This window comes from Odocoileus virginianus, chromosome 15 (assembly GCF_023699985.2).
Source record: "Odocoileus virginianus isolate 20LAN1187 ecotype Illinois chromosome 15, Ovbor_1.2, whole genome shotgun sequence".
NCBI classification, from domain to species: Eukaryota; Metazoa; Chordata; class Mammalia; order Artiodactyla; family Cervidae; genus Odocoileus; species Odocoileus virginianus.
Window position 1 is genome coordinate 31,483,457 of NC_069688.1, and position 144,179 is coordinate 31,627,635.

The 144,179-nt window shown below is 40.2% G+C and overlaps 2 protein-coding genes and 1 long non-coding RNA gene across 4 annotated transcripts; 1 reads left to right on the top strand and 2 right to left on the bottom strand.

Moving 5' to 3' along the window:
- Positions 1-15,975: 15,975 nt before the first annotated feature.
- Positions 15,976-30,315, bottom strand: FABP12 (fatty acid binding protein 12). 2 transcript variants are annotated; one of them, XM_020889069.2, is made up of 5 exons: positions 30,241-30,315; positions 28,391-28,477; positions 21,512-21,684; positions 17,960-18,061; positions 15,976-16,105 (listed from the first exon to the last, which is right to left on the bottom strand). In XM_020889069.2, exons 2-5 carry the CDS (start codon positions 28,461-28,463, stop codon positions 16,031-16,033), a joined length of 423 nt encoding a protein of 140 aa, XP_020744728.2. In that variant the 5' UTR covers positions 28,464-28,477; positions 30,241-30,315; the 3' UTR covers positions 15,976-16,030. The 2 variants fall into 2 exon arrangements, with proteins under 2 accessions (XP_020744728.2, XP_020744727.2); XM_020889068.2 differs by having other exon boundaries at positions 15,977-16,105; positions 30,078-30,310.
- An 84-nt stretch (positions 30,316-30,399) lies between these two features.
- Positions 30,400-63,327, top strand: LOC139038396 (uncharacterized). The gene is made up of 3 exons (XR_011491360.1): positions 30,400-30,733; positions 30,874-30,987; positions 63,186-63,327. It is a non-coding gene; the product is annotated as an uncharacterized lncRNA (long non-coding RNA).
- A 55,818-nt stretch (positions 63,328-119,145) lies between these two features.
- On the bottom strand, positions 119,146-127,696 carry CCN3 (cellular communication network factor 3). Its single transcript, XM_020889065.2, has 5 exons — positions 127,361-127,696; positions 127,009-127,234; positions 125,586-125,840; positions 123,824-124,038; positions 119,146-120,663 (listed from the first exon to the last, which is right to left on the bottom strand). Exons 1-5 carry the CDS (start codon positions 127,442-127,444, stop codon positions 120,403-120,405), a joined length of 1,041 nt encoding a protein of 346 aa, XP_020744724.2. The 5' UTR covers positions 127,445-127,696; the 3' UTR covers positions 119,146-120,402.
- Between the last annotated feature and the right edge of the window lie 16,483 nt (positions 127,697-144,179).

Consider the following 144,179-nt stretch of genomic DNA (forward strand, 5'->3'; position numbering starts at 1 on the left):
TCAGCGGATAAAGAATCCGCCTGCAATGCAGGAGACACAGGAGATGTGGGTTCAATCCCTAGTCAGGAAGATCCCCTGGAGAAGGAAACAGCAGCTCACTCCAGTATTCTTGCCTGAAAAATCCCATGGACAGAGGAGCCTAGTGGGCTATAGTCTAAAGGTTTGCAAAGAGTCAGGTATCTTTTGATGCCTTCTCTAGGTTAAAAGCATTAAAAAAATGCTAGAGAATTCTCGAGCCCTCTTCCAATGCTAAAATTCTGTGAAAGCAAGAAAAATTCATAATCCTAATTAGTAAAAGTTATTTCACTTAACACCGTGCTTATACATGTCTATCTATGTTGCCAACTCTTTTGAAAATGCAGGTTCTAGGCCCCGATCCATGCCCTCACCCACTACAAAGGTTCTGATTTCTAACAGATACCCCAGAGCAGTAAACATCAATTTAGATAATAGAGTTATAAATGTTTATATTTTGCAAGAGTTCTAGCATATCTGTGTCCTAATTAACAAAGATCTATGTTGAAGGAATTACTTGCATTAGAGGTTGAGAAGAAAGTGAGGTATCTAACCATAGTAACATTGCAAAAGGCTAATGGCATAAATCTAGTTCAATAATAAAGTCAGTACATAGGCAGAAGAGTGCTCTTAAGAAATAGGTTATAAATGCTAATAGAACTGTAGATCTGTAGAGTCAAAAATGGGAACATTATTGATGTTATTAAAATCTTTCCTGTCTCAAAATTAACCACTAATACTGATTAAAATTAATTTTGAGACAGAAAGGATTTTTATTTTATCAATAGTTTGCATCTGGAATATTCATTTATCTATTCCTTTATCTTGTATTTTCTTCAGTTTTTTTAAAAACTAATTTAATTTGAGGCTAATTACTTCACAATATTGTGATGGTTTTTGTCATACATTGACATGATTCAGCCACGGCTGCACATGTGTCCTGCCATTCTGAACCCCTCAACCACCTCCCTCCCCATCCCATACCTCAGGGACTGTCCCAGAGCACCAGCTTTAAGTGCCCTGATTCATGCACTGAACTTGCACTGGTCATCTGTTTCACATATGGTAATATACATGTTTCAATGTTATTCTCTCATATCATCCCACCCCTGCCTTCTCCCACATAGTCCAAAAGTCTGTTCTTTACATCTATGTCTCCTTTGCTGTCTTGCATATAGGGTTGTCTTTACCATCATTCTAAATACCATATATATGCGTTATTATACTGTATTGGTGTTTCTCTTTCTGACTTACTTCACTTTGTATGATAGACTCACTCTGTATAATAGTTTTGAGAAGCAATATTTTTGGAATTCTACCTCCTTTATTACAGCTAATACTTACCTAGTGTTTACTATGTACCCAGAGATGTTTAAGACCTTTATGTAGAATAAATCATTTACTCCTCTCATGAGTTCTAGGATTTGGGCATAATCATGAACCCATTTTCCCAGATGAAGACACAGAAATTTCTGATAACTTGATCAAGGTGAACCAGATGGCATGGCAGCCATTGCTATATTCTATCAAATTATTCTATCAAATATTCTATCAAATTATTGGCCCTCATGACTTCAAAACATTATGCAGTGCATTTTAAATGATTTTAGTTTTGATGTTACCCATCTGCTCCCCCTCCCAGACACATACACACCACATGCCAAGCATTGAGAAAGGAGAGTGAGAGGGGGAGAGAAGAAAGATAAATTAGTATATTCTCCATGTTTATGTAGCTTACTAATATTAGCTTACATTAGTTATGCTTAATTGAAACATTTTATATTTGCATTAATGTGTGATTGGAGTATACATTTTGCATGAATACTGTGAAAGAAGTCACAATATATTTGCTAAGCTAATGTATATTAATACAAAGAGGTGGACTGGGCCTAGTGCCTTTTTGTGCTTCCGTGAGCTCATTTGTGGTATTTTCACACATGAGTAAGGCAAAACCTTTACAGCTTTGTAGAGAGCAAAGAGGAGAGAGATTCCTCTGCAAGTGGAAGTTAGATCAGTAGCCTGCAGCCCCTGGACAAATCAGTCCCTTTCTGGTGCTTCTATATTTCATCTCCACAAGATTGCCTAAGAGGTGAACTCATCCAGTGATAGGCGAGAGTGGCCTTGAAGGAGCCATTTTCTCAGCAACACTTGGTTTTAAAAGGGGGCTCTTGAGGACAGAAAATCTTTAAAAAGCCAAAGAAAATACACGTCATTTATTTATTTGTCATTTGAGGACTCCTTATAAAAGGAGATATCAAAGAGGTAGAAGGAGAATGAGGAAATGCCTTCATGACATCTCTCAAGTTATTCCTCCTAGGCTATACTAGTCTCTCCTATAGTCAAGGCTAATAATACATAGATCTAGTCAAATCTTGTTGATCTTCTTAATAACTAACCACACTCCTTCCGTATCTAAACAGACATATTTTTCTTCATTCATACATTTTCTCTTTTATGTCTAACAATTAACGTCAGTCTATATAAAATTTTATGGAGTTCATAAAAACTAAACACGTATCTAAAAATAGGATATTGATGTTGAAAAGTGATCAGTCATCATTATACATAAATGGGAATAGCTAAATTAAAAAGATGGACAATACCAAGTGTTGACAAGGATGTGAAGACACTGAAACTCTCATACACTGCTGATAAGAATGTTAGATAGTACATACACTTTGGAAAAGAGTTTGACAGCTTCTTTAAAAGGTAAGCATTTCATTTTCCATGGTTCTTTTCATTTGGATTCTATGCAAAAGTCCATGTCACGAATGTTTATAGCAGCTTTTTTTTTTATAATAGTCAAAAGTTCAAAAGAACCCCAGAGGACATTAAAAATGAATGACTAAACCAATTGTTGTATGTCCGTGACTCCACAGACTGTAGCCCACCAGACTCTTCTGTCCATGGAATTCTCCAGGCAAGAATACTGGAGTGGGTTGCCATTCCCTACTCCAGGGGATCTTTCTGACCCAGGGATCGAAGCTGGGTCTCCTGCATTACAGACAGATTCTTTACCATCTGAGCCAGCAGGGAAGCCCAATGAAATACTATGCAATAATAAAAAGAAATAAATGATCAATACACATATTTGTGATGAAAGAAGCCAGAACAACAAAGAGTAAATAGTGTATGATTCCATTTACTTAAAACTCTAGAAAATAAAAACTAAATTATAGTGACAGAAAGGAGGTTAGTAGTTGCCTTCTGATGGTGAGATGAGAAGAGAGGGAGAGGGTGGGGAAGGATTATTAAAGAAAACAAAGAAACTTGAGAGAACTGGATACGTTCATTCTCTTGACTATGGTGATGGTTTCACAGGTGTATGTACTTTTCAAAACATATCAAATTGCATAATTTAATATGTGCAGCTACTCTAAGTCAATCACATATCGATGAAACTATTACTTTTAAAAAGAATAGTTAGCTTAAAATTGAACGAGAAAAACATATGAACAACAAATACCTAGAAAAAACAAGGGACTAAAAAATAGAAAACTTAGCATTGAATGTAAGTATACTAGTCTCTCCTATATTCAAGGCTAATAATACATAGATCTAGTCAAATCTAGTCAATCTTTTGAATAACTAACCACACTCCTTCCATATCTAAACAGGCATATTTTTCAGATATTTCTATCTTTCAGATAAATCCTTCGAAGATAAATAATAGACATAGTAAGAATAAACGAAGCAGCATATGTAATATCTTTCAAGAATTGTTCAAAGGAAGATGTGCTTGTGCAGATAGGTAGAGATAAATGGTGGGATGAAAAGACAAGAAAGCCAACACCTCTGATAATCTTGTAAAGCCTCTTTCAGTAAAGAAAATAAATCTAAAAGACTGAGAGTTTGAAAAGATAAAAAGGTTATTAAAATACATAAAGGATATTGATCAGCTATCAAGGCAATATTAGAAAAAAAAAAATATTGCTTAAGTATTGCTTACGTCAGCTGTCCCCAACATTTGTGGCACCAGGGACTAGTTTTGTGGAAGACAATTTAACCATAGACTGGGGTGGGGGGGTGGCGATAATGGTTTTGGAATGATTCAAGAACATTTCATGTACTGTGCACTTTATTCTATTATTATTATATCAGCTCCACCTTAGATCAGCAGGCCTTAGATCTCAGAGGTTGGGGACCCCTGGCTTAAGTTACCTTTTATGCTGTACATAGCGCCACCTTGAGGAAAACCACAGGAAATGCTATTTCACCTTGACGTGCAGTTCGTCGCTCAGTCTCTTCTGACTCTTTGTGGGCCCATGGACTGTAGCCTTCCAGGTTGCTTTGTCCATGGAATTCTCCAGGCAAGAATACTGGAGTGGATTTCCATTCCCTTCTCCAGAGGATTTTCCCAACCCAGGGATCGAACCTAGGTCTTCCACCCCACCTTGCAGGCAAATTCTTTAACATCTGAGCCACCAGGGAAGCCCCATTTCATGTGTAATAGAGCCCAATTCATTTACTGATTCATTCAACCTTCATTTACCATGTACCAGCACTTCTAAGTATATTCAGCATCATTCTAGGTGCTTGGAATACAACAACAAATCAAAAATAACAATAACCAAAAAAAAAAAAAAAATCCATCCTCTTAGAGCTTATTTATCAAGGAAAACAACTTTGCTTTAAATAATTCATGGTCATGTGTAAATTCATTTTACAAACTTAAAAAATATGCACTTTAAGATTTCAAAGGAAGCCTTTGTATGAAAAATAAACATAAAAGACTACTGTGTATTTTCAAGTAGTTTTTTCACATAGGGATTTGGATAAATCAGGGGATTTTTTGGTACCACTCCATAGTCAATTCTAGAATTGTTTAAAATAAAAGGTATTCATTTGTCAGTCAGTCAGTTCAGTCGCTCAGTCTTGTCCGACTCTTTGCGACCCCATGAATTGCAGCACACCAGGCCTCCCTGTCCATCACCAGCTCCTGGAGTTTACCCAAACTCATGTCCATTGAGTCAGTGATGCCATCCAGCCATCTCATCCTCTGTCGTCCCCTTCTCCTCCTGCCCCCAATCCCTCCCAGCATCGGGGTCTTTTTCAATGAGTCAACTCTTCGCATGAGGTGGCCAAAGTATTGGAGTTTCAGCTTCAGCATCAGTCCTTCCAATGAACACTCAGGACTTATCTCCTTCAGGATGGACTGGTTGGATCTCCTTGCAGTCCAAGGGACTCTCAAGTCTTCTCCAACACCACAGTTCAAAAGCATCAGTTCTTTGGTGTTCAGCTTTCTTTATAGTCCAACTCTCACATTCATACATGACCACTGGAAAAACCATAGCCTTGACTAGACGGACCTTTGTTGGCAAAGTAATGTCTCTGCCTTTTAAAATGCTTTCTAGGTTGGTCATAACTTTCCTTCCAAGGAGTAAGTGTCTTTTAATTTTGTGGCTGCAATCACCATCTGCAGTGATTTTGGAGCCCCAAGAAATAAAGTCAGACACTGTTTCCACTGTTTCCCCATTCATTTGCAGCTGAAGCTAATTCTGATGTTTAAACCCTAGTGCTGATTGCCCTTGTTCACTTTTGAAAGAAGGCATAATGATTTACTGATCATCAATGGACTGTCCAAAGCAAACCAACTACAAACATCATTGACAAGGGCAAAAACCTGCTGGTGTTGTGAAAAGACTTAGTGATTCAAAGAGAGGGACTGAAGGACCAATCTGAACATTCAGCACAAAAAGCATGCAGCAAAAGAAATACATTCAGGAAGTAGGAATGAACTTTAAAAAAAGCTTTTACTTACATTTTTAGTGAGAATTGAGATGCTGTTATGTTGATTTAAAAATATCAATTGGAAAATAATAAGGAATTATTAAAAAGAGAAAGAAAACAAAAATAAAAGATATGTCCTATACCTCTTTCAGGACTGAGGCGCACATCCATCCAGTCTTCAGAGATGTAGGCTTCTTTAGACTCACAGCTGTGAGTCCATCCTGGAATGATTCTTCAAGCTGGCTTGAAGCTCAACATCAAAAAAAATCTAAGATCATGGCACCTGGTCCCATAACTTCATGGCAAATAGAAGGGGAAAAAGTGGAAGCAGTGGCAGATTTTATTTTCTTGGGCTCCAAAATAACTGCAGATGGTGACTGCAGCCATGAAATTAAAAGATGCTTGCTCCTTAGAAGGAAAGTTATGAAAAACCTAGACAGTGCATTAAAAAGTAGAGACATCACTTTGTCAACAAAGGTCTGTATAGTCAAAGCTATGGTTTTTCTAGTAGTCATGTATGGATGTGAGAGCCAGACCATAAAGAAGGCTGAATGCCAAAGAATTGATGCTTTTGAACTGTGGTGTTGGAGAAGACTTTTAAGACTGTCTTGGACTTCAGGGAGATCAAACCAGTCAGGCCTAAAGGAAATATTGTACTTTTCATTGCCTGAAGCTTTATTTTCCATTTATCTTATTATGCTCAGGTTTTTGTTAAATCCTTGGGCATTTCAGCTTAAAGGTATATCCCATTTTATTGTGCTTGAGTTTGTTGCTTTTTGCAGATACTATATTTTTTTCTTTTCTTTTATAAATTAAAGCTTTATGGAAACCCTTGATTAAGAAAATTTATCAGATCAGAGCCTTCTTTTCAATAGCATTAATTTTTAAATTAAGGTTTATATGTTGTTTTCTCAGATATAATGCTGTTGTGCACTTTATAAACTACCATATAGTGTAAATTTAACTTTTATATGCTTTCAGAAACAAAAAAAAATATGAGTCACTTTATTGAGATATTTTCTTTATTGTGGTGGTCTGAAAGAACCTCCAAGTTATGCCTGTACTGACATATTTTGAAGAAATTTTAGTCTATGTCTGCTAGTTGCATCATCTCTGGGTCTGTTAACTATTGATAAATTTTCCCGTTCATTATATATCTTATTTTCTATCCCTTTTTTCTTTTTGGTTGTGTTTTAATTATTTTGTTTGGATGCCTGGACATAGTGAATGTAACATTGGTGAGTATATGAATGCTGTCTTCCTTGAAAGAGTATTGGTCTTTATTCTCACAGGAACTTAAGTTACTGGCAGATTAGTTTTTTCCTTAATGTTTGTTAAGGTGGTGCTGGAGAAGACTTAAGAGTCCTTTGGACAGCAAGGAGATCAAACTAGTCAATCCTAAATGAAATCAACCCTGAGTATTCAATGGAAGAAGGACTGATGCTGAAGCTGAAGCTCCAGTACTTTGGCCACCTGATGCGAAGAGCTGACTCACTGGAAAAGACCCTGATGCTGGGAAAGATTGAGGGCAAGAGGATAAGGGGAAAGACGGAGGATGAGATGGTTGGATGGCATCACCGACTCAATGACATGAGTCTGAGCAAACTCCAGGAGACAGTGAAGGATGAGGAAGCCAGGCATGCTGCCATTCATGGGGTCATAACAAGTCCATGACTGAGTGATTGACGACAATAACAAAGGTGGTCTAACCTCACCCTTACTCTAGGAATAGTTTAGTGCTAGTACCAAAAAAAGACTGTTCTGCGGTCTTTCTGAATGCTGTAATTGAATGAATGTCAAAGGGCTCCACTTTGACTGGCCAGAGCTTAAACAGCTCCCTGCCCTGTATGAGCACTGTGAGTTGTTCAGTTTACGGCTCTTTGGCCATTCTTTCTATGGTCTCTGAAGGTTGATTCTAGTATAAGCAGCTGAGGATTTTGCCAAGCTGGAGGAAGACCCTTAATAGATTTCTAGAGTTCTTTTTTCTATAAATCTTTCCTCACCAGAACCCTGCCCTGCATCTTCCAGCTGACTCAAACTCTCTGCTTTTTGATCTCTGTCTTCTCAGCTCAGTGAGCCTACTATCTTCTTGTGATTCACCTCTGTGCACTCCCACTGGGGAAGTGTCCCCAGGCAGAAAGCTGGGACAATGGTGAGGTTTCCCTCAAGTGTTTCCCTTCTCTGAAACATCATGGCCCTATATTTCCTGTAAATTCAATATCTAAAAATGCTTCATATACTTTATCTAGCATCCTAGCCATTTATGGTGCAAAGGTAAGTCCAAATCCTCGTCAGTATATTATGGCTAGGTCAAATTTTCTTTTTATCTCATCTGCACTTGCAATACAGGGTGAGTGAGGGCATGGCAACCCACTCCAGTATTCTTGCCTGGAGAATCCCATGGACAGAGGAGGTTGGTGGACTACAGTCCATGGGGTCGCAGAGAGTCAGACATGACTGAGTGACTAAGCACACACATAGTAAAGTATTGGGACTTTCTGTTTATTTTTTTGGTAATAGTGACCCGTGAATACCAAGCACAAATTTATCACATGTGAAACATAGGAATGCAAGATGTAACATCTTGTGTTTGGCAATCTTTATTTTGTCTATTCCCTTGAGGAGAGTCTAAAATGTGTTTCAAAATTATAAAGTCCTGGAAAGCCCACAGTTTGCAATAGAACAATTCAGGTCAGCATAGCCTTCAATCTAGATTCCAGCTCCTTTCTTCTCTTGTAGTACTACACTTAATTTTTTGTTTGTTTGCTTTTTTCCCTAGAGAGTTACCATTTCCTGCACAGATGTAGGCATTCAAAGAGGCAGTGTGTTGTACTGATGGGTATTAACATCTCAAGTCTCTAATTGTCAGCACCTACCTCCATTCCCACTACTACATTAAGGATGGACAAAGAGGAAAAGCTATGTCTTCTCCTGCATTAGGACCTCAGATACATGTTCCTGAAGAACTCTAATCTCATAAAGCAGGTGATATGCTTTACTGAAGTGAGCATCTATACTCATTAGTATATGCATGCATGTGTGCTAAGCCCACCAGCCTCCTCAGTCCATGGGGATTCTCTAGGCAAGAATACTGGAGTGGGTTGCCATGCCCTCCTCCAGGGAATCTTCTCAAACCAGGGATTGAACCTAGGTCTCCCACATTGCAGGCAAATTCTTTATCATCTGAGTCACCAAGGAAGGCCATACTTTACTATAGGCACTGAAATAATAGTAATAGCATTCTGGAGATTAAATTATTCTTCCATTCCTTCTCTATCCTTTGCTAGCCTTCAATATCTTTTAAAGTAAAACGTAACACACAATTAGAAATAATCCTGGCTTTAAGCATAATCTCAGAAGTAAAGCTGAAAGCCTTACCTTTCTTTCAAAGCATTTTATCTGACTGCAGTGTTACTTAGTGATTGAGGGCAAAGCCTTTATAATATGATAGCTTGGGATCCTGGATGTGTCATCAGTATCTCCATAATCTTGGGTATTATTTAACTTCAGTGACCTAGTACATGTCTTAACACATAGTAGGCAGTCTATACCAGTTAGAACAAGTAGAAACCACACAGCAAAGAGATTTTAGTATAAGAAATTGTGAAGCTGGTATTAGAGAACTAAAAATGTCACAGAGATAACAGAGAGAGAGTAAGCAGCAGAATTCAGCTACTAACACTATGGGTTGCAGGAGCAGAGGAAGAGGAATGGGGTTTTAGACTTTAAGAGCTTGGAGGAAGCCTCCCATAAACTGGGACTCAGACTTCAGAGTAGAAGGCACACCCCTAAGCTGATCCCCTGAGTATGTGAAGAGACTGGCTTAGTGAATGAGCTTATCTCAGTTCCCTTCTCTCAGGGATTCCTGTTCTAATTTTTCTGAAGTCCTGTGTCTTACAAACCAGTGTTTCATAGAATGGGTGTGTTTTTCTGTTGTTTCAGGTGGGAAGTAAATTTGACCCCCACTACTGGATCGTGGCCAGGAAGCAAGTCTCTATAGTGTTTTCTAAGTAAATAAATTAGCCACTTGGGGCCATCAGTTTAGCTGGTTTTCATGTCCTGTTTAGTTTTCCAGTGAATTTATGAAACCAGACATTATATGCCATAGCTTAGAGGCAATGTGACTTATTAACATACATCTCTCTAAAATCTAAGACCAAAATGTTTTAAATCATGCTTAGCACTCTCCTTTCAAATTCAATCCATCTGTAAATTCTGTTTACTCTAATTTAGAACTGTATTCCAAATTCCAAGACCTCTTGCTATCCCCACTGCCATCTCTATTGCAAGTCACATCGTCAACATACCTGGATTATTGTTTCAGCTTCTTAATTGATCTGCTTAAATGACAGGCTCATTCCCTAACTCCCTTATGTGCCATGTCACTTCAGTCATGTCTGACTCTTTGCAACTCCATGGACTGTAGCCCACCAGGCTCCTCTGTCTATGAGATTATCCTGGCAAGAATACTGGAGTTGATTTCTATGTGCTTTTCCAGGGGCTCTTCCCAACCCAGGGACTGAACCTACATCTCTTACATCTCCTAAATTGGCAGGTGAATTCTTTACCCTTGTGCCACCTGGGAACTCCCTCCTAGCTTTACTCAAATGTCATATTTTTTCTTCCTACCAGCATAACCCAGCACTACTTCAGACTGCCAGCAGCAGTAGGTTGCAGTAGCTGCGTTTGATTTCAGTTCTGTCTTCCAACTCTCTCAGAACCATGGCGTCCCAGCAGAGAAACCAGCCCCACTCATATGGAGTCTCCTCCTCAGAAGTCTGGGTCTCAACCCCACCGGTCTCTCATGAAGGTGGCTCTCAGCAGACGGGAAATGAGTAAAAGGTGTCTTATAGAACACTGGTCCCCAACATCTTTGGCATCAGGGACCGGTTTCATGGAAGACAATTTTTCCACAGATGGACAGCGGAGGTGGGGCACAGGGATGGGAAAGGGTGGTTCAGATGCTAATCCCCAGTGCGAGCAATGGGGAACCATGAGGAGAGGTAGGGGAAACTTTGCTCTCTTGCCCCTTGCTCACCTCCTGTTGTACATCCTGGTCCCTAACAGGCTGAGACCGGTACCAGTCTTCTGCTGGGTATGGGAGACTCCTGCTCTAGAACTTGGCCAGAACATGGGAAAAGCCGATGGAATCATGCAGGGGATTTTGGGACCTCCTGAACAAACAGGAGAGTTCTGAATTGATCTGTTTTATACATTAAGGCTCTGCATACAATTTATTTGACAAAACTGTCAATTAACTGAAAAAAAAAAAAGGTGTTGAAAACTGCCTGTGACCAAAATCAGGTCAATGAGTTTTGCAGTGTATGTGAGGAAGTGCTCAGATCACAAAATAAGGCAGGTAAAATTCTTTGCCATAAGGCTTAAATGAGTCTCTTTCTGTCAGCTAGAGTGATGTATGTATCTGGAGCTAGACTGGATTCAGTATATTCATTTTATTAAATGACAAAGCTCACCAACAATCCAGCTCAAGGTAAGTTTAGACCAGTAGCTTTAGTTTTCCTTTCATTTTGTCTATAGGATTCCAAATGGTCTCTAGCAATTGCCAAGAACAAATCCACTCTAGACACCAGAGAACAGTCAGAACTGGGACCACCAGAGACAAGACCTTGCACCTTTGTCCTCAAGGGCACCTCAGTTCTCCAACCTCTTGAATGAGCAATTCTATTGTATGAGCCTCAGAACCCTGCTTCATGCTAACAGCATCTTTCTGTGACTTCTCCATGCTGAAAGAAAGTGAAAGTGAAGCTGCTCAGCCATGTCCGACTCTTAGTGACCCTAAAGGATGTAGCCTGCCAGGCTCCTCCGTCCATGGGGTTCTCCAGGCAAGAATACTGGAGTGGGTTGCCATTTCCTTCTCCAGGGGGTCTTCCCGACCCAAGGATCGAACCTGGATCTCCTACATTGCAGGTAGACTCTTTACCATCTGAGCCACCAGGGAATCTGTGTCAAGGTAAAAATTTCCTAGATTCATAGTATGAAACTGTATTTTTCCACAGATTCTTAAACATACTTCTCATCTACAAATGCTAAACTAAAACTTGCTTGACCTTCTGTTCTCTTAGTTAGCTCCTCCAGCCCCTGAATCTTGGATTTTATCCCTTTTGTTTGGTACACTGAGCAAGGATTTCCTGACAAATCTGTCTCACTCAAGGATAGATTAGTCATGGTTTGGCTGCTTTTGCTTCTTAAATCTTCAGCTCCAAAAGGTGATCTTTCTAAACAGTTGAGGGCATGAGAGTTTAGGTAGGGCAGGTTTCTCAGGCTTTACAAGCTCAGATTAATTATTTTAACTATGCATTTATTTATCTTATTATTACATAGAAAGGCTCTCAAAGAAACTCTAATCTTGATTTCTAGGTGAGGCATTCTGGCATCATGGTTAGAGAACTTGTGTTACTTGGAGTCACAGAGACCTTGCTGTGAACTTTGTCCATGGTATTGATGAGCTGAGGAACTTCAGGCAAAAAAAATTAACCCCCCTAGGTTGTAGTTTATACTTTTGTTAGTACTTCACAGAAGAGAAAGAAGATGAGGTTTGCACAAAAAAAGTGGTAAACACAATGTCTGGCCTTAATAACTACTCAAAAAACCAGTCTGCTATTAATATTATTATTTTCCATCTCAAATTATCAACTGAATTACTCAAATGGAAGTTCATTTTTACAAATGTGTTTACCAGATAGAAAATGCTCAGCATTGTCAATTCCGCTGTTTAATAAAACCCAAATATCCTTCCTTTCTGTAGTCAGTGGTTTTCTGATTTCTATTCTAGTAATATTTTGGCCAAATCTGAATCACAGAATAAAATTTTTAAAAAACAATGAAAATACTTTAAGCATTTTTAATATTTATTTTTCGGCTGTGCCAGATCTTAGTTGAAGCACATGGCATCTTCAACCTTCGTTGCAGTAGTTGCAGAGTTGGGCATGTGGAATCTATTAATAGTTCCCTGACCAGGGATCGAACTCCCTGCATTGGGGACCGGGGAGCCTTAGCCACTGAACTATCAGGGAAGTCAAAAACTTTCCTTAGGAAATACTTAGGAAATACAGGCCAGGTCATGCCTTTCTAGAAATACCTCCATGTATCCTGAATAACGATCATTGACTTGAACTGTGTTGGGGCAGTCCACACCAAGGCCGCAGCCCAGAAGGCTGTGTCCCTAGGACAGATGGGAAGGAGGACCCAGGGTCCACCTGTTCTCCTGCAACCACGACTGCTGTCCTCATCCTTGCTGCTCCTGCCACCCTGATTGTTAATATTCTTTCCTCCTGAGCTAGTAGGAAATGGCAATCTACTCCAGTATTCTTGCCTGGAAGACTCCACGGACAGAGGAGCCTGGCAGGCTATAGTCTATGGGATCGCAAGAGTCAGACATGGCTTAGCGACTAGACCACCACCACCAGACTGGGGAAATGGATCAAAATTCAAAATTCGAAGTACAGTTTCTGCTGAACATGTATCTCATTTGCACCAGTGCAAAGGTGAAAAATCATGCTTGGAACTGTCATATGTTGGGTCTTGTCTGTATTTATAGATTCCTTGAGGTTAGCCTGCCGATGTGGTACTTTCCAACAGATCCCTTCTCTTCCGAGTCAATCCAGGACCGTGAACACAACTTAGCTCTCCTTCCATCACCAGTTCTCACACGGCACCTGGTACGTGTTGAATGTACAGTGAATCCTGAATTACAGCATCACTTTAGAGCAGTGGTAGTCTTGATGGATTTGGTTTTAGATGGATTACCAATTTTAAATGGATACCTGAAGGATACTCCACATCCATCAGCGAGAGTGGGTGACCTTTGATTTTAATGATTTTTAATCAGGTGAAGGGGTGAGAAGAAGGTAAACTGTTCACTCCCCCTCTTGGAAACCTTTTGCTTGCTGCAGTTGTATTTTAACTGTATGTTTTGGAATACTCTAAAGTCTCTAGACTTGATCAGATTGTTGACAAAATCATATTAACATCAATATTCAAATGCCCAGGAGTCATCGGGGTGTCCTGTGTTCTGCTGGAACCTGATACTTATCTGTTTACCACAAGGCTTCCTGCACTGGCTCCTACTGCCCACAAGACTACCCCCTACCAATACAGACAAGAACGCCTCATACCAAAGACAAAAGCACTGTTAGGGAAGGTCCCACAGCCACTGATCCCAGTCAGAGTGGTGCTGGGTTCATGTCCAAGGGAGGAGAAGGGTCTTTCCTGTCTCGATGCAGCAAGCTGTTACCTGGGCTCTGCCACAGAGCAGCCCCATCCACAGCCTACACCAGGTCCCAGAGAAACCGCTCCTCCAGCCTCTGCCTAGACTCTTTCCTCTGTCGACTCCAAGAAGTCCAGAGAATGTTTTTCTATGCCTTCCACTGTCTTCTGCATTGTTCCAATATGCCCAAAGCTAGCGCTCCTCTCACTTCTCTGGAGCACCAAGACCCCTTATAGAACAATGCAGGCAACTAAGCAATGACATGCCATGAGTTCAAATGGTCAAACTCCGTGTTCTCACCTGGACAAAGTTGTAGCGCCCCACCACATGTTTTAAGATGAAGAAAAGTTTGTGTGTTCCTTAGTTTGATGTAGTGTTATATTTGATTCATGCTATATACTGTGAACCTGTTTCTACCTATATTCCCTTTGTTATGAATGTGGAGTAAATGATTAGGAAACATGGATTCCGGTTTCCAATTCTTCCTGAAACCATCAGGGTGATATTGACACATACAGTTTGCCAGTCTGGATCTGTTTGCTGATCTGATCTACAAGATAAAGTGATGAGTCCACATTTGATACAAATAAAACAGAATATATTTTCCTTTGTGTTGGTTTTCAGTGATAACTTAGATGATCAGTTATTGCTCTTCTTCCAAACCTATTTATTTCCCTCTCACATACAGCTGAGATATAACCTGTGAGTTATTCTCTGTCCCAATTAGCTTATTTAAAATTTGTATTATTTTCCCAATAGTGTGCAGTTCATGTTCATATTGAAATTAAAAGATGGACACAATATGCCCACAAGAGAAAAGTTAACATGAATCCGTCTCCCCGAATATATTATAGCAACTCTGACTTAAACAGGATGTGTCATTCCAGTTTCTCATAGCAGCCAATGCCAAAGTACTCTATCAGTTTAGTTCAGTCGCTCAGGCATGTCTGACTCTTTATGACTCCATAGACTGCAGCACGCCAGACTTCCCTGTCCATCACTAACTCCCAGAGCTTCCTCAAACTCATGTCCATCAAGTCAGTGATGCCATCCAACCATCTCATCCTCTGTTGTCCCCTTCTCCTCCTGCCTTCAATCTTCCCCAGCATCAGGGTCTTTACCAAGGAGTCAGTTCTTTGAATCAGGTGGCCAAAGTATTGGATTTTCAGCATCAGTCCTTCCGATGAATATTCAGGACTGATTTCCTTTATGATGGACTGGTTTGATTTCCTTGCAGTCCAAGGGATTCTTGAGAGTCTTCTCCAACACCACAGTTCAAAAGCATCAATTCTTTGGTGCTCAGCTTTCTTTAAACAAAACCTTTTTTTTCTTTCAAACAAAACCTTGTGCTCACCAGGGTCCAGGAGAAAGGAGCAGTAACCCAACAAGAGACTGACCCAGACTTGCCTGTGAGTATCCAAGAGTCCCCACCAGAGATGTGGGTTGGCGGTGGCTTGCTGCAAGGTTGGAGGCACTGAATGCAGCAGTGTGTGCATGGGACCCTTTGAAGGAGGTCACCATTATCTTCATTACCTCCACCATAGTTTGGTCTCAGGACAAACAACAGGGAGGGAACACAGCCCTGCCCATTGACAGAAAATTGGATTAAAGATTTCCTGAGCATGGCCCAGCCCAACAGAACAAGACCCAGTTTCCCTCACAGTCAGTCTCTTCCATCAGGAAGCTTCTATAAGCCTCTTATTCTTATCCATCAGAGAGCAGGACAGAATGAAAACCACAATTACAGAAAACTAATTAAACTGATCTTATGGACCACAGCCCTGTCTAACTCAATGAAACAATGAGCCATGCGGTGTAGGGACACCCCAGACGGATGGGTCATGACAAAACATGGTCTACTGGAGAAGGGAATGGCAAACCACTTGAGTATTCTTGCTTTGAGAACCCCATGAACAGTATGAAAAGTACTCTATGGTACAGGCATATTCAACAGGGCATCCAAAGCTGTTGGTATTTTTGCAAAGGTTATGTCATATTAGCTGTCATGATATATTTATTTAAACAGCCTTGGTAGTTTGGGTCACAGTTTGAGAGTGCCTAAAAGTTTGAGACTGGGCTTGTTTGTACTCGCTCATATATTCGTGTGCAGGTAACATTGTTCACCACATTTTCCTTGAAGACAAACAAAGGACAAGATATTTCAGTACTGCTGGTGAAACTGACATTTAGCAAAAGGCAAACTAATTGCTATGCATACATACATTCCTTAAAAATCAGAAGAAGAAATCTATAGACAAGTATAAATCAAAACTATTTACTGAGTGATTTTGCCATGTATACATATATAAGATTTGGCACTAATAAAACAGAATATTTCACTAGTGGTAAAGTAATATTCTACTTAAAATAAGAGTATATATATACATACATATAAAAATAACATATTATATATGATATATATGACACAATGTGTAAATATATGTGTATATACATATACAGGTATATATACAGAAAAGGATTATTTATATGAACTTGAAATCTTTTTTAAAACATTTTTAAATGCCTACATTGAAGCATTTTTATAGATACTCTATATTTTTCAAATAATAATATACATCAATACAGTATTTCATGATTTTCAGAGTACTGATATACACATGATGGTATTTAATTCTACCCAAAAAATTTTTTTCTACATTTTGAAGGCGATAAAACTGAATCTTGAAGAAGATGAATGACTTTTCCAAAGTCATGTAAGAACTAAACACAGAGATGGAAATCCATGTCTTCAGATTCTGAATCTAATATTTTTTCTAATGAACTATAAAACCTATTTGTTTAGTGATTAAGGTCTTTATAGAAAGCAATAAAATCAATTAGCCTTTGTCTTCCACTTCCTACTTTATAAGGGAATGTACTCCTTTGTTGAAAAAAATATCCTTACATTAAGACATGAGGATAGATTTTTTTTAATATTTCCTTAGAAAGGACTATTTTATACTGTGTCCAGAACTACCATTTTATTCATTTTAGTGGAGGTAGGGTTTGAGAAGAAGAGAATCATGGACATGTTCCCTCCATTCTTTACAAATGAGAAAGATGACTGGGGAAGCCATCCTGAGAGGAGCAGGATAGACTAAAAAAATATAGACGTTGGAATTAAGTCAACCTGGATTAACCCCAGCACCGCCAAATTTTTGCAACCAAATATCCTCAAGTAAGTCAGTGTCTGATTCTCAATTTCCCCACCTGTTAAGTGGATTAAATAATCTTATTTCACAGGAGTATTGTGAATATTGGTTAAATAATACATGAAAACATGGGGACATGGTAGCCATTAAATGTTAGTTTTTACTTGTGTCAGTTGATCTAGACATCAAACAGACAGCACTTAATCTTTGCCTCTCTAAGTTTAAATTTCCTTTTCATGCTTTCGCTTGGTTTTGATCTGGAAAACTCTTGAGAAATTCACCCTGGTGTGAAGCAAAGGATCAGCAACAATTCTCAATCCCTGCTGAAATCTTTCTTGCACAAATATGTGCTTGTTTTGGCTTCCACACCAATCCAAAAATTAGGCAAGACAATTTTTAAAATTCTCTCTAGGTTTTTAGCTTCTCAATCCTTGCACATTTTCTAATCTTTATGATCATATATCTATCTGCCAATATCCCCCACCCCCATTCTTATAAAGCAAGAGGAAAAAGAAAAATTACATTCACTCCTATTGTTTTAGAACAAGCTGAGTGATTTTATATACAGTTATTGTGTGCATGCTCAATCACTTCAGTCATGTCCAACTCTTTGAGACCCTATGGACTGTAGTCCATCATGCTCCTCTGTCCTTGGGATTCTCCAGGCAAGAATACTGGAGTGGGTTCCCATACCCTTGTCCAGGCAATCTTCTCAACCCAGGGGTCGAGCCTGCATATCCTGCATCTCTTGCATTGCAGGTGGATTCGTTACCCACTGAGCCACCTGGGAAGCCCATATATAGGTGTTAGAAAAAATGAGAAACAGCTCACTCACCACCACCATTTTCTCATCCACCAACTTCCTCCTTATGGTGATCTCTTTGCCATCCCAGTCCTGAACCTGAATCAAGGAGTCATCATCTAAGATTACCGTACTCTGAAAAACAGACAAGGCCAAATTCAGCTCAGACTGTGGCATATGAATCCTAAAATTTTATCAGGAGACAAATTCTTTTCAGCTGTTGTGATATTCTCAGGTAGTTTTAGAATGGTGTTTACAATTCCATTTATTTTGAGACTTCATCAACAGTAAATTTGTTGGCTGATTATTCTGGGGGAAAAGATTTTAAAAGAGTAAAAACTAAATATTACCTTGAGAAGTAGGTAAAGTTTTTACAAAATATATCTTATTGTACAGGCCAAGTATATCTTTTTTGTGTAAAGAATCACAAGTGAGTTTCAACTTTAAAAACATATGTGAAGCTAATTCAAACTCCCAATGTGAGATCCCATTTCCTCTTCTTACTCCAACGATATAAAAATAATTATAGTGTCGTGGGAATATAAAATGGTGTGGCATGTATTACAGTGAAAAATGATGGGATTTGGAGAGCTTCTAGTTGATGAACATATTATTTTTTAATAAGTGTATTTGTTTACTTATTTATTTTTGGCTGTGTTGGGTCTTCACTGCTTTGCTCAGGCTTTTCTCTAGTTGCAACAAGCAGGGGTTACTCTCTAGTTGCGATGTGAGGGCTTCTCACTGTGGTGGCTTCTCTTGACGTGGAACACAAGCTCTAGAGTGTGTGGGCTCAGGACTTATGGTTGCCGGGCTCTAAAGCGTGGGTGAAACAATCGTGGAGCACAGGCTTGGTTGCCCTTCAGCATGTGGGATCTTCCTAGAACAGGGATTGAACTCGTGTTTCCTACAATGGCAGGTGGATTCTTTACCACTGATCCACTGATCCACCAGGGAAGCCCTGATGAACATAATAACGTGCTGGGAAGGTTGTGTACCTGGAGGGGTATGGAAACTTCAAACCATTTCCCACATACCTTGTCTTATGCATTTCTTCCCTTTGGTTGTTCCTGAGTTGTATGTTTTATAATAAAATGGTAACAGAGAGTAAAATAGTCAAATAGTAAAATAGTCAAATAAATAATAAATAGAAATGATAATAATTGTTAACAACAACAGTAGCGAGCACTTTCGTAGCATTATTTATTGTGTCTGAGGCACTCTTCAAGAGTATTAACATATTAATTCATGTAATTCTCACAACAGCCTTACGACATAAGTGCTATAATTATTGGGCTTCCCCAGTGGCTCAGGGATAAAGAATCCACCTGCCAATGCAGGAGGCACAGGAGGTGCAGGTTCTATTCCTGAGTTGGGAAGATCCCCTAAAGAAGGAAATGACAACCCACTCCAGTATTCTTGCCGGGCTAATCCCATGGACAGAGAAACCTGGAGGGCTATAGTCCCTTAGGTCACAGAGAGTTGGGCATGACTGAGTACACACACTCTATAATTATCCCCTTTTGCAAATGAAATGACTGAGTCAGCATGAGTCTGTGACTTACTCATAGCCACATGGTTGATTGATTGATTGGTGGCAGAGGTGGGATTTACACCCACACAATCCTGACCCAGAGTTTGCAGCCTGCTCCTCAAAGTTTAGAGATAACTCTGTTTAAACTCTATTGTAGTTCAATTCAGTTGCTCAGTTGTGTCCAACTCTTTGAGACCCCATGGATAACTTGCAGCATGCCAACATTCCCTGTCCATCACCAACTCCCAGAGCTTGCTCAAACTCATGTCCCTTGAGTTGGTGATGCCATCCAACCATCTCATCCTGTCATCCCCTTCTTCTCCTGCCTTCGGTCTTTCCCAGCATCAGGGTATTTTCCAATGAGTCAGTTCTTCACATCAGGTGGCAAAGAATTGGTGCTTTGGCTTCAGTATCAGTCCTTCCAGTGAAGTTATGACTTCAGGACTTATTTCCTTTAGGATTGACTGATTTAATCTCCTTGCTGTCCAAAACACCCTTAAGAGTCTTCTCCAAGACCACAGTTCAAAAGCATCCATTCTTCGACACCCAGCTTTCTTTACGGTCCTATTATCACAGCCATATATGGCTACTGGAAAAGCTTACATCTCAGAGTTTATGCATCCACTGAGCTGGGTTTTTCTACCAAAATTATTTACAGTCTGTCCTGTGATAGAGATAATGATAGTTATCAAATTTCCTTTCTGCACTTCTATACTTTCCAGTCTTTTTGTTCTAGTAGTTTCTTTTTTTTTATTTAGTATAGACATCTTTATTAAACATTTTTGGTCAAAATTCTTCCATTTGATATTATACAGGAATGTGAAGTCTCATATTATTTAACAGAAATCTGATAATGTGGTAGTCAGTTCCTTTTATTAGGACTTCACTCTCCATATTGTTTAACAATCTTCTATTGAGTGCTTTCATTCAAATGATAAATATTTATTGGGCAAATATTAATATTATGTGACATCACTAGGTTCTGTGAAACAGAACAGACAAGACATCCTTTCTTGGAAGAGCTTACATCCTAGTGTAGGGGAACAGACAATAAACATAAAATATAAATAAATTGTGTAATATAGGTAAATTGTATATTCAAGTTGGAGCCCATTAGTGAAAGTGTGTGTCAATTCCAGGTGTAGACAATAAAATGCCTAGTGTCTCTTTCCCTATTTTGTTGACTGAGATCACAAACTTCAGACAGTCCAGCTACAGGTTAGTTTAATCTCCTTTAGCCTGGTCCCTGGAGAAATTAAGAGGGGTAGATACTCTATGCCCCCATCTCCAGCCTCCTCCTCCCCAAAGAAACTTCTCCAACTCCATCACAACACTGAATATATACTATGAGTTAGAACTCCAATTGTGTAAGCACTGAGAGCTTGTGGATAGTTTGTTCCTGTGGTATAACTTCACCTATATCTGCTAATGGGCTTCCCATGTGGCACAGTGGTAAAGAATCTGCCTGCCAATGCAAAAGACACAAGAGACTTGGATCTGATGGATTTGATCAATGGGTCGGGAAGATCCCCTGGAGAAGGAAATGGCAACCCAATCCAGTATTCTTGCCTGGAGAATCCCATGAACAAAGGAGCCTGGTGGGCTACAGTCCACGGAGTTGCATAGAGTCAGACATGACTGATCATGCACACACATACACACACATGCATGCCAACTAATACAAGTTTTTTATTCATTGTAAATCCATGTATGGAAAACTGCTACAAAATAGGAAGGCAGACCTTTTGTTTCTGAGGTCTAAAAATGATTCTGAAAGTGTTTTCTGTTCAATATTTGCATAAGAATTGTTAAAAACACCATTTTCAGGTCTGGTCCACAGCCTCTGATGATGGAATCTGGAAGTAGGCATTTTTTACCAACAAGCCATGAGATTTGTATGTATATTAAAATTTGAGTTCCTGAGACCAAGATTTAAACCAAAAGTTTATCTAACACACTTTAGATATGTTCACCATTATTGCTTACTTACCTGGGAAGATTTCAAAATTAACATTCGTAATTAAATTTATCTGAAAGTGTGTTGAAGGCCTCACCTTGGTTTTATGGCCACCTGGTGTGGTTTCCTCAAATTCTTCTCCCAGTTTGAAGGAGATTTCATTATTTTTAAAGATGCTTTTGGTTTTTATAGTGATCAGATCTTCCTGTGTCATGATGGTCACAGTGGGCTTTGCCAGACAGCCAAGTTTCCTGCTGGCTCTTCCTATTCCTGGAAACCAGATAAAAGGACACAGTGATTAAATCTGTTGTTGTCTCCAAAGACTTTCATTAGCTGTATATGTTAATTAGGAGGTTTTAGAGTTAAACAGATTTGATTCTGCTTGAACTCAGACTTCTAAGCTAGTAACACCATTATATGTTAATATAGGGTATTTTTTTGCAGAAAAAACAATCTATCTCCAGTTTTATCTAAGAGCTGTCATGTTTTCTGGTCCAGTAGCTATTAATCCTATTGTTTCATGAACCCTTTTGAAAATTTGCTTAAAGATATGAACCATCTCCTTATTTTAAAAATGTACCCATTTACATTGAGACAAAACCCTTTGGCATGAGTTCTTCCAGATCTTTATTTATTCTTACATTCTTTTATGTTCACATGTATAGGGTTTGTTTTTATCTATTATGTATTTTTACTGTTGTGAAATATATATAACATAAAACTTATCATTTTAACCATTTTAAATGGCGGTACATTTAAGTGCGATCTAAGTACAATTGTCAGTAAGTACATAAACAATGTTATGCAAACATCACCACTATATATAGAATTTTTAAAAATACAAATGTTTTGTTATAACGATTGTTATTCAACTTGATTTTCCCCTATATCTGTAAGTTTTGGAGAGTTTCCATGTCAGTACATATCAGCATAAATTTTTGTCATAGCTACATAATATTTCATAGTATGTACATTCTGATATTTAGTTATTTATGCCCTATTGATGGCCATTTGTCTGCTTCCATTTTCTGTTATTACAAATAATGCTGTTGTGAGCATGACTGCACACACAATTTTGCTCAGTACCTGCCAGAGTGTGTTCTATACAAGCAGCATTACATATACTTCAGTACGTTGTTGGGCTTCCCTGGTGGTTCAGGTGGTAAAGTGTCTGCCCGCAGTGTGGGAGACCCAGGTTCCATCCCTGGCTTGGGAAGATCCCCTGGAGAAGGAAATGGCAACCCACTCCAGTACTCTTGCCTGGACAATTCCATGAACAGAGGAGCCTTGTAGGCTACAGTCCATGGGGTTGCAAAGAGTCAGACACAACTGAGCGACTTCACTTCAATATGTAAGTTAAATTTCTAAGAGGAGGCACATTGCAGAAACACTGTAACATGTCCATGTTCATGGAATTCATACTGTGAAACATGATGACAAAATATGATAGGTTAGAAAATGGTCCGAAGAGACACTCACATCCCAGACCCTGGAACCTATGAATGTTGCTTTATACACCAAAGGGGACTCTGCAGTTATGCCTAACTTAAGGATCTTGAAATAGGGAGAGTATCCTGGATTGTCCAAATGTACCCCAAATGTAGTCACAAATGTCTGCATGAAATGTCCAAGAAATTTTCCTTATAAGAAGAGGAAGAGGAACAAGGGACACACACAGACTAAAAGTGAAGGGCTGGAAAAAAATATTTCATGCAAATGGAGACCAAAAGAAAGCAGGAGTGGCAATACTAATATCAGATAAAATAGACTTTAAAATAAAGGCTGTGAAAAGAGACAAAGAAGGACACTACATAATGATCAAAGGATCAATCCAAGAAGAAGATATAACAATTATAAATATATGTGCACCCAACATAGGAGCACAGCAATATGTAAGGCAAATGCTAACAAGTATGAAAGAGGAAATTAATAGTAACACAACAATAGTGGGAGACTTTAATACCCCACTCACAACTGTGGATAGATCAACTAAACAGAAAATTAACAAAGAAACACAAACTTTAAATGACACAATGGACCAGCTAGACCTAATTGATATTTATAGGACATTTCACCCCAAAACAATCACTTCACCTTTTTCTCAAGTGCACACGGAACCTTCTCCAGAATGGATCACATCCTGGGCCATAAATCTAGCCTGGGTAAATTCAGAAAAATTGAAATCATTCCAGTCATCTTTTCTGACCACAGTGCAGTAAGAGTAGATCTCAATTAAAGGAAAAAAATTATTAAAAATTCAAACATATGGAGGCTAAATAATAAGCTTCTGAATAACCAACAAATCATAGAAAAAATCAAAAAAGAAATCAAAATATGCATAGAAATGAATTAAAATGAAAATACAACAACCCAAAACCTATGGGACACTGTAAAAGCAGTGCTAAGGGAAAGGTCCATAGCATTACAGGCTTACCTCAAGAAACAAGAAAAAAGTAAAATAAATGACCTAACTCTACACCTAAAGCAACTAGAGAAGGAATAAATGAAGAACCCCAGGGTTAGTAGAAGGAAAGATATCTTAAAAATCAGGGCAGAAATAAATGCAAAAGAAACTAAAGAGACAATAGCCAAAATCAACAAAGCTAAAAGCTGGTTTTTTTGAACAAAATAAACAAAATTGACAAACCGTTAGCAAGACTCATTAAGAAACAAAGGGAGAAGAACCAAATTAATAAAATTAGAAATGAAAATGGAGAGATCACAATAGACAACACAGAAATACAAAGGATCATAAGAGACTACTACCAGTATCTCTATGCCAATAAAATGGACAACTTGGAAGAAATGGACAAATTCTTAGAAAAGTATAACTTTCCAAAGCTGAACCAGAAAGAAAGAGAAGATCTTAACAGACCCATCACAAGCAAGGAAACTGTAATCAGAAATCTTCCAGCAAACAAAAGCCCAGGACCAGATGGCTTCACAGCTGAATCCTACCAAAAATTTAGAGATGAGCTAACACCTATCTTACTCAAACTCTTCCAGAAAATTGCAGAAGAAGGTAAACTTCCAAACTCATCCTATGAGGCCACCATCACCCTAATTCCAAAACCAGACAAAGATGCCACAAAAAAAGAAAACTACAGGCCAATATCTCTGATGAACATAGATGCAAAAATCCTTAACAAAATTCTAGCAAACAGAATCCAACAACATATTTAAAAAAATCATACATCATGACAAAGTAGGCTTTATCCCAGGAATGCAAGGATTCTTTAATATCTGCAAATCAATCAATGTAATACACCACATTAACAAATTGAAAGATAAAAACCATATGATTATCTCAATAGATGCAGAGAAAGCCTTTGACAAAATTCAGCATCCATTTATGATTAAAACTCTCCAGAAAGCAGGAATAGAAGGAACATACCTCAACATAATAAAAGCTATATATGATAAACCCACAGCAAGCATTACCCTCAATGGTGAAAAATTGAAAGCATTTCCCCTAAAATCAGGAATAAGACAAGGGTGCCCACTCTCACCACTACTCTTCAACATAGTTTTGGAAGTTTTGGCCACAGAAATCAGAGCAGAAAAAGAAGTAAAAGGAATCCAGATAGGAAAAGAAGTAGTGAAACTCTCGCTGTTTGCAGATGACATGATCCTCTACATAGAAAACCCTAAAGACTTTACCAGAAAATTACTAGAGCGAATAAATGAATGTAGTAAAGTTGCAGGATATAAAATTAACACACAGAAATCCCTTGCATTCCTATACACTAACAATGAGAAAACAGAAAGAGAAATTAAGGAAACAATACCATTCACCACTGCAACAAAAAGAATAAAATACTTAGGAGTATATCTACCTAAAGAAATGAAAGACCTATATATAGAAAACTATAAAACACTGATGAAAGAAATCAAAGAGGGCACAAACAGATGGAGAAATATACCGTGTTCATGGATTGGAAGAATCAATATTGTCAAAATGGCTATGCTATCCAAAGCAATCTATAGATTCAATGCAATCCCTATCAAGCTACCAACGGTATTTTTTCACAGAACTAGAACAAATAATTTCACAGTTTGTATGGAAACACAAAAAACCTTGAATAGTCAAAGTAATCTTGAGAAAGAAGAATGGAACTGGAGGAATCAACCTGCCTGACTTCAGACTCTACTACAAAGCCACAGTCATCAAGACAGTATGGTACTGGCACAAAGACAGAAATATAGATCAATGGAACAGAATAGAAAGCCCAGAGATAAATCCACGAACCTATGGTCACCTTATCTTCGACAAAGGAGGCAAAGATATACAATGGAAAAAAGAAAACCTCTTTAACAAGTGGTGCTGGGAAAACTGGTCAACCACCTGTAAAAGAATGAAACTAGAACACTTTCTAACACCATACACAAAAATAAACTCAAAATAGATTAAAGATCTAAATGTAAGACCAGAAACTATAAAACTCCTAGAGGAGAACATAGGCAAAACACTCTTTGACATAAATCAAAGCAGGATCCTCTATGACCCACATCCCAGAATTTTAGAAATAAAAGCAAAAATAAACAAATGGGACCTAATGAAACTTAAAAGCTTTTGCACAACAAAGGAAACTATAAGCAAGGTGAAAAGACAGCCCTCAGATTGGGAGAAAATAATAGCAAACGAAGCAACAGACAAAGGATTAATCTCAAAAATATACAAGGAACTCCTCCAGCTCAACTCCAGAAAAATAAATGACCCAATCCAAAAATGGGCCAAAGAACTAAACAGACATTTCTCCAAGGAAGACATACAGATGGCTAACAAACACATGAAAAGATGCTCAACATCACTCATTATCAGAGAAATGCAAATCAAAACCACAATGAGGTACCATTACACGCCAGTCAGGATGGCTGCTATCCAAAAGTCTACAAGCAATAAATGCTGGAGAGGGTGTGGAAAAGAGGGAACCCTCTTCCACTGTTGGTGGGAATGCAAACTAGTACAGCCGCTATGGAGAACAGTGTGGAGATTTCTTAAAAAACTGGAAATAGAACTGCCATATGACCCAGCAATCCCACTTCTGGGCATATACACTGAGGAAACCAGATCTGAAAGAGACACATGCACCCCAATGTTCATCGCAGCACTGTTTATAATAGCCAGGACATGGAAGCAACCTAGATGCCCATCAGCAGACGAATGAATAAGGAAGCTGTGGTACAAATACACCATGGAATATTACTCAGCCATTAAAAAGAATTCATTTGACTCAGTTCTAATGAGATGGATGAAACTGGAACCCATTATACAGAGTGAAGTAAGCCAGAAAGATAAATACCAATACAGTATACTAACACATATATATGGAATTTAGAAAGATGGTAATGATAACCCTATATGCAAAACAAAAAGAGACATAGATGTGCAGAACAGACTTTTGGACTCTGTGGGAGAAGGCGAGGGTGGGATGTTTCGAGATCAGCATCGAAACATGTATATTATCTAGGGTGAAACAGATCACCAGCCCAGGTTGGATGCATGAGACAAGTGTTCATGCCTGGTGCACTGGGAAGACCCAGAGGGATTGGGTAGAGAGGGAGGTGGGAGGGGGGATCGGGATGGGGAATACATGTAAATCCATGGCTGATTCATGTCATGTCAATGTATGGCAAAAACCACTACAATATAAAAAAAAAAAAAAAAAGAGGGAGAGGGATATTAGACTCCAGGAGAAAATGTGACTCTAGGAGCAAAGAGTGACATGCCATGGCCACGTACTAAGGAATGCGAGCAGTCATCAGAAGGTGGAACACAAGATCGATCCTCAAAAAGCATAGAGCAAATGTTTGCAAAATGATCATTTTTCAAAATAATAATGAACGGACTTGTGGACACAGGTGGGGAAGGAGAGGGTGGGACAAACTGAGAGAGCAGCATTGATGTATATACAGTCTTTGGGACTGTATCTGACTCTTTGTGACTCAATGGACTATAGCCCGCTAGGCTACTCTGTTCATGGGATTTTCCAGGCAAAAATGGAGTGGGTTGTCATGCCCTTCTCCAGAGAATCTTTCTGACCCAAGGGTTGAACATGTCTCTTGCATCTCCCGCATTGGCACTCAGGTTCTTTACCACTAGTACCACCTGGGAAGCCCAATATATACACTGCTGCTGCTGCCGCTAAGTCGCTTTAGTCATGTCTGACTCTGTGCGACCCCATAGACAGCAGCCCACCAGGCTCCCCCATCCTTGGGATTCTCCAGGCAAGAACACTGGAGTGGGTTGCCATTTCCTTCTCCAATGCATGAAAGTGAAAAGCAAAAGTGAAGTCGCTCAGTCGTGTCAAACTCTTAGCGACCCCATGGACTGCAGCCTACCAGGTTCCTCTGTCCATTGGATTTTCCAGGCAAGAGTACTGGAGTGGGTTGCCATTGTCTTCTCCAAATATACACTACCATGTGTAAAATAGATAGCTAATATAACATAGGAAGCATAGTATAGCATATAAAATAGATAGCCTATATAGCAAAGGAAGTTTACCTCAGTGCTATGCAATGACCTAGAGGGGTGGGTTAGGGGAGGTGGGAGGGAAGCTCAAGATGGAGGGGATATATGTGTACATATAGCTGATTCACATTGTTGTACTGCAGAAACGAACACAAAGTTTATACTCCAATTAAAAATTATACTCCAATTTTATATTGAAGTATATATACACCAATTAAAAATTAATGTTTTAAATGTGATTTTTGTTTTAAATCATTTATTGAAATAATTTACTATTTAGTATATGGCACACGTGTATTTATCTATGCAAATCCATGGTAAATTACGTGAGAGCAGGGATTATGTCAGTTTCAATTAGTTTTGCACAGAACTGTATCTAGGTGCTAAATCAATATTTATTGTTTTTATGTGAAAAACTGAAGGAAGAGGTTCACACAGAGCAAGTTCTGTGCTGTCAAAGCTCCCACTTTTACTGGCTACGATATGCAGGTAAATATGGCTCACCCAGTTCTTTCATATATTCTTCAAAATTTTCACAAGAAATGGATTTCCATGTTCCCTGGAACAGTTCAACCATTCTGCCTAAGTTGACTTTAAAGAAAAATTGCATCATATAAATAAGTACGTTCCCTGAAATATGTTGGAACATGTTCTCAATACAATTATGGTTGATAGTGTGGAAGAGTCAGAAAAAAAAAATAAAGTACTCTAATCTTTGTCATTGTCCCATCAAACCACCCAAAGCAGGAAATTCAAGATGAAAATAGAACATGGTACAGATTTTAGCAGGACTAGATATAATTTTTCCATCTCTAATTTAAGGTCAAAACTAATGTTACAAATTCTTTGTTTCCTTCCATAAGAACCACTACACACAGCAATGAGTGAGCCAAGTGCAGACTGAGGCAGCTGTGTCTTATGTCATAGGATGCCTAAACTCCAGGTCTTTTTCTCTCTTTCTCTGGTCGAGGATGATCTAGAAAAAAAAAATAATGTCTTAACTGTTTAGAGAGCTTGTAACATTTTCATTTTTGATCAGTAGAGTTTAGTTCAATTCAGTCGCTCAGTCATGTCTGACTCTTTGCGACCCCATGGACTGCAGCATGCCAGGCCTCCCTGTCCATCACCAACTCCCAGAGTTTACCCAAACTCATGTCCATTGAGTCGGTGATGCCATCCAACCATCTCATCCTCTGTTGTCCACTTCTCCTCCTGCCCCCAATCCCTCCCAGCATCAGGGTCTTTTCAAATGGAACAACTTTTTGCATCAGGTGGCCAAAGTATTGAAGTTTCACTCTCAACATCAGTCCTTCCAATGAACACTCAGGACTGATCTCCTTTAGGATGGACTAGTTGGATCTCCTTATAGCCCAAGGGACTCTCAAGAGTCTTCTCCAACACCACAGTTCAAAAGCATCAGTTCTTCAGTGCCCAGCTTTCTTTATAGTCCAACTCTCACATCTATACATGACCACTGGAGAAACCATAGCCTTGACTAGATGGACCTTTGTTGGCAAAGTAATGTCTTTGCTTTTTAACATGCTGTCTAGGTTGGTCACAACTTTCTTTCCAAGGAGTAAGTGTCTTTTAATTTCATGGCTGCAATCACCATCTGCAGTGATTTTCCAGCCCCCCAAAATAAAGTCAGCCACTATTTCCACTGTTTCCCCATCTATTGATACTTTGAACTAAAATCCAGAGAGACTCCATAGATGGCATTTGGACCAAAAAGTTAAGTTTAGTCAGGGCTTGGAACAATCATTTTAAGTCATGTACATATTGAGCAAGAGAATGGAACAGAAAGAAAAGGAAGGAAATACAACTATTACGAAGTCTTTCCAAGGAATATTCCAGTTGATGTAGGGTTGACTGGTTTGATCTTGTTTCTATGCAAGGGACTCTAAAGAGTCTTCTCCAGCCCCACAATTTGAAAGTGTCAGTTCTTCAACATTCAGTCTTCTTTACAATCCAACTCTCACATCCATGACTACTAGAATAACCATAGCTTTGGCTACACGGATCTTTGTCAACAAAGTAATGCCTCTGCCTTTTAATACACTATCTAGGTTTGTCATAGCTTTTCATCCAAGGAGCAAGCATCTTTTAATTTCATGGCTGCAGTCACTGTCTTACCACCCTGGGTGTAATTAAACCACTGCTCATTCAACCTGCATCCACACACTTAGCTGACCTCTTCGTAACTTATGTCCAGACTTCTTCTACTCCTTCAGTTGATCACAGGAGACCCACCCACAGTCCTAGGAATGATCTGAGGGGGTGCGTGCTGATATTCAAGCAGAGGGGACATGGTCTGGGCTACCTGCTCACAGCTACCTCACATCTCCTGGTCTTACCCAGCCTTGATCCTAGATGCACAACTTTGATTTTACTTGGGACTGCTGCTGGGTCTGCCTGAGTTTATGACTCTGTGGATCTGACAGAATCCAGCTCATAATGGACAGTTCCAGACACATGGTTACTTAGTATCCTCTAATCAAGAATTCCATCTATATTCAGTCCCTGTAACACCGCAAGAACTCTTTGCAAAAAGCATATAAGTTCTCATTGCAGATGGTGTGACCTTGTTCCCCAGTGTCAGAGGTCTGTGTTGTTTAGTTCCCACCCTGCTTTACCTACATGTTATGCTGGGTCTTTTCTCAACACTAACACCTCCAACAGCATAGGGTTTGCCAGATTATTTGACCCAAGTAGCAGAGTTGCTTGTACTGCAGCCCTGACTTCCTGCTTCAGGCCTCACTCAGAGCAGAGAGATTCACTTGTTACCTAGTATCTGGGCTGGAACACGTTTCTGGATGTGGAGTCTATTTCCTTCTTTCAGGTAGAAAGGTAAGATGCAGCAGTTTGTCTTAGAGATGTCTTCACCTTCCCTTGACCCACCTGGATCACTAAACACTTTATAGCCCTAGAAGTTCCCTAGTTGTCACCCACTGTAACACTCATGCTTTGCCATGCCTGTGTCTTACCAGTGCCTCCAGCATGCGCGCCACTTCTTGCTCACCCTCCTGATCAATGCGATGTTGGGGAGGATATCCAGACAACCCAGATCTTATCTGAATATATATGACGACAGAGGACAGAAGGTAATGAAGCCTCAAACAGACCTGTATATGTATATAGTCATCCATTTCATGTAAATGCAAGCAGTCTCTGATCTTTCCAGATTGGGAGAGAAAAAAGTGCCAAATCACGTGCATACTGTGTACCTGAGGCCGTATTCATCTGCTTTTGCAAAAATAACACATAGCACAGCAGTCACAATTGGGGCTGCTTTTTGAGCTTGCTGTGGCCTACAGTCATTCTCTGATTCATTTGGTTTCTGCAGGGACCAGACTGGTGAATTAAATGGAGCTATGATATGGACCTCTGTCCCCTGCATTCCAAATATTGTTTAGAGTAGCATTAATTTCTACCATTCCTCTTTATCACCACTTTCAAATGCAGTATTGTTAGATTCACCATCTTTGCCAGGATTGACCAGGGGTTGGGACAGAGAGAAGAATGAAGTGTAGAAGTACAGTTTCAAAAGATTCCATATTGCCTTCTCACTACAATAGCTCATTTGGTTGGAATGGGAAGAATTCAAGATAGAGGCTGCTCCAAAGGCCACCTATACCAGTCCCAATTATATAGTCAAGGACAGGGGAGGTAATCACTGGTTGGGTCCACAGACTTACTGGATACATTGAGAGCCAGAATGTTGGTTATTACCTGGCCCTGGTACACCTCCTCTCTAACATGCTGCTTTGGAACTCTGTGAATCAATGTTAATTCAGATCCACTATCCTTAAAATATTTGGATATCCCTCTTTTCTCAGAATGTATTTTCTCAGCAGAATTACAGTATATCTTTTTTGAGGAAAATGGGGGTAGTAAACACACGATATTTTCCCCGTGGCATTTCAAGATTCTTCCTCCTGTGGACTTGGTAACCTCTTTAGCCACTGTTTTCTGGGTTTGAAAACTGCCTGAAGTTTGAGATCTGGGCAAAGGATCATTAATTTCTATTGGCATCATCACCCTCAGCCTGCTGCTCATCCATTCTTGTCTTTTGGTTGTATTGATTAAGCAGTATCCCCATTATTTATTCATCTATTTTGCCTCTCGGGGTGCTGGGGTGCCATGTTCTATTAAGTATCTCCACAACTCCCTCCAGGTCAAGCCCTCTTAGCTACAACCCCCTGACTTCTGGCAGTAAGTGCTGCCACCCAGTCCCTATTGCTTTCCACTTCCCTATTGCTATCAATGAGCAAACTGACTGATTGATATGAAATTAATATGGACACACATATAGCTATAAACGGAGAATGCAATGTCACCCCACTCCAGTACTCTTGCTTGGAAAACCCCATGGACAGAGGAGCCTGGTAGGCTGCAGCCCATGCGGTCGCTAAGAGTCGGACACGACTGAGCAACTTCGCTTTCGCTTTTCACTTTCATGCATTGGAGAAGGAAATGGCAATCCACTCCAGTGTTCTTGCCTGGAGAATCCCAGGGACGGGGGAGCCTGGTGGGCTGCTGTCTATGGGGTCGCACAGAGTCGGACACGACTAAAGCAACTTAGCAGCGGCAGCAGCAGCATAGCTATAAATATCTTTTTCTCTTTTTATAGAAAGGTATAGTAACTATATTGATCCATACCAGAAGTACAGGTCTTTTCATTTTCCTGCAGAGAAGGAGAGATGAGGGCCCCACAATGTAAGAGTTGCCAGTGTTTTGGCATATTGAGTTATTTTACCTAAGCAATTTGAAGCGCATTGGAGCTTGACAAGGCGTTGTGCATACTCTGCAGAGTCTGGCATGCTAGGAAAACTCAGGCTTCATTCAATTGCTGTTCATTCAATAAATCTTTGTTGCTCTTGTTTCTTTTATTTAGTCACTAAGTCGTGTCTGACTCTGCAACCTGATGGACTGCAGCAGGCCAGGCTCCTCTGTCCTTCACCATCTCCCAGAGTTTGCTCAAATTTATGTCCATTGAGTTGGTGATTCTATCTAATCATCTTACCCTCTGTCATCCCCTTCTCCTTTTGCCTTCAGTCTTTCCCAGCATCAGGATTTTTTTCCAATGAGGCACCTCAGTGGCCAAAGTATTGGAGCTTTTCAGCATCAGTCCTTGCAATGAATATTACAGGGTTGATTTCCTTTGGGGTCAACTGGTTTGATTTCCTTTCTGTCCAAAGGACTCTCAAAATAAACTTTTGAGTCCCTGTTAAATGAAAGACCCCAGTGCTGGGCATGGGGTGTATAATGGTGAATGAAAGAAATGTGCAAAATGTTTCAAACATTATGAAAGAGAATCTGAAATGATGTTAAATTTCTGAATGTTTCCATGTGGAGATCTATCTGTACAATATAAGCATGGAGAAACAATCCTTTTTTAGAGCAGGGATTGGCAAGTTATGATCTATCTCCTAAATCCAGCCACCACCTATAGGTAAAGATTTATTAGAACACAGCCACACTTATTATCTGTGGCTGCTTTCAGGCTACAGTAGAAGAACGGGGTAGTTGGGACAGATACCACATGGCTTGCAAACCTCCAATATTTACTGTCTGGCCCTTTGCAGAAAAAGGCTTGCCAATTCCCATTTTAGAGTCTTGTATGTCTCTATGTGTTAGCTGCTCAGTCGTGTCCAGCTCATTGCAACGCCATGGACAGTTGCCCATCAGGCTCCTTTTCCACTGAATTCTAGAAAACTAGAGAGGGAATTTCCTCTTCCAGGGAATCTTTGCCACCCAGGGATCCTCCCGCATTGTAGGCATATTCTTTACCATCTGAGTCACCAGGGAAGCCCTTTAGAATTTTAGATCTGACTTAAAGTGATATTTAAAACTCGAGATCATAAAAATTACTGTGTTTGTAGGCTTTCTTTGGGCTTCCCTTGTGGTTAAGCTGGTAAAGAATCTGACTGCAGTGCAGGAGACCTGGGGTTGATCCTGGGTTGGAGAGATCCCCTGGAGAAGGAAACAGTTACCCACTCCAGTATTCTGGCCTGAAGAATTCAGACTATAGAATCCATGGGGTCGCAAAGAGTTGGACATGACTGAGAGAATTTCACTTTTTAGAATCAAACCTCATACGCATCAGAGATGCTCAGAGGACTCAAACAAAATTTTGTGCACACCAGAACCAAGAGACCCAACAGAGACTGAGCCAGAACTGTGTTTGAGCGTCTCCTGTGGAGGTACTGATCTGCAGTGGCCTGCAACTGGGACAGAAGCTCTGCGTGCAGGAGACCTGGTCACACAGCCTGTGGCATAAGCCATCTTGGAGGAGGTCACCTTTAACCCCACCATAGAGCTGCCCAGCAGACGACCCACAAACTGCAGAACAATTATACCAAAGAAATTCTCTCACTGTTAAGAAAGTTCTAGGACCCACAACAGATTTCCCAACCTGGGGATCTGGCAAAGGGACTGAGAACCTCCAGGGAATTTGACTTTGGAGGCCAGTGGGATTTGATTACAGAACTTACACAGGACTGGGGAAACAGACTATTGGAGGGCACAAACAAAACCTGTGTGCATCAGGACTGAGGAGAAAGGAGCAGTGACCCCACAAGGGACTGACCCAGACTTGCCTCTGAGTGTCTAGGAATCTTCGTTGGAGGTATGGGTCAGCAGTGGCCTGAGACAGGGTCAGGACACTGAGTGCAGAAGCGCCTGCGCCAGGCCTTTTGAAGGAGGTGCATTATTTTCATTACCTCCACCATAGTTGGGGCTTCCCTGATAGCTCAGTTGGTAAAGAATCCACCTGCAGTGCAGGAGACCCCAGTTTGATTCCTGGGTCAGGAAGACCCACTGGAGAAGGGATAGGCTACCCACTCCAGTATTCCTGGGCTTCCCTGGTGGCTCAACTGGTAAAGAATTTGCCTGCAATGCGAAGACCTGGGTTTGATCCCTGGGTTGGGAAGATCCCCTGGAGAAGGGCAAAACTATTCACTCCAGTATTCTGGCCTGGAGAATTCCATGCACTGTATATAATCCATGGGGTTGCAAAGAATCGGACAGGACTGAGCGACTTTCACTTTCACTTTTCACTTTTCACCATAGTTTGGCCTCGATTCAAACAACAGGGAGGGAACACAGCCCCAACCATCAACAGAAAATTGGATTAAAGATTTACTGAGCATGGCCCTGCCCATCAGAATAAGACCCAGTTTCCCCCACAGTCAGTCTCTCTCAACAGGAACCTTCCATAAGCCTCTTATCCTTATCCATCAGAGGGCAGACAGAATGAAAAACACAATCACAGAAAACTAATTAAACTGACCACATGGACCACAGCCTTGTCTAACTCAGTGAAACTATGAGCCATGCTGTGTAGGGTCATCTAAGATGGATGGGTCATGGTGGAGAGTTCTGACAAAACATGGTCCACTGGAGCAAGGAATGGCAAACAATTTCCCCATGAACAGCATGAAAAGACAAAATATATGACACTGAAGAATGAACTCCCCAGGTAGGTATGTACCCAATATGCTACTGGAGAAGAGTGGAGAAATAGCTCCATAAAGAATGAAGAGATGGAGCCAAAGTGAAAACAACACCCCATCTGGGTGTGACTGGTGATGAAAGTAAAATTCGATGCTGTAAAGAGCAATATTGCATAGGACCCTAGAATGTTAGGTCCATGAATCAAGGAAAATTAGAAGTGGTCAAATAGGAGATGGCAAGAGTAAACATCAACATTTTAGGAATCAGTGAACTAAAATGGACTTGAATAGGTGAATTTAATTCAGGTGACCATTATATCTACTACTGTGGGCAAGAATCCCTTAGAAGAAATGAAGTAGCCCTCATAGACAACAAAAGACTCTGAAATGCATTACTTGGGTGCAATTTCAAAAACAAAAGAATGATTTCTGTTCATTTTCAAGGCAAGCCATTCAATGTCACAGTAATTCAAGTCTATGCCCCAACCAGTAGTGCTGAAGAAGCTGAAGTTGAATAGTTCTACGAAAACGTACAAGACCTTTTAGAATTAACACCCAAAGAAGATGTCCTTTTCATTATAAGGGACTGGAATGCAAAAGTAGGAAGTCAAGAGATACCTGGAGTAACAGGCAAATTTGGCCTTGGAGTACAGAATGAAGCAGGGCAAAGGCTAATAGAGTTTTGCCAAGAGAATACACTGGTCATAACAAAACACCCTCTTCGAACAACACAAGAGAAGACTCTACACATGGACATCACCAGATGGTCAATACCGAAATTAGATTGATAACGTTCTTTGCAGCCAAAGAGGGAGAAGCTCTATACAGTCAGCAAAAAAAAATACCAGGAGCTGACTGTGGGTCAGATCATGAACTCCTTATTGCCAAATTCAGACTTAAATTGAAGAAAGTAGGGAAAACCACTAGACCATTCAGGTATGACCTAAATCAAATCCTTTATGATTATACAGTGGAAGTGACAAATAGATTCAAGAGATTAGATCTGATGGACAGAGTGCCTAGAGAACTATGGACAGAGGTGCATGACATTGTACAGGAGGCAGTGATCAAGACCATCCCCAAGAAAAAGAAATGCAAAAAAGCAAAATGGTAGTCTGAGGAGGCCTTACAAATAGCTGAGAAAAGGAGAAGTTAAAGGCAAAGGAGAAAAGGAAAGATGTACCCATTTGAATGCAGAGTTCCAAAGAACAGCAAGGAGAGATAAGAAAGCCTTCCTCAGCAATCAATCCAAAGAAATAGAGGAAAAAAATAAAATGGGAAAGACTAGAGATAACTTCAAGAAAACTAGAGGTACCAAGGGAATATTTCATGCAAAGATGGGTGTAAAAAAGGACAGAAATGGTACAGACCTAACAGAAGCAGAAGATATCAAGAAGAAGTGGAAAGAATACACAGAATTGTACAAAAATAGGTCTTCATGGTGTGATAACCATGATGGTGTAATCACTCACCTAGAGCCAGACTGCCTGGAATGTTAAGTCAAGTGGGCCTTAGGAAGCATCACTATGAACAAAGCTAGAGGAGGTGATGGAATTCCAGTTGAGCTATTTCAAATCCTAAAAGATGATGCTATGAAAGGGCTCCACGCAATATGCCAGCAAATTTGGAAAATGCAGCAGTGGCCACAGGACTGGAAAAGGTCAGTTTTCATTCCAATCCCAAAGAAAGGCAATCCCAAAGAATGCTCAAACTATCACACAGTTGCACTCATCTCACACGTTAGCAAAGCAATGCTCAAAATTCTCCAAGCCAGGCTTCAACAGCATGTGAACTTCCAGATGTTCAAGCTGGATTTAGAAAAGGCAGAGGAATCAGAGATCAAATTGCCAACATCAGCTGGGTCATTGAAAAGGGAAGAGAGTTCCAGAAAAACATCTACTTCTGTTTTTTATTGATTATACCAAAGCCTTTGACTGTGTGGATCACAACAAACTGTGGAAAATTCTTCAAGAGATGGGAACACCAGACTATCATATGTACCTCCTGAGAAATCTGTATGCAGGTCAAGAAGGAACAGTTAGAATCAGACATGGAACAACAGACTGGTTCCAAATTGGGAAAGGAATATGTCAAGGCTGTATATTGTCACCCTGCTTATTTAACTTATATGTAGAGTACATCATGTGAAATGCCAGGCTGGATGAAGCACAAGCTGGAGTGAAGATTGCTGGGAGAAATATCAATAACCTCAGATGTGCAGATGACACCACTCTATGGCAGAAAGCGAAGAAGAACTAAAGAGCCTCTTGATGAAAGTGAAAGAGGAGAGTGAAAAAGTTGGCTTAAAACTCAACATTCAAAAATGAAGATCATGGCATCTGGTTACATCACTTCATGGCAAATAAATAGTGAAACAATGGAAACAGTGAAAGACTATTTTGGGGGGCTCCAAAATCATTGCGGATGGTGACTGCAGCCATGAAATTAAAAGACGCTACTCTTTGGAAGAAAAGCTATGACCAACCTAGGGAGCATGTTAAAAAGCAGAGACATTACTTTGCCAACAAACGTCCATTTAGTCAAAGCTATGGTTTTTCCGGTAGTCATGTATGGATGTGAGAGTTGAACTATAAAGAAATCTGAGTACCAAAGCATTGATTCTTTTGAATTGTGGTGTTGGAGAAGACTCTTGAGAGTCCCTTGGGATGCAAGGAGATCCAACCAGTCAATCCTAAAGGAGATCAATCCTGAGAGTTCATTGGAAGGCTGATGCTGAAGTTGAAACTCCAATACTTGGGCCACCTGATTCCTTAGAAAAGACCCTGATGCTGGGAAAGATTGAAGGCAGAAGGAGAAGGGAATGATAAAGGATGAGATGGTTGAATGGCATCATCGACTCAATGGACATGAGTTTGAGCAAGCTCAGGGTGTTGGTGATGGATGGGGAAGCCTGGCATGCTATAGTCCATGGGGTCTCAAAGAGTTGGTTGCAACTGAGCTACTGAACTGAACTGACTGAAGCTTTCATTGCTTGGGATACAAGAATAGTGGATAATATTTTGCCTTCCATAGCTTTTTCATCAAGAAAACACATTTTTATAACTATGTCACAGATAAGGCCAATGGAAAATTTAATATAAAAATTCAAGCTCTGGCATTTTACAAAAGTCATGTGAGACAGAGATGGTTATCAGTAAATACAAATAAAATATTTTAAAAATTGCTTTGAATAATATGAGACAGAAGGATGCAAGTATTTAAAATACTTTGATTAGAAAAAAAAAAAACCATATAAAAAACTCTCCTGCTGTCTGCCTCCCCAAGTCTAACCTGAAGTAACTAAGGTTTTGTTAAATTTGAAAGCTTTCTGCAGAAATAGCCCTGAATATCCCAACCTTTTAGTGACCTTAGTGATGTTCAGCTTTCAAATTTTTCATGCAGCTCTAAGATCCTTAGGTTAAAACTGTCTAATAATAAAAACATTTTTAATAATTTTCAAAGAAGACTGTATTGACAATAGGGAAAGTCTGCTACAAAAGTTTAGGTTTTGTGGCAAACAGAAAGTAGTGATCTAAAAAGTTGTATGGTTCTCTTTCCATATTGAAGCGAAGCAAAGTCATTCAGTCATGTCTGACTCTTTGCAACCCCATGGACTGTAGCCCCCCAGACTCCTCGGTCCACGGGATTTTTCCAGGCATGAATACTGGAGTGGGTTGCCATTTCCTTCTCCAGGGGATCTTCCCGACCCAGGGATCAAACCCGGGTCTCCTGCATTGTAGGCAGACGCTTAACCATCTGAGCTACCAGGGAAGCTCCTTTCCATATTAGTTGGGCTTTATTAAGGTGTTAATGGAACTCGGGAACACAGCCCTCTTTGGTCACACCCCCAGTGTGTGCTACTCAAGGACAACAGAAGAAGAAAGGTGTTTCTTCATGTCCCTACTGTACAGAAGAGTAGATGAAAGTGACTAGCAGACAGAACTGAATGGAATAAAGCACACGGACACCCAAAAAAGCAAGAAAATGGCACCCTTCCATGACAGTATTCTTCACACACTGAAGAATATTTTTCGTAGGGTTGGGAAGTGTAGTGAGTTGAATTAAGTCTCCCCCACCCCCGGCCAAAAAAAGGTGTGTCTAAGTCCTAACCCTGGTACTTGTGAATGTGAACTTGTTTAAAAATAGGGTCTCTGCAGATGCATTTAAACTAAGGACTTCAAGATGAGATCATCCTGGATTTTTGGGTGTGCCCTAAATCCAAGGACACATGTCTTTATAAAGGAAAAAGAGACAGATTTGAGACCCAGAGACAGGGGAAAGACCAACGAAGCAGAAATTGGAAGACAACCATGAATCAAGTACTACCCAGAGAAACCACAGGAAGCTGGGAGAGAGGCCTGGTGTGGATTCTTCCTTAAGGCCTCCAGATGCTGTCAACCCCTTAACTTCATATTTCTGGTCTTCAAAACTATAAGTGAATAAATTTCTGTCATTTTAAGCCACCAGCTTGTGAGGATTTGTTATGGCAGCCCAGGACACTAGTAAAGGGAGAAACTAATTTTTAAAGGTCTTCGATGCTTTATGTTTAAAATAAGGAGTTCATTTAATTATAAAAAATGACATTTAAAATTATTAGGAATTGTCTCTATCTCACTGGATTTTGTTTTTGGTCAATTTAAAGTTATATTTACCAAGGAGAGATGTCAGTTTATATAAATAACTATTAGGTAATTTTTAAATAGGGGCTTCCCTGGTGGCTCAGTGGTAAAGAAGCCACCTACAATACAGGAGACATGGGTTTGATCCCTGGGTTGGGAAGATCCCCTGGAGAAGGAAATGGCAACCCACTCCAGTATTCTTGCCTAGAGAATCCCAAGGACAGAGGAACCTAAAAGGCTACTGTCCACGGGGTCACAAAAGTATTGGATATCACTGCGAGACTGAGCATGTATGTAATTTTGAAATGGAATAAAAGGCTAAATAAAAGTAGTCAATAATGGTATAATTATATAATAAAGTTATATAAATTATTTTTTTAAGTTCAAGTAAGAAAAACATTTTTCTTATTTCTCTAGTTTTTTATCCTCTTCCCCTCTCCTGCCAGTTTTTTTTTTTTTTTAAATATTCAGAATCATAAGACTTCTTTTGGGGAACACTGAAGGATGCAAGATTTGAACAATAAATCTAAACCTTAAACTAAGGATTTCAAGATGGGATCATCCTGGATTTGGGGTGTACCCTAAATTAATGACAGATGTCTTCATAATGGAAAGAGAGAGAGATTTGAGATGCAGAGACAGAGGAAAAGGTCATGTTGTCTAAAAAGATTTAGACAATAAAATAAGTTACTTGATCTTAGAAAACAGAAATATGTTGTCTCTATTCTTTGTCAGAATTTTAGCAGATTGCTAACTTTGGGCTGTGTGCTGTCCACTTCTGAGCGATTACGTGAGTTGGACAAATCAAAACACTGGAGAGTCTTCCTGTGGGGATGAGCCAGGTCAGAGCCAGGCAGGCACAAGGCCTATGATTCAGATCCTGCTGAGTTCCCAGGCTCTCTTGCCCTTCTCTTCCCACAGTCAGAGCTGTCTGAACCCCACCTGCTGCCTTAGCATTGCCCCGAGGCCACAGCTCCATGTTCACCCGTAAAGCAGCCTGAACACCAGTGGTTCTCAAGCTTCAGTTGCATTTGTAAAAATGCCAACTCGTGTGTGTTGCCCTAGATTTTCTCAATCCAAATTACCAGGGCCCAGACCTGGCAAAATGAATTTAGAATTCCTCCAGGTGATTCTATGCCGGTGTGTGACTCAATGATGGACAAACAAGCTAGACCAGTGGTTCTGTAAGTGTGGTCCCTGAATCAGCATTATTATCATTCCCCAGGAACTTGTTAGAAATGCAAATTCCTGGACCCCACCTCACGCTTGCTGAATCAGAAATGGGAAGGGGGCCCAGTTATCTGTGGTTTAACAAGCCTTTCAGGTGATTCCTATAAGAGCTCAAATTTGAGAACAACTGCCCATACTTAGACTCATTTCCAAAGAACACAGTCTGGATAAGGGGAAAATAGTAATTCCGAAAACCTGGTGAGCATCACTTTAATCAGGTGACCAGGTTTAACACCCTTTGTGTTAAATCTTGCTGGTGTCATGTGCCTCCTGATACGATGTCCTTCACCCTCATGGTCTTCTTCTTACAGAACCATAATCCATATCTAATCATTAGGAAACATCAGACACGTGAAGAAAAACTGAAGAAAATTCTACAAAATACTCTTCAAGACTATCAAGGTCTTGAATAGCAAGGAAAAACTGAGAAACTGTCACAGACTGGAGAAAACTTTAGGAGACATGACAATTGAATACAATGTAGGATTCTGAATTGCATCCTGGAACAGGAAAAGACAATAGTGGGAAAAGTGGAGAAAAATGTGAATAAGGTCTAAAGTTTAGTTACTAGTATTGCACCAGCATTCATTTCTTAGTTTTGACAAATGTATCCCATGAAGTAAGATATGGACGTTAAGGAAATGGGAGGAAAAGTATATGGGAATGCTCTGCATGTTTTGGAACTTCTCTGTAAATCTAAAAGTATGCCAAAAAATGTTTCTAAAAGTCAACAAAAACAAAAAAATAAGGGAAAAAAGTGTGATCCACAGATCATCAGCATCTACACCACCTGAAAGCTTGCTAGTAGTGAAGATGATCAGAACCCGTTCCAGATTGGCTGAATCAGAGTCTGCATTTTTCAGAAGATCCTCTGAATCTTTGAATCATTGGTCAATCATTGAATGTACAGTAAAAGTTGAAAAACCCTGCTCTTTACCACAAGCCAGGGATTTAGCATCAGCTCAACCTTGTCTGGTCTTGAAACACATACTAGTTTCTATTTTGAGCCACTGCCTATTTATTAAAACCCAAGCTCTGTTTTCAACCTGATTGAGATCAATAAACTCTGTGCCACTCCTTGGGGATCAGTCCTTGTGTTATAACACTCCCCAAAGGCTCAGATCCTATCCTTTATTTATGAGATATTTCCTTCCTTAAAAGGTGGGAGTCTTGCCTTTGATCCCTAAGCCTGCCTGGGGCCTGCTACCTGTCACAGACTTCCCTTTGCTGATATGCCTCGTATTTTAAGTCCTGCCTCCTCGAAGCACTCTGTCACAGTGTTCCACGCACCTCTTGTGCTGATAGCACTGGGATTTCCACTTATTGTCACTAAAAAATCAGATGTTATAGTCTACTTGTAGATTCAACCAGGCCTGGAAATATCTAAAGATAGGATGGCATGTGCAGAGCTTGCTTCTCCATCAAATAGCTCAACAAAAAGAGCAGGATTTCCAGAAATTCCAATTTTTACTGAAAAACTGGGTTCAACAGGATCTGGGATTTGAGATAAAAGCTAAAGGCCTAGGAATGAAACCAGAGAGGTAAATAATTTTTTTCTGTGTCCAGATTTTTTCCTTTGATGTCATTGAATCTCAGAAATAAGAACCTACTGATTTTATAAAGATAGTTTGCTTTTATGGATATTATAAAATCCAGCCAGAATGGTGAGCATGGACACTTTTCCTGAACATGTTAGCATTAACCGTCTTCTCTTGGAGGAAAGGATTGCAGTGAATTCCTGAAGTTTAAAAGTTAAGAGAAATAACTCCTTGAAAAGACGCCTGGCCCAGTCTACCCAAAGGAAGACCAGGCTTCTTGTTTTTATAGGGAAACACTGGGCCCCTGTCTTGGGGCATCTTGACAAGCATCATCCTCAGGAAATATTGTGTGAATCGGACCATGGCACATGGACTTTACAGGGAAAAGTTGCACCAGTAGCCAAATGACTTCGGAGCAGCTGAGGCAACCATGCAATAACCTCAAAGTTAGAACCAACCTGGTGAGTGGGACGTGGGAGAGGCTGATGGGATTCCATGCCTGTCTGAGCAGCACAAGAGGTCTGGATTGGGCTGGGAGTGCCCATGTGTTGGCAGCAGGTAGATAGTTCATAAGTATCCAGTATGCAACTCTCTAGTGCACTGAGGGTGCTCAGTTTGCAGTGACCTGAAGACACCCATTTGAGCCAACACACCCCACTCCACAAATGCACCGATTTCCAATCTTTTTGTGTAATTTCTTTTAATTTAAACATTTGAAGAACTCTAATCTTGCTGCTCAACAACTAAGGGGAGAAGAGATTTTTCTCACATTTTGATCAGGATAGACAGGAGACTACTATCTTTCATAATACAAGTGACTAGAGTAGTTTCACAATCCAGAGAAACAGAAGAGCTGGGGAAGAAAGGAGCCAGGCTACCTGAGGGCATTGACTCCTGGCTGCCGTGGAGGAGGCAAACTCACCCTGAGATGAACAGGGTGGACTTCGGTGTCAATGTTAGGAAGAAATTCCACTCTTTCGGAACAATTTAACATCATCTCCATTTAAGATATTCAAGTTTTAAAATTTGACACTTTGGAATCTAAGAATTGCAATGAAATACCCAATAAGAAAAAACATTGTCATAGGAGGTAGAACTCCTTTGGCTTTGGGATCCTAAGTTGCATTACAAAACCAATTAGCTGTAGGCTAGGCAGTATGTGAGTCATCTTTTTCTTCTCACATTAACATCAACCGTGAAATCTAAAGTGAATGATGACATTCCAAGGACAATTGCATATGATTCTTCTTCAGCAAGTTCGGGCAATTTAGAGTAGCTGTCATAAGGGAATACGTCATCTCACGCTATTTTAATGATGATGGCCCCACTGGAAAGGACCATAAGGGGGAAAATGAGTTTAGTGTCTGGGCTGTGTCTGAAGTCAAAGTGAAGCTGAAAAGCAAATATTATATTGAAATTAATTTAGGGTTTTGTTGATAACAGATGAGAAATTAGCTTCAGGGATGTTAAAAAAAAAAACACCAATAATTTTGAAAAGCAATGAGATCCAGTCATTCATCTATAGGTATACAAAGTTATTTACATTCTGTTCAAAAGTATGAGAAAAACATCATAGCAAAATGACTGGAATGAGATGCACTAAGTTAAAAGTGAGTGTCTTCAATGATGGGACAATGGGAATTAAACTATTTCTTCCCATTTCTCAATAGTTTCAGTTTGTCTGAAATTGTTCAATAGTTAACAGAATAAATTCCTTTCAAAAATTAAAGCACAAAAAGACAAATAAAGATATGATTACATGCTATTCTACTTTTATGAAGTGTCTAAAGTGGTCAAATCATAGAAACAGGAAGTAGGAAGGTAGTTGCCAGGAGCTGTGGGGAGGGGAAGTGGTAGTTTCAGCGTCACAAGATCAAAGATAGAAAGATCTAGAGATCTGTGCACAGCAATGCTAACATACTGAACACCACTGACCTATACACTTAAACATGGTTAAAATGGTAAATTTTAATTTTACTTAAAAATTTTTAACTTGAAAAGTAAAATGAATAGTACAGGACCTCCCTAGTGGTCCAGGGGCCAGGAATCCTCCTGCCAGTGCAGGGGACGGGGAAGATCCCACATGCCTCAGGGCAGCTAAGCCCGTGGTCTGCAGCTATGGAAGGCTGTGCTCTACAGCAAGAGATGCTACAGCAGTGAGAAGCCCACATACTCCAAGGAAGATTAGCCCCGGCTCACCATAGCTAGAGAAACACGGTGTGCAGCAATGAAGATGCAGCGTAGTCAAAAATAAATAAAAACATTTTAAAAAATGAACAGTACAATACAGGACCATATGTAAAATAACAATGATGAGAAGATTAAAATGTTTAAATAAAGTATATTCAACAAGGACTTGGGACATTTTCAAGATATGGGGGTTAAGGTCAGAAATGAGCCCAAAGTGCCAGCCTGACGCTGGCACCATGCAAGAAGTTGGGTGTACAGGAAGGGAAGCAGTTTTGCAGAAAAAAAGGAGATACAGGATATGAATTCAACTTTAGGAGCCAGTGTCTATAGGATAACTAGTCTTAAGTTTGCCATAGAAAGTTGGATACACAGATCTGGAGCACAGGACATAAAGATATGGATTAGAGAGAGAAAAAAAAAAAGAAAGACACAGTGATTTGAAGTGCGTGGGGTCACTCTAGATTAGAGCGAATAAGATAAATGCAGGCTGAATGAAAATGAACATGTAACGACAACCAGTGTGTGGGGTAACTGAGAAAAAGGGAGTGCATTTATTTCTTAGGGCTGCCGTAACAAATTACCACAAACTGGGCAGCTTATAACAACAGAGATTTATTCCCTCACAGTTCTAAAGGCCTGAAATCTGAAGTCCAGGTGTTGCTGGAACATGCTCCCTCCAACGGTTCTGGCAAAGACTCCTTGTTTCTTCAAACTCCTGGTGTCTCTTTGCATTTCATGACTTGTGACTGCATCACTCCGGTCTCTGCCTCTGTCTTCACACAGCTTTTTCTTCTGTGTGTGTGCCTTTTCCTCTTCCATCTGGTCAAAGGAAATTTGTCATTAATCTAGAGCTCACCTTCATAAGCTAGGCTGTTCTCACCTCAAAAAAATCCCTAACTATATACATCTGCAAAATCCCCTTTACCATGTAGTATTACATCCCCTGGTTCCAGGGGTTAGGATGTGGATATCTTTTGGGGAGTTACCACTCAATCCATTACAGGAATAAGGTCAGGAAATTATAAGAACTTTGGGGGTGGGGAGGGATGAATTGGGATTTAGAGATTAGCACATGTAAACTATTACATATAGAGTAGATAAACAACAGGCCTACTTTATAGCGCAGTAACTATATTCAATGCCCTGTGATATTAAACCACAATGGAAAAGAATATGAAAAATAATATATATATATGTATGTAGATATATAAAACTGAATCACTTTGTTGTACAGCAGAAATGAACACATTGCAAATTAACCTTACAGTAAGTCACTATCTGGCAGATCCTGCCCGTAGCACCAACTGTCTCGCTGTTCCTCACTGTGTGGACTGTTCGCTGAACCCATGGTAGACAGGGCTCAAGCTGAGAGGCTAGAAGAAAACTCAAGGAGCCGGAGAAACTGCAGACACGTTTCTTCTCTCCGGGCTGGTGCAGCAGCCATAGCACTGGGCATAACATAACCTCAGTGCCTCCGCAAAGCCTCAGATGGCGCTTATATAGGCGTGCTGCGCAAAGTAGCTGTAATCAAACGAGTACCTCATGAGGCGCATGCCCAGTGCTGTAAGTGATCGCGGCTGGTACATGATCATTATTTACAAAACATGGGGTAAGATTAAGAGGCCGTGGGGCAAGAAAGCCTGACCATACCATCTTGGCTGGTTTGCTCTTTCCCTACAGTCTGTATATAAGAACTTGCAGGTTTAGAGCTTTCAAAGATGTGAGCATGCCCAGAGAAAGGACAAAGAGACAACAAGAAGAAGTAGCAGAAGAACCAAAGAGATTCATGATGCAGGAAATGGCAAGGGGGTTTCTTTATATGAGGAGGCACTGTTAGTTTAAAGAATTCACCTGCCAATGCAGGAGACACTAGAGACATGGGTTCAATCCCAGGGTTGGGAAGATCCCATGGAGGAGGAAATGGCAACCCACTGCAGTATTCTTGCCTGGGAAATCCCATGGTTAGAGAACTGGGTGGGCTACAGGCCATGGGATCTCAAAGAGAAACGACTGAGCGACTGAGCACCATCATTCGTTGTTGTTAATTTTTGAAGCATAGAACCTGAATGTAGAACAGTACACAAAGATTGCAGCAGCTATTCAGAATGCAATTCAGTATTACTGCATCATCTATGACAGAAAAGAGCTACTACCCAGACATCACTGGATCATTTTTTCAAGAGGGTAGGTAGAATTAAATCTAGCAGGGTCCCAGAACCTGTGCCATCAGTGTCAGGCATGAGTGAAATCACTGCTTGCCGTCCATCACCTATTACTAACAAACCTTCAGGTCTACCATCTCCCACCTCCTCCCCCGTCTCCAGTCAGTAACTCTTACCTGTTCACTAGATGACCCTTACCCATTCACTGTATTCCAGCTGTCGTACTGAACTACTGTACTTCTCAAGGTACTATATCATAAGATTAAAAGAAAGTGTTTTCTTTATTTTTTGTTTATTTTTATATGTTATTTGTGTGAAAAATATTGTAAGCCTATTAGAATACAGTATTACATAGCTGATTATTTTAGTTATTTATCTCAGCTAACTTTGTTGGACTTACAAACACTTTGAACTTACAAAGAAGCTCTCTAAATGGAACACATTCATCTGTAGGGGACTTACTATACTTCAGCAAAATGAATTAAAAAAAAAACTATGGGGAAAAGGATCTGTTTGTATGAGTCAGTCAATAAGTCGTACACTTAAAAAAAAAAAAAAAGGCCTGCTTAATTTTGTGTTACACACCTTTCCCCAAATGCATTTGGCACTCTCTTCTCCAGTATAAATACAAAGATGAATAAGGTCCAATCCAAGACTTTATGAAGGCCAGAGGGAAAGAAGCCTGTTCTCAAAATAATTGGATTGCACTGTTTATGTGCCACAATAGAAAAATGTTCAAAGTGATGGAGGCCCAGTTAGAGGTAAAAGCAATATTCTGTAGAATCAAAGAGTGTAAGTGGAAACTAGCCAAAAAAAAAAAAAAAAAACCAAAAAACCTGCTGAGGAGGAGGCTTAATTCCAGGAAGAGGCTTCATGACCAGTGGCTTGGAGGCTGGGAAGTGCTTATGGAGTGTTTAGAGAAAGAAAGTTTGGGTGACCCTAGAGGGTATGGCCTGAGTAAACAAGAGGTTGTGCTGAGACTGTGCACATTTATCCTTACTTTTATGTCCCTCTCTAATCAAGATCTGGAACATTAAAGGGAGTCCAGTGTGGAGAAAGAAATAAGACTGCTAGTTACCATAGAATTTAAAGAATCACCTAGGGCTCTGTGTTTAGATTGACCTACTTTAAGCACAGGTTTCCAAAGATAAAGGTTAGAAAGATACTGAAGAACAGGGTGAGACTTCCCTGGTGATCCAGTGGTTAAGACTCTGTGTCTTAACAATAGAGGGGGCACAAGTCCAACCCTTAGTCCGGGAACTAGGATCCCAGATGCTGCGTGGTGTGGCCAAAAAAAAAAATTTAAAAAAAGCAGAACAGCAGTGGGAACCGACAACGTGTGGGATACAAGAAAGAGGACTACAGCAGAGTCCAGAAGCAGTGATGATCTCCGGGCTTGTCAGTGTGGGAATGTGGACGAAGAGTGACACAGCTGAAGGGAAGTGAGAGCTGAGAAAGGACATGGGAAAACAGAGTTCACGATCCCTCACACAAGACTGCAAATCTCAACAGCTCTGAAAAGCTAGCATTTAAAAAATTAACCTGGTGCAAGTCACTTGGTGGTGAGCCCAGCCTGAGTTAACATGACGACATGTGTAACATTCGCACTTTACAGTGAATAAACGCATTTTGCTAAAGAAATACTGTATTTGATTATAGGATATCACCCCCATAATACATGGCACATGCCTCATCTTACCTTGCTCAGATTTGATAAACCTCAGACCAGGCATTTCTGAGTTCAAGACCTAAGGTTTTTGATATGTCATTTTGCACCTATAATGAGTCCAGTGTGAAAGCTGCATTTGAGGAGTTTAACATCAACTTGCTCTCCTGTCAAGAGAAAGTATACACAGATTAGAGGTGTGTGTGTGTGTATGTGTGTGTGTGTATGTGTGTGTGTGTGGCGGGGGGCGGGGAAGGGGAGGGGGGAGACAATTTTCCAGCAAGCTAGAATCATTTCTATCTATAGTGGAAATTTTAAATAAAATGTCAAAATAATCCAAAACCTCTCCTCACAGGAAGAGTTCTTAAATTTTAACAACTTGAAACAAATTTCACAGTGGGGCTAAAGCTTAAGGCCTAATGTATCTAGTGGCACTGTACACAGATTTCCCTGTATCAAAAATCCAACTCAGATTTTTCATCTGAGCCAACTTCTATGAGAAAATTTCAACAAGTAAACTTTACATATTTTCTTCTCTGTGATTTGCTTCCACTTCTTAGCTCTTACTGAACCAGACCAGCCTAACAAGGACTGCTGCCTGTCTTCACATGCCCTCCTTGACTCACAGAACACCCGGATTTCTTTTGAAGTGAGGCCTTTGAAATACAGTCCTTTTCTAGAGGCTATTTTTACTTGCTCAAGCAGATTTACAAGACTGATTTGAAAAACCTCACTTGTTCCCTTTAGGTGGATTTCCTGAGAAATGTGAAGAAGAGAGGAGAAAAAACAATCAGGCTTCCCAAGCTTTCTATGTATAGAGAAGAAAAGTGGACTTTGAACAATTAGCAATAATTTAGAAAAGGAGGCATCCTTTGCTGGCTCACAAAGTCCTGATTCCTGGACCAGGTCTAATTTAACTTGGTGAACAGGGAAGAGTTTTTTACCAAAGCATGTGTGTGTGTGTTGTGTGTGTGTAAACATGCATGCACACGCACACACATATACACACCATAGATCACTGAAGGAACAATTTAAGAAGTGCAAACTACCTATGTGTAAAGTAAATGATGCAAGGATATATTATACAGCACAGAGAATACAGCCAATATTTTATAGTAACTTTACATGGAATATAACCTTTAAAAATTGTAAACTGTGCTGTATTCCTGAAACTTATATAAATTTGTAAATCAACCATACCTCAATTTAAAAAACCCATGTCCACCAAATAAAAAAGTGTTTCTCTCTCCCCTCCCTCCTTTCTCCTCTCCTCCATCAGCCTTCCTACTACACGATGACCTCAAAGATCACTGGGATTCAGTGAAAATCAAACATGTTATTGCTAGTAGGGTTTCAGACCAGACGAGTTCATTTGATCACATTCCAGTTTCCTAATTACTATGGATTAATTATAATGAGAGGAAATACACATAAATTATAACTGCTCTATTTTTCCATTCAGCAGAAATAATACATTATTGTGGTGCTAGTGGTAAAAAAAACCCACCTGCAGGAAATGAAAGAGACTTGGATTCAATCCCTGGGTCAGGAAGATCCCCTGGAGAAGGGCATAGTAACCCCCTCCATTATTCTTGCCTGGAGAATCCCATTTACAGAGTAGCCTAGCAGGCTACAGTCCACGGGGTCACCAAGAGCTGTACACGACTGAAGTGACTTAGTATTAAGCATAAATAATTGCAACACATTCTGCTATTAACACTGTTTTATCTCTGCCCAGAGTGGGACAACTCAAATGAGACATCATGACTTTTTAGACCCTGTTTAAATCGCTCAATACTGTATCTATCATTTAGTTTTCCATGTGTCATTCATTCACTCAATACCTATTTCATATGCACTTTGTTCTTCTGCTTATAGCATTTCTGCCAGTGTCAGAAACAAGGTGAGAACACAAACTTTTCAAGAGAAGAAAGTTAGCCATTGGTTGACAAGCAACTATTCTGGGCCAAATAACTTTGTCATTTAATTTATTCTCCAAAACCATGGTTATTATTATTATCTCCATTTTCTAAAGATGGGAAACAGATTTAGAGAAATAAAAGAGTTTTCACAGAGCTCATACAGCTAAAAGATGATGAAAACCAGATTCATCTTTTCCATCAGAGATTTATGTACCACTTACAGAGTATCTGGCACTGCCCTGGGATGTACTGTGATACAAAGCAGACAAAAGCCCTTCCCTGCTACCACTTTCTGCTTAACAGTGGCCTTCAACCCTGGTTGAGAATATACTAGAATCATCTGGAGAGCTTCTAAAGCACGCCTGCACCAATGTCTGTGTATGTGTGTGATTAGTCACTCAGTCATATATGACTTTGTGACCAATGTCTACTCCTGGTAACTTCTGGAAGTAAAACCCAAGTTTAAAGACTTTTTAAAATTCACCAAGTATTTCAAGAGTGAGTCCAGTGTTGAGAATCTTTCATTTATTAGATTATGCTGAATATAAGGTCACCATCCTCAAAAAACTTACACTGTACAGAAGTTACAGATAATGCATAAAAATATAACTCACTTGAAAAACAATTTTGAGGTAATGCATAAGCAAATTTAAAGTTGCATCATACATATTTAAAGTAAAAGAATTCATGAAAGACACAATTATTTTTGGAGTTGGGATGGTGTTATGCACAAAATTGCACCCCCCCCCAACTCATATTTTAAAATTCTAACCCTACTATCTGAGAATATGGCTGTAGGGGGAGATAGGGCATTTAATGAGGTAATTAAGTTAAAATGAGGTCATTATGGTGGACTCTAGTCCAATCTGAATAGTGTCTTTATAAAAAGAAGACATTCAGGCACACAGAGAAACAGAGATACAAACACAGAGGCGAGACCATGTAAGGACACAGCAAGAAAGCAGCCATCCGCGAGCCAAAAAGAGAGGCCTCGGGAGAAATCAACTCTGCAGACACCTTGATCTTGGACATCTGCCCTCCAGAACTATGGAGAAAATTAATTTCCATTGTTTAAGACACCCAGGCTGTGGAATTTTTTAGGGTAGCCTAGCAAACTAATACCCATGGGTTCATGGAAGTATAATTTCTCAAATGAAGGGAGTAAATAAAAAGCACCTGAAGGCAGTGTATGCTTTTGCCTAGAGTCAAAACTCTAGTCCAGTTCTCAAACTTGGATGTGTAACAAAACCATCTGTGGAATTCAGTAAAATGCATATACTCAAGGTTATCTTACTTCCTCCACACATTTGAGCCATTCTATGCTTGCTTCTAGTGATTCTGATGGAGAAGGCAATGGCACCCCACTCCAGTACTCTTGGCTGGAAAATTCCATGGAGGGAGGAGTCTGGTGGGCTGCGGTCCATGGGGTCACTAAGAGTCAGACACGACTGAACAACTTCACTTTCACTTTTCACTTTCATGCATTGGAGAAGGAAATGGCAACCCACTGCAGTGTTTTTGCCTGGAGAATCCCAGGGACAGGGGAGCCTGGTGGGCTGCCGTCTATGGGGTCACTTGGAGTCGGACACGACTGGAGTGACTTAGCAGCAGCAGCAGCAGTGATTCTGATAGGCAACACTGAAACGGTGCAACTCGGATGGGACTTGAACCTATGGTCTTTTAACTGAGATCACACACCTGGTTTCAGGACTCAGTTAAGCTCAGGTTTTGGTGTCTAACTGCAGAAAGAGTTCAGTGAGAGGCAAAGTGATAGGTAAGAAGTGGATTATTTAGAAAAGAAACGCACTCCATAGACAGAGTGTGGACTATCACAGAAGGCAAGAGCAGCCTTGAAATATGATGTGGTTAGTTTTTCTGGGCTGGAAAATCTCATAGATTAATGAGTGGAAGGATTATCCCAACTATTTGGGGGAAGGAGCAGAGATTTCCAGGAATTGGGCCACTGCCCACTTTTTGGTCTTTGATGGTTGGCCTCAGAACTGTCATGGTACTGGTGGGTGTGTCACATAGCCTGTTGATATGTTACAATGAGAGTATACTGACGCACAAAGTCTGGTGGAAATTGACTCATCTGCCATCTTGGACCTCATGGTTCTAGAGCCTATTTGGTTCTAATCATTTTATGTAATGTCTTCAGGCTGTGTAATTCTTTTAAAGTTTGTGCCATGTTCCCTTCTCTTCTGTTTTAATACCGTTTAGAATCATTAGACTAAGAAGGTGGGAACTGGGAGGACTTTCCAGTAGTCATGTATGGATGTGAGAGTTGGACCATAAAGAAGGCTGAATGCCCAAGAATTGATAGTTGGTGCTGAATTGAAATTGTGCCTCTGAAGAAGACCCTTGAGAGCCCCCTGGACAGTAAGGAGATCAAACTAGTCTATTGTAAAGAAAATCAACCCTGAATGTTCATTGAAAGAACTGATGCTGAAGCTGAAGCTCCAGTACTTTGGCCACCTAATGCCGAGAGCTGACTCATTGGAAAAGACCTTGATGCTGGCAAAGATTGAAGGCAAAGGAGAAGGGGATGACATAGGATGAGATGATCGGATGGCATCACTGACTCAATGGACATGAATTTGAGCAAACTCCAGGAGATGGTGAAGGACAGAGAAGTCTGACATGCTGCAGTCCATGGGGTCACAAAGAATTGGACCCGACTTATCAACTGAATAACAACAACATTGGCAGGTGAAAAGTGGTTGTTACTGGGGGATAAAGAGAGGCTAGAATAAGTATGACGCATATGGAGGAGGGTGGTGATGTTAAGGAAATATACATAATTAGGAAAGAAAGAGAGATGGTTAATTTTGTGTGTCCATGTGACTGGGCCATATTGTCTAGATGATTGGTCAAGAGTTATTCTAAATGAGTCTGTGAAGGTATTTTTGGATGATATGAACATTTAAATGGCTAGGCTTTGGGTTAAGTAGATAATATGAGTTTTTAACTGTGCAACCACACAACTCTGTATCTGATTGTGAGGATGAATATTTTCCTTTTGAGTAAGTAAATAGTGCCTGAGTTGAAAGTGGATCCCCCATTGTGATTAGGATGGAATAGGATAGTTAGACAGTTAGCTATAGAAGTCCCAGTAGGTGATTGCAGGTAGAGAGGGAAAACTAAGAAACTTTGGGAGACCGCTGGAAGTTAATGATTACTCAAGAAAACTCTCATGGCTTTGTGGAACGAAGCAGGCTTGCTTAACTATAAAGCCATAAATAAAAGTACGAGATATGCCCCAGGTCATTAGGTGAAAGAAAAATGTCACCACCCTTCTACTGATTTGAATAAATGCTATGATAGTCCTAGTTTGACCTCAAAGGGTCAGATACTCTCTTGTCAGATATGATAGAGTAACTAGTGATGTAAACTTGATGTCTACTCAAAGAAGACAGTCTTTTCCCCTCCCTCATTTTCCTTTGATTATAAAATTGTAGCTCACTTAATCCTTTGTTCAGAGGCCCCTCACCTGACCATTTGCATCTCTCAAAGCATCCTACATTAATAAATCTATTTCTCGCCTATCACTTTGCCTCTCGCTGAATTTCTTCTTCACTGAGACATGAAGAACCTGAGCCTCAGTAAGTCCAGACACCATGTGAATGATTCTAATTCAAAGACCATGGGTTCACATACCAAACTAGGTTTAGGCTCTGTTCGCTTTCCAATCTGAAGTACTCGGTTGCAACTGGGCAAAGATAGAGACACCTATAATAACATCAAATATCCCTTTCCGGGTATAGAAGGGCAAGCTGTTGCTGTGTACTCATTCCACATGTTTATCAAATGGGCTATGGTAATGGTTTTCATTAGACTTACCTGGAAAGGAACTTCCTTGATGGCCCAGTGGCTGAGAACCCACCTGCCAATGCAGGGGTCACAGGTTTGGACCCTGATCTGGGAAGTTCCCACATGCTGTGGGGCAACTCAGCCCATGAGCTGTAACTACTGAAGCCCACATGCCCAGAGGTTGTGCTCCACAGCAAGGGAAGCCAAAGCAATGAGAAGTCCATGCCTTGTAACTAGAGAAAACCCGAGCACAACAATGAAGACCAGTAACAGCCAATAAATAAAGTAAATAAAAAAATTCTTTTAAAGAATCAAATGGGGAACTCAAAGACTGTTACTTGAGTCTAATCCTCAGAGAGTCATGCTGGTCTTGATATAACTGGGTTTTAAAAGAAACTCTCCAATGAAAAGGAAATGTAAATTACATCCCCACCAACAGTGAGAATTGGTGCAGCCACTACGGAAAACAGTAGGGAGTTTCCTTAAACAATAAAAGTAGAGATATGATCCAGCCATCTCACTCCTGAGTATATATCTGGAAATATAAAAACTCTAATTTGAAAAGATACATGAACCTCAATGTCCATAGGAGCATTATTTAGAATAACAAAGACATGGAAGCAACCTAAATATGCATGGACAGATGAATGGTTAAAGAAGATGTGGTGCATATATACAATGAATATTATTCATCCATTAAAAAAAGAAAAACTATGACAAACATAGACAGCATATTCAAACACAGAGACATCACTTTGCTAACAAAGATTCATATTGTCAAAGTTATGGTTTATCCAGGAGTCATGTACAGATGTGAGAGTTGGACCATAAAGAAGGCTGAGTGCTGAGGAATTGATGCTTTTGAACTGTGGTACTGGAGAAGATTCTTGAAAATCACTTGGACAGCAAGGAGATCAAACCAGTCAATTCTAAAGGAAATTAACCCTGAATATTCATTGGAAGTACTGATGCTGAAGCTCCAAAACTTTGACCATCTGATAGGAAGAGCTGACTTGCTGGAAAAGACACTCATGTTGGGCAAGACTGACAGCAGGAGGAGAAGGCGATGACAAAGGATGAGACGGTTGGATGGCATCACCGACTTGACCTGAGTTTGAGCAAACTCTGGGAGATGGTGAAGGACAAAGAAGCCTGGTATGCTGCCTTCTATGGGGTTGCAAAGGATTGGACACAGCTTAGCAACTGAACAACAACAACAATAAAAAAGAATAAAGTAATGTCATCTGCAGCAACATGGAAAAAAGCAAGAAATGGTGCAGAAACTGTCCCTCCTACTGAGATGTTGATGTAATACTATGGAATCCTGGGAAAGAAAGCTGAGTTAGCTTGAGACCAGACTGAGGAGTCTTTTTAACTACAGGAGCAAATATTTTCTCTTCAATTTCTAACAAAGAGGACACCCTGAATTTCCTCAGCAGGTCACCAATAAGATGACATTTAGTGTTGGTAGTTGTAGAACGGCAGGGAAAGATTAGAGAAAGAAAACTAGGTGAGAGGGGTTGGCAGCAACTTATCTGTAAGATCATGAGAGTCTGGGTCTTCCTGATAACTGAGTGAAGAAAAACAATGGGGTATATGAAAGACATATTTTGAAATAAGAATCAAGAAGAATTGGTCATTGACTATAAGTAGGTGGTAAAAAAAAAAATGAGTCAAAATTATTCACAGATTTTAAGCCTGAGTGCTTTTGAAAACATGAAATCTAGGTAACTTCATGGAGATACTGGGATCTTTGGGCCGATGTTATGAACAGAATAACCAACTGTGGCCATTGTGTGGGAAGGATAAACACACACTTAGTGTACTTCATCCATCCCTTTTCTACACTTTACTAGAGCTAACACAACATTTTTTTTTTTTAAGACAAAATAACTCAAGACAAGAATGAAGTGATACTCCTATCCCTTAATCAATTTGAAGATTTTCAACTTATGGAGCGAGGTTTCCCTATTATAAATTAAGAGGTCACTGTATTAATTTGCTATGGCTATTGTAACAAAATACCACATAGTAAGCAGCTTAAACCACAGAGATTAATTTTCTTGAGGTTCTGGAAGCTAGAAGTCCAAGATTAAAGTGTCAGTGGGCTTGGTTTCTCCTAAGAACTCTAGCTGGCTTGAGATAGTGGTCTTCCGTGTGTCTTCACGCGCCTCTTCTCTGTGTATAAGTGGCCTTGGTGTGTCTCCATCTTCTTATAAGGACACAGGTCATATTTGATGAGGAACCATCATATGACCCATTTAGCTTTAATTACTTCTTTAAAGGCCCTATCTCCAAATATAGCCACATTCTGAGGTTATTGATGGTTAGAACATCAACACAAATTTTGACGTGTGTTGCACAATTCAATCTATGACAGTCATGGTGTTTTTAAACTATCATTCTTTTGCAGAATCTCAATATTCAAGAATCAGAAAATTAAGTTGAAGTATTTTGGAGAGGTACGTTCAAAGTTAAGGGAACTTCTGGCCTCTTGCATAAAGGAGATGAAATTTATCTGTCATTTCAGTCCTAAGAACTATATAAAATAAACATTCATTATACAACTAAACTATTCTTTTTTTTCTCCCTATGATTATTCTAAACATTCTGGGTCAATTTAGTTAGTCATGTAGTCATGTCTGACTCTTTGCTGACTTCATGGACTGCAGCACTCCAGGCCTCCCTAACCATCACCAACTCCCGAAGCTTGCTCAGACTCATGTCCATCAAGTCAGTGATGCCATCCAACTATCTTATACTCTGTCAACCGCTTCTCCTCCTGCCCTCAATCTTTCCCAGCATCAGGATGTTTTCTAAAGAGTCAGTTCTTCACATCAGGTGGCCAAAGTATTGTAGCTTCAGCCTCTTCATCAGTCCTTCCAATGAATATTCAGGGCTGATTTCCTTTAGGATTGACTGGTTTGATCTTGCAGTCCAAGGGACTCTCAAGAGTCTTCTCTAAATCACAGTTCAAAAGCACCAATTCTTTGGCGTTCAGCTTTCTTTATAGTCCAACTCTGGATAAAAGAGGTGGGAAAAAACCCAAACACTTCCCATCTCATCAAATCATTTCTATGTCCAGAGTTTTCTAGTTGCCTCTCTCCTTATAGTCTCAGCCACTGTGTGGGGACTGCCCTTTGAGACGTTCATTTTATTCACTTGTATATGTATTTATTCATTCATATGACAAATATTTGAGTGTCTATTCTGGGCCTTTCATGTGTCAGGTCCTAGGGTACAACAGAGAACAAGGCAATCAAGAGTCCTGAGATACAGCTCATACTACACGGGATGGAGCACAGACAAGCAGACAAACACCAGAGGTACTGTGTGGTAAGCACGAGGAGGCGCTGAGGTGAGCTACCGGGGCCGCTCAGCCCAGGAACACCTGACTCATCTATGAGATTCAGGAAGGGCTTCCCTGAGAAAATGACATGTCAGCAGTACCCGAAAGAATGAGTGGGAACAGCAAGAGCAAAAGAGAGTGGGGAGAGAGATTCCTGGCAGCGAGAACAATGACAAATTCTCTGGTGTGAGGAAGAGAGTGAGGCCCCTTAAGGCAGTTGGAAGACGCTCAGACAGAGGAGCAGGTCCGCCAAGGTGGGAGTGCGTTACAACGCCAAACCAGAAAGGAAGCAAGGGTTAGATCACAAGGTATGATTCTAAGCAAATTACGTTCTATCCTTAGGCAATTGGAAACTGTTAAAGAGACTTGAACTGAAGAGTCATTTGATCAGATTAGGATTTTAATGAATTCATGCAGGCTTCTGTGGGGAGAGGAATTGGAGACTAGATGAAAGGAGACATGTTAGAAAGTTGTGGAACAAAATAAGAAAATGCTTGGAACGAGGGTGATGACAGTGAGATAAAGAAAAGCATGATTTGTGAAAAGAATTGTGGAGACCAAGCTACAGTTAAGTACTACAGAGGACAGTGATTTTCCTTTTTCTGTGTTTTGTTCACTACTATATCTCAAATGCCATCCTCTAAACTTACTGAAGAAGATGGCAAGGGGTTGTTGGATTAGCCACATAGCACTGACTGGATTCTCTGAGTGGATATTATAACAATGGAATCACCTTTTGAAGGCCTACTGTGTACAAAACACTGCTCTTGATGCCTTGCACATACTGTAAATCTTATGTCATCCCTCACGAAAAAGGTGAAGTGAACCCAAGAATTGGAGATCAAGGTAGTGTTCTCAGGGCACACAGTACTTAATAGTAGAGTTAGGATTTGAATCGAAGCCCATGCTCCTTCCATTATGATATGCTGACATCACTGAAATCCCATCCTATGCTCGTCTCTCAGTAATAAGATGGAACATCATTTTTTCCAGTGGCCACTTTCTACTTGTTCAGGGCCTGAAAAAGTAATCAACTTTTTGATGCCTCCTTCACCGTTTGCTATCTTCAGGCACTCAGGCTAACCAAATCCCCAGGGCTGAAAAAGAAGAACCAGTCTTGGGCCACAATCTCAGACGAATTGGTCCAGGCTCACAGCCTGAACTCCCCCACAGAGTCTGAGGTGGCATGAGGGCAGGGCAAACACTTTTATATTTTTCTTTCTATGAATTTTCTTGGATGACAAATTCTGCTCTCAAAATATTTTAAAAAGCAATGAGGAAATTCAGCCCCATTTTTGACTGAGGGAAAATTGTGGCTTAAAGAGAGAGTCATGTGTTCCTTGGGAAACAATGACCACATGGTCTGAATTTTTAAAATAGAGAATTTAACTATGAGTCAGTTAGGTAGTCAAGATTTATTTGTGCTTATGCTCAGTATTGTCCAGCTCTTTGCAACACTTGGGACTGTATCCCGCCAGGCTCCTCTGTCCATGGGGATTCTCCAGGCAAGATTACTGAAATGGGTTGCCATTTCCTACTCCAGAGGATCTTCTTAATCCAGAGATTGAACTCATGTGTTTTATGTCTCCTGGATTGGCAGGCAGGTTCTTTACTGCTAGTACCATCTGGGAAGACCTTATTTGCCCCCTATTCTCTGTCAGATAGTCTTCTAGAGTCTAGCTGAACAGGATAAATCAGGCAAAGTCCCACCCCCTCAGAAAGCTGGGGAGTGAATCAATAAACATAAAAGTTGGACAATAATCCCAGATTTTGGAAAATTTGATTTTAATAATTTAGGGAAGTTTTTAAAATGCAAAGTCCTAATTCCAGACAAATGGTTCCAGTTTTTCTTTTTCAATTAATAATAAAATCCCTGAAAACAGAAATGTAGTTTTAAAGTGAAAATTTATTCAGTCATTTATAAAACTTTCATAGAAATGATGGAAAGTATTTAGTATCACAAACTAGTTCCCCATCTTTTAAGGATTTTAAGTCTTTAATATCTTTAGGAGACTTATCAAATTTTATTTTTATTTCTATAAGTATTCTTTATTACTTACTATCAACTCAATTAAAGCAACATCTTATACTGTATTTCAAATATAGCTATTCTATTAAATTCCAGCTTGGAATAAATTTTAAAATATATTCTTAATAGAAATTTTCAATGGAAAAGAAGACATGGAACAGAATCAAGAGTATTTGGGACAATAATTTCAACTCTAGAGACACTAGAGGAGAAAGTTAGCTTGAGTGACCAAAGATTTTAGATGTTTTAATTTTTTTAAAAAATAAATAAATTTGGACTGAGGGAAATTGCTAAAATTAATTCTTGAATACAATTTGTGAATATGTAGGAAATGAAGCGGTGATCTTGAGGAAATCAAGGTATTTTAAAAACAAATCATAGTTTTTAATAAGCCAGAAAAACCATGCTAAAAGACAGCGCCTTGATATTATTTAAGTCATTTCTCCAAATGTTTCATAATAACTCTGTCAATAAGATTTTTAAAATTGTGTACATAATGTTGCAGTTAGCAAGTTTCACTCCTGCTTGCACAATAACATGGATTAGTAGTTTTATGAAAGCTAGTAGGAACACTTTTTTTTTTATCTATTCTTGTTCTGAATGAAGATATGGAGGGTGTGTTATCAAATGTACTGATGCTCAAAGTTTAGGGTCAAAGTTACTGTGCTTGAAAGGAAAGGTTAGATTTAAAACATCTTTATTGACAGAAACAATTTTAAAAGGACAGACTTGCTGGGCTACTTTGATAGAAAACTCATTACTATTGCTACTTTTCCTTTGGGTTTGCCAGGACCAGCATCCAGAGCTAACTAAGCACTTATTTTTATACAGTATGCAGCACTGGGGGAAAATAATAAGACAATAGTCATTAATCAGAAAGGACTAGTTCTAAGGATAAATGATAAATAAGATTTTGTTACTGCCGCTGTTTTCTTCAAGTGAATGAAAGTGTAAAATTTGAGAGCAGGGTAAAAAAAAAGCCCACAGAAATAACATAATCTTCCTCTTCAGATACAAAAGCCTCCTATAACATCCTAGAAAAGCTATCTGCCCTTTCTTGTATTTATTCATGGCTATATCCCAGGTAAAACAGCACCTGGAACTTAGTCATTCAAAAAACGCTTGCTGATTGATTTAAAGATTTTATTTTAAGGAAGGGAAACTTACCCCTTCCTTAGGCACTGCATTTCATTTCTGAAAAATGCCAATCGCTGGAATGGTCTTCCTTACACTGAGTCAAACTCGCTTTTATGTAACCCCTGTCTGTTAGATGTAATTAGGCTTTCCTGATATGGACAAAATAAATCTAGTTTTCTTTCAAATATTTTAAGACAGCTAACATTTTCCCCAGGAGTATCTGTTATTTCTTTAGGAAGTTCAGTTCAGTTCAGTTGCTGTCGTGTCCGACTGTTTGCAATCCCTTGGACTACAGCACACCAGGCTTCCCTGTCCTTCAACATCTCCTGGAGTTTGCTCAAACTCATGTCCATTGAGTTGGTGATGACATCCAACCATCTTGTCCTCTGTCATCCCCTTCTCCTCCTGCCTTCAATCTTTCCCAGCAACAAGGTCTTTTCCAATGAGTCAGCTCTTCTCATCAGGTGGCCGAAGTATTGGAGCTTCAGCTTCAGCATCAGTTCTTCCAATGAATATTCAGGGTTGATTTCCTTTAGAAGGAGGTACCTAATTCCTGAACCTTCTTTAATGTGGTTTCGTATCCCTTGATCATTTTCATCACCTCCTCTGAATATGCCTCAAATTTTCAAAGGTTTTCTTAAAATGTGGTTCCCCAAGTTAAGCATCATACCACATTATTGTGAGGGTAGATTATCTGTCCAAAAGAAAACTATGAAAGTAGCAATTATTAGGTTGATCAAAAACTTCATTTGGCTTTTTCCTAACATCTTATGGGAAAACCCAAACAAACTTTTTGGCCAACCCAATGTTTCAGTTCAGTCTGAAATCTATTAAAATCTTTAAGCGTTTTCTCAAACTACAAGAAGGTCCTGGCTGACATCTGGGTTAAACATGTTAATTTTTTTTTCAAGAATAAGAGTATATTTTCCATTTTGTTTTCTACAGCAAGTCTTTTATTACTCAAAGGATAAAATAAAACATTTGTTATAAGAAAAATGGCTGGAGGATTTCCTGGTAGTCCAATAGATAGGACTTGGTACTTTCACTGAGGTGGTCCCAGGTTCAGTCCCTGGTTGGGAAGATCCTCAAACCATCAGTAAGTCAGTCAGTCAGTTCAGTCACTCAGTCGTGTCCAACTTTTTGCGACCCCATGAATCACAGCATGCCAGGCCTCCCTGTCCATCACCAACTCCCGGAGTTTACTCAAACTCATGTTCATCGAGTTGATGATGCCATCCAGCCATCTCATCCTCTGTCGTGACCTTCTCCTCCTGCCCCCAATCCCTCCCAGCATCAGGGTTTTTTCATTGAGTCAGCTCTTCGCATCTGGTGGCCAAAGTATTGGAGTTTCAGCTTCAGTATCAGTCCTTCCAATGAATACCCAGGGCTGATCTCTTTTAGGATGGACTGGTTGGATCTCCTTGCAGTCCAAGGGGAACTCAAGAGTCTTCTCCAACACCATAGTTCAAAAGCGTCAATTTTTCGGTGCTCGGCTTTCCTCACAGTCCAACTCTCACATCCATGACCACTGGAAAAACCATAGCCTTGACCAGACAGACCTTTGTTGGCAAAGTAATGTCTCTGCTTTTTGATATGCTATCTAGGTTGGTCATAACTTTCCTTCCAAGGAGTAAATGTCTTTTAATTTCATGGCTGCAATCACCATCTGCAGTGATTTTGGAGCCCAAAAATATAAAGTCTGACACTGTTTACACTGTCTCCCCATCTATTTGCCATGAAGTGATGGGACTAGATGCCATGATCTTAGTTTTCTGAATGTTGAGCTTTAAGCCAACTTTTTCACTCTCCTCTTTCACTTTCATCAAGAGGCTTTTTAGTTCCTCTTCACTTTCTGCCATAAGGGTGGTGTCATCTGCATATCTGAGGTTATTGATAATTCTCCCGGCAATCTTGATATAGGATGGCAAATAAAATAAATAAATGAAAAATTTCTTCCCATATGATTAGCTGATTCACTTTGCTGTGAAACTAACACAACATTTTAAATCAACTATATTCCAATAAAAACTTTAAAAAATAAAAGAAGCTTCAGATAATTGGGGGGGGAAAAAAAACCTTTTCCTCTATTCTTAAAAAAAAAAGGAAAAATGATTGATTCTAAATCATTTAAATTTTGTTTTAAAATCTTATACAGGCCTAATCAGATCAGCATTTTTTGCTCTCTGCTTTCAGTCCTGAAGCCTGAAGACAATATCCTAGTACCCTCGCAAAGGATCTGCATAGGCAGGAGGCCTGTGGAGGAGCCAGGTCAGTACGGGACACTCAGCGAGGGTTGTCTGAGAAGCCAGGTGGGTGAGAAGCCATTGGAGCACACAGCGCACTATTGCCCAAGTTCCCCTCCAGGCCAAGTGGACATGAATATTGCATGAACGGCACTATTGGCAAATAGAGAACTGGTTTCCTTGGCATGTCCCTGTCACTCTGCCCTGTGATCTGAAAGGAGGGAGCATGCCAGAATTCTCCCCCAGAAAGAAGAAAGAGAAGAAATAGCCATAGGGGCATATGAGGGCTCATCCCTCCCAGCCCTCCTCACACAGTGGGAATGGAGGCAATACGTGTGAGAGGGGAGTCTCCCCAGCAAACACCAGGAGGATACATAGTAAATAGATAAAAATTATGCCAACTCCAGCAACTAGGATTCAGAGTCACTTGCAGCTCTAGGAAGTTCAACAGTGAAAGCTGGGAAAACCAGGTCCCCATTTCCTGGCAGTAGAGACCCTGGGCCTTCTGCTCACACTGCCTTTCAGGCTGCATAGTTGCTCCCAACCGAGGCAACCATGGCCATGGCTGACTGAGATTCAGCCAGCTGCCCTTGGGGATCACATGACCAAGGTATCGCTAGCACTTCAGTGGACAGAGGTTGAGTGAGTGCTTCCAGGGGAAAGCAGAGGAATAGGACATTTGGTGGTAAGAGGAGTCTCCCTCATGTCCTCACAACTTTTATCTGGTTCCAAACTTGCACGCTCTACTCGGCAATATGCAGATGGTGGCTGAAACCAACCTTTCTCCTTAGAAAGCAGGTTGATAACTATATCTTGATCCTGGAGCATTTCCTCTGGGAGTCTCACCCCCACCCACTCCCAGTTCCTCTCAACCTTTAACAATTCTCTCCCTGGAAGGAATTCCAAGGTGAAATGTTTTCCATCCTATAATATTCCCAGTGATGCTTTATGCCCCTATAGAGTGGTGTCTTGGGAACTCTGCTGATCCATGCATGGGTCAACCAAGACAGACCTTGTGCTCAATTCTTTTCATTCATGGGTCTAGGACCCATTTCCTTTTCCTTGACCAGGATGATAAGAGGTCGAGTTCAAATGGGATCAACAGTCATGTGGTCAAAAGGAGTTCTTTCCTCACCTGCCTTGCTAGGTAGCTTCTCTTTCTTACCATCTAGTGGGCTTCCCAGGTAGTAGGTGGTGCTAGTGGTAAAGAATCTGCCTGCCATGTTGATGTTTGGCAGAAACCAACACAATACTGTAAAGCAATTATCCTTCAGCTAAAAATACATGAAAAAAAATGAATGTGCCTACCAGTGCAGGAGACTCAACAGATCTGTTCGATCCCTGGGTCAGGAAGCACCTGAAGTAGGACATGGCAACCCACTCCAGTATTCTTGTCTGCAGAACTCCACGGAGAGAGGAGCCTGGCATGCTATAGTCCATGATGTTGCAAAGGGTTGGACATGACTGAGCACACTTAGATCCATGTTGTTTGCTTTCCACAATTATAGTAAAGGCAGTGGGGGTTCCTTGACCTACCCTTTCCTGGGAGCTCAATCATGTCCAACTGTTTGCAACCTTGTGGACTGTAGCCTGCCAGGCTCCTGTGTCCATGAGATTTCCAGGCAAGAATACTGGAGTGGATTACCATTTCCTTCTCCGAGAGATCTTCCCAACCAGGGATCAAATCCTAGTCTCCTGCATTGCAGGCAGATTCTTTACCATTTGGGTCACCAGGGAAGCCTTTCCTGAGACCACTCAAAAATAATTCTTGCCTAGTAATATAGACTAAATTCATCATCTGATTCTTTGTTCCTGTAGGCTGAAGAAAGGCTGGGTATTACAACACTACTCCTACTTACCCTGGGGAGAGGTTCATACCACTGTGTACCCTAAAAGGTTATAATTTGTCTGTGGTGTGAGATGATAAACCGCTATAGACTGGTCCAGGAGGAAGCAATTTAAACTGAACTACTGAGCCACAGTTCACAAGTGGAAAGGATTCCTTGGTGGTACAAACAATTCTTGGTAGGAATGTGACCTTCAGACATTACCGTATGGAAAAATGATACGCTCTGTTTATATATTTGCTCTTTCCTTTCCTCCATCCTCATTCCCAGCCAAGTCACAACCTTTTTTTCCTTGAATTTGTTTTGAGAGAAAAAAAATCATAAAAATATTTTCCTGACAAAATCTTTTCTCATCACACCCTCAGCTGTATTTATCTACAGCTGTAGTAATGGTCTCCTTGTACAATGACACAAAGACACAATAAAGAATAACAACTGACTATAAAATGCTTTTTTTTTTTCTAAAAGAGAGCATTTGTATGACAGCTTGAACTGACAACATTATGCATATAGATCATCTTGAAGTGTTATTGCACATTGAAAAGAAGTTAAATCTATTGATAACTATAGATGTTATGAAGAAGACATTATTTCTTTGTGCTAAAAATCAGTTGGATGAACCAAGTGCAAAGCATGGTACTGTAGCTGCAGTTTTAAGTCTTATTTTTATTGTTTATACATTTGGATGCTGTTATACCAGATGATCTTCATCCCTGAAGTTTTCAGCTAAACTTGTTTTTCTAGAAGGGACTGCTAACTTTCAAAATTACTTTTTATTGGTAAAAAGAAAATACTGGTTTTCCTTGTGACTGAATTTTCATATTTGTAAATGCTGCATTTATAATTCATGCTTGAGCAGGTGTGAAGAAGAAGAAAATACCTTGCTGGCTAGGTAGGAAAATGCAGTGAAAATGAACTGTGAATATGTACATCTGGGAATAACAAATTTAATCATTTCTTCTGTTGAGCACTAATCAGTATAGTGCAACTCCTGGTTTTGTACTGCATTTAATGTGCAACGTATACGCTTTAATATGTTAATGTTTCTGCATTAATATTTTCAGCTTACTTAACCAATGTGCTGCTAAGATTTTTCTGTCCCATCCCCATTTTTTTTTTTGTTTACAATTTTAAACAAGTTTCTTCATTAAAAACTATGGTGATAAAAAAAGAATAGCAACTGAAAGAGGAAATAACTAATTTGGCATAATCATTCCACTGTCTTCTCCAGCTTCTATTTCTCTCATACTTTTCTTATGCTGACAGGACAGAATTTAGAGAGACCTCCCACCCCTCCAAACTTATGAGAATATGCTGGAATCAAGTCTCACACTAACAAACTACAAAAAAAAAAAAAAAAAAAAAGACACCATCTTTCAATCAGAAATCAAGGAATTCATGGCTTTATTTTATTTGCCTCAGAGAAGTTGCTTTAAATCCTAGATAATAGATGGACCATCCCCCCATCAGCTAAATAAAGCACACCTGTGGCTTGTGTTCAGCCAAAGGGCACAACTTTGCAAACCTAAACCATCAGCTACACCTCCACAATGCTGCACATTTCTTCCATCCCACCTCCCATTTCTATATCAGGGAAGGAAGCGGGAAGGGGTAGCTGGGGAGTTTGGGAAGGTCATGTACACAGTGCTGCGTTTAAAATGGATAACCAACAAGGACCTACTGTATAGTGTACATGGAACTCTGTTCAGCTTTGTGTGGCAGCCTGGATGGGAGGGAAGTTTGGGAGAGAATGGATACATGCATATGTATGGCTGAGTCCTTTTGCTGTTAGCCTAAAATTATCACAACATTGTTAATAGGCTATGTTCCAATATAAAATAAAAAGTTTAAAAAAAAAAACTCTACAGCACACCCAGGTCAGGTTTTGTTTTGGTCATTACTGCTTCCAAATCTCCTCAACATTTTTCAGAAACACAGACTTTGAGAGACTAGATGACCTCCCCCAGGGCACACAAGCTAATAGACGCAGAGCTAGGACAAGAGCATGGTGCCTTTAAAGTCCATTCTCTTGAACTTCCGTGCTGATTCCCTGTGTAAAGTGGAAAGCTGTGGCAATTCTGGTTAATGAACTGACCCTCATTTGCAATGACTTCAGGGTGTTACTGTGACCCAGAAGAGCCAAGCTGCTGCAGCGGGTCCTGGCCACCCTTCTGAGCACACGAGTCCTCTCATCTCATGTCATGAGTGGGTTGTTCTGAGATCCTTTCGTTACCGTTTTCCAGCCACTGGAAACAATGAAGTTTGACGGAAATCTGGCATAATTTTTTTTTTAAATTTTTAGTCTCAGTCTATCTCAGTGGCTGTGAGAGCTTAAGCAATTCATATTTTCAGTTCCAAATCTCTAAAACAGAGTAATCATCTCCCCCACTTCGGGAAGGAATCAAACAATGACAGCGTATATGAAAGTACTTCACAAATGGAAAAATATTCTGTGTGACATAAAAGTCCAAACTTAAACTCCAAAAGTTGGGTCAGTGTGTTAGTTACCATACGCACACTGGCAAAAATAAAATAAAATTGCATTATTGAATTTTTTTTCTTCTGCTAGTATTGTAGCTAAGATTATAAAACATATTGATGTTTAAAATGATGATTTAACAAAAGAGATTTTTCACTGAAATCAAGATGATGATCAGATAGGTTTTAGCCATTGTGGTTTGTTGTGTGGTTCTGGCTTCAGTCGTGTCCGACTCTCTGCAACCCCATAGACGGCAGCTCACCAGGCTCCCCCGTCTCTGGGGTTCTCCAGGCAAGAACACTGGAGTGGGTTGCCAGTTCCTTCTCCAATGCATGAAAGTGAAAAGTGAAAGTGAAGTTGCTCAGTCGTGTCCGACTCTTAGCGACTCCATGGACTGCAGCCTACCAGGCTCCTCTGTCCATGTAAAACATTAGGTGGCATTAATTACATCTTAGAATTATCCATACTAGATACACTGTGTTGAGAAGAGGTTGACAAACATTCCAAAATTCCCATGTCAAACAAATAGGAAAAAAAGAAGGGGGTGTTTGATAAGGAATGATAGATGCACTGGGCAATTGTGCCTTGACCCACAAATTTGCACATAACCCAAAAGGAGCTGAATCACCTGGGAACTGCTTGACATTACAGAGAAGTCAAGAGCATGAACTTCCTGCCAAGTCAAGCAGGTGGGGTCATTGCAGTTACTGTCTCCTGATCGCACACAAGTTCAGACCTGATGCTGCCCTTCCTAGGGCTCCCCAGGGGCAACTGCAAACCTGGTTATCTCACCTGATCCAAACCCAAGATCTATCTGAGAGATAGATAGGTCTTATCTGAGAAGACCTTACAATACAGCCATTGTTTCCTTCATCAAGGGCATTTGAAGAGTCCTAGATAAAAACATTCAGCCCTTAAAGCCAGGAGTGCCACACTGTTTTCTAAATGAATACTCCTCCCACAATAAATCGGTAGTCATCTGCTTGTTGGCTCAAACTTGTTCTAAATTTGATCAGCCACAAGTGGATTCAATTTAAATTTATTTTTAAATAATATCTTAATTTCACTCTTCTAGAGTGTGTAGAGGGAGAATAAAAGAAGCAAATGCCAACAAAAAAGAATATAGTTTATTAAAGTCAAGCAAATCACATTCCAGAATAAGAAAACAACTCAATTATAAAATAGACAAAAAAGCATAGACATTTCATCAAGAATGAACAAGCACATAAAAAGATGTTCAGCTATTAGGGAAATGCAAATTTTACACAAATGAGATCCCACTACTCATCTGTTATTATAACTAAAATACAAAAGATTGATCACAAAATTCCCTGGTTGTCCAATGGTTAGCTCTCAGCACTTTCACCGCCTGGGCCAAGGTTTGATCCCTGGTCGGGGAACTAAGATCCCACATGCCTCAAGTTGTGGTCAAGAAGATTGACCATTCTGAGTATAAAGACATGAAGCAACTGAATCACTTAAGCATAAGCATGCTGTTTACATAAGTAGCATGTAAAATGATACAGCTACTCCAGAAAACAGTTTGACCATTTCTTAAAAAATAAATAAATAAATGTATATGCATCTTCCACGTAATCCAGCCATTCAGTTCCCAGATATTTTCAAGAGAAATGAAAGAGCATGTTTATACCAAAGCTTGTATATGAATATCTAGTATTTGTAAATTGGAAACAACCCTAACGGCCATCAGTTCAGTGAATGAACAAACTAGTATATTCATACAATGAACTACAACTCAGCAATAAAAAGAAAAGGAATAAATTACTTATGTACCCTACAACACGGATGAGTTATGGTGTAATTAGGCTTAGTGAAATAAGGCAGACAAAGGAGTTTATATACCATGATTACTGGCTTCCCAGGTGAAGAATCTGCCTGGATTTGGGAAGACCCCCTGGAGTAGGAAATGGCAACCTGCTCCAGTATTCTTGCCTGGAAAATTCCATGGACAGAGGAGTCTGGCAGGTTACAATCCATGGGGTCACAAAGAGTCGGACATGACTGAGTGACTGAGTACATATACCATAATTACATTGATATAACATTCTAGGAAATAAAAATGAATATGTCATGACAGAAAATAATCAAAGGTTGCCTGGGTGGAAGGGGAAGAGGAAGGGGAAGGAGGAAGGATAACAAAAAGACCTGAGGAAATTTTGGGGAGTAATGTATATGTTCATTCTCTTGACTGTAGTGATAGTTCCATGAGGGTACAGGTAAACCAACTATAAAATTATATATTTTAAATATTTGCACTTCACGGGTGGCTCAGTGGTAAAGATTCTGATTGCCAATGCAAGAGACATAGGAGACTTAGGATCAATCCCGTGGTTAAGAATATCCTCTGGAGGAGGAAATGGCAACCGATTCCAGTATTCTTGCCTGGAAAATCCTATGGACAGAGGAACCTGGTGGGCTACCGTCCATGGGGTTGAAAAGAGTCAGACACAACTGAGTGAATGAGCACACACACAACAAGCACTTTTTAAAATATCAATTAAACCTCAATAAAGCTGTTAAAAGCAGTAAGCACTGAATTTTTCTTTATTAATTTTATATAGCAAGCATACATATGTATGTATTAATTTTATGTAACATACTTACACATAGAAAAATAATACTGAGGGCCTCCTAGTGAAAAATAACAAAACTTCTCAGACAAACATCTCTTCAATCCAACTTCCTGGTGTAAACTATTTTTAACATCTTTGTTTTGCTGTTATGATTTTTTTATTATGACTTTTAAGAATGTCTTGATGTATTCCTTATGTGGAACACCTACACCTGTGTATGTAAAGAATCTGCTTGGAATGCAGGAGACTTAGGTTCTATCCTTGGGTTGGGAAGATACCCCGGAGGAGGGCATGGCAATCCACTCCAGTATTCTCGCCTGGAGAATCCCCATGGACAGAGGAGCCTGGTGGGCCACAGTGCATAAGGTTGCAAAAAGTCGAATACAATTGAGTGACTAAACACAGCACATACTTAATTTACAATGTTATATTACTTTCAAGCATGCAATTGATTTAATATTTTTACATTAAACTATTTTAATATTTTATATTAAAATAGTTTAATATTTTTATATTTAATATTTTGAAATATTTTCACACTTTAATTCCTCTAACCTCAATCCCTCCTATATCCTCAATTGATGGCACAAAAAGGCCAGCTTTCTGGCCATAGAGAGGAGTCGGTTTGCAACTTCTGACTGCATCCTGTTGCTGGCCAAAACATTGGCTTTCTCTGCCCACCAAAGCAGAATAAAAAAAATACGAAAACAGAATTTGGAGGAAATAAAAAGATGGCTTTAATTCTCAGCTGACAGAGAGGGGGAACACGGTAGGCTCATGCCTTAAGAACTTTGTCTGCCCCGCTTCCCATGAAAAATCTAGGGTTTTATATAAGATGAGGGGGTCTGTGATGAGGAACAAAGGTGTAAGAATCTTGTCTTCTTCCTCTTGCTTTGTTTCAAAAATAGTCATGGGCTGATGCCAGCTAGCCTCTGGCAGTCTGGTGGCCCAGTAGTTGGGTCCATTTCTTTTGTGAATTTCACTGAGGCTTTCTTTTTGATATGTAAGAAGAGAAAAACTACTGAGGGAGAGAGTGCTAAAAAGGTGAGCACCAGATACAGGATGTAATTAGCATAGAGTCAAAGGATAATAGGTGAGAAATGTACCTCATTCAAAATTAGAGACAGAAAAGCAAGTTTAGTTACAGACTACAGATTAGGAACAGTTTAAGTAAAAACCTGGAGAAGGAAATGGCAACCCACTCCAGTATTCTTGCCTGAAAAATTCTATGGATGGAGGAGCCTGGTAGGCTACAGTCCATGGGGTCGCAAAGAGTTGGACACGACTAAGCGACTTCACTTTCTTTCTTTCTATAATTCCTTTTGGAGAAGGAAATGCAACCCACTCCAGTGTTCTTGCCTGTAGAATCCCATGGACAGAGGGGCCTGGTGGGCTACAGTTTATGGGGTTGCAAAGAGTAGGACACGACAAAGCAACTAACACACACCCATACATACACACACAAAGTAAAAACTAGGAATGCTTAAGTGTGTTCACAGTTTTCTTTATCTTCTTTGTTCGCAGGAAAGGGAAAGAAAAACTTTCTTCTTTATTCCTTTTCACTGCAACAATCCTTACTAGAGTTGTCATCACAACTGTTTTGGGCTTCCCCGGTGGCACTAGTAGTAAAGAACACACCTGCTAATACAGGAGATGTAAGAGACACAGGTTTATCCCTGGTTACAGTCCATAGGTTCGCAAAAGTAAGACAGGACTGAAGTGACTTAGCATGCACAACTGCATTTAAGAAAATTTCAGAAGATGGTGAAGGACAGGGAAGCCCGGCATGCTGCAGTCCATGTGGTCACAAAGAGTCAGACTTAGTGACTGAACTACAACACAATTGATCGGTCCCAGCAACTGCTGTCATAAAGTCACAGAAATATTCTCCTCTGGATTGGTAAACACCAAGGGTTGTCAACCGTAGAACTATTGACACTTGGACTGGATGATACTTTGTTTAGTGGGGAGCTGTCCTATGTATGTCCTATGTTCTATGTCCGAGAAAGAAGGAAACCTATCATTTGTGACAACATGTGTTGTGGAATCCGGAGTTGCAAAACACACCTCGGAGGACACTCAAGACAGTGGAGTACAGTTTATTACGCCAGCGCATCCAAAGGGAATCAGTTCCCAACAAAGACCCTGATTTTTCTGACAGGCCCAGTTTTATACCCCCGACTATGTGACTGGTTACATGTTAGCAACCACTCTGTGGTATATGATTGAGTTTTACAACAAGTTGGTGCTAGGAGAACAAACAATTGAGGTTAAAGGTGGGGGGACAATGATTATACACCAAGGGGGGCTGTCTCCATGGTTAATCTAACAGGGGCAGCCTGACCTCAATCTCTGTTTGTCGTCTGTAGGGAGGGACGTCTCCAGGAGACCTGGGTTTCACTAGCAAAGGTTTCCTCACTTGTGGGCAGGGTTCAGGCCCAGGTCACATCCTGTCTTTAAGATGGATGACAGGCTTCAAGATGGAGTCTCTCCTGCTTTCCTCACACTGGCCCCAACACATGGACTTGTGCCCAGGGGGCATTATGTCAACTGAGACAAATCAGACAGAGGAGAAAACAAATATTGTCTGACTTAACTTATATGTGGGATCTACAAAAGCCAGACTCCTAGAGGCAGAGAGCAGAATGGTGGTTACCAGGAGCTGGGGGGTGGGGGAATTGGGGAGATGTTCATCAAAGTGTACAAACTTCCAGTTATAAGATGAATAAGTTCTGGAGATCTAATGCACTATAATGATGTCAGCTAAAAAATACAGTCACAACCTGAGATCAGAGAACTGTTTTATTTGGTGGGAATGTTCAGGACTCTGAGCCGGGGAGACAGCATCTCAGTAGCATTGAGAAAACTGCTCCAAGGTGGCAGGAGGGGAAGTCAGGCTATAAACAAGTAAGTTTGCAACAAAGTGAGCAGGCAATCTGAACATCAAAGATCAGGTTTCAAGTTAAGAAATTTGGTATTCTAAGTATGGAAAGATGTAAGCCTCTGGGCTCACTGAATTCATTCCTTTCATATGCACCTCAGCTCTCTGGGGTTGATCCTGTTTCCTTGCTCACACCCTTGCTTCTTGCATTCCCCCAGCTTCTCAGCAATCACCTTGGGGGCTTGGAGGGTGGCAGCATCTGCTGAATTGCAGTTTTGGGAGCCCTCATTCACATTTAGAGGCCAGAAATCACTGATGGCTATGACATTTCTTATTTATTAATATGGCAGGAGATATTTTCATCTCACATGTTTAGAGTCAATAATGCTGTATTATTATATACCTCAGAGTTGCTAAGAGAGTAGATCTTAAACGCTCTCACCACAGAAAAGAAATAATTATGTGACGTGACAGAGGCATTAGCTAACACCACAATGGTAGTCATACTGCAATATACATGTGTATCAAACCAACATGCTATTTAAAAGAAAGAAAAATTTAAGAAATCCAACAAAATACAAACCAACATGTGTACATCATTGACACAATGTTATATGTCAATTATATCTTAATATTTTTGATGGAAAGAAAAGAAAAAATAAGAAAATATTCCGTATCCTGAAAAAACAATTTGTTTAAAAGAAGCAAACCTTAAAAAAAAAAGAAAGAAAGAAAAAGAAATAAAAGAAGCAAACCTGAGCCTAGCTTTCCTGAACCAAATTCCCAAATACCCAAGTTAGGTGCTAATTTTCAGAATTAATACATTTGTAAATTTTCATGTTCTAATTACAAATATGCTTAATTTTTGAAGAAAAATTTTAAGAACCTGAATTTAGTGCTACTCTATTCATTCAATTTGTTAATGCTTGAAATTGAAACAGATGCAATTATATATCCTTAGATAATCTCTGCTGCTGCTGCTGTTAAGTCACTTCAGTCGTGTCCGACTCTGTGCGACTCCATAGACGGCAGCCCATCAGGCTTCCCGGTCCCTGGGATTCTCCAGGCAAGAATACCGGAGTGGGTTGCCATTTCCTTCTCCAATGCATGAAAGTTAAAAGTGAAAGTGAAGTCACTTAGTCGTGCCTGACTCTTAGCGACCTCATGGACTGCAGCCTACCAGGTTCCTCCGTCCTTGGGATTTTCCAGGCAACAGTACTGGAGTGGGGTGCCAAGATAATCTCTAGTTTACGCTTTTAAAAAATTCCTGAGCATTAAGTAATAGCCATGAATTTTGAGTTTAAAACCCAAAATCTTTGTCCTGAATATATTATCGACAAATTGAGCCCATTAAATAAACCTGTTCCTTTGATTCAAAAAGGCAGTGGTCTACTTAAGAACTGTTTTATTATTTCCTATACAGAGTAGACATACATGTACTAGTAGCTAAAATAAAAGCTTATCAAAACAAAGATAAGAAAGACCAGAATCTAGTCTTCCTTGGCTGATTTTTAGGATATTTTCCATGGAAGAAGCACATACTTTCTCAGTGAGAATCAAGTTCCTGGTCCCAATCTGGTCCCTTGGAGGGTTCCATTGTCCCTAACAAGCAGCCCCTTTCAACTGCACCGGGGACACAAGTCCACCTGATGACACTTACCCTGCCCACGTGGCTACTTGCAAAACACTTTTCTGCCTATGCTTCTGAGTTTGGCTTGAAAGAGAAGCTATGGTGAGGCAGGTGGCTTTAAGTGAATATATAACAAAATACAGGCTTCTGCAGTGGTGCTAGTGGTAAAGAACCTGCCTGCTAATGCAGGAGATGTAAAAGATGCAAGTTTGATCCCTGGGTCAGGAAAATTCTCTGGAGGAGGGCATGGCAACCTACTCCAGTATTCTTGCCTGGAGAATCCCTTGGACAGAGGAGCCTGGAAGGCTACCATCCATAGGGTCGCACAGAATGGGGCACAACTGAAGCGACTTAGTATAGCACTTAACAAAATACTTTATAGAGATATCAAACTCTAACTCATTCTTTCTATTGTGCAAGACTCAAAACAGAGAACTTTTTCTCTCTTCCTTAACTTCTTATCCAAGCAGTTTCATCTTGAAATCTTCTGTTTTGGGGAAGAAATATGAGACCTCTTTTTTTTTTTAATGAATTATACTCAACTTATATTTTACTGGTTGCAGGTGTATAGCATAGTGAAACACAACAAAGGAATTTGTCAACAAAAAGAAAGGTAACCTACTGAATGGGAGAATACATTTGCGAGAAGATTTTGTCATAACAGCCTGACCTGGAAGATGTCCTAAAGCAAACCTCTAAGAGGAGATTGATGGGTGAAGACAGGTTGAGAAGGGGTTGATTTTTTATAATAGCGGAAGCCCAGGATCTCCTGTTGAGTAGAAATGCTGAAATCTAATAGGGGCACCCATAAGGTGATGGCTGGGTAGCAGGCTCGGAGCAGAACCTGCTCCGAAGGGCACTTCCACCTCATCTCAGCCTTGAGGGACCCAGCTACCCATCACAGGACTTGGACAAAGAGGAGTCCAACTGCGGTCCAAAATGCCTGTCCCCTACCATCCGTAACTGCAGCAACAGTCCTTTCTTGACCCTCATGAAAGGGAAGGAATTCTCCCAAACCTGAATGAGATTGGGGAGATAAAGCTCACAACCAGACTTGATTTGATTCTGAACAAATAAGAAAATGGACAGTTCTTAGACCCAAGGGTTATGTGGCAAGTTCATTGTCTCTACATGCACCCTGCCTCACCTGCTTCAGCTGCTTGCAGGGGAGTATCCTTAAACAAATAAATCTCAGCAAAAGTTGCTGCTTAAAATGGGTGTCTGTATGGGCTTTCAGATTAAACAGTGTTATACTTTCATTATTTGTTTTTTTAATGTATTTATTTATTTTAATGGAAGGATAATTGATTTACAGAATGTTGTTGCTTTCTGCCAAATATCAATATGAATCAGCCATTCATTATTTGTTTATAGGATAAGTAGAATGGGACTCATGCGATTTAAACTTTGAAATTCCCATTTTACATTAGATAGAAACTGGATCCAAAGAGAGCTGAGAGCTGTTTAGCTATAAGAACCACAGGGGAGGGCTGGTTTGGAACATACATCCTGAAAGAAGACATCGTCTGGTATAAGTCTTAAGGGGAGAATCGGCTCTGACCTCATCAGTGATACAGGGCTGATGAGCAAGCCCCCTGACATGGAGATGCAAATACAAACAGCAGGTAAGAAGCCTGATGTAAGGTTGAGCCTGTAGACAGTAGGAGGAAGGAAGGTTTCAAGTGTAGTCTTTAAGAGACATTTTTCCCTTTAGAATTGGCTTCTGCTATATACTGGATTCCTGAATGCTAATTTGAGACATCATAGGATTATATGCATAGATTTTTCCAAATGCCTGAGATAATTCAATTCTACAAACACTTTTTAGGTGTCTACTGTGTACAATGCTCTGTGCTAGCCACCTGAGAGACGTATAGATGTGAAAAGGATAGTCCCATTCTTTCTTCAGGAGCTCACGATTTAATGGGAGAGATGGACACAAACAGAAATCAGTCTAATGCAAGAAAGAATATGTCATATTTTAAAGAAATTCTACTCGCTTACATCTGCTGAGAGCTTTCTTTGAACCCAGCACTAATCTAGTATGACATTTTAAGGTATATTCTATTATTATCCCTACTTTACAGGTGAGGGAACCGAAGTTCAGAGAGGTTAACAAACTTGCCCAAGATCACATGATTGGGAAGAGTAGATCCAGAATTTGAAATCCAGAGACATTGACCCCAGAACTCAAGCTCTTAAACTCCAGGGTGAAATACAAGTACCAAATGACACTAGGAGGAGAAAGAGGTGAAGTTATTCATAAAGGAGAGAAGAGACCAGGAACCAATAAAGACTTCCAGAGGCTCTAACTTACTAGGAGGACAGGGAAAATAGACAAACTATGTATGAACTCACTTTTTTAATTGGAGTATCATTGCTGCACAATGTTGTATTAGTCACTGCTCTACAACAAAGTGAATCAGCTATATGTACACACATATCCCCTCCCTCTTGAAGTTCTCTCCTTCCCCCATCCCACCTCTCTAGGTCATCACAGAATACCGAGTTGAACTCCCTGTGATTATACAGCAGCTTCCCACTAGCTATCTGCTTTATACATGGTAGCGTATATATGTCAGTCCCAATCTCCCAGTTCATCCCATGCCTCCTCCCCACACCACATCCACATGTCCTTTCTCTACATCTGCATCTCTATTCCTGGCCTGCAAATAGGTTCATCAGTACCATTTTTCTAGATTCCATATATCTGTGTTACTATACAATGTTTGTCTTTCTGTCTGACTTATTTCACCCTTGATGGACTCTAGGAGCATACACATCACTACAAATGACCCAATTTTGCAAACAAATTGCTTTTACTCATTTTTACTCTAAATATATCAAAAGGCCAACTTTTCAAAGAACAGAAAAAGCCGTTCTTTAATTATTATGGGAACCATAATTTTTTCCATGTATTTGTCTACTAAGAAAATGCACAGCATGAGACTTGCAAGTTAAGTTTTACTGGGGGCCAGATGAGGACTGCAGCCCTGGAGATAGCACCTCAGATAGCTCTGAGAGATTTCTCCACCGAGGCAGTGGGAGAAGGTCAATGTATAAGAGTTTGGTGAAGAGGGAGTTCAGTGCTATTAAGCACTTCCTTTGGAAAAGGTTTTCTGCTAGTCATGAGGAGCTGATATCATCATCAATGGATTTAGTGATTTTCTAGATATGAAGAGATACAAGAATTGGGATCATGAAATCTGTTCCTGAAAATATCTGTCTAAAGATCTGTTCTACCAAAATGGGCACTTTGCAGTTTTTCTCATTATAAAATGTATATTTCTTCTTCTTCATCATGATTGAATGTACACCATACTGTCATGTATACAATGATAGAGAAACTTGGCTAGAATGTAAGCAAACAAGAAAATACAGTGAAGAAATGAAGACCTCTAGTAACAGAGTCTTGGAATTCAACATCCCATTGTCTGCTTTAGGTAGACCAGCTCTCATTCTGGAGTTTCAGAAGCTGGGCATGTCCAGGCTTACCAGAGAAATCTGTGTCAGTGTGGGCCCTGCAATTTTCTTCCTCCAGGACCTGCGTGTTTATGATTAAACTCACTCCACATTTGTCTTTCATGGGGGCTGAGTCTTCAGTTACAATAATAATTCCAAGGCCAAGGTACAGAGTTATTAGCTATTGATTGTGCTATCTTAAACAGTTGAGTAATTTCCCTTGGGCCTAGCAGGTGAGTGGTTGCTTTCCTGATTGAGGTCAGTGAAGGAACCGCCTGATAAGCAGGCATCTGAGATAAGGATGGTTGCTCACTGGAGTACATCACTTCTGGGGCAGAGCCTCCTGAGGACCTAGAGACTTTCTGGCATCAGAGAACCTCAGCAGTCAAGAGTCCAGCACCCAGAGAAACCATTCACGCTACTAAGGGGTCCTTGGGACTGGGCTCTGTATGGCTGTGTACTTTGGGGTTCACACAACTGAGAATTAAGCCATGATTGCCAATTTGGGAGTAAGCAGTGAGCTGTGATTTGGGGTGACTCAAGGTCACTATGCAAGTGATGGCACCCCAAAGCAGAGGACACTGAGCTGGTGGACTGGCTCAGAGTCATCAACAATAGTGTGACAGCTGAGGGCCATTCTTCTCCACTTCTGAGAAGGGGGTCTAGATCCCCAAGAAGACTCAATTCAACTGAACACTGTCTAAAGAGCAAAAGATAATTATCAGCATACATACTCACACACACTCAGAAGTCAGGAAAGATGGCCTCTGCCAGCATGATTCACAGTCTTGAGATGGGAAGACCATCCCAGGTTATGGGAGTGGGTGCTAAATGCTATCACAAGAAGCACAAATGCTTCTTCTCCTTATAAGAGAAGCAGAGGAAGCGTTCCACACACGAAGGAGAGGTGATGTGAAGACAGGGGCTGAGATGAGAGTGATGTGGCCCCAAGCCAAGGAATGCCAGCAGACACCATCAGAATCCCACCAGCATCTAGGAGAGGCAGGAACAGGTTCTCTCCTAGAGCCTCCAGAGCAAGCACGCTCCTGTGAACACTTTCATTTTGGTCCAGTGACATGGATCTCGGACTTGCGGCCATCAGAAGTGTGAGAAAACAAATTCCTAATATTTTCAGTTCCCCAAGTTGTGACAATTTGCTATAACAGCCACAGTAAACTAATATAGATTATTATCTAATACAAATGCTTTCACCTACACACACAAGTGACTGCAGCCATGAAATTAAAAGATGCTTGCTCTTTGGAAGAAAAGCTATAGCAAACCTACATAGCATATCAAAAAGCAGAGACGTCACTTTGTCAACAAAGGTCCATATAGTCAAATCTATGGTTTTTCCACTAGTCATGTACAGAAGTGAGAGATGAACCATAAAGAAGGCTGAGTGCTGAAGAATTGATGCTTTGGAACTGCGGTGTTGGAGAAGACTCTTGAGACTCCCTTGGACAGCAAGAAGATCAAATCAATAAATCCTAAAGGAAATCAGTCCTGAATATTATTGGAAGAACGGATGCTGAAGCTGAAGCACCAATACTTTGGCTACCTGATGCAAAAAATCAAGTCATTGGAAGAGACCCTGATATTGGGAAAGATTGAAAGCAAGAGGAGAAGGGGATGACAGAGGATTAGAGGGTTGGATGACATCACTGACTCAGTGGACATGAGTTTGAGAAAACTCTGGGAGATGTCGAAGGATAGGGAAGCCTGGTGTGCTGCAGTCCATGGGGTCGCAAAGAGTCAGACATGACTTAGCAACTCAACAACAGCAACACACACAAAGCCTGGTTTCAGAAAGAAACTGGACTAATACGTCCTAGTTGGGAATAGTATGGCCCTGGCATGGTGGTTGAATGTGCTCCTAAGCATATCACCCAGAAACCACGGTGCTTCTTGTTTGCAGTAAAGATGAACATGGTGAAGGAGTGAGCTTATGTGTTGTGTCATGGGGATTTTACAGAGCCCTCCAAATATGCCTGAAGGCATTTTTGCTTGCCATCGACTTGTTAATGTTTTCACCTCCTAAAATATTTTTAGTTGTTTCCTTTAGTAGTTTTTAAACATTTAGTGCTGACCCCCTAGTACAGCACTTTAGTGTGTATGCGCATTGTACATTTTGAATTATTTCTTCTCATCTGTGTACTGTATTTAAGATTATCGGGAATTTTAGGAGATGGAAGGAAACGGAAGAGTTTTGCAAGCTCAGCGTATCTGTTTTACATCCTCCTTGTTGGACATATGGACTGAGTTTTCCAGACCTGCCCCTGTCCTTGACCTCTGACCTCTCTCGGTTGCCCTGTGGCCTCCCAGGGCAGTTTGAAGACCATGTTAGAAGGGTTGGTAAACTCTTCAGTGCTATAGCACTGGCTGATTATATTGTGTTTGGCTGTTTTCAGGAGGAGACCCTCTTTACTTGCACAGACAGCCTGCTAGAAGGCACACTTTATCAAATTATGAATGTTCTTCCTGTATCACCCTCAACTGTCAACCTCATTTTGATACTTAGTTCTCAAATTTGTAAACTGTTTCTTTCTCTCCTGAGCCTTCCTGCCTGCTTCCTTTGCTCAGATTCCAAAGGAATCTCTTTCAAATATAATTATAAAATCTAGTATTATAAAGCCTTAGCCAAAATGTCTGGATTCTAGTTAGGCCATCTGATTTAGGTTAGAGGTGTGTGCCTATGGCTGATTCATGTTGATGAATGGCAAAAACCATCACCATATTATAAAGTAATTACCCTCAAATTAAAGTAAATAATTTTTTTAATGGAAGAAAAAGAAAGAAAGCTTTACTAGTAACTCAGAGGCAAAGAATATTCTTGCCAATGCAAGAGACTCAGGTTCAATCCCTGGGTCAGGAAGATTTCCTGGAGAAGGGAATGGCAACCCTCTCCAGTATTCTTGCCTGGGAAATCTCACAAAGAGAGGAGCCTGGTGGGCTACAGTGCATGGGGTCACAAAAGGGTCAGACACAACGTAGCGAATAACAACAATCAAGGAAACATGCTTGTCATATTGGTAGATGGATTATAGCTGTGAAGGAAGACTCACTCAGAGCTCCAAGCCATTGTTATTGACCAAAGCCTAACAAAAGACAATGGCAGGGTAATAACACAAGACACCACAATCAGTGCATAAGAAGTTAGCAAATGCCATAGCAGCATGCCATACTCAACTCCCTACTGCACTGGGGTGAAGTATCTTATTTTTTTTCCTACAACTTGTTTAAAATATATGTGGCTTACTTCATTCTAAGAAAAAACTTGTTAGGGTTTGAACATGAGGAGATATTGATTTCTTCTAGTAACCGCCTCCAGACATACCATGTTGAAGCTTTCCTTTTCTTGAGGCCATATTTTAAAACTTCTAATAAATTTTTATTATTGCAGAAGTCTTGCTTCATTTTGAAGACTCATTTTGTTCTTTCTAAAAAATTAAATCACTAACCTCTAAAAATTGTATAAAAATTTTATAAACGTTTAAAAGAGATACAAAAATTTAAATTAAATTACAAATTTAATTCAACATTTTCACCCATGACCACAGCATTGGCAAGATCCGACTATACAGTTATGTTTTCCTTTGGGAGAGGCACATGGTTTGCTTTTTCTATATCTTTTCCCTTTTTTAGTTGATAGATCCTCCAGTGTCTTGAGAATAATAAATATCTCCTTACTTAACTAGGAGAGGTTGCTGGTGTTTCCCCAGTTGACCAGAGCTGCTAACTTGGATTATTGTCATCAGGAGAGGACGATTGCTTCAACCTGCCCTGCTCAAGTTGGGCTCAAGTCTTTTAAGCTTTTCTGGGCACTGATGGTTCACTCTTGAGTTGGGCTCCTCTGCTGTTAACCCCCAGCTGGCACATTCACATGGGCTTCCTCTGTCTGTGCCTCTTTGCGTCCCTTGCTTGGTTTCCCAGAAAACCGTGAATCTCATCTTCCCTCTGCAGCAATCTCTAGGCAAAAACACATGGGATCCGTCATCCTCACCTCCTGGAAACCCCAAAGAGCCCTGACTCCCCTCTTGACTTGGCAGTCCCTGGGATGCCAGGTCACTCCTGTGAAATTATCCTGGAGGATGGGACCATTTAATAAGTCCCTAAAAAGACATCTAATTAAAGGGGAAAATATCCATTCTTTTTTTTTTTTCAGGCAGTGTCTAGTCTTATGAGGATTCTCTTGATACATCTATATCTGGGTTTTGGGAAACAAAGCATCCTGTTTTCTTGGCAAATTGCACTTTCTGAAACAGATTATCTTCCTAGAGTTTGTCACACTGAGAACAGTAAGTCAGACAGAAAAAGAGAAACATTGTATAATATCATTTATATGGGGAATCTAAAAAGAAATGATACTGATGAACTTATTAGAAAACAGAAGCAGACCCACAGATAAAGAACAAACTCATGGTTAGCACAAGGGAAGGATGGGGGACGGGATGGTTAGGGAGTTTGGGATGGACATGTACACACTGCTATATTTAAAATGGATAACCAGCAAGGATCTATTGTATAGCATGGGGAACTCTGCTCAATGTTATGTGGCAGCAGGATGGGAGGGGAATTTGGGAGGAGGGTACATGAAAGATAATATACATGGGATACATGTATATTATGTGTGTGGCTGAATCCATTTGCTGTGCATCTGAAACTGTCAACATTGTTAATTGGCTACCTTGTTGTTGCTGTTCAAACATCAAGTCAGGTCCGACTCTTTGCGACCCCATGGATTGCAACACGCCAAGACTCCCTATCTCTCACCATCTCTCAGAGTTTGCCCAAGTTCACCTCCATTGAATCGGTGATGCATTCCAACCAGCTGAGTATAACTGGCTATACGCCAATATAAAATAAAAAGTTAAAAAATAATAAAATAAATAAAACAGGCTGCCTTCTCCCCTCTATGCAGTCATAAAATCCCTTAAGAAAGCCAGCTCCAACAGGGGTCTCTCTAGTTACCCTTTCGGGAGACTGCCGACTGACACAGGAGCCTCCTTGAATTTGGAACTGGAACCATAGAGTGACTTTTGTTCAGAACTTTGAGTTACTGAAATTTTAAACAACATGAAAAATTCCAGACAACATTCTATGTGTACATATATAATAAACTGCCAAAGGCATTTCTAAAATTGCTCCTTTAATAATAAAGCTGACTTCCTTTAAGCAGCAATGTGTAGTACCTGAGAGTTCCAGGCGTCACACAGCTGTCGCTGGAAGCGGGACCCTGGGACTCTCACCTGCACCTTGTTCAGAGGCCACTCTCCCTCCTGGCTGGGCCCCGGGGTCAGAGGATTACCAGGCTCTGTGAGAGGATTACTGCTCTATGTCTGCCATCATTTCAGCATATGTTCAACAATGAATTCATAGTGACCATTTATACTTTCCAGACTCCGTCCATAAATATGAGCGAGAAAGACGTTTTCATGAAGCATAAGATATTGCGATTCACCAAGTATCTGAATCAAGCATGCAAGAAAATATGCAAAACCAAAAGAATACTTTAAAGCTCTGATTTCTAAAACAATCAAGTAATGATATTTCCATAGTGATCCTGATTTTTTAATTTTTAAAAACATTTATTTATTTAGGTCTTATTAATAGTTCCAGTGCACAGGATGTAGAGAGTACATACTCAGTAGTTGTGATGTGTGGGCTTAGGTGCCCCATAGAACATAGGATCTTAGTTCCCTGACCAGAGATAGAAACTGTGCCCCCTGAATTGGAAAGTGGATTCTTAACCACTGGCCCACCAGAGATGTTCCTCCATAATAATCTTCAGAGCATGATCATTTGGGTGCCTAAATAATATAATAGAAATATAATAAACAGAAATAAGCAGGTATGTGTGTGCTAGTCACTCAGTTGTGTCCAGCTGTTTGAGAGTCCATGGACTGTAGCCTTCCAGGTTTCTCTGTCCATGAAATTCACCAGGCACGAATACAGGGACTGGTAGCCATTCCCTTCTCCAGGGGATCCTCCCAACCCAGGAATTGAACCTGGGTCTCCTGCGTTGCAGACAGATTCTTTACCATCTGAGCCTCCTGAGAAGCCTACATATTATGAAAGATTTTGTTCTCTTGACAGTCAATGAAATAAAAATTATCTCCTTTATTTTTCTTTCTTCTGATTTTGATCATTTCTTTTGGCTACCACATGATATGATCTGAGACCTGTTTTTGTAACTACCTAAAGCATGCAGGCTGTAGCATCATCTCTAGTTTTTCCATTAACATCATTTTAAAGGGCTTTAGGGTCAGATGTGCTTCAGAAAGGCTGAATTGTGGAAGTAAGACACTCCCTCTAGTGGATAAAGAGAGAGAAGAAAGTATTTGATTTCTTGATTTGAGGAGTAGTTACAATTTCAATTTCTGACCACTAGCTGCTTTTTGGCTTAGTTTTTCCCTAAGAAGCTACACTCCGTTATGTTCCATTTATCAAGGCTCCATCAAGCAGTCTCTGCATCCTTTTTGTAGTTTAATTTTATCTTTACTGTGGTAATCTTTCCCATTATGATTCTCTTCATCATTTAAGTTGTTCAGCCAACAAATATTTATTAAATGTTCTCCATGTGTGAACACAGTTCTAAGTACTAGGGCTACAGCAGTGAATGAACAAAATGATTGAAAATTCTGTCATTGAGGAACTTAAATGGATATTAGGTGACTTTTCTGGTGGTCCAGTGACTAAGACTCTGTGATTCCAACGCAAAGGGCCAGCTACAGCCCCTGGTCGGGGAACTAGATCCTACATACAGCAACTAAAGAACCCACGGGCTGCAGCAAATACCCAGTGCAGCAAAAAAAAAAAAAAACAAAAAACAAAAAACAATTCTTTTAAAAATAATATTAGATAATGTTCATTTTGTGTGTGTGTGTGCTTCGTACATGCCAGACTTCCATACGTAGTCACTAGCAAATATTATTTAACTGAATCCTCCCTAGAACCTTACAAGGAAACTGAGAAGCTAAGACATTTGCCAGTTATCACAGAGAGAGTGAGAGGTACACAGTACCTTAGAAAGCATCTCTGACCAGACCACCTAGAAACTCTGAATCTAGTGGCTGTTAAAAATTGCCTTTCTTCTCCAGATAAGATGGATGCTTCCTGAGCAGGCACTCTGTTTGCTTGTTCATCCTCATTACCCAGCACTTACAACCTACCATGGCTGGTCCTCCAGAATATATTGATTTATGACTTACTGATAATGAATTCAACAAACAAAAATTAAACTCAGGGACTAATCAACTCCTAAACCCTGTCCAATGTACTCTACAATACCATGACCATCCAAAAAATAGGAAGTGTCTAATTAAAAAGTAGTCACAACCCAAAAGTTGAAAGTTATGTTTTCCTTGGTGGAAATGTTTAGGGCCTCAAGCCTGGGAGACAGCATCTCAAGTAACCCTGAGAGAACTGCTTCAAGGAGGTGAGAGGAGGAGCCAGGTTACATAGACGTCTTACAACAAAGGACAGGTAGTCTGAACATTAAAGATGATTGTTAATTAAAGAAAACGAAATATCCTAAGTTAAGAAATCCAGCGCTTTTTTTCTGTGTATGGAAAGATGCAAGAATCTGAGCAAGACTCATTCCTTTCATATGCATCTCATCTATCCTGGGGCTAGTATCTCATATTTTTAACATCCTGAGCTTCCTTGGGCTCACCGTCGGGAGTGACTGCAATCTGACTTAGGGAGATTGCAGGTGTTCTCCCTCCTGGGTGCCCTCTGTCATTGTTCAGTCTCTCAGTCCTGTTGGACTCTTTATGACCCCATAGAGTGCAGCAGGCAAGGCTTCCCTGTCCTCCACTATCTCCCGGAGTTTGCTCAAACTCATGTCTGCTGAGTCTGTGATGCTATCCAATTAGCTTATCCTCTGTCACCCACCTCTCCTCTTACCCTTAATCTCTCCCAGCATCAGGGTCTTTTCCAGTGAGTCAGGTCTTTTCCAGTGATTCAGCTCTTTGCATCAGGTGGCCAAAGTATTGGAGCTTCAACTTCAGCATCAGTCCTTCCAAGGAATATTCAGAGTTTATTTCCTTTAGGATTGACTGGTTTAATCTCCTTGCTGTCCAAGGGACTCTCAAGAGTCTTTTCCAGCACCACAGTTCAAAAGCATCAATTCTTCAGCACTCAGCCTTCTTTATGGGCCAACTCTCACATCCATACATGACTACTGGAAAAACCATAACTAGATGAACCATTATTGGCAAAGTAGTATCTCTGCTTTTTAATATACTGTCTTGGTTTGTCATAGCTTTTCTTCCAAGGAACAAGTATCTTTTAATTTCATGGCTGCAATTATTGTCTGTAGTGATTTTGGAGCCCAAGAAAATAAAATCTGCCACCATTATCATTTTTTCCCCATCTATTTGCCAAGAAGTGATAGGACCAGATGCCACGATCTTCATTTATTGAATGCTGAGTTTTAAGCCAGCTTTTTCACTCTCCTCTTTCACCTTCATCGGGAGGCTCTTTAGTTTTTCACTTTCTGCCATTAGAGTGGTGTCACTTGCATATCTGAGATTATTGATATACCTCCCAGAAATCTTGATTTCAGCTTGTGATTCATCCAGCCTGGCATTTCTCATGCTGTACTCTGCATGTCAGTTAAATAAGCAGGGTGACAATATACAACCTTGATGTACTCAGTTCCCAATTTTGAACCAGTTCATTGCTCCATGTCCAGTTTCTAACTGTTGCTTCTTGACCAGCAAACAGGAAGCAGGTAAAGTGGTCTGGTATTCTCATGTCTTGAAGAATTTTCCACAGTTCTCTAAGATCCATATAGTCAAGGCTTTAACATAGTTAATGAAGCATAAATACATATTTTTCTGGAATTCCTTTGCGTTTTCTATGATCCAACAGATGTTGGCAATTTGATCTCTGGTTCCTCTGCCTTTTCTAAATCCAGCTTGTACATCTGGACATTCTTGGTTCACGTACTATTCAAGTCTAGCTTGAAGGATTTTGGACATTACTTTGTCAGTGTGTGAAATGAGTGCAATTGTGTGGTAGTTTGAACTTTCTTTGGCATTGCCTTTCTCTGGGATTTGAATGAAAACTAACCTTTTCCAGTCCTGTGGTCACTGCTGAGTTTTCCTAATTTGCTGGCATCTTGAGTGCAGCACTTTCACAGCATCATCTTTTAGGATTTGAAATAGCTCAACTGGAATTCCATCATCTCCACTAGCTTTGTTGGTATTAATGCTTCCTCAGGCCTGCTTGACTTCACATGCCAGGATGTCTGGCTCTAGGTGAGTGATCACACCATCGTGGCTATCCAGGTCATTAAGACCTTTTTTGTACAATTCTTTCGTGTATTCTTGCCACCTCTTCTTACATCTTACACCACCTGAGGAGTATTCTAGAAGGGAAGAAAAAGAGGTATACTTGGGTGCCCTTATGGTTCAGAAATCCACATTGAAGAGTTGATTGATGACTGCAACATCCTTGTTTACTGATATGGCAGGAAATATTCCATTTCTCAGAAGTAACTCCTAACTGGTTGACTCAACTGAAGTATTTTAGAATTATACATTCTTTCTATTTTCTTAAGCAGTAGGTGAAGGAAACAAAGTCTAAAATGAACAAGATCTGATTCTTCAGAAGAGTTAAAATCTAGAAACAGAGTCTCACTTGCCACTTTTCCTGAATTTTGCAATTAGAGACAGGAAAAAGCCAAAGCAACATTCACTCTGGGCTAAATGATTCCCTTAAAGAGATAGCCAAGCTTTGAGGATAGAGAGCAGAGGATGGACAGAGGTGAGCTGTCCCTTCTTACGTGCTGCTGTGAGTGGGACTTGATGCCTGTATAAAGGTGCTGCTTTCCATGGTGTTAGTCTGCTATTTATTTTGTAGTAATTATATCCTCAATTATATTCCCTGTACCGGTATTCACCAGTCACCAAGTAACTCTCCAGGTGGCACAAGGGTAAAGAATCCACACGCCAGAGCAGGAGATGTGGGGGCAATCCCTGGGTAAGGAAGATCCCCTGGAGTAGGAAATGGCAATACACTCCAGGAATCTTGTCTGGAAAGTTCCATGGTCAGAGGAGCCAGGCAGGCCACAGTCCATGGGGTCACAAAGAGTCGGACATGACTGAGCACACACACACACACACACACACACACACACACACACGTGATTTAAAAGCATAACTTTCTTTCAATTCTATTAACCTTTGTGTGTCTGAAGGTCATTAGCAGCATTCTGGTCTAGGTTGCCCATGGCAGAACAGTAAATATTAAAAGAATTTTCTTGCCATGGGAAGTGCTTCTAACTTGAATAAATGTTTGCTGAGGTAGTAACTCTGCCCAGGTTAATTACTTGGTAATGATGCAGGATCCAGGGCTAGGACAAGCAGGAAATGTTACCAGGTGAAGGAACAACTTGCAGGGTGGATCCCTCAACCGCCCCTTTCGGTCTGTACTTTAAAGAGGAATTGCCTGTGTCTGCTCCCATTACACAAGTCACAGTAAAACAAACCGAAAGGAGAAAACCGAAGGGAGATGATTTCAATCTGATAGTTGTTAAAACAACAACAAGAACAAAAACCAACCCAGGGGAATCCTGACTATCACAAATCAAGAGACCTAGGCTGTCACCCAATCTTTATTAAAGTCCTGGGGTGGCTCTTTCCTCCTTTTAAAGTCTTGTGTGTGTGTGGAGTTCTGTACGTAACCCAGCAGGACTCAATGGGGCCTTCCCAGCACAGACCCCTTCCCATATACTCTGCTTTAGCTCCTCTGAAGAACCTAGATAAGAGTTTCTGATGCATATTTCCTGAGTTTTATAGATACTAAAACCAGCACCAAATGGAAGAAATTAACTACTTGAGGATTACCGCCAGACTTTCTGGCACCTAAGGACTTAACCACCAACCAATCAGAGAATTGTGCAGGAGCTGATCGAGATGTCCCTCCCTCACCTTGCCTTTAAAAATGCTTTGCTAAAACTTTCTGGCAGTTGGGTTGTTTATTCTTTGCTTTGTTTGTTTAACACAAGCTTCCCATTCTCCTTGATCAGCCCTGCAACAAATCTTTCTCTGTTTCAAACTACAATAACAGTTTTGAGTTTATTTCTGTGTAAGATGTTAGAGAATGTTCTAATCTCATTCTTTTACACGAGCTGTTCAGTTTTCCCAGCACCACTTATTAAAGAGACTGTCTTTTCTTCATTGTATATTCTTGTCTTCTTTGGTTTTAAAATGGTATCTAGTTAATCTTATCCTCAGAATTTATCCTTGAGGAATTACATTGTCCTCAGGGTTTGAACTGTGATTGAGGGAGGAGACAAGGGGAGGGAGAATGGAAGGAAGTGAGCTCCTCCTTACTATGGAAATTGCTCTTTGTGAAGAGCTATGTCCATTTTTAGTGGAACCAAATCATCAAAGCTGTCAATGTGGTGAAATTCCCAATATACATGAACTTTGCTTGGTCATGTAAAGTTTTCTTCCTTCCAGTGTTGTGGCAAGAGAGACGCACATTTTATTTATTTTTCATATCTTACAGTTTGTCATGCTGAAACCGTTTACATCAGATTGGGACTTGAACCCATGCACTGGGACTTCAGCCCAGACCAAACTCAGTCTGGGACTTGAACCTGCATGGCTGGGACTCAAATCCAGTCCAAACCCACAGTCTTTCAATTGAGATCACAGACCTGGTCTCAGAACCAAATGACGCTCAGGTTCTTGAAGTCTCGTTGCAGAAAGAATTCAGTGAGAGACTAATTGATAGGTAAGAAGTATATTTATTCACCAAGAAACACAATTCACTGACAGAGTGTGGGCCATCACACAGACAAGTGTGGCCTCAAAACGTGTTGCAGTTAGCTTTTATAGGCTGGGTAATTTCATAGGTTAATAAGTGAAAGAAAGTGAAAGTCGCTCAGCTGTGTCCAACTCTTTGCAACCCCATGGACTGTAGCCTGCCAGGTTCCTCTGTCCATGGGATTCTCCAGGCAAGAATACTGGAGTGGGTTGCCATGCCCTCCTCCAGGAGATCTTTCCAACCCAGAGACTCGAATGCAAGCCTCCTGGCAGAGACGCTCAGGAACTGAGCCACTGATCACTTTTTGGTCTTGGTTGATCAGCCCTGGAACTGTCATCGTGCCTCAAGGTGTGTCATTTAACTTGCTAATTTGTTGCAGTGAGCATATACTATGGGTCAGGGTTTCCCTGGTGACTCAGTGGTAAAAAATCTGCCTGCAATGCAAGAGACCTGGCGTTTGATCCCTGGGTTGGGAAGATCCCCTGGAAAAGGGAATGGCTACCCACTTAAGCATTCTTCCCTGGAGAATCCCATGAACAGAGAAACCTGACGAGCTATATAGCCCATGGAGTCGCAAAGAGTTGGGCAAGACCGAGTGACTAAGCACACACATACTGAGGATCGAGGCCTCGCTGAGGTTGACTTGTCTGACGTCTTGGGCCCATTCGATTCTAATCAGTCTGTGCTGTGTGTTCTGGCTGTCATTCTTTCAAAGGTTGTGTCCTGCTCCCTTACCTCCTGTTCTAACCTTGAACCTGAAGTGAATCTGTAAGACTTCGGAGGTGGTTGGGGGTGCTTCTGAGATGTTTTGTTCTGTCTTCTTTTTTAAATAAATCAAGAATTGGATGGGATGGTCTTTTGTTTTTCTAGGAAAGGGACAAATTGAGCTGGTTTTACACAATTTATTATTTGCAACTGTACCTAAAGTTACTGCTCTCAAACCTGGGTACAAAATGGCATACGGGTGCTATTAGATATTGAGACCTCATTCACTTGTTCAGTAAATACCTGTAGAGGACTTGGTGTTTGCCAAGCATTGAGACAGATGACGAGAATACAAGAGTAATCAAGACTGCCTCCGTGGTTTTTCAGTCTTTAGAGACAACAGAAGAGGCCATGATGACACACTGTGTCCTAAGTATGTAGTCTGAATGAGGAAATGCAAGAAACTCAAGAGAAGAAACAAAATCACACTTGGGTGGTCAGGGAAGGCTTCTTGGAGGAATTTACATGTTGGCCAAGACCTAAAATGCAAGTAGAAGTTAAACATGTGAAGGTGGGTTAACCATAGGTTAAGATGGGCTTCAAAATTGAAAGTGGGAGAGAATGCTATGAACAACAACAAAAAATTGCAGCTTGTTGTGAACATTGATGAGACAAGATGTTGCTGAAGAAGAAAGAAATCCAGTCTGAGCTCTATATGTTACATGTGGGACGGGCAGTGAGAGGGTTGAGAGAATAGGAGAGGTGAATCAGATCTTGAATGCTTTTCTAATTGGTATCGAGGAATTTAAACTGCATTCCAAAAGACCTGGGGGCCTATTAGGAAAAGTGGATATCTGACACTGTCTAAGCACCCCAGCTTTTCAGGACTGGCTTTCCATAAGCTTCCTAAGAAAGATAAGTAGGACTTTAGGAAATTTTTTTATTAATAAGTCAATTTTTTGACAAGGCATTGAAATCTGTTGGTAGAAAAGTATTCTCGAGTATTTCTTTTTATATGTGTTTATAATTAATGAACCCCCTTTTAAAGTTAAAGCTGAAAAGACAACTAAAATTCAGGCCATAGTGTATATCTATATAGGATATCCATGGTGCTGCTTAAATGAATATGAGTTGATCCACCATACAGTGATTCAGTTTATGGGAAAATCCCCTTGGTTTTAATACTATATTATTAAGCTCAATTATTGGCTAATAAGGTTATTTGAAGGAAAAAACAAATGTTTCAGAGATAAAAATGCTTAACATAAGATGATTCTCTGTGTATAGTTTGCCATCTAGTGTTTATTTGTGGAAATAAGAAAGGCTAGTACAATAATTTTCAAATCATGCTCACTAGGTGGCAAAGGGATGAATCGAAGCAACATTTCAATTCTAAGACATCAAATTATATCATGAAGCTCTTGAGGTTTGTGCAGCTAGGAGAGTGTGTGGGTGGATGAGGGGGCTACTTCTAACAAATTGTTACTTCAGGGGAGCAGTACAGTGTAGGAAAAAGTTCCCAGTTCTGGCCACTCTGAAAATCACCTAGGAAATGTTTAAAAAATGCAGATGGCCAGGTCACTTTCCGGATCTAGTAAATCAGATTCACTCAGTGAGACCCATGGTGATCCTAACATGCAGCCAGGGAGATGACCACTGGGTGGTGGGATTTAATGATGATATCAAGCTCAGCCTGAGGGCTGACCTCTCCCTGAGAACTACCAGGTTTCTTATGCAGTGCTGACCTGCCTTTATAAGTTATCCCCAATCATTGGGAAATACACTGATGCTGGGAAAGATTAAAAGCAGGAAAAGAGGGGGATGACAGAGGATGAGATATTTGGATGGCATCACTGACTCGATGGACATGAGTTTGAGCAAGCTCCAGGAGATAGCGAAGGACAGGGAAGCCTGGTGTGCTGCAGTCCATGGGTTCACAAAGAGACAGACGCGACTTAGCGACTGAACAACAACAAATCATTCCTAATTTCTGTCCTATTTGTATTTCTGATTTTGTTCAAAATGCCCAATTCCCTAGCAAATTTCACTTGTCCTGCTTGGATCAGACATCATCTCATGAATTCATCACGGGGCAGAACCGTATCATTTACAGACATGGTAACAGCAGGGACAGCCCTGTGTGTTGGGGGCAGTTCCCAGTGAAAGGTGAACTACTGTGACTTAAGAGATGTTTTTACGTTTGCTAAAAAAAAAAAAAAAAAAACAGTATTACTGTAATAATGTTGGGCAGAAAGAATGTCATCTGAAAATTCTCAGAGGAGTCCAGTGAAGAAGTATTTGTTTGGCTGGAGTATTCATTCAGTGGGGATATTGGGGCGGGGTGGCGGATTATGAAAGACTTGGTTTTGACAAATTGGATCTGGGAGACTAGTGAAAACGACACATCAAATGTAACAGTTTCTAATTTGAGAGAATGGGATAGGGAGAGAATGTATATAGGACTGTAGCAGAAAATTCTGAGCAGAAAATTAGTTTGATTAGAGATACATTGAGCTGATAAAAGTAGAGGGCATTCAGAAGGGCCCGTCCAACAAGGAGATGAGGAGGAATCAGGGTGAGAACTCACACGGGAGACGTGGACACTAAATTAAGATTTGGATTTGGCAGTCAGCAGAATCAATGTGATGACTGAAGTCAGGGACACGACTGAGTTTCCTGAGTGGCTTGATAGAATCAGAGCCAAGAATGGCCCTCTGTAGTAGCGCATCATCACAGAGGAAGAGTCAGCAAAGAAGACGGACAGGAGGCGGACAGCATTTGACAAGTGTGATTTGAAAACACAGTATGACTGAGTCCCTTCGCTCTTCACCTGAAACTATCACGTGTGTGTGTGTGTGTGTGTGTGTGTGTGTGTGTGTTTCAGTTACTCAGCCAGTCAGTTCAGTCCCTCAGTCGTGTCTGACTCTTGGCGACCCCATGGACTGCAGGATGCCAGGCCTCCCTGTCCATCACCAACTCCCAGAGTTTACCCAAACCCATGTCCATTGAGGCGGTGATGCCATCTAACCGTCTCATCCTCTGTCGTCCCCTTCTCCTCCAGCCTTCAATCTTTCCCAGCATCAGGGTCTTTTCCAATGAGTCAGCTCTTCACATCAGGTGGCCAAAGTATTGGAGTTTCAGCTTCAAAATCAGTTGTTCAGTCATTTCCAATTCTTTGTGACCTCATGGACAGCAGCCCACCAGATACTTCTGTCCATGGGATTTCCCAAGCAAGAGTACTGGAGTGAGTTGCCATTTCCTCCTTCATGGGACCTTCCCAACCCAGGGATTGAACCCGTGTCTCCTGTGGCTTCTGTGATAGTATGCAGATTCATAACCACTGAGCCACCTAGGAAGCCCTATACCCCCAAATAAAAATAAAAACACAGAACAGCTGAGGGGGAAAACTACAGGTGAGAGGGAAAACTCACAACAGTGAGTGAATTAATAGCATAAAAGATTTGGCTCCTTTCAATTAAAATATTACTGGCTCATCCATGAGGTAGATGAACCTAGAGTCTATTATACAGAGTCTAGTAAGTCAGAAAGGAAAAAAAAATATTGGATATTAATGCATATGAAGAAGTGACATTGCTCAGTCGTGTCTGACTCTTTGCCATCCCATTGACTGTAACCTACCAGGCTCCTCCATCCATGGCATTTTCCAGGCAAGAGTACCAGACCAGGTTGCCATTTCCTTCTCCAGAGGATCTTCCTGACCCAGGGATCGAACCCAGGTCTCCCACATTGCAGGCAGACGCTTTACCCTCTGAGCCACCAGGGAAGCCCTTAATGCATATATGTGGAATCTAGAAAGATGGTATTGATGAACCTATTGCAGGGCAGCAATGGAGACACAGACATAGGGCACAGACTAGTGGACAAGGGGATGGGGGGAGGAGAGGGTGGGATGAACTGAGGATAGCATGGAAACATATACATTACCATATGTAAAATAGATAGTGGGGATTTGCTGATGACCCAGGGAGATCAAATTGGTGCTCTGTGACAACCTAGAGGGGTGGATGGAGTGGGAAGGGAGAGGGAAGTTCAAGAAGGAGCGGACATGTGTATACCTATGGCCAATTCATGTTGAGATATGGCAGAAACCAACACAACATTGTAAAGCAATTATTCTTCAATTAAAACTTTATAAAAATTAAAAAAAATCACTGGCAACTTTGAAAAGGGCAGAACCTTTGGCATGACAGAGGTCACCCTTGGTATCATCAAGGGTTTGTCAGAATTGAATATGTCAGAGTTATTTGGATAGCTATTTGGATATGTAGGAGTTACCTGGATATGCTCTGTCAGGTATTGATATTACAAACTCTGTGGGCTGTGCTTTAACTCTATGATGTATTTGACGAAAAAAGTTCCTAATATTAACATAACCCAATTAGTCAATTTTCTTTATGCCCAGCGCTTTTTGTGGCCTGTTTATCAGTTCTTTATCAAAGTCAGGAAGATATTCTCTTCTGCTGTCTTCTGTATATGCTAAGTTGCTTCAGTCATGTCCAACTCTTTGCAACCCCTTGGACTGTTGACTGCTAGGCTCCTCTGTCCATGGGATTCTCCAGGCAAAGATATTGGAGTGGGTTTCTATTTCCTCCTGCAGGGGATCTTCCTGACCCAGGGATAGAACCCGCATATCTTATGTCTTCTGCATTGGCAGGCGGGTTCTTTACCACTAGTGCCACCTGGGAAGCCCTACATGCAATCTTCTAGAAGGAAGTGGAAGCCATGGAAGGACTGCCATGCAACATATGTAGCCGGGGACCAGTCAGACATGAAAATTCATCTACAATTCATTTTCAAAAGAAAACAGTACTATCAGAAAAGAATACTTGATTATGGCTGAACAGATGGAAAATAGAGTATTTACTGCCTTCTGGAAAATTTGTCAGTTTCAAAAAATAACAAAATGTTGCACAGGGAAAATGTAATCTGTAGCTAATCAGTGAATAAAAGTTCTAAGTGAAACACAGCTTATAAATTAAACATCAACAAATAATAGACATCACTGAATTAGAAAGATGGAAAGCTGGAGGTAAAAACAACTCATAGAGCTAAGAGTACAAAGTCCTCATCTTCCATACTAACAAGTTAATAGATAATTAATAAAGTAAAAAGATGTAATAGAATATGTTTATCTTTAATTTTTTTTTTTAAGATGGACATAAATACCAAAAGAAACTACTTAAAGAGTTTCAATTTGGCCTGGGGTGGAATGAGATAGAAAAATGTTGCTTTTCCTTCTGAGCTCTGTGTAGTATCTTTTTTCTGTATAGCATTTTGAATTTTTTATTTGTATGTATTAATTAAATAGCAAAAATATTTATTTTTCTAAATGAAGCAGGGTAAAGATAGAGGGTTATGAATTTGAAGCAAATGGAGATTATTTGATATGATTACTTTTTCTTTCTTTAAACACTGTATCTTAGACTCTAGATTAGATCTAGAAATAAAGGGCAACTGGGTCAAAATGATAAATATCCAGGCAAACAACTGACCTAAACATTGTATACCATTTCCAGGAATAGCTAGTGATTCAAACTGAATCCAGAGAACACTTCACATGTAAGTATATGATAGAATGAATTCTTTTATTTAAAAAAGGAGGGGAGTGTTCAAGTGTGTGTATTTTGTGTGTTTGTGTGTGCAAACATTTAGGAATATTACAAACTCTGACTATAACATATATTGTACATGTTAAGTCTAATAAATCCTGATACTCAAGAAAATATTTTCAAATTACTGTTGGATAATTTATTAATCAGTTACCCTTTTTCAATGTCTAAAGAAATTTCAGTCACAAAACATCTAACTGCATTTAAAATAAAATATGAAAATGAGCTACCTATTGGAAAATTACTTCAAGACTTTAGAAAACTACAGGCAAGAACCAAGGACATATATTCAATCACAATTTCAAGTGTCTAACAGTGATAACACAAAGTCCCTGAAAGCAGTGGATTGATTATACTTTTTATTTAAAATTTTATCCATGATAATATTCTTAGTTATACTACATTTAATTGCAAGACAACTTGTCTTAGAATAATGTAGTGTGAGACGCATGTGACCAATAGTATAAATATAGCAATTACAGTACTCAAATCTTAGTTTCACAGATATGTATTGTATTAGATGTACACACCAATTAAAAGAAAAAAGCAAACCCTGTCTTAAGAACTTTACGTAGCACCTTACCTTTCATTAAATACACGGCCCACATGAACCTATATGAAAACTTAATAGTCCACTTGCATACCAAGGGACAAGGCTAAAATTAATAAATTAATCTTTTAAAAATATTTATGAACCAGAGCAATTTTCTTTTTGAGTTTGAGAAGTCAAAGACTGTTAAGGAATATTTAAAGGCCGAATGGAATCCAGTGAAGCTAAATAAGGAATTAAAATAAGGTTAAATAAGGAATTGGGAAGAAACAGATAGTCCAATATTAACAATGCAGTATATCTGTGTATATCTTCTTGGCAAATAGATGCGGTAACAATGGAAACAGTGAGAGACTTTATTTTGGGGGGCTCCAAAATCACTGCAGATGGTGACTGCAGTCATGAAATTAAAAGACTCTTGCACCTTGGAAGAAAAGTTATGACCAACCTAGACAGAATATTAAAAAGCAGAGACATTACTTTGCCAACAAAGGTCCCTCTAGTCAAGACTATGGTTTTTTCAGTAGTTGTGTATGGTTGTGAGAGTTGAACTACAAAGAAAGCTGAGTGCCAAAGAACTGATACTTTTGAACTGTGGTATTGGAGAAGACTCTTGGGAGTTCCTTGGACTGCAAGAGATCCAACCAGTCTATCCTCAAGGAAATCAGTCCTGAATGTTCATTGGAAAGACTGATGTTGAAGCTGAAACTCCAATACTTCAGCCACCTGATGCAAAGAGCTGACTCCTTGGAAAAGACCCTAATGCTGGGGAAGACTGAAGGCAGGAGGAGAAGGGGACAACAGAGGATGAGATGGCTGGATAGCATCACCGACTCAATGAACACGAGTTTGAGCAAACTCTAGGAGATGGTGAAGGACAGGGAAGCCTGGCGTGCTGCAGCCCACGGGGTCACAAAGAGTCAGACACAACTGAGCGACTGAATAAACTGGATATCTGTGTATCTGCCAGGCTCCTGTGCTCATCCAGGTGAGTTCCAACATCTTGAAACATGAATTCTGAGTTTAGTAAAGTGTCACACAGTATTCAGCTACATCAGATACCTGAGGAAATTGCTTTTTTGAAACCATTCTTTCTCTTTTACTTATGGAATTTAAGGTGATCCAAACAAATACTGCAATCAGTGGTTTGAAAGATACATAAACTGCAGAAAAGGCCACAATAATAAATGATATCAGCAGGTACAGTAATTGAAATGTATCAGAATAATGAGGACTGTAGCCCAAGAGACAGTACCTCAGATAGCTCTGAGAAACTGCTCCAAAGAGGCAGTGGGGAAGGCCAGTATATATGTGATTTTGGTGAAGGGGAGTACATGCAATCAAGCACATATTTTTTTGCTAATGGTTTCTGCTAGTCATGAGGAGCAGTCATTACCATGAGGAATTTTAGTGCTTTTCTACATATGAGCTCATAAAATCAGCTCCTGGAAATATCCAATTATCGAAGACCTGTTCCACCAGCTTTTTCCAGAGCACGGTTCAGTTCAGTCGCTCAGTAGTGTCCCACTCTTTGCAACCCCGGGGACTGCATACCTTGCCTCATTTCTACTCTCCACCCTGAACTCCTTTTCAGGCCATGTTGAAAGTCAGCAGCTGCAGAAGAGCATGAGTTAGTCCTTGTAGAGGTAGATGATGGCAAGTGCCCATGGTGCGTGCCAACGTGTAGTTGACACTGTGGAGAGAAGAATGGATTTCAGTTGTTAGTGATTTATCTTTGCCACCCGATGGTAATTAACTTTGATTTTGCTAAAAATACAATGGGAAGATGCTACATGGACAGAGGAATGGATTATTCAATTGCTTTGTTATAAAAATCATAGAGCAGGATTAGAGAGGAAATAGAGAGATGAATTAAAAAGCTTTTGAAGTAGTTGGGACAAAAGCTGCTGGTGCTGGGAACCAGAATGAAGGCAATGGGGAGACAGATTTGGGAACTCAGAGTGGAGTTTGGAAGTAGTAATGATCAGAGAACAAAAGAAAGGATTAAGAGGCTTCCCTGGTGGTGCAGAAGTAAAGAATCTGCCTTCAAATGCAAGAGACACAGGTTCGATCCCTGACCCAGGACGATCCCACATGTTGCGGAGCAACTAAGTCTGCATGCCACAAGTACCAAGCCTGTGCTCTAGAGCCTGAGAGCCACCCCTGCGGAGCCCATGGAGCCACAACTACAGAGGGCTGTGCAGCCTAGAGCCCATGCCCTGCAACAAGAGAAGCCCTCACACTGCAACTAGGAAGTAGCCCCCACTCGCCACAACTAGAGAAACCCTGGCTGGCAACACAGACCCAGCACAGCCAAAAAGAAATATATAAAAATCAAATTTTCAAAGAAAGTTTAAAATTTTCACCATTTCCAGAAAGTGTCTAGGCAAAGAGAAGGGGCCAAAGAAGGAAAACAAGACAAAGACCTTTGAAAGCCAGTGTGTAAAATGCTTTGAGGTGAATGGGAAGGATGCTGACCCAAAGCGAGTCTCATATCTCCCCAGGGACCTCAGATTGTTTTTGATCTGGTTCCTAAGTGGTCATGCTGGATGCACTTAAAACAACCAAATGAAGCAGATATAATGCAAATTTCCATTCCTAGAGCCAAACCAAAGTCTGGAACTTAAGTGAGCATGAAAGCTGATATATCTTGATCCAGGTCTCAACATGACATATATTATCTCATTGAATTCTCACCGCAACCCTATGAGAGAGGTCTGTCATGAGGTTCATCTCACAGAGGAGTAAACTGAGGCTCAGAGAGAGTAAGGAACTTGACCAAGATCACAAAGCTTGTAAGTAACAGAGTAGAATTTGAACCTACTTAAGTCTGACCCCAAAGTCTTGACTCTTAAGCCCTAAGCTCTCTTGCTCTATACAGGAGATGCTCAGTTAATGTTGAATGAATGAATGAATGAGTCAAAGGATTACAATATTGGCCCTTCTCTCTATCTCTGGGTTTCCCTGCTGGTTCAGCGGTAGAGAATCTGCCTGCCAATGCAGGAGATAAGGGTTTGGTCCCTGGTTGGGAAGATCCCCTGAAGGAGGTAATGACAACCCACTCCAGTATTCTTGACTGGAGAATCTCATGGACAGAGGAACCTGGTGGGCTACAGCCCATGGGGTCACGAAGAGTTGGACATGACTGAGCACACACACCACACTCTACCTCTGCTTAGAGCTCAGTACCTCTCCGACATTTCCAAGCTGGCCAGCTTTGGGAACTTGTGGAGACAGTTGCCATTGGACGCTGTGCTGGCTTTCTCAGGATGGGTGTTGACAGTAACAGTGGAAAGCCTATCTCAAGATATTTTATGGACAGGCATAGATTTAGGAAAATGAAACAGACACAAAGAAGCTAGAAGATTTGCCCTTGGGGTCAGCAGCTAACAGCCTGAATGTGAGGACTTATGAACTTGTACTTCATAAGATTCTCAAAATGTGTAAGAGAGGGATTTAGAGGGATGGTGAGGGATTCTGTAGATGCAGAGGTCAGAGCAAAGTCTTTGATTATAGATGAAAAGGTCACTTCATGTGTATCTGCAGACAAGAAGGATCTGGTGAATTTGAGTTATATCAGCTCTGGATCCAGGAAGTAATTTGTGCAGAACTGATAAGCCATTGATCTGAATAAACCTGAGTAGACTTCAGTACAGATGCTCAGAGTTGGAAGGACTCTTAGAGGTCATATGCTTTAGCCAAGGTGCTTAAATGTGAACATGCCTCAGTAGAAATGTCAATCATTTCCCTCATACTGGCCTCAGAATAATAAAAAATTATATTCTATGTTTACTTTAAAAATTCAGCTATTCTACAGAATGGAAATGCTTTATGAATCTTTCTCACACATTTCTCTGACATTCACTGGAACTTGAGGTCAAAGAATTTGAGGTCAGCCTATAGACGGTGACTTAATAGTTTGGAAATGCAATGTGCCTTGTTGTGCTTAGTCACTCAGTCATATCTGACTGATTCTCATTTTTTAAAATTCAAACAACCTGATTGAAAGTAGTATGTGATGTTATGATGTTAAATAATCATATTATAATAATAGTTGTGTAATGATTTCATAATTTGATTATGAAGTGGTCACATATTGATGTTATCATAACATCACATACTGCTTTCAATCAGATCTTTTGAATTTAAAAAATTGAGAACCTAGTGAAGAAACATATGTGCAAATACATTATAAATCATTGTGGACTCACAAGTTAATGACATTTTTAAATGATTCTTGGATACATTGTTGGTGATTTCTCTATTAATAGTGGAATAGCTTATCGATTCTCCCCAAAAGATTGCCTTATTTATTATTAACATTCTAAAGCAACAGAATTTGCCTATCTTTCAAATTCAAAAGTCCTATTGGAAACAAACAGTATCTGATGTTTTTCCACACTGTCTCATTCAGTCCTCACAGAAAGATGGTGAGGTGAGTATTATGATCTGCATTTTGTTATGTGAAGGTACGAAGCCCAAAGACATTATGGAACTTGTTCAAAGTATTGTAGCACAGATGATAAATGGAAGAACTGGGACCAGGACCTATGGCCCGTTGAGCTTGTTGTGCCAATGTTCATTCCATGTTTGTCTAACATTACTTCAATTTCAGATTTTTCTCTGGGGGCCAGTTCTTTCCCACACATCATTCACGGTTGCATTGAGTTGGGTCAACCACACCCCCCGTGCCCTCTGCAATCCAGCGAGTGTCAGTGCTGACCGTGGGTCCTGTTATTCCCCTGCTCAATCAGCTATACATCCATCTCCTCTTCCTTCTTCCCCCCTCCTCACTGTCATCAAGATAAGAAACTATAATCAAGGCGATGAGAAGTTCTAAAGTTCCCACCACACCATCTACTCATCAGCCTGAATCTGGGTTTATTTTCTGTACTTTGCCTCCCATTATTATGGAAAAAAATACCTATATGCATATCTAACATCAGCTCTTCTGTTTGTGTCTTGGAACCCATGACTCCAGCAATTCTCTTCTTTCTACCCCTTGACTCAAATTTTCTTCCTTTTTTTTTTAACTTAGATCATTCCCATCACTGCACAAAATTCTATACTATCCTCCATATTAAAAACTAAATGGGGACTTTTCCTGGCCATCCAGTGGTTAAGCCTCCACACTTCCAATATAGGGAGTGCAGGTTTGATCCCTGGCAAGGGGACTAAGATCACATCTGCCACATGGTCGAAAAAACAACAGCAATCTACAAAACTAAACAAAACCCCACTTTACCCGATATTGATCTCAATTTCCTTTTATTGCACACCCCTTGAAATGTTATCTGGATCACAGCCCCTAATTCCCCTCCATCCATTCTCTTTTGAACCCAGTTCATTTAGGCAATCACCTATTATACCCATGAAACTGCACTTGCCAACATTTCCATGACTAGGGTGACTGCACATCTCAGTTTGTACAGACAGTCTGGGCCTTTGCCTGTTCTCCCAGAATAATTTTTCACTATCAAAATGCCTTGGTTTGGATGATAAAGTATATGCTGACCCTGTTTATGACCTCCGCATTGATAAATCCAACTAAATGAGTTCTCAGTGCTCACTGTACTTGAGGTACTAGTATATAACACATCTTATCACATATTTTCTTTTCACTTGTCTTCCAGGATCTCACATTCTGGTTCTCCTCTTATTTTTCTAGTAGTTTCTCCATTTTTTCACCTAGTTCTTCCTCCTCTTTCTACCTAGTGAAAGTTGCAGCACCCAAGGTCTCATATCAAGTGAATTCTCTTCTTCTCTACTCCATCTATATTCATTTTCTTGCTATCTCCTCTGGTCACATGACTTTCAATGCCATTCCTGTACTATTCATGAAAGTGAAAGTGGAAAGTGAAAGTGAAGTCGCTTAGTCATATCCGACCCTTTGCGACCCCATGGACTGTAGCCTACCAGGCTCCTCTGTCCATGGGATTTTCCAGGCAAAAGTACTGCAGTGGGTTGCCATTTCCTTCTCCAGGGGATCTTCCCGACCCAGGGATCAAACCCGCGTCTCCCACATTGTAGGCAGATGCTTTACCGTCTGAGCCACCAGTTTTCCTTGAAGTTCAGACTCATACATCTAACTATCTATTTGTCTAACAGCATCCCATAACATATCCAGAAGTGAACGCTTGATATACTCCTAATAAAAAATTTCTTCCTACTCCAGTCCTCTCCATCCAAAGTATTAATACCAACTGCAGCAGGCAGGAGGGCTTCCCCAGTGGCTCAATCGTAAAGAATCTGTCTGCAGTGGAGGAGATATGGGTTTGATTCCTGTGTTGGGAAGATCCCATGGAAGAGAGAATGTTTACCCACTCCAGTATTCTTGCCTGGAGAATCCCATGGACAGAGGAGCCTGGAAGGCTACAGTCTATGGTATCGCAAAGAGTCGGACAAACTAAAGTGACTGAGCATGCATGCACAGTATGCAGGAAACAAAAACCTTGATATTGTCTTTGACCCACACTTTCTCTTACAACCAGTATGTCATCCACACTGATGCATCCAGTATGTCATCAGAGCTTGTTTGTTCTAATGTACAACTCCTGTACCTCTCACCATCCTCACCACTTCCACAGGTGTCTCTCACCTGGATGACTGCAGCATCCTCATAATAGACCTTCCTCCTTCCATCTTTGCTTCCATAGACCGCCTTCTCAATAGAGCTGTCAGAGCAACCCTTTCCACAACTAAGTCACATATCACTCTTCTGTTCAAAATACCCCACTCAGTATAAGATCCAAATTCCACACAGTGACCACTGGCCTGCTATCATCCTGCTCCATTCACTTTTCTGATGTTCTCACCTCCTTTCTGATGTTCTCACCTCTTTTTCTTCCCGTCACCACTTTGCCCCAGGCACAGGGGCATCTTTGATCTCTCCTGCTCAGAGTCTGAACACTCACTGTTTCCTCTGCTTGGGTTACTGTTCCCATGAGCTACACCTTCACCTTCTCATTGAGGTTTTCTTTACCATCCTTTCTCCAGTGGCAATTCCATTCCTTCTTGTACAGAAAGTCCCCTAGATACGAACAAGTTCTAGGAAAGTCTCTTCGACATTTTATTTACATAGTATATTACTGACTGTAATTATAAGCTCCACAGGACAGGGATTTTTCACTGCTTTGTACCTTGCTGTTATCCCGGTATTTAGAATAAATACTGCTTGGAACAGTACACATACAATACATAGCTGTTGTGCATTATGTTATTAAATGAATGCTGATCTTATTTCTTTTTGCAGGAATTCTTCCAAGTCTCTGGAAATTTGGGAGAATGAAGGGACATTTGAAAGTGTAGCTTCAAAAGGCGTACCGATTCCATTTTCCTTTGCAGAGGTGGTAAGGGATTGCCTGTAGGACACATCTGGTCTGCAGCTTCTTCTTGTAAATAAAATTTTATTGCCATATAGATATGCTCATTTGTTTATCTATTGTCTAATGCTGCCTTCATGCTCTAACAGTAGAGTTGTGTAGTTAATATGTGGCACACCAAGCTTAAAATATTTGCTGTTGGCTCCTTTATAGGTAAAGTAAGTGTTCCAACCCTTGTTTTTCTCTGTGTCCATAATTTTAACTGAGGGTATTGCTGATCATTAAAAGAGGATCAGATTAAAAGTTAATAAACATTCTCAAGTGAAAATAAAATGAAGCAGAAGATGGCTTTCAGCAGGTCAGTTTCATTTAGACCACTGGGTGTCTCCCTTTCCTAAACTTTACAAGTAAATGTTGAATCAGACATCAGCCAACTTGGGGCTGTGACATACCAGACAAATATTGACAGTCGCTAAGGCAACTGGGATAACTTATTGCCCAAAGGATAATATAGGCGCCAATTGTGCATGCCATGTTTGTCACATAGGGGAGAGACAGACATGAATGAAAAAATGTATTTCATGATCTCTCTTCAACTGTGGCTTAAAAACAACACATAGCTGATGCTTATCTTAATTCCTCCTTCAGTTTTTCTGGAAATTAACACTTTGAGGGTCCTTAAGTCAGCCAAAATATGTCACAAATGGGCAATCTCTTTGGTTATCAATTCTTTTCCCCAGTTATCCCTGGAGTTTATCTTTCCAAATTGTGTTTTAATGGCCAACCAGAAGGCCAAATGTATTTTCTAGCTCATCCATCCTGTCACAAAAGTGGTTTCTGCAACATCTTTTTTCCCAGAGATTTGTTATTAGTCAACACTGGAATAATTAGTCTGTCACTTTCTTCGCTTCCTACAACATAGTTGGAGAGAGTGTTTAAACATGAGCTTTCTCTGACGTTAAACTTAAGCTTTTGCCATTATGCAAGGCTTCTTCACCGTGGTGTTATTGGCAACTGGGTTGAATAATTCCTTGTTGTGAAAACTGTCATGTGTGTTGTAGGATGTTTAGAAGTATCTTTGACCTCTATCCACCAGAAGCCAGTAGCAACTCCCCTGCTGTTAAAATTAAAAAAAAAAAACAAAGTCTTTAGATATTGTTAAGCATCCCCTGGGAAGCAAAATCACCCCAGCTAAAACATTGTGCTAGTCAATCCTAACCATATCTTTCTCAGATTATCCTTAAGGCATCCTCAAGTGGAGCTGAAGTTTCAAAACACAGGGCAAGAATTGGTGGGAATATTAAATCAACCCAATTGCAAAGGAGAACCTAGTTCTTCACAAAGTTAAAGAATACAGAAATTAAAATATTGATTATAATAAGTCCAGAAAGATCAGTCAATGAGAACTGCTTTCATTCAGTGAGATACAAGATAAAAACTCAAAAAAGATAAGATCTCCCAGAGGAAATCTTGAGGTTCATTTTTTTCTGGAGTATATAATCATATTGTGTGCTCAATTGTGTCCAACTCTTTGCAGTCCCATGGACTGTAGCCTGCCAGGCTCCTCTGTCCATGGAATTTTCCAGGCAAGAATACTGAAACAGGTTGCCATTTCCTCCTCCAGGGGATCTTCCTCACCCGTGGTTTGAACCCATGTCTCCTGCATCTCCTGCATTGGCAGGTGGATTCTTTACCACTAGCGGTTCCTGGGAAGCCCTTCTGGGCTGTATAGAAGTCTTGCTATTACGAACTTCTAGGCAGTGAGGATGGGTTCTGGCCATGCCTTTGCTCTGCTGTCCTCAAAGCCTTTCCAATGACTGAGTTTGGCTCTCTGAGTTTGGAGCATCTGGGACTGATTATGGCATGGCATCTAGGAAACTTGTACATTTGACATTTGTCTTCTAGAAAACCATCAGCCTGTCCACAACTCTTAGGAATTGCTTAGCCTTTGAGTCCCTCCTTGAAGGCTGGGTAATCCCATTTCCCACTGGACAGGAGGGGCTGGGTGAGGTCATTATGACGATTCATATGCAACATGCTGGGCTGTAACCCCCAAAGGAGCTTGAAATATTGATTTTATGCATGTCATGCTAAAGGCTGAACAGTTGTAATCCTGCTTTGTATATTACTTCTTGAAGATTTAAAACAAGATGGCTTTGCCACCAGCATAGCTGACATATTTTAATTAATCTTTGTGAAAGAGCTTGACATGTTTAAATGAGCTCATCCAAATAGAATCAGTTATCCTCCTCTGATATAGAATACATTGGAATGAAGCATGATTTATGAAGAATAGAAATCTCGCCCTCATTTTTTCATTTTTTTCTTGGGTTTGTCTGTCATCTGCATGATGGGTTATGATTTATAAAGTCTGTAAGAGTGTGTTGTATTGCATATTTTGCTATGCCTTGCAATATAGAGAAATAGGTAACTCCCAGTCTATGATGATGGGGTAATACACACTTAATGGAGACTGTCTTCTCCTAAGTTCTCTAATGGATACTGCTTAAGAATGTTCTAGAAAAGATTGAAAGCCACAAAACCAATGGCATGCTTTGCTACTTCTTTGGAAAAGTTAGGCAATTAAAGACTTACGTCATTTGTGGGAAACATGACTGATGGTTCAAATGAACTCATTACAAGCTATTTCTTTTGAGTTTATAGATTGCATATTTCTCTCTCAAATACCAGTTAATGAGTAAAATAGGCAGAAAAATCAGTACCTCAGTGAGTAGTTATGAACACTGAATGAGACAATGTGTATAAGAATATTTGGAAAGGAAATCAATCTAATTAGAACTGGAGTTACTCCATTAAGATGTTGGAGTATAAACTGGACCTAAAAAAGAGTCAAAGGTTCCTCCCTCAATAATTCTAGGGTTTTTGTTTCCACCAAGGGTGAAGTTAAAGCCACGTTGAAAGGAGACATACAGTTTTTCCTGATATCAGAATAGATCAGATTTTTGGTTTTGACCTCTTTTGTTTTTGAGGCAAAATTAGTGCTTGCCCTGAGGTGGTGTTTTGTTGTTGTTTTTAATGCAGTCACTAAGTCGTGTCCGACTCTCTTGGGACCCCACAGACTGTAGCCCGCCAGGCTCCTCCATCCGTGGGATTTCCCAGGCGAGAACACTGGAGTGGGTTGCCATTGCCTTCTCCAGGGGATCTTCCCGCTGTCTGAAAGAACCTGGGTCTCCTGCACTGGCAGACATGTTCTTTATTGCTGAGGGAAGCTCTGTCCCGAGGCATTCTCCTTTTTTTTTTTTAAAGGTGAACTCTTGAGGTAATCAGCGGTAACATAGAAACAATGCAAAATGAGGTGTGAACTAGCAGGAGGGTTGCTGAGAACCAGCAAAGGGAGCCTGGAGCAATTGCTGTTGAATGGGTGTGAGTTCTGGGCAAATTCTTGACATCATAATTAACGACTTTCAGCATAAATTTTGTAAAGGGAAAACTTTTATTTATACCATTAGGGAATGAGAGTGATAATGTAACAGGTCTCATTCGCTTGTTTATTTGTCAGTTAATACTTTAACCATCCAATTCCTCCAGCTCATGGTCCTTTCATCCTTTCATTTTTATACAGCGTTTACTGAGTTCCCATTTTGTGTGAAATTATTGATTAATATTTTGTAGAGGAGTAAAGACCATTGAACGTAGCCTGTAAAGGATTATCTGTGAACTATAACAATGGCTATGATGGCTTCAGATTGATGGATAAAGGTTCTTTCTTAGTTGTGCTCTTATAGAGACTTCTCTTATATTTGCTTTCCACCTCTTAAGTGCAGGGATGATCCCAAAGATGGTATACTGAACTTGAGAAGGACAGTTCAGTAATTTCATCTAGAAAAGAGGTCATTGGTGGGCACAAAGAACAACTGTTACACTTCAGTGTCACCCTAGTGGACCAATGTATTGGGGAATGCCTGCATTTTCCAAAAATCTTTGAAGAAAAAAAGCAAGAAATTGAAAAGTTGAGAGAGAGAGAGAGAGAGGTGAAAAGAAAGGAAATGTGAAATCTTGGAAATAAAGTAACAGCTTTAATACTACTTCAGGTGGTTCCTCCTGAGTTGTGGTGTATCAACTACCCTTAAAGAAGATGTGGTTCATATATCAGGCTTCCCTGGTAGTTCAGCTGGTAAAGAACCTGCCTGCAATGCAGGAGACCCTGGTTCGATTCCTGGGTCAGGAAGATCCGCTGGAGAAGGGATAGGCTACCCACTCTGGTTCTCTGTGCTTCCCTTGTGGCTCAACTGGTGAAGAATCTGCCTGCAATGTGGGAGACCTGGGTTTGATCTCTGGTTGGGGAGATCCCCTGGAGAACGGAAAGCCTACTCACTCCACAGAGATGAAAAGAAGGTAAATGTGAAGTCTTGGAAACAAAGTAGCAGTCTCAATACTCCTTCAAGTGGTTCCTCCTGAGTTGTGATGTATCAACTACCCTTGAAGAAGATATGGTACATGTACAGATGGAATATTACTCAGCCACTAAAGAAATGAAGCAGTATCATTTGTAGAGATGTACATGGACAAAGAGTCTGTCATGCAGAGTGAAGTAAGTCAGAAAGAGAAAAATATCATATATTAATGCATGTATGTGGAATCTAGGAAAAAATGGTACAGATGAACCTATTTCTGAGGCAGGAATAGAGACGCAGAGATAGAGAACAGACACGTGGACATGCGGTGGGGGGAAAGGGAAGGTAAGATGAATTGGGAAATTTGGATTGACATGTGTAAAATAGATAGTGGGAACCTGTTGTGAAGCTCAGGAAGCTCAGCTTGGTTCTCTGTTATGACCTAGATGGGTGGGATGAAGGGGTGGCTGGGAGATCCAAGAAAAAGGGGATATACGTATGCCTATGGCTGATATACTTCATTTATGGCAGAAACTAACACAAACACTGTAAAGCAGTTGTATATACTCCAATTTTAAAAAAAATCCTTAAAAAAAGAAAAGCAACTGATTCATGTAACCAGGCAGGGAATCTAAAATAGCCAAGAACATGTAAATAGTCTTTCATTCCATGGAAGACACAAACCCCGAGTAATTTAAAATTTAGCCGAATGCCTGTGAAGACTGTAGATAACCAATAAAAGGACATTTGCTCTGGGCTTAATGTCCATGGAAAAAATGCCACACACCTAGCTAGCCAGGGTAGGGATGAGAGTTCTTGGCTGTTGCTATTTTTTTCATAGTGTGATTGTAGAGTTCAGGAAACACTCAAGTGAAATAATGTCATTTTCCCCTTCAGGAAAAAAAATAGTAGCTTCTCTAGACATTTTCAAAGCTATAAATATTAATCAAAGAAGAGAAAAACACAGAACTAAAAGAGTGGTAAAAAATTGGTGGGTGAAAAAGGTTTTGTGCAATTTACAAGATTTGAGGGTCTTATAAATCCATAGTTATGTTGTATAGGGCTAAAGAGATGTGCAACTTAATGCAAAGTGTTGGGGAAAAGTATGCTCACTAAAAGGCAGGGCTTTGTGTTTTTAAGGAAGGCAATGGAAAATAATATTTGGATTTACATTTGTTCCAAGGTTGAACAATTTAAACTTCATTAACCATTCCAGTGTGGTATGAAGTTCAACTCTTTTTGTCTAAGAACCTGTGTCCAGCATTGGAAGAATTATCTGTGATGATCAGTCTAATAGGAGAAGAGGTGTGTGGTCAGGCCTTAGACACTCTCAAGTTTGATCAAATTAAAGTATTAACTAATTAATACATTTTTCTTGGATAAATCATAAAGGCTAATTTTTAAAATGGTAGTAGGCACTACTAAACAAATGACTTGTTTTTAAGATATTGAATGGTCATTAACTAGTTGGTAACGGGTTATAAACAAGTTGTTAGAATGAAATGACCTATTTCAAAAAATGGTCTGACCAATTAAATAAATCTATCTATAAAGCTTTGCATTTATAGATGCACCTTGATATCTTATTACAGTCCAACAAATCAAGTGACTCCATAGAAAAGCCAATTTCTTTGATTGGCAAGATATAGTTTTAGTAGCTGGTTTCCTGTTTGATTTTTTTAAATCTCTTGAACAGGTTGGGGGATGTATACATAGTTTTAATTAGTATTTCCATTGCTTCATCAAAAAATTTACAAGCAACAAATGCTGGAGAGGGTATAGAGGGAAGGGAACCCTCTTACACTGTTGTCAGGAATGTAAATTGGTACAGCCACTATGGAGAACATAATGGAGACACCTCAAAAAACTAGAAATACAACTACTATATAACCAGCAAACTCACTCCTGGGTGTATACCAGGAGAAAACCATAATTCAAAATAATACATGTGCCTCAATGTGCACTGTAGAACTATTTACAATAGTCAGAGCATGGAAATAACCTCAATGCCCATCAACAGAAGAATAAATAAGGTAGATGTGGTGCATATACACAATGGACTATTACTCAGTCATAAAAAGGAATGAAACTGGGCCATTTGTAGAGACATAAGTAGACCTACTGGGAGGGATTGAGGGCAGGAGGAGAAGGGGGCGACAGAGGATGAGATGGTTGGATGGCATCACTGACTTGATGGGCATGAGTTTGAGTAAACTCTGGGAGTTGGTGATGGACAGGGAGGCCTGGCATGCTCCGATTCATGGAGTCACAAAGAGTCAGACACGACTGAGCGACTGAACTGAACTGAACTGAAGTAGACCTAGAGACTGTTACACAGAGTGAATAATCATAAAAAGAAAAACAAATATCATATAACATGACTTATATGTGGAATCTAGAATAATGGTTCAGCTAAACTTATTTGCAAAGCAAAAATAAAGACATAGATGTACAGAACAAATACACATAATAAGGGGAAAGGAAGGGTGGGCTGAACTGTGAGGTTGGAGCTGATGTATATGCCCTACTTTGTATAAAATGGCTAACTAATGAGAACCTACTGTATAGAACACGGAATTCTAGTCAGTGTTCTGTGATGACCTAAATGGGCAGGAAATCTAAAAAAGAGAGGATATATGTGTATGTATAACTGATTCACTTTGTCGTGTGGCAGAAACTCACACAACATTGCAAAGCAACTATACTCCAATAAAATTTAAAAAGAAAAAAAAATATTTCACTGCTTATTTCATCACCATAGTGCCTAGAAAGACCAGAATAAATCTAAAGGCTTTGGTGGTTATTTTCTAATCCAAAAAATGGTAGTGCTTCTATTGCAGTGAGTTCAACCTTTAAAATGCTCAGTAAAATAAAAGGGAAAAGAAGGACGTGCATTGCAAGCTCTTGGGAAATGATGGCAAGTCATGCTATGAGTCTCGTGCCCTGGAGTTTATGAGTGCATGGCTCATAGTAGGTACTCTGTACGTATCCATGTGGATAGAACCACAAGAGTTGCTGAAGTCAACATCCTTGTCCACACTGCTCTTACTTGGGACGTCCCAGCATGCTGTTTAAGCCTGGATATTGATTTTTCTCAATTTAGAGTTATATGTGCTGTTACTGTTCTTTGTTTCTATTTCTCTTTTAATGATTGTATATTGAGATTAAGTTAAATAACTACCTATTACATATTGAAATTGTTTTTTGTGTGTAATAAGTGGTTTCTTTTGTTAACAAATCCTTTGAACCTGAAACAAAAGTAAAATTTTTGACAAAACAAGTACATGTAACCCAGGATACAGATAGTGAAGCAGAGGGATTAAACAAATTCTGGATGCGGAATGGGAGAATTCAGATCCAATCCTTACCACATAATAGACTTTTGATTCCGTATAAGCTATTCATCTTTCCAAAGCTTTGCTTTCCTCATCTGGAATTTTGAGATAAGATGGTATCACCCACATAGGATTTTTATAAGGAGTAAAGTGAATGAGGTCATCTATGTAAAAGACGTTGTGTGTTGTCTGGAACCTAATAAGCTTGATAAATGTTAATTCTTTCCCTCTTCCACCATCCTCTCCTTCTTTATCTCTTTCTTAAATTTTAAATATTCTAAAAGAAACATTTAACAACATTTTTGTACTTCTAAAAGTGGGACTTTTGTACTTATAATCAATGGTATGTCCTAGGTCATTTGGAAGAATTTATTTCTTTTTGATGTATAAATTGTTAATAGTACTTCTTAAGATTGATGCCTCATAAAATAAGATAGAATTTGGAATTATTATTATTACTGCTAATCTGACCATGTGAAGTGTGCAAGGAAATATGAGAAGCTTCAGTTAAATACCATTATGTAGCATCAATTTTACTTGAAGATTTAGGTGGGAAAAATTGAATAGCCAACTAGAAATTTTAAATGTTTTTTTATATTTAAACAAGCATGGACAGATTCAAGAAAAGTCAAGATTTATGTGAACTTTTAAGAGAAGAGTGTGGCATGGCTTAGAAACTTCAGCTTGAAATGCTAGATTTGTGTTGTATTTGTTCACCACGCTCAGCTGTTTGGAGTAAGGTGATGGAAGTTTGAGAAGCACGGTGTGAGGCAGTGGCAAGAAAACCAAATGAGGTCCCTGCCCTCATGGAGCTTAGAGTCTAATGGGAGAAAGACAAGAAAACAAATAACAGATGCAGGGCATTTTAGCAGCTATGATAGAATTGCTACGAGGACCATTTAGGGACAAAGGGGATAGTGGCCCAGCTCTGTTCGAGACTTAAGGGTGCAGTTGAGAAGACTTCTTAGAGAAGTGACCTTGAAGTATATTTTTTTGTCTTTTATTTTATTAATTTATTTTAATTGAAGGATAATTGCTTTACAACATTGTGGTGTTTTTTGCCATGCATTGACATGAATCAGCCATGGGTGTACATGTATCTCCCATCCCAAACCACCCTCCCACCTCCCTCTCCATCCCATCCCTCTGTGTCGTCCCAGCACAGTAGCTATGAGTGCCCTGTTTCATGCACTGAACTAGGACTGGTCATCTATTTCACACATAGTAATATACATGTTTCAATGCTATTTTCTCAAATCATCCCACCCTTGGCTTCTCCCACTAAGTCCAAAAGTCTGTTCCTCATATCTGTGTCTGTTTTTCTGTCTTGCACATAGGGTCATTGTTACCATCTTTCTAAATTCCATATATATGCATTAATGTACTGTATTGGTGCTTTTCTTTCTGACTTACTTCACTCTATATAAAAATTTGTGGTACATATACACAATGGAATGTTACTCACATATTAAAAAGGGCACATTTGAATCAGTTCTAATGAGGTGGATGAAATTGAAGTAAATTCTTGAGTGAGGGTATTTAGTTTGGAGAGATAACAGGGCACACTCAATAAGACTTGCAGTTTTTATTCTTTTTCCTGGGTGCTGAGAAGCTCTGAAAAATATTGGGGAGGATTCTCACTGCTGAACTTTCAGAGGAACTAGAATATACATTTTTGGGGATCTCCTCTGCCAAGGACCCCCAAGAATCTTGTGGATGGCCTTGCTTCAGCAGGACAAATCTGGGTCATTTGGGGGCATACTGACCCTTATTTAACCCAGGCTAAGAACTTTGTGACCTCTTCTAGACTTCTGAATCTATGCTACAAACAGATCTTACCTTCTTGGATTTTGCTAATAAAATATAAGTCCAAGCAACATCCTCTTCTTGGATCATAAAGTATTTCTTTTCAAGATCCTTTTGGCCCATAAGTACTGGTGAGCTCTTTATTCTGTGAAATGTTGCCATTTGAATGGAATTGTATATTCTTTTGTAGAGCTTCCTGGGTTGAAATTCACAACTTCATTTTCTTGTCCTAAAGAGAAAGACATATATTCTTTAGGAAAAATTGTACAGCCTTGCCATCCTTACCCTTTGCACTTTCTGATTATCCCCAGAACAGCTGGTCTAATGTAACAGTAATTCACAGTCCTCAGCTGGATGGCTGCAGAGAATTCTTCCTTATTCAGAGTTCAGCAAGTGCCAGCAGTGTTATTGAAGCAGTAATTGAATTTGGTGAACCTTCTGCGGTCAAGACAGCATAACACTGCCTGCAAGAACCACGCGGTGTGGTTAAGATGAATAGACTTCCAACAAAAATGAATCTTCAAACTAAGCTCAATAGCACACAGCCAAAAGGACATACTGTTTTGATGATCTGACTTATGATATTGAGCATTTTTGGAGCAAAACCTGTTCAGAAGCATGACAATGTGTATCTACAAGGAAAACACTGGGAGAGAAATCTAATACTGTCCAGAAATCTCCAGCAAAAGCTTTATTGATAATCTCATCAAGCACAGATAGGCATGTGACAAACATATTTCCTAGCGTAAAGGTGTCCTCACTGCATTGTTGAATTGAATCCTCAAATGACAAAAGAAAAGAAAAATCTTCCATTAATTTTCAATGAAGTGTGCCTTGTCACTAAACAGCAATTAAGTGATTTCAAAAGTTTCACATTCACAGAATGATCTCAACAATCTCACGACTTTGCAATGCTGTTTCTAAAAGAGAACATTTATAGTTTGGGAAAACAGCACAAAAATGAAAACTGCTGGAATTGTTTTGGTTGCTGAAAATATACTTGGCCTCAATGTCTGTGGCACTGAAGAAAGGAAAGAACTTTGGCTCTGAGCTTATGCAGACTCTGAGTTTGAATCCCAGCCCCTTCATTCACTGTGTCCTTAATAGGTCATTAATGTTCTTTGAATCTCTTGGTCTTTTCCTGAGGTCAGTAATGTCTGCCTCTGAACATGACATGCATGATTAACGGGCAGTGCTTGACTCTACTGGAGAATTTTATTTTAGCAGCTGTCATTTGCTGGCCTACTGTGTGCCTGGCATGATCAAGTGCTTATGAACACATATTAAGTTGCAACAATATGTGTTTGGTACCTAGGATGACCATCTCATCCAACTTTGCCTGGGACTGTCTTGATTTACAACTGAAATTCTTGAGTCTCAAGGGACCACATCAGTTCAAGACAACTTAGGGTGATTGGCTACTCTCTCAATGTTATGATTTCATCTTACAGGTATGGAAACCAAGACACAGAGGGTGTGTCCAAATTGCCCAATATCCCAAAGCTGGGAAAGAACAGACCTGATTTGCAAACCCAAGCTTGAATAACTCTCAAACCTGTACTCTTTCTGCAGACCTAACTCTGCTCTGTAAATATTGCTTTCCTTGCTCTATCACCAGAATGTTCTAGAGTTAACAAATATTTGTAGATCAGATCACATTTTTCCCCCAACTGTCTGAGATCAGATTTCAGGAATGCATGTGTGTGTGCTTGTAGTTGATAGAGAGTGGGAAGACCTCTAAGTGAGAGATAAAGAAAATCATAGTGACAGTGACACTGAAAATGAGAGTTTAAGAGCCTAATATCTATTTTGAAGAACATTTTATCTTTTGTCAATGCATAGTTCATTCATTCATTCATATATCCATCCATCCACTCATTCAATGAGTGAGGTCCTGTTGGATGCCAGGCTGTGTTACAAGCATGCTTTGTCATGTCCAACTCTTTGTGATCCTTTAGACTGTAGCTCCCCAGGCTCCTCTGTCCGTGGGATTTCCCAGGCAAGAACACTGGGGTGGGTTGCCATTTCCTTCTCCAGGGGATCTTCCTGACCCAGGGACTGAACCCACGTCTCCTGTGTCTCCTTCATGGCAGGCAGATTCTTTACCTGTTGAGTCATCAGAGAAAGCCCAGGTACTTCTTTTCAAAGGACTGAAATGTTGGCCTCAAGATGCTCATTGTAATGGGATTTTTAAAGAATTAGTTGTAAATGATGCGAGAGCTAGGATGATAGAGGCAAGTCCCTGCATTTATATCATCACCTGCCTCCATATTGCTCCAGCCACCTGGATATTTTTTAATGAAGCTCCAAGCTTATTCCAGATGCTGGGTTTTTGTTTTTGTTTTTGTTTTGCCCCAAGCTGTTATCTCAGGCTGGAAGATTCTCTCCTAATCTTGGTGATTCAAATGTAAGATGAAATATTACCTCTTCAGAAAGAAACACCTTTACTACCTCCAGCTAAATTACCCACCCAGAAACTATTAGGTCACCTTAGTTTAATAATCTTCTTTGACTTTTTGTTTACTGGTTTTTGCTTGCTGGGGCTGACAGCGAGTCATTCCCAGGGAGAAAAGTAACATTTATTTTATTGTTTGTTTTATTCATGACTGTATTCTCAGGACTTAAAACTATGCTAGGCACACAAATGCAGTCAATAAGTATTTTTTGAATGAACAAAATGAATGAATCAATAAATGTTTCGGATGCTGGAAGGGGCAGGCAGTGCAGGATGAATGGGCAAAGGTGTGAAAGGAAATTGTGCTTGAAGGGATATATGAATTCAGACTTGCTATTTTACTTTCCTGTTGTTGCTGTTCTAGTCATATTACAGGTAGTATGTCTTAAGTTGGATTTCCCTGGTGGCTCAGCAGTGAAGAACCTGCCTGCTAATGCAAGAAACACAGGAAACTCGGTTCGATCCTTGGGTCAGGAAGATCCCCTGGAAAAGGAAACGGCAACCCACTCCAGTATTCTTGCCTGGGAAATCCCATGGACCGAGGAGCTTGGTGGGCTACAGTTCATGGGGTGGCAAAAGAGTTGGACATAACTTAGGAACTAAATTACAACAATAAAAATGTCCTAAGCTTAAAAAAAGGTTCAAGAAGAAATCACAAAAAAGGGGAAAACATGACTCCAATTTGACATAATTGCTAATATTTTGTTGCCCATTTTCTCAGAGTTTTTTCAAGTCATGGAAACTTATGAACAAAAACAAATCACTCTTTTCAACGTTCTATATGTTTTATGGGGGTAAGTATTTTCTGACATTTTCATTTTAAATATTGCTTTGTTCTTCATCATAATGGATGTCTTGGGATTTATCTAACCAAATGTGTACTTTTAGACCTCAGAGTCTTCCTATTTTGCTCTTATGAACAACATTGGATTGAATAGTTTTGCAGATAATCTTTGCAGGGATCCACAAGATAGCAGAAGGACATTGACCTGAGTTCTAGGTCCACCAGTTCCTTTTAAACATTTATTTAAAAAATTTTAGACATTCCCTCAATTGTAATATGGGGAAGAGTGTCTGCATTGTAGGATCATTATGCAAATTAAATAATACAATGATGGTGAAGTGCTCGGTCCAATGCGTATGAAATCAAAGTCAGCACCCCTTGATAATTTCCTTTGAATAAACTCCTAGAAATAAAACTGGCTTTCCAATCTATTTTTTTAAAATTATTTATTTATAGTTGTGCTAGGTCTTTGTTGCTGCGCATGGGCTTTCTCTAGTTGCAGAGAGCAAGGGTGTCTCTTCATTGCAGGACACAAGCTTTTCATTGTGGTGGTTCTCTTGCTGCACAACACAGGCTGTAGACAGGCCGGCTTCAGTAGCTGCAGCACACGGGCTCAGCAGCTGTGGGGCACGGGCTTAGCTGTTCTGTGGCACGTGGAATCTTCCCGGACCAGGGATCAAACCCATGTCCCCGGCACTGGCAGGTAGATTCTTAGCCAGTGTAGTCCTTTCTAGTCTAATTTAAAAGGCAAATAGACGCTAGCTAAAGTTATGGGTGGGAAGAAGGCTTGCAGCTTGGGGAAGTGAAGTGAGGAATGAAGGAAACTTTTTAAAAAAAAAATTATGAAAGAACCAGAGAACCAGTGCATCAACCAGAAACTTTAAAACACAGGGTTAGATTAACTCTAGCCCTCACGCTGCCCAGATGAGAGCCCAGCTCACGACCGGGTTCTGCATCACTGGACACTGAGTAAAGGCAGGCTGATCGAGGTAATCCTGGCATCAGGAGCCCCAGTGCTCACAGCAGCGTTAGTGTATTAGCCAAGATACAGGAGCAATCTAAGTGCCCATCACCAGATGAATGGATAAAGAAGATGTGGTAAATATACATATGCATATATACACACACACACACAATATATGTATATATACACATACACAAAATAGAATATTACTCAGCCCTAAAAAAGAATGAAATTCTGCCATTTGTAACAATGTGGATAGGCCTAGAGGGTATTATGCTAAGTGAAATAGACAGAGAAAGATGCTGCTGCTGCTGCTGCCTAGTCTCTTCAGTCGTGTCCGACTCTGCGCGACACCATAGACGGCAGCCCACCGTCCCTGGGATTCTCCAGGCAAGAACACTGGAGTGGGTTGCCATTGCCTTCTCCAATGCATGAAAGTGAAAAGTGAAAGTGAAGTCGCTCAGTCGTGTCTAACTCTTCGTGACCCCATGGACTGCAGCCCACCAGGCTCCTCCATCCATGGGATTTTCCAGGCAAGAGGACTGGAGTGGGGTGCCATTGCCTTCTCCAAGAGAAAGATGAGAAAGACACATACTGTATGTTATCACATATATGGAAGCTGAAAAACAAAATGAATGAATATAACATAAGAGAAAGACTCACAGACACACAGAGCAAACTAGTGGTCACCAAAGGGGAGAGGGAAGGAGGGAGGGACAAGACAGGGGTAGGGGATTAGGAGGCCCAAACTATTATGTATAAAATAAGTAAGATAAAAGGATACATTGTATAGCACAGGGGATGTAGCCAATATTTCATAACAAATGTAAATGGAGTATAAACTATAAAAATATAGAATCACTATTTGTACACCTAAAACTAATATAATGTTGTAAGTCAGCTATACTTCAATTTAAAAAAAGAAGATACTCTTGGCAATTTAAGTTGGCTAATTGAGAGAATGGGGGTGGGGGTACTTTAACTAGATAAGGAAGCCAGTAAGGTGAGTTTTGTTTGGTCCAACCACAAGTTCAATTTTTAATATATGAAGGTATCGCGAAGGCTGTCCAGAAAAAAATATCAGGGTTCTAGATACTGGATTGAGTAAAGAGAATGGAGAATATCTGAGGCCTTGGCAATAGAGATCACCAAATTAACAATGGTCTTTTGTTTTCCTTCTGATCAGAAATTGTAAGTTCATCCAGAAGAATCCACTTTGCTTTCAATAGATGCTGTCACTTTTTATCTGATTTAATTGGTAAATTTTCATTGAATTTATACTTTCAATAAACAACTCAGAAGCACAAAACTAATAGCAGAGTCACACTTTGATAAGATAATGTTTATTTAGTAATGTCCAACAAGTAGCGAAAGTAAAAAGAATATTTTTAAAAATGTATAATTTACATTTATATAAATACTTTAAAGTAGAAAAGCTGAACACATAGGGTGACAATAGAAGAATGTATACATTTAAGTTTGCAGTCTATCTTATAGCCTGACAAGTTAGATAAACATATGTAGATGCATATATCTTGTTCATGAGTTTGCCTAAGACCCAAGTATAAGTTTGGGGCATCTGTTCAATAATTTTGAACTCCCATGGAGTTTGTGGTATCTTGCCACTGCAGTCATGTCAATTTTGTTTTTCTTTTTCAAAATTCCACTACCAGCATATTTGAAAGTCATCAAAAGTTGTAATCAGGTGCTTTGGTCCTTGGTTTGTTCATTGGTAAGGTAAGAGGAACCCTGCTGATGGGTTCTGCTTCTTCTGAATTAAAAAACTAGTGATCCCCAGGAACCTCCAGACACATATAAATGTCTGAGGGCTGATAGAGGCTGGTCATCTCTGTATAAGGGGTACTTTTCTGTTTAGCTTCTTTCTTTTGGAAAGGAGTCAACTTGTCTGAAATGGAGCCAGTTTATGACACCAGTGCACTTAATTAATAAGCATTCCATTATTGTAGATATAGCTTGTTTTCCATGTACACAGAAAACAGATTTCAAGTTGGAGAACTATATGTTTCATCAGATCTCAGAATTTGAAGTTCAGAGTTGAGTTACTGAAAAGGAGTGCTGCATAGAGAACCCTTAGGTCAATCCTCAATCTATGGTGAAATATTTATATGACAATACTCTCAGTATGACCTTGGACTTCACCATGTCATTTCATTACAGTGACCTTTTCTTGAAATTTTACAAGTGTATAACAAAATGAGCACAATGTGATACTGTTTACACAGTAAGATCTGTATCTGATTTCTAAAATTTTGAAGTTTTCACATGTAGTAAACGTGTAGTAAATGTGTGTAGTAAACATGTAAAAGAAAAAGTCATCCCTAAGTACTCTCCTGAGCTTACCTTGATTCCAGGTTTACAGTTAATCATATCCTTCATGAAAAAAAAGACAGATATAACTGACCTCATATGACCTCAGAAAATACATGAGACTCAGAGGAGGATAATAATTCTTCATAATTTTTCTTATATTCATTTGATGGTGGGTGGCTGCAGTTTGCCTCTGTCGGTAGGCTTCTCAAGGGACACGTTATATCTTCCTGCTGCTGGTGTTTGGCTTTGAGTCTTAGAGGAAAGACGAGTTGCTGTGGGGACAGTTGTTGTGACAGGTGCAGGTCCCGATGACCATCACTGGCTTCTTGAGGATCTGCCCTGGGGAGCACTGGAACTCCACCTGGATGGTTTTGGTGTTGTGGGGAGTGCAGCATCGGCCATCGCTACAGATCCCACAGAACCTGGGCTTGTAGGTGTGCAGGCTGGTGCAGTTCTCAAACTGCAGGTGGATGGCTTTGAGTGACTTGATGCTACGGAGACACTTTTTTCCTTTCTAAGAAAGAAAAAAAGGAGTGATGTGTGAAATGGCCATCTTTCCTCTGAGGGCCCCATCTAGGCGTATGGAATAACTTGCTAGTTGCCTACCCAATATCTGTTGCTCCTTCTTCTTTGCTAACAGAATGTTAATTTTGTTCTAACAGGATAGTCCACTACAAGTATTTGCTTCCCCCAGAATACCTGGGAGCTTGTGGCAAAGTGATGGGCCATAATACATAAACCAGGAGATTCCTGGAAATTCTTTGCCCTTCAGACAGGTACAGTTCTTAACTGCTTCCTGTATTCGTCTGCCTTCCTACCTAGAATGTGGAAACCATGCCTAATTGTCTATAACCATCTTTTGACCAAGCGACATATGCATGAAGGTGAAAGCATATGCATGATAAAGAAAGTTGCTTTGTCAAGCCATCATAAGAAAATTGGCATTAGTTTTAGTCCAATACATTCTTTAGGTGCTATAAAGAGAAATGGAATAAATATGGCATCACTGCAAGCCTATTAATGTTTCAAATTTTTTCAGACATTAACTCACTTAACCTTATTAGCAACATTCACTCATACAAGGAGCAATTATTCATGTAAAGAGCAAATGTTCAAGTTTTATAGATAAGTAAATGGAGTCTCAGAAGGCTGAAGTGATCAGAAGACAACTAGTAATTGAATTTGTCTGACACAAAGCTCATTTTTTCTGCTGATATTACACTGTGACCTCAGGAAAGTGTAAGACAGTGTGATTTAAGGTTATTTTCCAGGAAGGCATGGTAATTAGGGAATTTATTCAACATTCCATTAGTAATTATTGATGAAGAACCCCAATACTGATAATGCAGTAAGACACTGATAATATGTTAATTTCCCACCTAGATTTCTTCACCTAATTTGTCACAATTCTCCACTGCTTTTTACCTTTTTAGGCACAGCCCATAGATTGTGGAGTGATGAGACCTGGAATTCTCTAAAATCAGTAGCTCTAAAGCTTTAAGAGCACATGAAAATGGACTAACACACGTTGCTAAGACATACATTGTTGGGCCTTAAACCCAGGGTTTTGATTCAGTAGATCTGATGTGGATCCCCACAATTTGCAATTCTAAAAAGTTCTTAGATGATGCTGCTGGTCTGGGGACCACACTTACAGAAGCACTGTTTCATATTTAAGAATCTTTCAGTGACAAGGAAGTAATGATTATTGGGCTAGCATTTCCCTAGATTCTGAGCACATTGCTGGACTTTTAATGAAATATATACATATACTATAAATAAATATCTTAAATATAATATCTCCTAATATTAAACTGGGTGCAAGATTATATTTTTTATAAGAAAAAATATAACTTCTGGAAAAAGAAACAGTAGAAAAAGCAAAATGTTAAAGTTATGGCATTGAAATGCCTTATGTAATAAAGTACTATGTTCTTGACAGTACTTAAAGGCTCTTTCTTTTTCTTTGTTGATATTTATAATACTGAGTGTATATTTTTGCCAATATAAACCAAAAAGTGCAAGGTCTGCAACATTTGTGTGTGTGTGTGAGTGAGTGAGTGAGAGAGAGAGATGAAGGGACAGAAACAGAGAGGAAGGTGTTTCCAGGTGTTCTTTCTAAACTGGTAGAAGCAGCATAAAGTTAGAATGGATCTTAAAAAGTCAGAGAGCTAAGTAGCCATATAACAATGCAACCACTAGAGACTCTTATTTTACCAATAACAGAAATGATGGTTAATATCAAGTAATGATATGTATATTAATACAGTAATCTATGCTTACAGGTGGCGCTAGTGGTAAAGAATCCACCTGCAATGCAGGAGATATAAGAGCCCCAGGGTTCAATCCCTGGGTAGGAAAGATTCCCTAGAGGAGGAAATGGCAACCCACTCCCGTATTCTTAGAGAATCCCATGGACAGAGGAACCCAGTGGGCTACAGTCCATGGGTCGCAAAGAGTCGAACTCAACTGAGCATCTGAGCGCTGGGGCAGCAATCTATGCCCAGTACTTTGCAAATTCATGGAATTTAATCTTCATGACAACTCTGAGTAAGGAACTGTAGCTACTGTTAATGTCTCTGTTATCTAAGGGAAGGAACTGAGGCTTAAAGGTTAAGAAAATCACCCAAGTCCCACAGCTAGCTCATTTGAGAAGCCAGGATTTAAAGTCAGGCTGTCTGGCTCCAGAGTTGCGCTCTTAAGCATGAGATGACATTGCCTCAGTGGAGAGATATGTAAATCTTTCATTGCTAGGGACTATTTTATTTTGGCCTTAGGTTTGTACAAGGGTCCATCAACTAGTTTGATTTGAGTATTGCATTTATCTGATCTCGGGTTCTGCTAACAAGGACTGTGATGTCATCAGGAACCAATCAGAGCTTCTGATCTGCATGCCTTCTGCTCAGCATTAACACACTGAGTTGATATCATTCCAGCAAAAAAGGAAAGCAATGTGCTATTTTATTTGGCACATATCACCTCTTCCTGGCAAATGTACTGGTGGCACTAGGCTTTTTAAAAGACTGAAAATAATTCCCAGACACCCATTCATTTATTCATCCACAGTTGTTTATCAAGCACACAGTACGTCCCAGGTAGGATGTGGAGGATGGAGGGATTTGGAAGGCAGATGTGGTCCCTACTTTGTTGCTTCTTTCAGACTAAACCTAAAGGGTGAAGGCAACTGGGCTCAGAAATGAGCTCTCTAAAATCAAGCATGCTTGATCATTGAGTAACTGTGTTTTTCCAGGATGAAATGAGATTTGCCAGACTTTTCTCAATTGGGGACAGCATTAGAGTTGTCCAACCTCTCCCTCTTTTTTTCTGTTTTTGGTGGCACCACGTGGCATGTAGATCTTAGTTCCCTGACCTGGGATGGAATCCGTGCCCCCTGTAATGGAAGCATGGAGTCTTAACCACTGGACCACCAGGGACGTTCCTGACCTCTCCCTCTTTACCCGCTGTGAGTTGCTTAGGATATTTCAATATATTAAAGAGAGAGAAAAAAAAAAAAAAAAGGTAAACTCCTCTACTGGAGCTGACCACAGAGCCAACTAACATCACAGAGATCTGCTAATGCACAGAGCCAACTAACATCACAGAGATCTGCTAATGCACAGGGCCCAGTGAGCAAGGCCACCTCCTGTCATGGGAGGCTTCCCCCAGGTTTGTACCTTGTCTGCCGGCTGCCTGTGCTCTTGGTCACAGGGCCGCACCACGCAGAGCCGGGTCTGCTTCACCATCTCACAGTGAGGATTCCTGTTGGTGACGCGGGTGGAAAAGCCCGTGCCGCAGCTCTTGGAACATGCACTCCACTCTGTGGTCTGTTCGATGCAGTTGATACTTGAGTCCGAGACTGCAACTCCTAGAGTGGCTTCTGTCCTGTAGGCTGTGGGATTTTGCAATAAAGACAGCACTATTGAGTGAAACATGGGCATGGCAGAGTGGTCCTTTTGACCATCATTAGAAAAAGCATTTCATCCAATCAGGTGCTTTCAGGTGCTTTCAGGGGATATACCTGAAACTCTGTATTTATAAGCCCCAAACAGGTAGCACAATGCCTAGCACACAGTTGACCTTCAAGAAATCTTTGTGGAATGACTGTCCGATTTGTTCACGAGTTTAGGAGAACCCGTCTTTGAGACGCTTAGTAGTTTTAAGAATATAGCACCATATAGCATCAAGAATCATTCCATAAACTGTACTGAAATCACATGATTTCAACATGTGATTTTTGTCTAGAAAGATGATCAGTTAAAAATTGTAATTGGATGAGAAAGTAGAACCAACCAACTCAAAATAGTGATGAAAGTAAAACTCTGCCTTAGTGAGGTGCAACTGGTTGTCTGGGTTGTGGGATACAATCACTTTCAGACAGTTCAGTCTCAATACTTAATATGCTGGCCTTAATATGCTGGGCACATCTCCTCCCTTACATGGCAATTTTCCTATCTGTAAGGCATGGCTGATAATTCCTGACTTCAGAAAGACTGTAAAGTTCTGTGTCCTGCCAGTGTAAATAATCTGGCTGACTAATGGCTTCCAAAATATTCTCTACTGGATCTTGAATTTTTGCTCTTCAAAAAAAAAAAAAAAAAAAGTCATCTCCTTTATGAGCCAAAACAAAAGGAAAAGCAAACAAAGATCCTAAAGTGTTACTTGATCCTTCCTACAGCATCTGGAAAGGTGGCATTTCTCCGTGACACTTGTCCAGGGATGGCATTCCTTAGGGGAGATAGTCTTAAGAGTGCACAGGTAGTTGACAGAATCCAGAAAAGAAAGAGCTATCACCAGGCCCTTTGCAAATGACCTAAAAGGCATTCCCCTTGAATTGATGGACTTCCCCTTTGGCTCATATGGTAAAAAATCTACCTGCAATGTGGGAAACCTGGGTTCAATCCCTGGGTTGGGAAGATCCCCTGGGGAAGGGAATGGCTAACCGCTCCCATAGTCTTGGCTGGAGAATTCCATGAACAGAGGAGCCTGGAGAGCTACAGTCCATGGCGCTGCAAAGAGTTGGACATGACTGAGTGACTCACATAAACTGACTCTTGCCATAAATATAGAAGCTGTATCAATTGTGTGTTTTGCATAAAGTTGCCAAAACATACCTTTGCAATGTTAATAAGGGTCAAGTGAGACAAACTAAAATATAAATAGTAGTCATGTAATAAGACTACAAAAATCACTCCTATGACTCAAAAGAACCACTGAGCATGACTCTTCTTCAGGAGAGGCTGTGTGCATACTTCAATAACTTGGCTGGTATTCCCACACGTGATGTGTCTAATCTCCATGGGCCAGCTGGACTCCACGAATGAATGGCCAGAAACTGAAACTGCTTTCTCACTACAAATCCCAAAGAGCACACATACTTACTGCCTGCATTTATTCCTGTGCTGGGATTGTTAAATTCAGGTATGTTGAATTTCTTACCTGGAAGGGTCTGGAGGTCCCCTAATGTCCCCGTCTCATTGGAGTCACAGATCCACTTTTCACAGCACTCCCCCGGCACTTTAACTTTTCTGGGAGCTGGGCAGTCGGGCTGGGGCAGTAGCAGGTCCTCTTCACAGCGGGGCACACAGCCAACCTGTCCATCTTGGCAGGCGCACTGGTATTTGCAACTTGGCTGGAAGGTCTCCCCACTCTGGTAGATGACTCCATCGAACACACAGTTGTCTCCTTCTACCGCTAGAATAATGGGGAAGAAGAGCATAGAAGGAAGGGCCTTCCCTGGTGGCTCAGACGGTACAAAACCTGCCTGCAATGCAGGAGACCCGGGTTCGATCCCTGGGCCGGGAAGGTCCCCTGGAGAAGGAAATGGCAACCCATTCCAGTATTCTTGCCTGGGAAATCCCATGGAAAGAGGAGCCTGGCGGGCTACAGTGATTATTAATAGGGTGGTGAAGAGTCTTGGGGAAGAAGAGCCGAGAGGGAAGGGGAGAGAAAAAAAAAAAGAACAGGATGCACTGGCGAAGCTATAGAAGATGCACAGCACATGTCCCAAACCCCAATTTATTCTTTTTTCTAGTTGAAGGCATCTGGTTGCTGATCTATCACCAGTAGAGAGATATCCTCATGCAGCTTCCCAGAGGAAAAAGAAACACTCAAGACCACCCAGTCCTGCCACTCATGTTACGGACAAAGAGGAGCCCAACCGTGAAGTGACACTCCCAAGGTCCCACAGCTTTTGCTCCCAATGAAAAGGTCATTTTGCAAGAACCTCCTTAGATTCTCCTACTCCAGGAGCTCAGAATGAAAAAGCTAAAAGACTATCCCAACCCCCATCATCCAGGGAGGTGGGGACAGCCTCCAACTAAATGGTACACCAGGTGGGAAATTGATCCCGGACTGATTGAGTTTCACCAGCTCGATCTTACTCACAACTCAGACAGGGGTTCCATAGGTCCCAGGAGAGGAGGGGCTGCTTTGGCTCAGACGGGACAATGACAGGTGTGAAAACAAGCCGGAATGGCTACAGTTGGGGGAACTCTGAACTGTGAGTAAGCCCAAGTTTCCATCACCCCCCAAGCGTCCCCTGGAAACGTGGATAGGAAATGACTTCACTGGCCCTTAACTCTGCTCTGCTCCCGGTCTATTTGGATTCTTCTCTAGGGAGGCAAGTGACCGACGCTTCTCACCTCCGCAGGAGGGCAGGTTTCCTTCGAGCTTCTGGCTCTCCCCCAAACCCCACGAGACCCCAGACCAACCCTGGCACAGGTGCTCCATAAACATCAACTAGGGCATCACTATTAGTCCTTGCGCATCACCCTGGGGGAACAAAGAGAGGAGAGGAAAGAGGGGACAGCTCCGCATTGGAGAGACAGGAGGTCAGGTGGCGGGGTGGGGGCAGGTTTACCCATGCAGATGCCAGTCTGGGCGCTGGGGTCCGCTCTGCGGTCGCAGAAGAGGCCGCGGCTCTCCTCGCAGGGCAGCAGCTCGGAGCAGCTCTCGCCGCGCTGACGAGCGCACACCAGGCAGCAGGAGCAGTCGTCCAGCACCGCCCTCACCCCGGGGGCGCAGGCCGGCGGCTTTGGGGGGCACGTGGCCGGGCACGAGGATGGGCAACGCTCAGCCGCAGCGACCTGGGGGCGGGCAAGACCAGAAGGAGAAGCTTCTCGTCAGGGACCTGGAAAGCCGAGTGAGCCAGGGATCGAACAGGGGTTTTGCTCAGAAAGTGACCAGAGGCACCTGGCGAGTGCGCCACTCACCTGTCCCAGGAGATGGAGGAGCAGGAAAGCCAGGCAGAGGCACTGCTTGGGCAGACCGATACTCTGGCTCTGCGCACCCTGCATGTTCAGGCTTTCCCGGGTCGCTCACCCACGCCTTTTCCAGGTCGGAGATTGGCTCCGCTCGCCCCGCTCCAGGTTGGGCTCGCCCCCGGCCAGCGCCACAGCGCAGGTTTTATAGCGCGCTCCTAGGACGCTCACAAGCCGGTTGGCTGCCGCTCAGGCAGGAGGCGGGGGGACCGGCGGGGTGGGGAATGGAACGAACCCCGGGGTTGCCATAGCAATTGGCTGTGGGTGCCGCTCTCCTTTGGGCGCGGCCCTGGGGCCTGCGTGTGCCTGTGTGTGGCGACTGGCTTTTCCCAGAGCTCCGGGCGGGGCTGGGTGGAGGCCCGGGGCCAGGACCCAGAGCTCGCCGAGCGCGTGGGAAGGAAACGCCCGTTTCCTCCTGGAAGCGGCTGCGCCTTCCCCCAGGACTAAGACACCGCCACTCCCCATCACGCTTCTCCGCCTGGCCGTTTCCAGCCGGGTTGCAAACGTGGGGCTCCCCTAAAGGGGTGTCTGATGTTTGCGACCATCTGTGGGGGGTTGGCGAGAGGCCCAGGAGTTTAGTCATAAAGGAAGCACGTGCAAGTTTGTCACTGTTTAGGGCACGCTCGCTCTGAGTGTGGAGAGCTGGGGAGCGGGGGGAGGGAGGAAAGGGGAAACCGGAGGGAGAAAGTAGTGGGGGCGGGGTGCAGAAAACCGAAGTCAAAGTTAGGATGGGGGATGCTATTGGCCAAAAGGCAAAGTTGTTGTTGTTGTTATTCATTTTTATTTATTTGGCTGTAACAGGTCTTAGGTGCAGCTCGCGGTATCTTATATTGTGGTATGTGCGATCTAGTTCCCAGGGGGGACCAGGGTTCAAAGCCCCGACCCCAGAGAGTTAGCCACTGGACCACTACGGAAGTCCCAAGGTAGAGTTCTTTTGACTCTATAATCATTTCAAGCCCTGCTGATTCTTAAACCCCCAATTCGGCAGATTTGGTTGAAATCAAGTAAAACATAATAGAATGAAAATATGAGAGCCTGAGGTACATAAAAAAATGTCCATTCTTGTAGAGAAAAAACTTGAAACACCTGTGGTATCTTGCCTCCCGTGAAAGGGCACCTGTCAGACTATAAGAGCCTGTGAGGGTGTTTAAGATGGCTTCAGCTCAGTCCCTGTCAAAACCTCAGCAAATTAAGGAAGGACTGGGAAAGGTACTTCCTTTCCTGAACTGGCATTCCAGGACATCAAATCCTCTTCCACCTGGCACCTACTTTCAAAAAATTCAAAAAATGACTGCGGGGAACTCTTGTCATCTCTCATGAGAAAGAACAGTTTGTCCCAAAGGTGACAGTGCTGGACGGTATTCAAAACATCTCAGTCCTGTATTTCAGCCTTGCTGCTGCCTCTGGGATCACCGTGTCCACCTCCTTTGGGGGTAGCCCTGTTGGAAAGCCACTTTTCAGGAAAATTATACTGGCTTATGAGGGAACTTTAGGCTTTGAAAGGAAGCAAATTTCTTCTACATCATCCATCTCCAACATGAAGGAGATCAAAGGCAGCTCGTGTAAGGGGCCAGGTCTGCCCCTGCCACACCTACCTTCCACGGTGAAATCATCCCCAGCCCCTTCAGAGTAGTTCTCTGAACAGCTTAAGACTGCTGTTAACTACTTCTGAGCCTCCGTGAATTCCGCTTGCTTTGAGGACATGCAGACTGATTAGGAAGGCTTGGTGAGAGGCTGAGCCGTTAATTTGTGCCACGTCAGGGACACTCAGTACACTCTTCAAGGTGATGGGCTTCGTGAGTCATCTGGCATGGCAATGGTCCACCCGGTTGTACCTCAGAATTAACCAGGGTGTGTTTTGAAAAATATATTTTTTTGTTTATAGTGATTTTTAAAAATTGAAGTATAGTCAGTTTACAGTGTTGTGATAGCTTCAAGTGTACAACAAAGTGATTCAGCCATATATATGTATATATTTATATATACATTTGCATATATATGCAAATATTTATATATACCTTTACATATATAAATATATATACATTATATCTATATATATGTATGTGTGTATATATATATATATACATATATACTATCTTTCATATTCTTTTCCTTTATAGGTTATCACAAGATATTAAGTATAGTTGCTTGTGTTATACAGTAGGTCTTTGTTGTTTATCTGTTTTATACGTAGTAGTATAATGTTAATCCTAGCCTCCTAATTTATCCATCCCCCACCCCCTTTCCCTTTTGGTAGCCATAAGTTTGTTTTCTGTGTCTGTGAGTCTCTGTTTTGGATGTAAGTTCATTTGTGTCATTTTTTTCTTTTAGAGTCCACATATAAACATATAAACAATATCAAATGATATTTGTCTATCGATGTCTGGCTTGCTTCACTTAATACAATAATCTCTCAGTCCATCCATGTTGCTACACATGGCATGATTTCATTATTTTTATGGCTGAGTAATATTCCATTGTATATGAAAAATATAGACTTTTGGACCCCACCCTCAACCCACTCAGTTGGATTTTCTGGTGAAGGCTCTTGGTAGACAGCATGTCAATGTACTGAATACTTGGAAATGGGAAGTGGCTTTGGGAAACCTTGATATGGAACGAGTAGGAGTACAGCTAACCAGGAGGCAGGAATACTGGCTAAATTTCCAGTGTATGAATTGACAGAACAAGGAGAAATTGGCAGAGCTAAGACGGGGCTGACTCTTCTTGGAAAGGGGGAGGTTGAGAAGAGAAAGGTAACTGTCAGACAAGGAAGATGTCAAGTCATTGCTAATGTGTGCTATGGTTCAAGTCTCTTGATTGCTGCAAGTGATAAAAACCAAACGAGCTAGTTTCAGAAAGACAAATTTATTAGGCAGAGGCTGTGGTATTTCACATAAAAACGACATGGAAACGGTGCTGCTAAACCTCAGAGATAACTAAGACCAGGGCCTCGGAGCTATGAGGACTCCATCCTTCTATCTAAATTTTGCTTCTCTTTGTATCACCTTTTCAGTCTGTCCCACCACGGACCAGCTTCTAACATTTAAGAAAAGTGTCATCCTTAAATTCTCCCTAATCTCTTACATTATGACCCTATCACCAGAGAAGGAATGTCCACTCTGTAATCTCCTGTAGATGCTCTTGGTTAAGGACCTCTACATGAAGAAAACTAGCAATTGAAAGTGGATCCATCTGATGACAACATGTCAGGTCCTGCTTGGCCACCTTCACAATAACATCTCTGGACTCCTCCTTGCTGGGAGAGATTTCATCCTCTCTGAAGACCCAGCATCTCTTGCTTTTCTCTTATATCTCTTAACTTATCGAATAATAATGATGTGCCTGTTTCTGCATCTATCTCCCTTCCCTCTCCTGCCTGGGAGCCTTTGAGGACAGGGAGCAGGTCATATTCTCCATAATATCCCCAGCATCTACTTCAGGAACAGGTACGTGATCAGTTGGTTTAGGACCTTTTGAGACACTGCTAGCCTCACTTAAAGTTTTGTCATTTGTCACTGTTTTGCATATGAGGAGGTAAGAAAGAATGGGAGGCCGTTTGTTTCTTGGCAGCAGTAGAGGCTGTGTTGTCCTTACCAGTCATCACCCATCTGCCCCTGACACACACCTTTCTTAATCTTTCACTCAGAGTCTAAAGGATGGCACACAGGCTGGTGATACCGTGTTTGAAATAAACCACGTGTCAGCTGAGTTGTCTGGGGAAGTTAGAGTGTGAGTTGCTCAGTTGTGTCTGACTCTGTGACACCATGGACTTTAGCCCAGGTTCCTCTGTCCATGGAATTCTCCAGGCAAAAATACTAGAGTAGGTTGCCATTTCCTTCAGGGGATCTGCCTGACCCAGGGATGGAACCTGGGTCTCCTGCATTGCAGACAGGTTCTGTGAGCCACCAGGGAAGCCCCTGGGGAAGTTAAGAGAAACTGTAATAGACACTCCTCATAAATCTTGGCTGCCAGCCAAGGTGGCAACTCCACTGGGTTAGAAGGTGCAAGTACTGTGTCTATTTCACTTTTCCTCTTTCATTTCTTTCTCTCCTCTCTTTCCCTTATCCCAGATATGGCACTAGAGACTCATTTCTCCTTCTCTGTTAATGGATTTTTATTTTTAAGACGTAGCAGTCAGTGCTCCTACATTTGGAGAATACATATAGAGAACTTTCTACATTTTATAAAGGCTTACATTTTAGTTGTTTTATCTTTTTCGTTATGATAAAAGATGTAAAATAGTTTGGCACTGGTTTCTGTAGCAGGCAGGAGAAGTATAAAGCACAGAATCCCGTATTAAAAATGAAATCAATAAAAAGCTGGGACTGTGATGTTGTCACCTGCAGCACAACTGCACCTCTTCCCTTTCCTCAGTGATCACGTTCTCTGCAAGCTCACAGACATTCACTGCATTGAGTGAAATGTTAAGCCCACCCGCATGATACTCAGGTCCCATATTGTGCCTCATAAGTCAGCCTCACAGCTTGTTAAAAAGTTTGTTGCTCTTTTCTGAATTTCCTTCATAGGTCCCTTTTCTGGGGCCTCGGGGACTTGGTAGAACACAAGGTAATTCCGAGTATATGTTAGGCAAGCCAGCCCTACATGGTGTCCAATTATATGGCTAATTTCAACCACACCCTCTTGTTTTTCTGACAACTCTCTTGACTTCTTGCTCTTTCAGAAACAATGAGGGGCAGAGAAAGAACAGTGATGAGAGGCAAAATATTAAATATATAATGTTTAGTGTTATCCCCTTTGGAAACATCTTATTGCCCACATTTTTAAATTTTCTTTTTAGTGCATTTATTATTTAAAAAACCCATATCTAAAGTTTTTTTTTTTTAAGTCATATTAGAAATGACCGAGAAATTTGAGAAATAAGTTTCTTTCTTGCACTGCTAAATGACCTCCTTCTAGGGAAATGAGCTTTTGTGGAATCAAATAATTATTTTAAGTGTTTTGAACTGGAGTGGAGTCTATCAAGTCTACCGATGTGCATACCACATTCCCAGCCCACTGGCACCAGTCATGCCCTTCCCTGCGCTCAGCTGAAGAAGTTGGCCACCAGCCATTCTTTCCGTGTGACTTCTGTATGGCCTGTGACAGCTGGGTAGACTGAAAACCATTCTGCTTCACAGACTAGAATCCTTTAGACCAGAAACTGGTGTCGGAAACAAAGGCATATACATATGGCGGTTGTGTTAGCCACGCCTCAGGGGTGCTCCCGTTGGGTGATGGTGGGTCCAGCCCACAAATGCTGGTGGCCAAGTGAACAAGGAGAGGGGAAGTAGTATCACCTGAATACAGTCAAAATTTTGAATAACTTTTAATGATTGTTCCTGGAGAAAGAAAAAATTAGATTGTTTTTGGGGTGAGTCTCTATTCCAAAATGCTATCTCAGAATATTAAAAAAAAAAAAAAAAAACTCATACAGCCTCTCCCACCAATCTCTGACATCTCAGCAACAAAATACAGACTTATAGGAGAGACATGGCCACAAAACAGTGTTGTGTTTGATGATGTGAATGTTCATGTTGTCCATATCATGAAATGATAATTATTTTATTCTTCATGACATGAATCAAAGATGAATAAGATGTTTTGTTTTTTCACGAACCTGATAAACTAGTAGGAAAATGAAGTTAAAAAAATAACTACTGCATAAGGCAGAATGTGGTAATTCCTGTAAATAAACAAAGGCAAAGTAACATAGGAACATAAAGGAAGGTTAAATTAGTTTCTTTGCTGTGAGAGCAGGAGTGTAGTGCAGACTGGAAAGGGATTGTTGTAAAAACTATAATCCCTTTTTCATTGTTTGTCTTTTTACTAAATGGTGAAGAATAAGTGACATTAAGTTGAATAAAGCATGGATAAAATTTCAAAATCTGGAGATATGGGCAGAGACTATTAAACAAAGGCATAAGGATGGGAAAATTCAGGACTTGTTCAGGAAATGGAGAATGATTTAATTTATCTGAAATAGAGGAAGGTCATGGGAAATAAGTTTGGAAAAGTGGACCACAGCTGCCAACTCTCGGAAGAATATAAATGCCAAATTCTCAAGTTTAACTTAAAAAAAAATCTATCAATCTATCTATCATCCATCTCTCATTTTCTACTTATCAGCAAGGAGTTGCAAAGCAGAGCTATATTTAGGAACATTATTCTTTAAGAGTTTGTTTGATTATAGGAGGAGATGACCAGAGGTAAGTACTGAAGTTTAGACATTGTTGCAGCAGTTCAACGAGAGATAATGAGGACTTGAACTTGCAGAATGGCAATGAGAATGAAAGAGGAGTTTGGAGGGAAGCAATGTTTGCCTTCAGTGGAGCTCTGACTGGCTGCAGAAGGTCAGGGTAATGACAATATGATACCAGGTTTTGACCTTAGATAACTCAGTAGCTTGTGATAACATTTTAGTGGAAGCCAAATAACTTCTGTGATGAAACATCTCTACCAATAGACTACTTGGGTTCAGATCCTTAGATCTTAGACAACCTGGCCAGTCTGTGCTTCCTGGCCTTTCTCTGTCTGTAAGATAGGAATGATAATAATTGTTCTTTTTTCCTAGGATTGTTATTAAGCTAAATAATATGATATACAGAAAGCCCTGGAGCCATTTCAACAGGGTTCTGTGAGAGAATTAATCCCTAACATCCCAAGGCTTCCATTTCAATGAAATAACTTCTCTTTTCTGCAGCTTGAAAGGTACTAACATGTAATAGGTGGCTCCGTGGTAAAAGATCTGCCTGCCAAACAGGAGATGCAAGTTTGATCCCTAATAGCAATCCACTCCAGTATTCTTACCTGGGAAATTCCATGGACAGAGGAGCTTTGTGGGTTACAGTCCATGAGATCACATAGAGTAGGATACGACTGAAGCGACTAAACAATGAAAACAGCATGTGACACACAGACTGGGATACCACAGGGCAGCTCAGAACGTGGTTCAGTTCAGTTCAGTTCAGTCGCTCAGTCATGTCCGACTCTTTGTGACCCCATGGACCACAGCACGCCAGGCCTTCCTGTCCATCACCAACTCCCGGAGTCCACCCAAACCCACGTCCATTGAGTTGGTGATGACATCCAACCATCTCATCCTCTGTCATCCCCTTCTCCTCCTGCCCTCAATCTTTCCCAGCATCAGGGTCTTTTCCAATGAGTCAGCTCTTTGCATCAGGTGGCCAGAGTATTGGAGTTTCAGCTTCAACATCAGTCCTTCCAATGAACACCCAGGACTGATCTTTAGGATGGACTGGTTGGATCTCCTTGCAATCGAAGGGACTCTTAGGAGTCTTCTCCAACACCACAGTTCAAAAGCATCAATTCTTCTGTGCTCAGCTTTCTTTATAGTCCAACTCTCACATCAGATTTGAATGTGGATTAGATGATGTTGAGAACAGTTCAAAGAAATTGTGTTCTGTTTTGGGTTGGGCAATTACAGGATGTGGAGGTAATTCCCCGATTGGTTATCTTATTGATAATCTTTATGGCAGAGGCAGGATGAACAGAGAACAAAAAGAATTGTTTTTGCAGAAGAAATGATAGCTTTTCATGTTAGCTGGTTTGGGGGAAACTCCATCATTTGGGGGGCTGTACATTGTCTTTATTTTTATTTCCACCACACATGATCTCTTGTCATGGAGAATCCTCATCAGATGCTGACATTCTATGAAATTCACAGTAGAGGAAACTCACCACTTAGTTGGTAGCAACAGTTATCAGTAGTCAGGATTGTTGTTTTTTTTTCTTATTGCATACTGTGAATAGCTTTGATTTTTTTCTTTGAGATTAATAGAGCAAAGATTTGTATAATTTATGATTTTGGATGTAAATTTCCGATTTGCCTTCTGGGGATGCATCCTTTGGCTCTTCTGTTAGCGGTGTATGAAAGTGGGATAATTGTTGGGTGATTTCCAGAAAGTCAGAACATTGAGTGGTCAGGGTGATTCGTTAGACAGGGATATAAACCCTCAGTGCTTTTAGTGGTTCTCCCTACTTTGTTCTCTTTCACTAGGTTTTACAGCTGAATTTGCTGATCACATGCGGAAGGATCACTCACAGTCTTCCATTCCCATGCGCTCTTCCTTTCCTCCTCCTGTAGCAGAGCTCTCCTTTTTGTTGGTTGAGATCACTCATTCCAGCCAACTCTGGGACTCACTTGTATTCTTGTTACCCAGTCCTGGCCATTTTGTTCTCCTCATGTCACTACTTATGAATTGCTATAGTTCCTTCCTTCAAGTCATCTGTACTCAGGTTAAAAAAACAACAAGATATCACTAATGAAATATCCTCTGTTTCATTGTCTTTTAGGACTCTCTAGTGTGAAGTTCAGCTTTAGGAAGAATTGCTTCTTGCTGCTGCTAGCTTGTGTGTATCAGGTCATCTATAACAAACCAGAACATTGGCTGTCAAATATTTTTGACCATGACACTCAGTAAGATACAATGAAATTTTATATCATAAACAAAAATGCATAAATGTGTGTTCATATATACACATACACACATAAAAGTATATATATATATGTATACTGTATAATTGGAACAAGAGTTTTATAAAATAAATGTCTTTACTACATGCCTTGTGTTCAGATTTTTGCTGTTTAGCCTCTTTCATTGAAAAGAAAGTCCCTTATGATACCCTAAATTAATGATTTAGCTTCTTAGTGATAGAATGTGACCCCTTGGTTATAGGTTGGTGAGTGGTAACATATAATAAGTGCATTCACTCATGTTATCTCTATCTTAGAATTTCTTCCTTTTTCTTATACCAAGAAAATTCAACTTTTTTGGTACAGCCCAGTCTTGAGTCCAACTATTCATTATTCAGCCCCAGATGCCTAAATGAGAGGATTAAATTCAGAATCCCTAATCAATTCAGCCATAACCATAAATTGAGCCTGATCTAAAATGGTATTTTCTTTCTCCTTAATTGAATACCATCAATCCTTATTCTCATAAATATGTTCTCACATTTCCCCCAAAGTTTGGCAGTTATTCTACTAATTGTAAACCCTTATCTCCTTCTTCTACATTTGACTTCTTCTGAGGAATGGGGAGCAGGTCCCATTATCCAAGAAGAGAACTGGGTACCATGGGCAAGGCTGGAATCTCAGCTGAAATAGGAAGCTTGCCTTTAGGTAAAACAGAAAACATCTTTATTAAACAAGGAAGGAGGAGTTCGTTCAGTTGCTAAGGTGTTTTTAGAGGTGTCTGTAGCTCCTAACACCTCTAAACAGTGTCTGTAGCTCTTAGGGAATTCCCTGGTGGCTCAGAGGGTAAAGTGTCTGCCTACAATATGGGAGACCCGGGTTCAATCCCCGGGTCAGGAAGATCCCCTGGAGAAGGAATTGGCAACCCACTGCAGTATTCTTGCCTGGAGAATCCCATGGACACAGGAGGCTGGCAGGCTATGGTCCATGGGGTTATATTTGGGTCTTTCCATTTCCAGTTCTACTTATTTAGGTTGTCTGTTTCTTCTTCTTCAGTGAGTTTTGGAGATTTGTTTCTTTCAAGGAACTTTTCCATTCCATATAAGTTGTTGCATTTGTGGGCACAAAATGCTCATAATATTCCCTTACTCTTCTTTTAACTTATCCAGGACCTGTAATGTCTTCTCTTTCATTTCTGCTGTAGTTAATTTCTTCCTTTTTTATTCACTAATCATTCTGGCTGAAAGTCTATCAATTTTATTGGTGTTTTCAGAAAACTAGCTTTGATCTTTTTCTTTTCTTTTGTTCTCTTTTCAATTGTATTGATTTCTGTTCTTTATTATTTTTTCTGTCTGCTTGCTTTGGGTTTAACTTGATCGTCAATGTCTAGTTTCTTAAGGTAGAAGGGTAAATATTTTATTTGAGAACTTTCTTGTTTTAATGCTATGTATTTTCCCATAAGCCTTGGTTTAGCTGAATCCCACCCATTTGGATATATTGTGTTTTCATTTTTATCCAATTCTAAATATTTTCTACATTTTTTGTGTGACTCCTGTTTTGATCTCTGAGTTATTTCAAAGTATGCTGCTTAATTTTGAAATGTTTGGGAGTTTTTCACATGGCTCTCAGTTATTTATTTGTAGTTTAATTCTGTTTTGGTCACATCACATGCTTCATTTATAATTTCAATTCTTTCAAAATTAGTAAGGTTTGACTTTTATGCCTCAAAATATGAGCTATTTTGGTGAATGTTTTGTGTGCACTTGGAAAAGCTGTTTACTCATTTTAAAAATGGAAATAATTATTGAATTGCCTCAAGGGATTTTTATGAGGATTAAATGAGGTAATATTTATAAGTGTTCAGGAGAGTCTGGCTTGTGGGAAGTACTAAAAAAAAAATGTTAACTAATTTTATTGTTGTAGTTGTTTTCTTCACCCTAGAACACAATATTTTTTTAAAATCCCTTTTGTAAGGTTAACATTTTCTCCATGTAAATACTGCTTTTGGCTTGTGAAATTAGCCCAGAGTATTTTGTTGTGGTTACTGTTTTGACGATATTGTCTAAGACATTGTTTGTTATGTATTTGACATATGACTATTTTACTAAAATTTATCATTAGTTCTAATTTCTTTCACACATCTAATTATCTTGCAATTTTATTCAAACAATTTTTTACTAGTTATGAACATTAGTAATTTATATCTGGTTAGTTTTTGGACATCTTCTCATTTCTATTTATTTTTGCATTGCTCCAAACTTCCAAAATAATGTTAATTGTTGGGATAGTTGTAGATGTCCTTGTTTCCTTCTTGACTTTCATGGTAATTTCTCTAGCATTTTACCAATAAGGGTCCTGTTAATTACTCTATCAAAGAAAACTTTTAAAGCCAGTAATGTTTATTGGGTTTTAATGAATACATTTTAACATTTTATTGTATAGGATTTTTATTGAATTATGTATATTGCATCTTAAATATGAATTGATTTCTTAATATGAAATCTTCCTTGTGTTTTCAGAAAAGGCCAAGTTGGTTATGTGTAAGCTGATAAATCGATTTGTTGGTTTTTATTTATAATCTGTGTGTTCATATTTATGAATAAAATGTATTTATAGTTTTCTTTTTTTAATTTTTGTTAGAATTTGATGTTAGTTGATAATAACAAATTAGGAAGCTCTCCTGTTTTCATTTGTATTGGAAGAGTTTATTTTGCTTCTGAATCATTTGTTTCTCCAAAGTTTAAAGTAAGTCACAAATTTTTGTAAATGTTTCATAGAATTTGAGAAAGTTTATTTTCCATGTTATAGTGTTGTATATATGTTTTGTTTGCTGTTTAGTCACTAAGTCATGTCTGACTCTTTTGCCACCCCATGGCCATGGGATTTCCCAGGTAAGAATACTGGAGTGGGTCACCATTTTGTTCCTTGAGGGATCTTTCCAACCCAGGGATCGAACCCATGTCTCCTGATCAAACACAAGTCTCCTGCATTGCAGGCAGATTCTTTATGCCTGAGCCACCAGGGAAGTTCTGTATATATGTACATGCATTTAATTAATATTATTAGCATGATGATATTATACTTATTAAACTTTTTTAGATCATAAAATTTTCCACATATTTTATTTATGACACATAATTATGCTGATATATTTTATGAAATTTGTTTATTTGTATTCTTTGTGTATTTATGACACTTTAGTATATTAAAAGTATTTAGTATTCTCATAATAAATTATAAATTATATATATATTCTATATAAAATATTTCATATTGTATCTTTAGATAATTTTCCCTTAGATTCTGCTTTGTCTAATACAAATATTTCAATTCTTCATTTTTCTTCTTGTTTTTAATGCAATCTTGATGATTCATTGATTTTTAAATTTCCTGTGTTGCTTTGGCTTTCAGTGTGTATATTTCTATTTTCAAACAGCATACTGTAATGGCATTATCATTCATTATTTTCATTGACACATACATAGACTCAATGTTTAGTAGGCGAGATTCATACATTTACGTTTATTGTCATAACTGACAAGATTTTTCTTGTCTTTCTCATTTTGTTTTATGTTCTATAATATTTGCAATACCCTGCTTTCTTTTCTTTTTCTCGTTTTTCTTTGTTTTTAACTTCAGCTTTTTCCTCAAGTGATTTAAAGGGTAAATAACTCATTTTTATTACCTTTAAATGAAAATTTCATTATCTTTAAATGAAAATGCCTATTTTATGTTAATTATTTAGCTAGAGAGTGAATATTACTTATTTTCTCCTAATAAGATTGGGAATAAACTTTTTTATAGTCCTAACTTTTGTTCATTGAGCATTTTATATTATATCTATTTTATTGTATGAGTAAATTATAACATTTTCATTAAGCTACTTATACATTATCTTTGATGATAGTTTCAATGATGATTTCCACTTTTTTAGTGCCTTGACTTCTCTTTTTTTGCATTCTTCACTTTGATTAATGTTTTAGTTTCCCAGGAGGGGTAAGTGAGTTGTACACGTGCTGAGGAGTTTTGCACGTGAAGATGTCCTTTACAGCTGAAGAGCAACTTGACTGGACATAGAATTCTTGAATAACAAAATTTTCACTTTGGATAATGCTTATATTTAGGTAGAGCTGTTGCAAACACTAGCCACATATTGACTCAGTGAATTCTTCTGTACAAAAGCTCTAACCATTATCTCCATTCTGAAGATGGTATAACTGAAGGACAGAAAGCTTAAGTAAATTGCTGAAGGTGAGACAACTGGTAAGTGTAGTCAAGATTTGAACCCAGACAACTTTGTTCATAGCCTATACTCATAACCACTATTGCAAATGGTTCATTAGATAGTCATTTGGAGATTATTGTGTCTTAGGTATTTATAGATGTTAATTTGTTTTCTCTAGGCTTTTAGAGAAGATAATTCTGAGAAGTCATATTTTTCTTCACTGGAAGACAAGTTGTATTTTTTTCTTCACTTTGCCTGGATGAAATATCAAACTATTAGTCTCTATGATTTGTATTTTTAAGCAACTATTCTGTCTGTTCAGACTTACTTCATCTCTGTAAAGCTTTCTTCTAGCATTTCATTCATTTTATTGTTTCTTTAATATTGTCTTCTTTTCAGATCCCTGTGTATGTAGGTGGTGTATCTACTGGTACTTGACTTATGCATTTATTTAACAAACATTTATTGATGATTTACCATGTGTCAGATACTGTGAATACAATGATGATGAAAATATGGCCACTAGCCTTATTAGTCTTATAGTCTAATTAGAGGGAGGCAGTTTTTAAAAAAATAAACACTATTATAATTGTAAATGTCATTTAATGTAAAATCTGAAGGATGAACAGACTTTGCCAGTTTAAAAAGTGAAAGGGTATATCAGGCAGAGGGAGCAGAATGAAAAAAGGTTCAAACAGGGTACATTTAATGAGCTCCAGGGTCTGCGGAAGGGCAGTGGACAATGGGAAGATCATTGTAACCTAAGGTGATCCATATAGTCAGGAACTTGATAATATACGTCTGCACAGTATATGTTAATCTTTGGTTTTTTAACAAAAGGAAGCTATTAAAAGTTTTAAAGTAGTAAAATCAAATGATCTTATCCAACTAGAGAGTTGACTAAATGGAGCTAAATGGGTATATAGGGAGACCAGTAGATGGACATTACAATTGTCCGTCTAAAAGATGATGACAGCTTAGACTGGAATCTTGCTTGGAGAGGGGGAGAAAGGAAAAAGTTTCACAAACAGTTACAAAGTAAATGCTTTATGTTTATGAATTTTAGTAGAAGTGACAGAACCAACCTAAACTGTCATGACAAGCCTAATTATACAATTACAGGGATGTCTCCAAGGAAATGAAGGCACATAGCTGACTTAGGACGTGGAAGTGACTTACTTTTATTTCTCATTTCTGTTTCTAAAATTTCTCTGCCATCCTCTCTACCTGTGCATCCTGACTTAATCTGATCTGTACTTCCGATGGACAATGGTCATAGCACATCACTCACATTTCTACATCTCTTCCAGTCGGAAGTAAGCATGCAACTGAATTTTAATTCTTTAGTTTCAATTCTAGTTTCTCAAGAGCATGATCCAGGTTGTCCAAATTGGGTCTTTTCAACTGGATTCAGGGGGGAGTTTTACGATAAAAAATAAGATTCTGAGGACCTACCACATTGGATGGGGCTAGGGTTAGAAGTATACATGAGAAAGTTCCTGTCTAGTAATTTTTATTTTCTCATGATGAAATAGATGAGGTAGATTGCTGAGAGTAAGAGGAGGTGGGAGAGTCAAAGATTTGAGGAGACGGTTAAGGTTTTAAATTGCAATTGCAGAAAGAGAGAATCTGAGTACTAGAGAGAATTAGTACGACCTTAGGTAGCAGCTGGGATTATCAGCCTTCCATTTATGATGGTACTAAGCTTTCCAGGTGGTGCAATGCTAAAGAATCTGCCTATGTGGTGGATGCAGGAGGCTCAAGAGACATGGGTTCTATCCCTGGGTCAGGAAGACCCACTGGAGGAGGAAATGGCAACCCACTTCAGTGTTCTTGCCTGGAAAACTCCATGGACAGAGGATCCTGGCAGGCTACAGTCCATGGAGTTGCAAAGAATCAGACAGTCAAACAACTGACAGAGGCACAATGAGTTTAGGCGTTAAGAGGACACAATGATGATCCATGTGTGTTAAAGATCAGATGTGTGAGAAGAGACTTATGGTTGGAGAGAAAGTGAGAAGACCCTGAGACAGGTGGTGGGTTTGAGGCACTATGAGGAGTTTAGCAGCTGGGATTACAAGTTGACTTTTCCTCCACTTATCACCATTTCAGTGCTTCTACTGCTCAATCCATTATCTACTCATAGTAGATGCTCAATAAACACTTTTTGAATGAATCTAGATTTATTTGTGTTTTATCTAGCAATTTTCCTTCAAATTTTCTGTCCTCTAGATGGCACCCTTCCATAGTTTACAGGTGATGGAGTTTTCATCCTTTTTTAAATTGGAAAAATTACTTAAATATTCTGGACCTCAATGTCCTCATCTGTAATATATAGGTGTACTAATAACAGCTACTTCACAGGTGGGTATGAGGTTTCAATCTAGCAAAATATGTAAAGCATTCAGCTTTTAACTTAGTAGTCAATCAATACATTTTACCCAATATAATTATTAATTTTATTGCTGTTTGGGGTATTATTTCAGCCTGTGAGATTATCTGTGTTCATGTTACTGTCTTGGTCAGAAATCCTTCAGTTTGTACTTGATACTTGTATTTAGGAGGACACCAAACATCCTTTTCCCATTTAACTGTATCCTGAGCTCCCCTTTGAGACACTGCAGGCCTTTCCCAATTCTGAGTCCATGTGGTCTGCGTGGGATGTCTACTCCGAGTTATAGAGCAGCAACTCTGGAGGCTCATGTCAATACTTGTATTTCATCTCCCTGATCATAGGGATTGCGGAAGTCCAACTAGAGCTAATGATATGTGCAATAATTTGGGGCTTTTGTCTCTTCTCTGGGAAAACTACTAGAGACCATCATTTTTTACAATACTATGCGGTGAGGTCCTGAGGTCTGTATCTATGGAAACCCATTGTTGCTTTAAGGAGAGCTGAGAGGGCTTTCCAAGGGAGCCTGAAGATCGAGAGCAAAACAAAGAGAGGTTTAAGAATGAAGTTCTGGGTGGTATTCTTTGAGCCCCTGGATCCATCCTGTCTCAAACTGTTTCTGATACATTTCATTTTGAGTCTAAGGTGGAATTTTGCCACTTGAATTTTACAATCTTAACTTAAGCACGATTTTCACTGAGGGTGCAATTTTGTCCACATTCTATTAAATATATATTGACAGAAATAGAATTATTATTTCAATAATTTTACCTAGAAATTCCACAGTGTAATAATCAATGGATGCTGTGCCATTAAGTAGGACATATATTCCATTTTTTTTTGGTATAAATTGAACTCTAGGATAATAAGATCTTTTGGAAATTAGTGACTTAATAGTTATTCTGTGGTTCTTATGGGTAATCACTGGGTAAATGATATCTCTGCATATGAATTAGTTCTTTTTTTTTTCCTATGGCTTGTTTCACTTCTTAACGTAAAACAGGAACATTACCAACATCTTATTATCCACTTACAATAAATCTGAGATCAACATTTTGCTGTGAATATTTATTATTTAGGGCTTCCCTGGAGGCTCAGATGGTGAAGAATCCACATGCAATGTGGGAGACCTGGGTTTGATCCCTGGGTTGGGAAGATCCCCTGGAGGAGGGCACGGCAACCCACTCCTGTATTCCTGCCTGGAGAATCCCCATGGACAGAGGAGCCTGGCGGACTACAGTCCATGGGGTCACAGAGTCAGACACAACTGAGCGACTAAGCACACACATAGCACATTTATTATTTAATTTCTACCTTTGCACTGTATTCAAATTTTGAGAGACCATGGTTTTTATTACTCACAGAGGGAAAATTTGAAGTGGAAGGGACTTTGGAATCAGACAGAACTGGGTTCCAATCTCAGCTCAGCTACTTGCTAGCTCAGTGAACTCAGACCAGTTATTTAACTATGAACCTTAACTGTATTTTTTTTTCAAATTTGGAACAATTAGAAATTCCCAGAGAGAAAAGTATAGTGAGGAATACTGAGGCAGAATATGTAAAGCTCTTAGTGTATATTAAGATATCTAATAGCTTATAACAAGTATTATTTTCCTTTTCCCAATTAGTACATTTAGCTTTATCTCCTAATATTTTAGTGAAAAGCCATGCAGATGTATTGGTCTTTGATTAAAAATGTTAAATGTTTTCCTTTACT

Excerpts from the sequence above, each read along its gene's own strand:
- CCN3 (XM_020889065.2), bottom strand. The coding sequence starts at position 127,444 with ATGCAGGGTGCGCAGAGCCAGAGTATCGGTCTGCCCAAGCAGTGCCTC. Across the intron at positions 127,235-127,360 it reads TCCTCCATCTCCTGGGACAG|GTCGCTGCGGCTGAGCGTTG; the intron begins GTGAGTGGCGCA and ends GCCCGCCCCCAG. Across the intron at positions 120,664-123,823 it reads ACAGGCAGCCGGCAGACAAG|AAAGGAAAAAAGTGTCTCCG; the intron begins GTACAAACCTGG and ends TTTCTTTCTTAG.
- FABP12 (XM_020889069.2), bottom strand. The coding sequence starts at position 28,463 with ATGGTTGAACTGTTCCAGGGAACATGGAAATCCATTTCTTGTGAAAAT. Across the intron at positions 21,685-28,390 it reads AGAATATATGAAAGAACTGG|GAATAGGAAGAGCCAGCAGG; the intron begins GTGAGCCATATT and ends TCTGGTTTCCAG. Across the intron at positions 16,106-17,959 it reads TGGATGAGAAAATGGTGGTG|GAAAATGTGGTGAACAATGT; the intron begins GTGAGTGAGCTG and ends TTTGTCTTCAAG.